The 143494-nt window shown below is 48.4% G+C and overlaps 1 protein-coding gene, 1 long non-coding RNA gene and 1 pseudogene across 6 annotated transcripts; 1 reads left to right on the top strand and 2 right to left on the bottom strand.

The window, feature by feature from the left end:
* Nucleotides 1-67716: 67716 nt before the first annotated feature.
* LOC137765016 (uncharacterized) lies at nucleotides 67717-77039 on the bottom strand. Of its 3 annotated transcripts, none has more exons than XR_011074101.1 (5): nucleotides 76825-77039; nucleotides 72091-75799; nucleotides 71688-71751; nucleotides 70827-70917; nucleotides 67717-70021 (listed from the first exon to the last, which is right to left on the bottom strand). It is a non-coding gene; the product is annotated as an uncharacterized lncRNA (long non-coding RNA). The 3 variants fall into 3 exon arrangements; XR_011074102.1 differs by having other exon boundaries at nucleotides 72091-72252; XR_011074103.1 differs by lacking the exon at nucleotides 72091-75799.
* Nucleotides 75818-76819, bottom strand: LOC137764985 (uncharacterized; annotated as a pseudogene).
* A 171-nt stretch (nucleotides 77040-77210) lies between the features above and the next one.
* Nucleotides 77211-127326, top strand: TWIST2 (twist family bHLH transcription factor 2). Of its 3 annotated transcripts, XR_011074100.1 has the most exons (3): nucleotides 77211-77883; nucleotides 118263-121014; nucleotides 126599-127326. XR_011074100.1 is itself a non-coding variant. In XM_068544114.1 (2 exons), exon 1 carries the CDS (start codon nucleotides 77366-77368, stop codon nucleotides 77846-77848), a length of 483 nt encoding a protein of 160 aa, XP_068400215.1. In that variant the 5' UTR covers nucleotides 77211-77365; the 3' UTR covers nucleotides 77849-77883; nucleotides 126599-127326. The 3 variants fall into 3 exon arrangements, 2 of the variants coding, with proteins under 2 accessions (XP_068400215.1, XP_068400216.1); XM_068544114.1 differs by lacking the exon at nucleotides 118263-121014; XM_068544115.1 differs by lacking the exons at nucleotides 118263-121014; nucleotides 126599-127326 and adding an exon at nucleotides 115259-118209.
* Nucleotides 127327-143494: the final 16168 nt, after the last annotated feature.

Here is a 143494-nt window from a genome sequence, read left to right as displayed (position 1 = left end):
AAATGAAAAAGTAGATACAAAACAGAACCAATAGAAGTGTAAAATATGAAAGATATAGCTAAAATCAGAAACTCAGTAGATGGGGTAAACAACAGATTAAATATAGCTGAAGAGAGACTAAGTCAATTAAAAGATAAATCTGAATAATTTACATGGAATGTAAAATGTGAAAGAGATGGAAGTTATGAAAGATAAAAAGATGAAGGTGGAGAAAATGGGAAAGAGACAATATTTGAAAAGATAGAGAGAATTTTCCATAACTGTTGAAAGGCTCTAATGTTCAGATTAAGAAACTCGTGAACACAAAGCAGAATAAATAAAAAGAAAATCACTCTAGAAGCAACATAGTGAATTGAGGGACACCAAACACAGAGAGAGCACCTAAAAGCAGAGAGAAAACAGATCCCCTGATTATGGAGAACAGTCTGAGCACTGACATTTCAACAGCAGCAGAACCTGGAAGACAGTAGAAGAATATCTTCGAAATATTTTGAGAAAACAATTAACAATCTAAAATTCTATGCTCAGAATGTCTATCTTCCAAAAATGAGGGTGAAATAAATATTCCTCAGGTTAACAAAAATGGAGAGAATTCACAACAGACAGACTCTTTGGAAGGAACTTCTAAAGGATATGCTTTAGGAAGGAGAATAGTTCCAGAAGGAAGGTCTGAGATTCATGAGGAAACAGTTTGTGAAACAAGAGTAAGCCCATGGTAAGTCCGGACACTGAAGGTAGAAACACTAATAATAACGTGTAATCTATGGATGAAGGAAAAGCGGGATAGTCACACATTAATGAAAACAATAGCATATAAATTGGGAAGGGATGGTCAGAGTTAAAGCATTCAAAAGTCCTTTTTGTTTTTAGGGAGAGAGGTAAAGATATTGCTTTCAGAATTTAAGTTAAAGAAAGTTGGGAAATACAGGGACAGAAAAAGGCAAATACCCAAGGAAAGCTATTATAACTATATTAATTTTAGAGCAAATAAAGGCTAAGACACAGACTTTACTAGAAATAGAGTCAACATATATTGATAAAATGATGAATTTTACCAGGGAAATATGACAATTTTAGCCTTATGTGACCTAACACATAGCTTCAAAAGGTGTAAGATGAAAATGGACAGAATCACTAAAAGAGATTGCCCAAATCACCAAACTAACCTGTGTTTTAACATACCACTCCTAGTAATTGATAGAGGGAAAAGATGACACTCAGTAAGGGCAGACAAGATTGAAACAACGTAATTCAAGGTCTGGGTCCCATGGGCATCCGTAAAACGTTGCGCCCAGCAGCTGGAGAGTACCCATTCTTTCAAAAACACATGGGGCATTTCCAAAAACTGACCATCTATTAAGCCCAACAAAGCTTGTCCCAACAAAGTTCAAAGAATTAGCATCCCATAGACCATGTTATTTAACCGTATTAAGTTATAAATCAATAACACAAAGATACTGTATCTATGAACCTGTGACTGATTCCAGCCCAGACTTGCCGGTTGACCTGGCAGGCTGAGGAGACCAGGTGCAACCATTGCGTCTACTGATGGGCCAGAGGTGACTTGGGGCACCAGGCTGGCCTGCGTGACCTGCAGCCCTCTCGCCCTAGAACGCCTCCCCACCATCACCCTGCTTAGAGACGTCTTCCCCACGAATGCCATATATTCACTCAACAAATGTCAGTCAACGTTTCTGAAACTAAAAATGTGGCCATGTTTCCTTCTTGTTCTTCTGTGGTCCCCAGGCAGGTCTCCCTGGGCATTAGCGCTCAGACTTGAAGCCACCCCGGAGCCTGGGAGCAATCAGCCCACCCCCTGCTTCCTTTCAGGCCCCCCTCCCCGCGGGTGGTGGTCTCAGCAGGCTGTCCCGAGGCGGTGGATGAGGAGCAGCTGTGCGGCCTGCTCCCCCCGGGAAAGCAGCACACCCCATCTTCACCCCAGGCCTGGAGGCAAAACAACTGCACGGCAAGGTTTCCTGCTGCCAAGCTACAGTTTTATAAGTGATTTATTGGAGATGCGTGGTGTGAGCTTCTGCCCGACAGCAAAGTGCGTGACTGCAATAACCACCCTGAAACATCTGTTGAAAACAGAAGAAAATATTTCCACATCTCCTGCCATGGCTGTAGACCACATCTTCCCGGTCTATGCAGGGATGGGGAGGGACCACGAATACACAACATGCATCCCCTGGTTCCTTTGAATTTTGATTATTTACTGGTTGCATTTCGAGTTTTACAAGCAGGTGTGTATTCTGATGTGTGTTAGGGTTCTCCAGAGAAAGAGACCAATAGGATACACAGATGTATAAGAGGAGATTTATTAGGAGAATAGGCGTCATGTGATCATGGAGGCAGGGAAGTCATGTGACCTGCCAGCTGCAGGCTCGAGACCCAGAAGAACTGTTGTTGCAACTCAGTCTGAGCGCAAAGGCCTGAGAATTGCAGTGGCCGCTGCTGTAAGTCCCTGAGTCCGAAGGCCTGAGAACCAGGAGCTCCCACGTTCTAGGCCAGAAGATGGATGTACCAACTCAAGAAGAAAACGAGAATTTGCCTTTCCTCTGCCTTTTTGTTCTATTCGATCCCTCAGCGGATTAGATGGTGACCACCCACACCTGTGGGGTGTATCTTCTTTACTCAGTCTACAGATTCACATGCTAATCTCTTCCAGAAATACCCTCCCAGACACACCCAGAAATGATGTCTGACCATCTATCTGGGCTTCCCTTAGCTAAGTTGATGCATAAAATTAACCATCCCATGACAGTTCATTCATTCAGCATTTCCTGAGGGCCTGTCAACTCCTGGCTCTAGTAAGATGAAGACAGAGAAACAGGGCTCCTTCTTCTTGAGTTTATGGACAGACTGAGGGGCTGGGGGAGATAGAAACAGGGATGGTCAGGAATGAGAAGTGCTGCCCCTGGGCCTGTGGACGTGCAGACTATGAAGGTTGACCTCACCTGGGGTGTGTGTGTGTGTGTGTGTGTGTGTGTGTGTGTGTACACACACCTATGCTGTTACAGACTTTGCAGGAGAGTGACATGCGTGGGAGGGTACTGCAGGGTGACTAGCAGTTTTCTAGGCCACAAATGAGAAGAACTTGTTGCAAAGAAGGAAGAAACAAGGAGAAGGATGAAAAACTGACTTCACAACGATACGTGTTTAAACCGTTTATTCCTCAGCCAGGGGCTAGCAAGGGCATCAGTGACAATCCCGCTGGGGTCTGCAGAAGTATTCTCTAGCAGAATTTTGTTTTATTTTATATTTATTTTATTTTATTTTTTTGGCTTGCGGGATCTTATTTCCCCGACCAGGGATCGAACCCAGGGCCCTGGCAGTGAGAGTGCCTAGTCCTAACTACGGGACTGCCAGAGAATTCCCTCTCTAGCAGAATTTTAAAACGCTGCCTTCATTTTCTGGATCGACTAGACGGCCAGCTTAGAACCAACCAAGCCACGTGATTTCGGCACCAAGTCTGCACTGTGTTCGTGGTGGAGAGGAGTAGGCGAGTAATTGCTCAGAGTTAGAGAGAAAGAACAAAGGCGGTCTGTGACTAAGCAGTGCATTCACACCAGCTGAGAGCGGAAGGATTCCAGGCTCAGGGAGTAAACAGTTGTGAGAAAAGCAGCTCTTCACAGAGCATGTGGACCTGGGGGTGTGCAGAGCCACAGGAACAGGCCCTTGTCTCGTAGGATAACATCATCTTTAAGAGACAGACGAATCTCAGCAAGATAACATCATCCGTTCATTAAGCTGATGCTGTAAATAAGGATCTCAATGGTTTCATTTTATCTGTTCTTATTATGCATATTTCTTTCCATTATTTGTTGCATAAAAGCTATTATAAAGGGTCAATACTTTGGCTTATGTTAATGCCTATTCAAGTGCCATTGTAATAAAAATAATATAAAATGCTGGGCATCCATAAAAATGGTTTTTCCTTAAATGAATCCATATACGCTTCGTCTGAAAAACCCTGATCACTTTATTTTTCTTTTTAAAAATAATTGCATCAACATACCATAACACTAATATTCCATAACGTATTGCTTTTTTCTTATTTTTTTCCATGTTTAAAACTCTGCTTTTCATTATCAAAAAAAGCCAGGCTGTTCTCAGATCCACACTGTAAAACAAAGAACATGACATTCCATTAAATTAGGCTTTATAAAATGTTGTGGTACAGTTTTTTAAAAAGATGATGAAAAATGTGAAAACATCAATGACTTTTTATCAGAGAAATTTCTTTCACCTCGAAAAAAGACTGGAATTAATTTATGGAGCCCTGAACGTAGAAGAAGGGGGACTGAACTGGCCAAGTTCTTTTTTAAGTAGTAAAACGAAAACTCTTAAAGACGAATTTTTCTCATAGTTCTCATACTGGCAAAAGTAACCTCACAGATCCACACCATACTCTCTAATATGGACAAATCACGTAGCTGTCAGGTGAATGATAACTTGTGCCGGGTGTGGGTAAAAACCAGCTCACCCTATGTATCGAGCAGATTTCACTTAGAAGTCATTTCAGCTTTTCAAAAGGAGATTGTATCTCTTTGAAATTCCCTTACAGAAGAAATTCCATCTCTGCTTTTTATTATGCTATTGCATTAACTTTTATATTAGGATAAAAAGAAACATATTCCGTTCTTTAAACAATAGAAAAGGGAAATGTCACTCTCACCCGTCTTTCTTTTGAGGGAATTCTAACACATTCATATCCTCAAAGGCATTTTTATTCTTTGGGGGAGATTTGGTGGCCAATTAATATTAGCCCCTTGGAAATAGAATAAGTGTGTTCCTTCCCGTGTCTTCAAAACCACCCATGCTCTTTCAGTTTTATCTTAATAAAGATACAGATACCGTTTAAGAAGCTTGTGATCCAAATGGACAGAGGCAAGGAATGTTGAGATAGTTTTGTGTCGAATTATCTGGAAGGAGAAAATATGTGACGATAATCTAACCTGGAACTGAGAAGGTCTGGCCCTCATGACTACTCCTCAATTTACCAGCCAGCCCTGAAGGGCTATTGTGGGCCTGTGGGCTACACAAGGAGGAAGCTTCATTCTGTTTTGGCTTTGAGGTAAAAGTCAATCCTGAAGCCTTCAGCATGGGGTCTTGATTACTGTTATAAGAATAAGCAAGAACTTTTTGGATTAGAAAACTAGTTTTGAATGGAAATCTCAGAGAATATCTCAGAGAAGAAGGAAATCTCAGAAAAAATCTCACTCAGAGTGAAGAATGGTAACTGATTTAATATTCTTAAGTCAGTGTTTTACTGGAAGTAACACTCTTTTTTGCTTTTACATATGCAGGTTTCTGTATATTTTATGTCTTCTGATCATGCTTTGCATTGCAACTGTAGAGTCTAGAAATATTTGTACTGTATATCCAAAGTGCAAGCTAAGCCATTATCAATGTATTCTCTTCCTTAGTATATTGTTTATTATAAAATACATAAAAATATGTCATAACTTGTTTTTGAGAGATTCTGTCAGTTTCATTAAAACAAGAAGCATTGCATTTTAGGCCCATTATCAGAATAGCCCCAGGATGAGATCCCTGCACTGGATTGAAACTTATTGATGAAAGTCTTATTGTTGATCAATCGAGCTATGGAGATTTACCAGGCAATGACCTCCACTTAATCCATAGATTGCAATCCCATTTTTTAGCTAGATTTCATTATGGTTTCTGCCAGCCTTCCATATCAGATAGGTTGCTCGGCAGAGTGAAACAGTCCCGTGAACCAGCAGCACAGTACCGTCTTTACATTTATCTCCATCTTACCCTCCTCTTTTTTATTATTCAGTGGAAGATGGGGAGTGTCTGACCAATTTCACTCTTTTCTTCTGCTTTTCATGCCTACCAGCCAACTAATCAGTAATGTATTCAGGTTTTTATTACAGCAGTAGCTAGGTTTGATCCAATTGGCAAGAGATTATATAAAACAACACAACTCTGAGAACTGAAAAGTACAGCATCTGAAATAAAAACTTCCCTGGATGGTCTTACCAGCAGGTTGGAGTCAGCAGAATAAAGGTTCATGAACTTGAAGATAGGTAAACAGAAATGATTCCATCTGAAGAGTAAAGAGAAAAAATACAGAAGAGTGAACAGAGCTCAGTGACCTGTGGGTGTAATAAATCCCTGAATAGCTGTTTCCAGTGCGCATTCTCGGTTCTCACCACACGTAAACCACACTCTTCTCTTCTACCTGCCTAAGGACCGGATCCTAGCTGCTCTCACAGCCTCAAGAAGAAGCACAGCACATAGCATATACTCAACACTCAATCAATACATAGTAAATGAATGGGTGCATACTGTTTGCAGAATAACTTGTGAGTGTGACTCAATCCAAATTCTCCAAAGTAGGGAAATGGTTAATTACCTACATCTGTATGATGGAACAGATTACAAACACTGAAAATTTTAATTTTGAAGAATATTGAACAATGTGAGAACATTCTCCTGACGTGGTATTGAATGAAGATAGAAAGATACACAAGGATGATCTTGCCTTTCCTTACAAATTATCTCTTTTCATTCATTCATTCAACAGACATTTATTTGTGCTCATTATTGCTAAGTATTACTGTCCTAGGTGCCAGCTCCATGTCTCTCTGTGTGTGTACGTATACATCAAGCAAGTCATGTCCTCATAGAATTTATATTCAAGACAGAGGAGAGAGACAGAAAACAGTAAATGCTTGCATATTTAATTAGGCGACAAGTACAACGGATAAAAACAAGACAGGGAAGGGATGTAAGTAGTTCCCAGGGGAATTTTTTTTTTTGCCATTGTCTTTATTTTATTTTTTTAAAACATCTTTATCGGACTATAATTGCTTTACAATGTTGTGTTAGTTTCTGCTGTATAACAAAGTGAATCTGCTATATGTATACATATATCCCCATATCCCCTTCTTCTTGAGTCTCCCTCCCACCTTCCCTATCCAACCCCTCTAGGTGGTCACAAAGCACCGAGCTGATCTCCCTGTGCTATGTGGCTGCTTCCCACTAGCTGTTTATTTTAAATTTGGTAGTGTGTATATGTCAGTGCTGTTCTCTCACTTCGCCCCAGCTTACCCTTCCCCCAACCATGTCCTCAAGTCCAATCTCTACATCTGCGTCTTTATTCCTGTCCTGCCCCTAGGTTCCTCAGAACCTTTCTTTTTCTTTTTTAGATTCCATATATATGTGTTAGCATACGGTATTTGCTTTTCTCTTTCTGACTTACTTCACTCTGTATGACAGTCTCTAGGTCCATCCACCTCATTACAAGTTTCTTTTTATGGCTGAGTAATATTCCATTGTATATATGTGCCACATCTTCTTTATCCGTTCATCTGTCGATGGATCCTTAGGTTGCTTCCATGTCCTGGCTATTGTAAACAGTGCTGCAATGAACATTGTGGTACATGACTCTTTTTGAATTATGGTTTTCTCAGGGTATATGCCCAGTAGTGAGTAGGATTGCTGGGTCGTATGGTAGTTCTATTTTTAGTTTTTTAAGGAACCTCCATATTGTTCTCCATAGTGGCTGTATCAATTTACATTCCCACCAACAGTGCAAGAGGGTTCCCTTTTCTCCACACCCTCTCCAACGTTTATTGTTTGCAGATTTTTTGATGATGGCCATTCTGACTGGTGTGAGGTGATACCTCTTTGTACTTTTGCTTTGCATTTCTCTAATGATTAGTGATGTTGAGCAACCTTTCATGGGTTTGTGGCAATCTGTATGTCTTCTTTGGAGAAATGTCTATTTAGGTCTTCTGCCCATTTTTTGAATCAACTGTTTGTTTTTATGATATTGAGCTGCATGAGCTGCTTGTATATATTGGAGATTAATCCTTTGTCAGTTGCTTCATTTGCAAATATTTTCTCCCATTCTGAGGGTTGTCTTTTCATCTTGTTTATGGTTTCCTTTGCTGTGCAAAAGCTTTTAAGTTTCATTAGGTCCCATTTGTTTATTTTTGTTTTTATTTCCATTTCTCTAGGAGGTGGGTCAAAAAGGATCTTGCTGTGATATATGTCATAGAGTGTTCTGCATATGTTTTCCTCTAAGAGTTTTATAATGTCTGGCCTTACATTTAGGTCTTTAATCCATTTTGAGTTTATGTTTGTGTATGGTGTTAGGGAGTGTTCTAATTTCACTCTTTTACATGTAGCTGTCCAGTTTTCCCAACACCACTTATTGAAGAGGATGTCTTTTCTCCATTGTATATTCTTGCCTCCTTTCTCAAAGATAAGGTGACCATATGTGTGTGGGTATATCTCTGGGCTTTCTATCCTCTTCCATTGATCTGTATTTCTGTTTTTGTGCCAGTACCGTACTGTCTTGATTACTGTAGCTTTGTAGTATAGTCTGAAGTCAGGGAGCCTGATTCCTCCAGCTCCATTTTTCTTTCTCAAGATTGCTTTGGCTATTAGGGGTCCTTTGTGTTTTCATACAAATTGTGAAATTTTTTACTCTAGTTCCGTGAAAAATGCCATTGGTAGTTTGATAGGGATTGCATTGAATCTGTAGATTGCTTTGGGTAGTATAGTCATTTTCACAATATTGATTCTTCCAATCCAAGACCATGGTAGATCTCTCCATCTGTGTCATTTTTTATTTCTTTCATCAGTGTCTTATAGTTTTCTGCATACAGGTCTTTTGTCTTCTTAGGTAGGTTTTCCTAGGTATTTTGTTCTTTTAGTTGCAATGGTAAATTGGAGTTTTTCCTTAATTTCTCTTGCAGATTTTTCCTCATTAGTGTAAAAGAATGCAATAGATTTCTGTGGATTAATTTTGTATTCTGCTACTTTACCAAATTCATTGATTAGCTTTAGTAGTTTTCTGGTAGCATCTTTAGGATTCTCTATGTATAGTATCATGTCATCTGCAAACAGTGACAGTTTTACTTCTTCTTTTCCGATTTGGATTCCCTTTATTTCTTTGTTGTCTCTGATTGCTGTGGCTAAAACTTCCAAAACTTTGTTGAATAATAGTGGTGGGCAGCCTTGTCGTATTCCTGATCTTAGAGGAATTGGTTTCAGTTTTTCACCATTGAGAACGATGTTGGCTGTGGGTTTGTCATATATGGCCTTTATTATGTTGAGGTAAGTTCCCTCTCTGCCTACTTTCTGGAGGGTTTTTAGCATAAGCGGGTGTTGAATTTTGTCGAAAGCTTTTTCTGCATCTATTGAGATTATCACATGGTTTTTATCCCTCAATTTGTTAATACGGTGTATCACATTGATTGATTTGCATATATTGAAGAATCCTTGCATTCCTGGGATAAACCCCACTTGATCATGGTGTATGATCCTTTTAATGTGCTGTTTGATTCTGTTTGCTAGTATTTTGCTGAGGATTTTTGCATCTATGTTCATCAGTGATATTGGTCTGTAGTTTTCTTTTTTTGTGACCACTTTGTCTGTTTTTGGTTTCAGGGTGATGGTGGCCTCATAGAGTGAGTTTGGAAGTGTTCCTCCCTCTGCTATATTTTGGAAGAGTTTGAGAAGGATAGGTGTTAGCTCTTCTCTACATGTTTGATGGAATTCACCCGCGAAGCCATCTGGTCCTGGGCTTTTGTTTGTTGGAAGATTTTTAATCACAGTTTCAATTTCAGTGCTTGTGATTGGTCTGTTCATATTTTCTATTTCTTCCTGGTTCAGTTTTGGAAGGCTGTGCATTTCTAAAAATGTGTCCATTTCTTCCAGGTTGTCCATTTTATTGGCATATAGTTGCTTGTAGTAATCTCTCATGAGCCTTTGTATTTCTGCAGTGTCAGTTGTTACTTCTCCTTTTTCATTTCTAATTCTGTTGATTTGAGTCTTCTCCCTTTTTTTCTTGATGAGTCTGGCTAATGGTTTATCAATTTTGTTTATCTTCTCAAAGAACCAGCTTTTAGTTTTATTGATCTTTGCTATCATTTCCTTCATTTCTTTTTCATTTATTTCTGATCTGATCTTTATGATTTCTTTCCTTCTGCTACCTTTGGGTTTTTTTTTTTTTCTTCTATCTCTATTTGCTTTAGGTGTAAGGTTAGGTTGTTTATTTGAGATGTTTCTTGTTCCTTGAGGTAGGATTGTATTGCTATAAACTTCCCTCTTAGAACTGCTTTTGCTGCATCCCATAAGTTTTGGGTAGTCGTGTTTTCATTGCCATTTCTTTCTAGGTATTTTTTGATTTCCTCTTTGATTTCTTCAGTGATCTCTTGGTTATTAAGTAGTGTATTGTTTAGACTCCATGTGTTTGTATTTTTTACCGATTTTTTCCTGTAATTGATATCTAGTCTCATAGTGTTGTGGTCGGAAAAGATACTTGATACGATTTTAGTTTTCTTAAATTTACCAAGGCTTCATTTGTGACCCAAGATATGATCTATACTGGAGAATGTTCCATGAGCACTTGAGAAGAAAGTGTATTCTATTGTTTTTGGATGGAATGTCCTATAAATATCAATTAATTCCACCTTGTTTAATGTGTCACTTAAAGCTTGTGTTTCCTTATTATTTTCATTTTGGATGACCTGTCCATCGGTGAAAGTGGGGTGTTAAAGTCCCCTATTATTTTTGTGTTACTGTCGATTTCCCCTTCCATGGCTGTTAGCATTTGCCTTATGCATTGAGGTGCTCCTATGTTGGGTGCATAAATATTTACAATTGTTATATCTTCTTCTTGAATTGATCCCTTGATCATTATGTAGTGTCCTTCTTTGTCTCTTGTAATAGTCTTTATTTTAAAGTCTATTTTGTCTGATATGAGAATTGCTACTCCAGCTTTCTTTTGATTTCCATTTGCATGGAATATCTTTTTCCATCCCCTCACTTTCAGTCTGTATGTGTCCCTAGGACTGAAGTGGGTCTCTTGTAGACAGCATATATATGGGTCTTGTTTTTGTATCCATTCAGCCAGTCTGTGTCTTTTGATTGGAGCATTTAATCCATTTACATTTGGGGTAATTATCAATATGTATGTTCCTATTACCATTTTCTTAATTGTTTTGGGTTTGTTATTGTAGGTCTTTTCCTTCTCTTGTGTTTCCTGCCTAGAGAAGTTCCTTTAGCATTTGTTGTAAAGCTGGTTTGGTGGTGCTGAATTCTCTTAGCTTTTGCTTGTCTGTAAAGGTTTTAATCTCTCTGTTGAATCTGAATGAGATCCTTGCTGGGTAGAGTAATCGTGGCTGTAGGTTTTTCCCTTTCATCACTTTGAATATGTCCTGCCACTCCCTTTTGGCTTGCAGAGTTTCTGCTGAAAGATCAGCTATTAACCTTATGGGGATTCCCTTGTATGTTATTTTTTGCTTTTCCCTTGCTGCCTTTAATATTTTTCTTTGTATTTATTTTTTGATAGTTTGATTAATATGTGTCTTGGCATGTTTCTCCTTGGATTTATCCTGTATGGGACTCTCTGCGCTTCCTGGACTTGATTGACTATTTCCTTTCCCATATTAGGGAAGTTTTCAACTATAATCTCTTCTAATATTTTCTCGGGTCCTTTCTCTCTGTCTTCTCCTTCTGGGACCCCTATAATGCAAATGTTGGTGTGTTTAATGTTGTCCCAGAGCTCTCTTAAGCCGTCTTCATTTCTTTTCATTCTTTTTTCTTTATACTGTTCCATGGGAGTGAATTCCACCATTCTGTCTTCCAGGTCACTTGTGCGTTCTTCTGCCTCAGTTATTCTGCTATTGATTCTTTCTAGTGTATTTTTCATTTCAGTTATTGTATTGTTCATCTCTGTTTGTTCGTTTGCTCTTTAATTCTTCTAGGTCTTTGTTAAACGTTTCTTGTATTTTTTCCATTCTATTTCCAAGATTTTGGATCATCTTTACTATCATTACTCTGAATTCTTTTTCAGGTAGACTGCCTATTTCCTCTTCATTTGTTTGGGCTGGTGGGTTTTTACTTTGCTCCTTCATCTGCTGCATATTTCTCTGTCTTCTCTTTTTGCTTAACTTACTGTGTTTGGGGTATCCTTTTTGCAGCTGCAGGTTCATAGTTCCCATTGTTTTTGGTGTCTGCCCCCAGTGGGTAAGGTTGGTTCAGTGGGCTGTGTAGTCTTCCTGGTGGAGGGGACTGGTGCCTGTGTCCTGGTGGATGAGGCTGGTCTTGTCTTTCTGGTGGGCAGGACCACGTCTACTGGTGTGCTTTGGGGTGTCTGTGAACTTATTATGATTTTAGGCAGCCTCTCTGCTAATGGGTGGGGTTGTGTTCCTGCCTTGCTAGTTGTTTGGCATGGGGCATCCAGCACTGGAGCTTGCTGGCCGTTGGGTGGAGCTGGGTCTTAGCGTTGAGATGGAGATCTCTGGGAGAGTTCTCACCAATTGATATTACATGGGGCTGGGAGGTCTCTGGTGGTCCAATGTCCTGAACCTGGCTCTCCCACCTCAGAGGCTCAGGCCTGACACCTGGATGGAGCACCAAGACCCTGTGAGCCACACAGCTCAGAAGAAAAGGGAGAAAAAAAAGAAAAAAAAGTAAAGTTATGAAAATAACAAATAAAAAAATTATTAAAATAAAAATATTTTAAAAGTAATAAAAACAGAGAGCAACCAAACCAATAAACAAATCCACCAATGATAACAAGTGCTAAAAACTATACTGAGATAAACATAAAAATCAGAAACTAATCAGTCACATACAGCAAACCCCAAGTCTACAGTTGCTCCCAAAGTCCACCACCTCAATTTTGGGATGATTTGTTGTCTATTCAGGTATTCCACAGATGCAGGTACATCAAGTTGATTGTGGAGATTTAATCCGCTGCTCCTGAGGCTGCTGGGAGAGATTTCCCTTTCTCTTCTTTGCTCGCACAGCTCCCGGGGTCCAGCTTTGGATTTGGCCCCGCCTCTGAGTGTAGGTCGCCTGAGGGTGTCTGTTCTTCACTCAGATAGGACGGGGTTAAAGGAGCCGCTGCTTCGGGGGGCTCTGGCTCACTCAGGATGGGGGGAGGGAGGGGTACGGATGTAGGGCAACCCTGCGGCGGCAGAGGCCGGCATGACGTTGCAGCAGCCTGAGGCGCGCCGTGCGTTCTCCTGGGGAAGTTGTCCCTGGATCTCGGGACCCTGGCCGTGGCGGGCTGCACAGGCTCCCACGAGGGGCGGTGTGGAGAGTGACCTGCGCTCGCACACAGGCTTCTTGGTGGCGGCAGCAGCAGCCTTAGCGTCTCATGCCCGTCTCTGGGGTCCGCGCTGATGGCTGCGGCTCGCGCCCGTCTCTGGAGCTCGTTTAGGCGGTGCTCTGTATCCCCTCTCCTCGTGCACCCCGAAACAATGGTCTCTTGCCTCTTAGGCAGCTCCAGACCTTTTCCCGGACTCCCTCCCGGCTAGCTGTGGTGTACTAACCCCCTTCAGGCTGTGTTCACGCAGCCAACCCCAGTCCTCTCCCTGCGATCCGACCGAAGCCCGAGCCTCAGCTCCCAGCCCCCGCCCGCCCCGGCGGGGGAGCAGACAAGCCTCTCGGGCTGGTGAGTGCTGGTCGGCACCGATCCTCCGTGCGGGAATCTCTCCGCTTTGCCCTCCGCACCCCTGTGGCTGCGCTCTCCTCCGTGGCTCCGAAGCTTCCCCCCTCCGCCACCCGCAGTCTCCGCCCGCGAAGGGGCTCCTAGTGTGTGGACACCTTTCCTCCTTCACGGCTCCCTCCCACTGGTGCAGGTCCCATCTCTATTCTTTGTCTCTGTTTTTCCTTTTTTCTTTTGCCCTACCCAGGTACGTGGGGAGTTTCTTGCCTTTTGGGGGGTCTGAGGTCTTCGGCCAGCGTTCAGTAGGTGTTCTGTAGGAGTTGTTCCACATGTAGATGTAGTTCTGATGCATTTGTGGGGAGGAAGGTGATCTCCATGTCTTACTCCTCCGCATCTTGAAGGTCCTTCCTCAGGGGAACTTTTAAATAGGATTCTCAGGAAAAGCACACAAACACTGAACCATGACTTGAGGGAGCCATGTGGATATCTGAGAGAAGATTATTCCAGAAGGATGGTAAGCTCGAGGGTTCTGAGCTGGGAGGAGACGGGTGTGTCTGAGGACCGGCGAGGGGGCCGGTGTGGCTGCAGGAAAGGGACCAGGCACAGAGCGGCTGCGGGTGCAGGCAGAGGGCCCGTGGGCGCCAGGCCGGTCATTGTAAGAGCCTCAGTTTTTCCTCTCAAATAACATGGTTTTGAACAGACAAGTGATGTGATCTGACTTAGTTTTGAAAGAAGCCTTCTGGCTGCTGTGCTGAGAAAGACTCAAGGAGGCCAAGACTGGATGGTGTGTGTGTGTGTGTGCACGCCTATGTATACTGTGTTGCCTGTGTATGTCTGTGTGTGCCTGTGTGTGAGCCTATGAATATCTGTGTGTCTCTGTGTGCCTGTGTGTGTGTGCCTGCATGTGTCTCTGTGTCTGTGTGTTTCTGTATGTGTGCCTGTGTGTCTGTGCCTTTGTGTGAATGTGTGTGCATGTGAGTGTGCCTGTGTGTTTGCCTTTGCCTCTGTGTGTGTGTGTGTGTGTGTGTGTGTGAACCTGCCATGTGAACTGTAGGACATTTTATACCTTAAGAGTTCCCAGTTACCTATATAGTTGACAGGGAGCTGTCAACTGACAGTTCTTGAAATATAATAAAATTTTCAGTTCTTTTTCTGAGATTAAGACAGGGTGGTATGGGAGAGAGTAGTTGGCAGTAGTTCAGAGTGACCCTATCTTAGGATCTAAACCACCCTTGACTATGGGATATGGTCCAGAGAACTTGTTAGAATCTGTGCTCACGGGGGGTCCCTTGACATTACAGATTTTCCTGGTGCTTCCACGATGGGCAGAGGCTGTGTGGGGAGAGGCACAGGGTGTTCTCAGGTCCTGCATGGAGTGGGCACTCCTATGCTGTTTTTCAAAGCTGTACCCTTATTGCCAAGGGGAGTAGGATAAGAAGAAATCTGACTGCCCATCATGTGGTTCTGGCAGTGTGTTAATTGCATGCTGTTTCCCGTCTACAGCAAACTGTATCTCTTATCATTCCATGGCATTATTCTTTTTCACTCCTCTCTCCCTTCACCCGCAAACACTGAAACCTATGGGCATCTTCATGATATTCCTCCTGTGAATTTTAGCTGGAAGTTAAACCTGGTGACGGGCTTTAGAATGACTTCAATACACCTTTCGATTGAAGGCTGATTAAAATCAATCCTTTCATTCTATCCTCTGCCCTTCACTGGGGGTCACCACTGGCAAAGCGAGGAGCGGGTGCCCTGATCCCATGTGAAGGCAGTGGCCCCCGTCTGCTGAGCCCGTCACTCTCAAAGCCCGTGCCGTGCATCTCTTCGTTTCACAGGCTGCTCTATGCAGTCTTGCTGATGCCAACCAGTGACAGAGTCTCTCCAACGAGGCAGGCAGTTGAGGTCATTAAAGTAACAAGTCATGGATAATCCACCTATGATTTTGAGCAAGACCTCTTTAAGTTTGATTTCTGGGGCCAGTCTTGAACCTCTGAGGGGCCATATTAGGGGGACAGCTTTCCCTTTGGTTGCCCATCTGGGGTGGATGGATGGGACCCTTGGCACACCCTTGTCTGCCCACCTCTTCTGAGGGTCAAGTTGCCGTCCAGGTCTGGGTGGCCAGGTCTTGCTTCTGGAGAGTAGTGCTGAAGAGGACAGCTCCCTGTGGGCCCCTCTGCAGAATGGCAGCCCCCCAGCCGGCTTCAGAAGGTGGTGCCTCCTTCCCTGCCAAGGTGCAGAGTCCGCGGCCAACCTCAAGGAGAGGAAGCAGCACCCAGCATCATCTCCACCTTCTGCGAGCTGAGATGTCACGTTCCGACATTTCCATACGAAAATCCACACCATCTGCTCCTCCACTGCCTGTGTTGTCTTAGTCAGTGACATTCTTATCTCAGGCTCTGACCCCAGATCACACACAGATGAGCGTGTGAAAAATTATCGCAAGTTTCAGAAGAATGCCATCTGGAAGATGAAAGGGGAGATGCGGGTCCAGAAATGTCAGCCAACATCATGTAAATAGATGCTGTGATGCAGGAATTTAACCCTTCAAACTAACGATGGAGACAATGTAAATGTTATTTCAAAATAATATCCCACGGAGGGGTGTACTAATAAATCGTATTAAATGAACATTTAATTTAATTTATTTATTTATTTTTGGCTGTGTTGGGTCTTCGTTTCTGTGCGAGGGCTTTCTCTAGTTGCGGCGAGCGGGGGCCACTCTTCATCGCGGTGCGCGGGCCTCTCACTATGGCGGCCTCTCTTGTTGCGGGGCACGGGCTCCAGACGCGCAGGCTCGGTAGTTGTGGCTCACGGGCGTAGCTGCTCCGCGGCATGTGGGATCTTCCCGGACCGGGGCTCGAACCCGTGTCCCCTGCACTGGCAGGCAGATTCTCAACCACTGCGCCACCAGGGAAGCCCCTAAATGAACATTTAAATCAATGTATTTTATAAATTATTAGAAGGCAATTGTAAGTCATTAATTTGAGGGCTATGAAAAATAACTGGTATTTATCTTTGCTTTTTTATGGACTTTATAAATTTGGATTTGAAAGGTCTTTACAATTCAAACACAGATTTACAGTATATATTTCAGTGTAGATGGTCTTGTGGCTTTCTTCTTTGAATTTTCATCAGTTTTAATGGGGCCAAAATGAGTTACATTCATCTACCAAAAACGTATTACAGTAGGCATTGGAAATTTTGAGCTGTGTAAGAGATGAAAATTCTAATTATAGGAGAAGTTGTCCGATGATTATTCTTATGAATACTATATGGAGCCACACAAAGTTATAATTCATTCATTAAATGATTTTGATTAAAAAAGGAGAGAGAAAAGAAAAATAAGAGAGCAAAGGTTGGGAGGTTTTAGAGATCTCTTAAGAGAGATGAGATAACTTGTTTTAGGAAAAGCAACAATGTACACGAATTAACTGGCTATTTAGATTTGTTAGCAGAGAACAGTAGCCAGAAAAGCACAGTGGAATGTTTGAATATGCTGACATTCCGTGATTCATTATTCCACTTTCTAGGATCTCAGCTGCCCATACCAATTGGTTTTGTAAATAAATGGTTTTCAGAAGAACAAAAAAAGTGTGGATATCTCTTTCCAGCTAGACATTAGTTGAATGATTGTTTGTGGTCAGTTTGCATGGAGATTAAAGTAATGCATTAAATTCTTTGGACTAGTGTTTTTCAGAGCAATGCTCAGTTGACTTGTTAAATTATCACTGAAAACATTTCAATGAAGCCATTTTTAAAAGATTTTTACAATAACATTTATTTCTTAAAAGTTAACATGTCCCTAATAGGAAACCGAAAAGCACAAGAAGCACACAACAAAGTCATCCGTAATCACGAGCAGTTTACAGTTTGACGGGTCCTTCTAGTTTTCGTTTGTGTTTCTACACAACTAAGCATCCAGTTTTGTGTCATTAAGATCGTACATTTATGTATCTTTGCTCTGTTTAGTCAAGTTCCTATTCGTTTTTCCTCCAAATCCTTTCATCCTGTAGATCTGACAACCCCACCTGTCTGTCCTGGATAAGATGGGATTAAAGAAACTGTGAAGCAGCAAGATGCTGTGTGAGAGCAGAGCTGTCACGTGCTCCCTGCTCCCGGGAGCGCCCGACCCAGGGCGGGGCCGAGGATCTGGGCAGCTGCAAGAGCATCCAGATTTGGAGGAGACACAATTGGCTTCTTCGTTTTTCAGTTTCCTTTCCTCTCTCGCCCTCTGGATGGGCCTCATTTCCATAAGCTCACAGGGCTGCATCTTCTCTTTGGAGTTGTACATTTCTTTCATATCTGAAACAATGTCACTGGTGTTTTTCTAACTTGAACTTCCTCCTAGCGCTCCCGAGAGACAGATAATAAGACTTTTATTGGATGGCAGTTGGGGAGATTGAGTAAGTCAAGTTCTCATCATGCCTGCAGTCAGGTGCCTTTAGGAGAACTTTTCCTGGTCCCTCGCTCTCCCTTGTCCTCACTGCCACCCCCCCCACCCCAGCCTCGCTTTCGCTGTCCATCACCACTGTCACCTACAAATTGGCAATTGCCATCTGTCTCAACAAGGATTAAATCATGAGCCGCTGCAGCTGCTGACTTTCAGCACCCCCTGAAAGGAGTTCAGGGTGGAGATCAGGAATGAGGCACTCTGTGCTCTGGGAAAAACTTACAGAACAGTTCTTCAGATGGTTAGATATTTTCAGGAGAAGATTTTATGAGTCCAATTCTTGCATCTCCTCGTATCTAGAAAAGCACTAAAATCATTTACAGACATCTGCTCCTCGTGACGAGCAGCAAGTCTCTGCCAACATGTGTGCTTCACTGCATATCCCCCTTCACTAAAATCACATATATACTGACCCCCCCGCCTCCTTGCAGCAGTTTCTCAGAGCTATCTGAAATGCTGTCTCCTGGGCTATCGTCCTAATTCTGCTCCAAATAAAACTCCTGTCTCTCTCCTCACTTTCCAAGACAACTGTCATCACCCCCTCACCTGGTCTGGCCGCAGAAGCACGTATCCAAGTAAAAGGCATGACATGCCGACCCGTCCCTCTGCATGGGTCCCCACCAATGCTAGGTGGGCCCCGGGGCTCTAGTCGCTCCCCTGCTCCCTGAACTCACCTGTTCCTCCTCTGCTTTCTCAGATGTCACCACCCCTCCCAGCCCCAGCCCTCTCCACAGCAGGAGTCCAGACAGCCCAGAAGCTCCACGGGTCCGGATAAGACTCCTGAAGGCCTCCACACATGATTGGCAGGAGTGAGGAGGGGTCCAGAGTTCTGCGAGACCCCGGCCAGGCCCACCCCCTCGTCTCTTCCTCCATCTTCTCCCACCTCCTACCTCTGCCACAGCTTTGACCACCTCCATCTACCAGGCCACCAGGATTAGCCCCAGGATGCTCTGCTCGCTTGCTTCCTCAGCCACTTGAGGAGCCCAGGAGCCCAGGCCACCTGCAGCCCTGACTTTGCTCCCCAGTCCTCGAGGAGCGAGGCATGAGCCCCGGCACTCCCTGTCACTGTGGCCAGCTTCATGTGCCTTCATAGCACCAAAGACTTGCGATTGTTTGCCGGTCTACACCCCTAGAATGTACACTCAACGAGGGCATTTTATTCATTGCTGTTCCCCCAGTTCTTAGACCAGTCCTGGGCACAAGTAGGTAGTCATAGCATTTATGTGATGGACGAATGAATGAATGTTCACTCTCCACTGATGACCTTGCTTCTATTTCTTGAGAAAATAGAAGCAACCAGATGAGAACATCCACATGCCCCAGCACCCCAACTACCATACCTGACTTCTCTCCTTCTATATTGAACACAATTCCATCTTATCTGCCTTGATGGCTTATTTGCTGTAAATCTATGCTGCTATTTATGGTACAGATTGTTTTATCAGACTCCACCTTTAGGCGATACTATTCCTCATCCTCACGTACAACATAAGCTGACATGCATTCCTCCTTCCCCAGCCTTGGTGCTATTGTTGTCATTCATTTTACTTCTACATTTATTACAAACCCACAATATAGTTCATTGATTTCAATGACATTAAAACATTTAAAGCATTAAACATGAAAACATTTAACAACATTAAACCATTTTAAAGACGTTAAAATAACAAGAAAAAAGACTATTGTGTATTTACCCACATAGTGCTATTTTTGACACTCCCCATTTCTTTTTGAATAGTTTGATCTCGACTTGTTATCATTTTCCTTTTGCCTGAACATCTGGGACACTTATTTTAAAAATTTAGAGTTAAAACTTGCAGGAACAATAAATTGTAAATCAATATGTATTCCATGTTCATAAACATGCCACTCCTGGGGCAGCTGTTCTCAACATGAGCCCACCTGAGCAGCCCTGGGACAGGACCGTCCTCCTTATCAGCTGGGAGACCATGAGAGAGCACTTTTCTCTCAGACATGGGCCTTTTAGGGGGTGGGTTGGTGTCCTGGGGCTGCAATAACAAAGCACCATACCCTGGGCAGCTTAAACAGCAGAGATGTATGGTCTCCCAGTCTGGAGGCCAGAGCCCAAGTTCAAGGTGTCGGCAGGGCTGGATCCTTCTGAGGCTGTGAGGGAGACTCTGTCCCAGGATCTCTCCCGTACTTCTGGCAGCTGCTGTAACCTCTGGTGTCCCTTGGCTTGTGTATGTGTCACCCCAGTCCCTGTCTCCATCTTCACATGGTGTTCTCCCTGTGGGCATGTCTGTGTCCAAATTTCCCCTTACACCCATCATATTAGATGGGGGCCCACCTTACACTTATGTGACTTCATATTAACTAATTACTCTGCAATGACCCTACTTCCAAATGAGGTCACATTCTGATGTCCTGGCGGTTTGGGCTTCAACATGTGAATTTTGAGGGGATACAGTTCAATCCATAACAAGTGTTGTTTCTGGCCCAGGAACAAGCTGCCCTAGGGTTTCCTTCTTTCCCATCACCCCCAGCTCCCCACGAAGCAGGCTGGGACAAAGGCTGCAGGTGCCAGGCCAGGGGGCAGGTGTCAGGGCACTGGGACACACCCACTGAACCTGCCTCAGCACCAGCTCCCTCTGGAAAACAAGCTCTGTCACGTGATGTTACTGCCTCAAGAGCTCCTTCCATCACTTAATCTCTTTAAAGAAAGGATGAAGGGACTGGAAGATTTTCCCATGCTTTAAAAATAGACCCCATTCGCTCCATGATTTCCACAGGTCACCTACCTCTTCTGAGCAAATGAAGACAGTACGACTCACAGCCTCACACCTTTCTCGGGTGCTGGACCCCAAGGAGCTGGGGGTCACCTGTGGGCACACAGCACTTCTCACTCAGCCTCTTTCCACACAGCCCAGCGTCCCCCCCGCACCAAGCCCGCAGCTCCCTCCCGTAACACAGAGCTCCCCCAACCCATCACTTCATTAGTGCTCATTACGGAACAAGTGGAATTTGACCTCTGGCCCTCAACCCCGCCCACCCGGCTATCGGGCCAAATTCTATTTTCAGCCACGGAAACTGCTAAACACTGCCAAAAGGGATCCCTCACCCTGCCCCCCACACAATTATAAATACTTCAAAGGACCATAAATGTTTTCAGAAGAAATCACAGCCAATCAAGAAGCCAGATGGAGAGCCTTTGGGTTAAAAACATCACATGTGAATGATCCCAACAGCCAAGTTTACCAGCGAGCTCTGGTCCTGGGACATTGCAGCCCAGTGGGGTGTGGCATGCGGCTCCTTCCCTGCTTCCCTAGCTCTTGCCTTTGTGTCCTGCATATCCAAACCCCCCGCCCAGGCCTCAGTGGGCACATGTTTTCAAGACTTGGATGGTGTTGGCATGACTCTGCCACTGCTCAGGATAGCAAGGTCCAGTCTGCTTCCTCAGCACAGTTTGATGGCCCAATGACTGAGGCAGTCACAGCCTCCAGGGTCCGGGAAATCCAGAGACAGTTTTTTCCATGCAACAGGCATCAGCAAAGAGCCAGCTTCTCAGCTGAAGGCTCCCCAGGCCCCAGACAGACGTGTCACTGGATTCACCAACTCAGGTGCTGCATGTCCAGTGAGAACTCAAAAAGACAAGGATTCCCATGTCCCGTGCTCAACTGAAGATCAGGGGAAGTGGCGTGAGCGAGCAATCAACGACCAGAGGACATCCTGGAAGACTTCTGGCTGGGGGGTGATCTTTAAGAATTCCAATGGGCAGAGAATCATGGGAAGAGATTTGCATAAACATGACTAATTCACTTGATCAATAAGTCTTTGTTGCGTTGACTGCATGAGGGCAGACTGCCACAGCTGGGGTAGAGGAAGTAGACCAGCCCTAATCTTGTGGGGCTCATGGTCTTGTAAGAAGAGACCAAGCCCAGTTATTACAGAAGTAACTAGTAGAACAAATGGCCTTGTGACAAGGAAAAATGGGGGGGGAGCTCCTCCTGAGATGGGGGTCACAGAGGGCATCCAGAGGAGCAGAGACCTGGAGTTTGGGATGTGTGGGTGTCCCAGGGAGCCGGAGAGGGAAGGGATGGGGGTCAACTCCTGCCAGTGAGGAGATTTCGGGCTTCATTCTAAGTGTGCAGGGTGCCGCTGGGCCGTCTGAAACACACGAGCGATGGATGCCGTCTGTGTGTTTAAGTTGCCCTGGCCACCATGGATGTGGCCCGAGACCAGCGGAAGCACAGTCAGAAACTGCTGTTGTCTGAGGCCCAGAGGCAGGGTGTGGAGAGAGGCAAAGAGACCCAGGAGCTCCTGTGGTGAGGAACTGACAGGGCTGGTACTGACTGGACACGGTGGGAGGGAGAAGGAGAAATCCAGGTCCCTTTGGTTCTGTGACAAGCGGCTGGATGGACAGAGGACCATTTAAAGCGACGGAGTCACGGGCACTTGACTTGAGATGCGTCTGGTCTATGTGAGCGGAGATGCCGAACCGACAGAGGGACACGTGAGACTGGAGCTGGGGGCTAGGACCGCCCCGGGGCAGTGGGTGTTGAGAGGAGGAGCCACCAGAGGTGGAGGGAAGCTGGGGTGTGGCCGGCGTGACCGGAAGGGTTGTTGACGTCACAGCACCCCAATCTGGCTGCAGACTGGCCTGTTGTCTGGTGTGGGGTGAGCCCAGGGCCCACCGAGAGTGACACCCCCAAAGCCGGCTTTTCCTCCCCAGGAGCCAGGACCCAAGTCCAGCTTTGCTTCTGATACTTGGACCCCTGGCAGGGCGGGGTGGAGGGGCGTTCAGCCCCTCAGACGACAGAGGAAGGGAGTCTGGCAGAGATGTCATTTGACCCTGAAGCTGCATGTGAGCTATGAAATGCATATCCACGTGTGCAATCATGGTCATGATTCTCCTGTTCTGCTAATGTCCGAGAAGGCCAACTTCCCTTGGTCTCTGCAGCCTCCAGAGACAGACCCGGACACTTGGAGCCTCTGAGCCTTGAACCTGACGCCTGCCTCGAGCTTTCCAGCCCCCGGCCATGCTGGGATCCGGGATCAATCCGAGCCTGAGGTGGCGTAAACATCCCAGAGGGTCGGGCACACTTGTCACCCTTTCTCTGGCCTCTCAGCCATGAAAAGAGCTTTTGCTTTTGGCAGTTACATGTCAGCAGGTTGCTTTATTTTTAGGAGATGTGTCCCTTTCACCAGCCACTTTCCGCAGAAGAGAGGAGGGAGAGGGCAGCCCCCATGTGGGAAAGGCCAGGGCTCCGGTTCCAGAGCCCACCTTGGGCGTCCGGCCGGCACCACCCGGTTAATGAGAAACACACCCGGTGTTTCCGGCTAATTTGGTTTCCTGCCAAGACAAATCAGGCCAAGTGGTTCCCACCTCCCTGGGGCCCGGGGCCGCGCTGGGGTCTCCTGTGAGCACGCGGAGGAAGGGGCGCCCTTTAATAATTAACAAAGGGTTTTGCTACATGGAGGGGGAGCGGGCCCAGGCCTGGCTGCCCCCAGCACACCGGGAGCGCTGGCCGAGGAGGGTCCAAGAGAGAAGGGAGCCGTTCGTTAGCACAACCCGCCCGAGGGAGCCCCGCAGAAGACCCAGCGTGACGCGGGACGGCTGTCCCCAGCTTCCCGCTTCACCTGAGGCCCTCTGTCCCTCGACCCCTCTTGTTCTCCTGTGCCTTAGACGGGCCTGAGCTGCGCCCCTGCCGCCCTCGCGGCGGAGAGCAGGACCGGGGTGGGGTTGGGGGGGGGGGGGTCTGCTCGGCCCGGCAAGTCCCATGTGTCTGCACGGGGGCGGGGCCTCAAGCAGCAGCCCAGGCCGGCCCTTTAGGAGTACCCCGCACGGCCGCCCCGGGCATGCTGCGGTTTGGCTCAGTCATGCTTCTCAAGCACAACCCCTGAAAGAGCCCGGGTCTCATTTCACGGCCAGTCCCGCCCGGCTCACAGCCACGGCCTCATTCGCTTGCCAGCCGGCACCTGCCCCAGGGCCCCGCCTGGGCGGGAGGGCAAGGGAGCGGGTCTCAGAGTTATGGGGGCTGAAGATGGGTTCTGCCCCTCCCACAGGCACCAAAGACGGCAGCCCTTTGGGTGAAAGGACCCCTGGAGCTGAGGGTGAAATGTCAGCCTTCAGATCAGGCCGGCAGATGCCCCTGAGCTTGGGTGCAGCTGGATGGCCTGATCTAGTCACATCTCAGATGAAGCCCTGACCGTGGGCTGAGAGGAGTGGGGACATTGCCGTGACTCAAGGCAGGCTCGTTGGGCCTTTGAACTCCAGGGACGAGTCAGGAGGCCGCTGCAGGCAGAAGAGGTGGCCTGAACAAGACCGAGGAAGGGGAAATACACCCGTGTGCTGTGGACAATGAACCCAGAGGCGGGTGGTCCGGCCACAGGTCTTTGGTGGCCATAGGTTGAGCCGGGAGCAGACAGCACCATGGTCTGGTTGGACAGACCTGGCAGAACAGCAGTGCAACTGGAGAAGACAAAGCCAAGGTCAGAGTTCAAGGTTGGATGGAACAGGAGATGGGGTAGGCGTTGGCTGGGGCTGGGGACGAGCCACAGGCAGGGATAGCACTTGTCTGTTACCGACTTATTCATCCCTTGCTAATGGAGACTCTATTTTCCTGGATTATGTTGAGACTGCAGAGGACACTTCCTGACATTAACTGATGCTTCCTAGAGTAAATTGTTTCCAGAAGCACGTTTTTGCTTCACATCTTGGTCTTTTCTCCTTCTGTTCTGCTGGCCGGTCTTTTCTGAACCTCCATGATTACGAAGCCCTGGTCGTTTTCCATCAGTTGATCATCTGGAATCTGAAGTTCAGGGCTGGTGGATGTGCTGCAGCCCTTTCCAGAAATCCTGGGTCCCAGGAGGCCTTGACCTCACGGAGTTTCCAAGTTGAGTGGGGACTTCCTGTTTCTGCAGCCTGGTTCTCTGACTTTGGGCAAAGGGTTTCATCTGTCCTTAATCCAGATTCGAGCTCACATTATCTGTGGTTCCTTTTCCAGAAGTAGCCAACGGAAAACTTCAAACTCCAGCTGCAGCCAAGCAGGGTCCTTCTCTACGGGCACAGAATTCATTTCTTCAGATAAAGGGGTCTTTTTCTTTCAACACCAGCTGTGTTTATTGTTGGAAAAGAATTCTTGAGTGAGCTTTGATAGCCTGTGTTTTTCAAGCAATGGTCCATTTCATCAAAGACCATGAATTTATTGGCATAAAGTTTCATAAAATCCTTTATTCTTTTAATATCTTTAATATGTAGGATGGTTAAGTCCTCTTGATGAATTGATGGCTTTATCATTAGGAAATAACTTTATCTCTGGTGATATTCTTTGCTTTGAAATCTCCTTTGTCAGATAGCAATATCACCATCCTAACTTTATGTGAATTAGCATTAGCATAGCGTGGTATATCTTTTTCCTATCCTTTTACCTTTAACCTATTTGTGTCTTTATATTTAAAGTGGATATTTTTGTAATCAGCATAGAGTTTGGGTCTTGCTTATCCGATATGGCAATACCTGCCTTTTAATTGAGGCATTTAGGCAATTTACATTTAACATGATTACTGACATGGTTCAATTGTAAGACTATTTTCTTAATATTTATTTTCTATTTGCCCCATCTGTTCTTTATTCTCCCATTTTGCCCTCTTTGGGGTTAACTGAGTAGCTTTTATGATTCCATTTTATCCCCTTATAAGGCTTCTTAGCCATAGTTCCTTGTTTGGTTATTTGAGTGGTTGCCTCAGGGTTTATACTGTACAACTTTAAGTTACCACAGTCTATTTTCCGGGGGTACTGTACCGTACCAGGCAGAGTAGATGGACCCTGTAGTAATGCACCTCCATTTCTCCACTTCTTTTACCTTTTTCTTTCTTTTTCTTTTTTTTTTTTAATAAAAGGCTTTGTTTCACTTTCATTTTGGGAGTATATTATAGTTGGGTATGAAATTTCAGACCGACAGCTTTTTTGTTTTTGTAATTTAAATGTGTTGCTTTACCATCTTCCCACTCATGTTGTTTCTGATGAGAAATCTGTTCTTGTCTTATCTTTGTTTCTCTATATAAAATGCCGTCTATCTTTGGCTATGTTTTAGATTTTCCTCTCCTTTACTGACATTGAGCAATTTGATTAACTTGGTGTAACTTTCTTCATATATTCCTCATGACTGAGGTTCAGTGAGTTTCTTGGGTCTTTGAGTTTATAGTTTTCACATCAAATTTGGAAATTTTTGGATTATTATTTCCATCTTTCTTTAAATATTTTTATATCTTTCATGTCTTTTCTTAACTTTTGGAACATATGGAATGCAGTTATGATAAATGTTTTTTTTTAAATTTTATTTATTTATTTATTTTTGGCTGCATTGGGTCTTTGTTGTTGCACCTGGGCTTTCTCTAGTTGCAGCGAGCGGGGGCTACTCTTCATTGCGGTGCGCGGGCTTCTCCTTGCGGTAGCTTCTCTTGTTGCGGAGCATGGGCTCTAGAACACGGGCTCAGTAGTTGTGGCTCACGGGCCTAGTTGCTCCACGGCATGTGGGATCTTCCCAGACCAGGGCTCGAACCCGTGTCCCCTGCATTAGCAGGCAGATTCTCAACCACTGCACCACCAGGGAAGCCCATGATAAATGTTTTAATTTCTTTGTCTGCTAATTCTAACATTTGTGTCAGGCCTGGGCCTATTTCAGTTTATTGATTTTTCTCCTCATTATAGATTCTATTTGGTTTTCGCCTGCCTGATAAACTTTGGTTGGATGTCAGATATTGTGAATTTCATCTTGGGTGCTGGGTGTTTTGTATTCCTGTAAATATTCTTGAACTTTATTCTAGGATGCAATTGAATTTCTTGAAAGCAGTTTGATCCTCTTGAGTCTTGGTGTTGGCAGGACCAGAGCTTCATTTAATCCAGGGTACTTATTCTCCATTACTAAGGCAGGTGCTGGTACCCAGAGCCCCCAGAGGTTTTCCAGTCTGGCTGGCTGGAACAGGCACGATTCCCAGACATGTGTGTATCCTGGGCACTGTCCCTCTAACCCATTTTCTCCTGGCCTTGGATAGTTTTCCTCACACACATCTGCTGATCAGAAATCAGCTTAACACTTCAGGGCAAGCTTCTGCAGACCTCCAGCGTTCTCCTCTCTGGTACTACGCCCTGCAAAACGTAGTTACATTAGTTTCCCCAAACTCTCAACCCTATCTTCTCAGCTCAGGGAGTCTGCTGGGCCCTGGCTGGTGCCCCCTTCCTATGCTGTGGCCTAAAAGCCCAAGCTTGTTTCCTATATTTCGTCTAGTTTCTGTTTATTTTTATTTCAGGTGGAAGGAAGTGGCGAGGTCTTTTATTGTATTTAGGCTCTCTCCGTCCCCATGATTTCATCTTCAGCACCCCAGGGTCTGCATCAGTGCCCAGCACTCGCTGGGGACTGAACGCATGTTGAGTACATGAATACATGAGGATGTGAACTTAACCAGAGAGTAACAAAGCAAGTAGAAGGCATTTTTCACAAGTCTAAGGAGGGCAAACGCTACCATGTACACTTTTGTGTGTATGAGTCTTGTTTCTTCTTGATGCAAATCTTGAAGCCAAGGACCCTGTTGAGTTTATTCTTATCCTTAGAACTGAACAACTTTGTCTTGTGTACCTTAGGCTTTTAATAAATATTTGGTCAATGAAAAAACAAACAGGAGACATTTACACGTGTGTGTAAACAAATTTGGATTGAGGTACAGGTACCACAAATTTGTACTTAAGCCTGACAGCACTGTGTCTTTCTTTTACTTTTTTTAAGATTTTTTTTGATGTGAACCATTTTTAAAGTCTTTACTGAATTTGTTACAGTATTGCTTCTGTTTTATGTTTTGGTTTTTTGGCCATGAGGCATGCAGGAACTTAGCTCCCCGACCAGGGATCAAACCTGCACCCCCTACACTGGAAGGTGAACTCTTAACCACTGGACCGCTAGGGAACTCCCAGCGCTGTGTCTGTATTCTCTGCCTGGCACTGTGCCATCACAATACCAGTCTGTACCCATCCGTGACAAAAGGGTGACTTGAAAGGTGCAGCGGTCCACTGCAGCAGTAACTTTCATATGTGATGTCTTAGGCTTTTCAAGGTTCTCAGATTGTTTTGGGATGGAAAGAGCCAGGACTAGAGAAAGTGAAAGCAGAAATGCTAGCTGCCATTGGAAATCAGTCACAAATAAAATTATAATGCAAGCCTGTTGGAAAACAGAGGTGAGTCTCCACAAATGGGAAACCTAGGACAGTGCCTGGCAGTTAGTCACTGCTCAGGAGATCACCCTGAATTGGGAGACTGGCATTGACATATACACGCTACTATATATAAAATAGATAACTAATAAGGACCTACTGTGTAGCACAGGGAACTCTACTCAGTACTCTGTAATGACATATATGGGAAAAGAATCTAAAAAAGAGTGGATATATGTGTATGTATAACTGATTCACTTTGCTGTACACCTGAAACTAACACAGCATTGTAAATCAACTAGATTCCAATAAAAAAAGAAAACAATCAGTTACTACAGGCCCAGCCTTTTGGAAGGAACTCATTCATCTCAGGGACATTCTTTTTTTTTTTCTTTTTTTAAAAAATTAATTAATTTATTTATTTTTGGCTGTGTTGGGTCTTCGTTTCTGTGCGAGGGCTTCCTCTAGTTGCAGCGAGCGGGGACCACTCTTCATCGCGGTGCGCGGGCCTCTCAGTATCGCGGCCTCTCTTGTTGCGGAGCACAGGCTCCAGACGCGCAGGCTCAGTAGTTGTGGCTCACGGGCCTAGTTGCTCCGCCACATATGGGATCTTCCCAGACCAGGGCTCGAACCCATGTCCCCTGCATCGGCAGGCAGATTCTCAACCACTGCGCCACCAGGGAAGCCCATAGGGACATTCTTTCATGCAGGAGACGTGACCAGGCTGAAAGCAGGGGCTTCAAAGCAGCTTGGGTCCAGGAGGAGGTATGGAGGAGCAGGTGTCGGCCTCGAAGGGCGCGGTCATGATTTGCCAGCAGGACGCGGTATACATTCCCAACCAGAGGGGCGGCTGCACCTTTCAGTGAGTGGATGGTAGCCTGGGGCACGGGATGCAAATAACTGCTGTGGCTGGACCAACGAGGAAACCACAAAGACGGGAGAGTGGCCTGCTTGGGGAGGGAACTTTTCAATGTATCTCCCCTTACAGACTAGTTTTGCCCATTCCCAGGCTGGTGCCAGAATCAGTTCACTAGCACTGTGTCTCAGATGGTCCTTAGGTCACACTGGGACAAAGCCAAGCTCACGACAGCATGGTGGGCAGGAAGAGCCTGGCCACCCAGCGTGACCGCCGCCAAGGTTTGGAAACATCACCCCAGAGCCTGCAAGCCGGGAGGGTGGGGCGGGTGTATGACATTTGAGTTTTAAGCTCTGGGCGCCTCCTAGGTTACTTTGCAATGAAACCAATACCTGACGCGAAAATATTTTATAGCTAGTTTTATTGTTAAATGAATTCTACTTGGTGATTATGAGATACTCTATTTTTAAACAGTCTCAGCTCTTTCGCTACCTCCATATCTGTTCTCATTCCCTTGAAAAAAGGTCATGAAGAACCTAATGGTAAGACGGGAATAAACACACAGACCTGCTAGAGAATGGACTTGAGGATATGGGGAGGGGGTGGGGTGAGATGTGACAGGGTAAGAGAGTGTCATGGACATATATACACTACCAAATGTAAAATAGATAGCTAGTGGGAAGCAGCAGCATAGCACAGGGAGATCAGCTCGGTGCTTTGTGATGACCTAGAGGGGTGGGATAGGGAGGGTGGGAGGGAGGGAGATGCAAGAGGGAAGAGATATGGGAACATATGTATATGTATAACTGATTCACTTTGTTATAAAGCAGAAACTAACACACCATTGTAAAGCAATTATACTCCAATAAAGATGTTAAAAAAAAAAAAGAATCCAAACCAAAATTACCATTGGAAAAGTACATTTGCTAAACACTAAATAATATGTAATATAGAAATCTAATGAAAATAAACTGTATATTTTTCCTCGAAAAAAAAAAAAAAGAAGCTGTGGCAGGCGCTGAGCCCCAGAGAGACCCTGAAAGGCTCCAGGAGAGAACGAGCAGCAACCCTGGCTCCAACATGTGCTGACAGAATCCACTGCCCTCATCGCCCCCTTGTGGTCACGCAGCAGATGAAAAACTTCCAAGGCAAGTTAGGAGGAGGCTGCGGGTTTGCACGACGGAAATATGTTCTGTGTTGGGGAAAGCATCGCCGGGCACCCTTTTTTCCCACGTTGTTTACACACACACAAGTGTAAGCGAGAGAGATGTCACATCAGGATTACCTTTCTCTGTCAAAAAGAAATAGCATGAACATTAGATTTTTTAATTTCAGAACTGTAGATCATCACTCTGGCTGTCCAAAATCCAGGCTAGGCGGAATTTCTGAGACCATCTTGTTCAAATCCTTCCCCTTTGTAAAAATTAGGGAGTTTAAAGTCCAGAGATGTGAGTGTCTCGCCTACGATCACACAGTGAATTGCTGACGTTTGGGGGATCGGAGCCCGAGAGTGGTTCCAGCAATCAGACAGCCTGGTCCTTTCATCTGCCGCGGCAGGAGATGCAAGGGCAGTGAGGTCCAGAGATGAGGGCCAGGCAGAGGGCACTGAGGGCTGGGCTCTGATGCCGCCTCAGCTCTGAGTGGTCCTGTGGGCAGGTGGGTCATTTCTCTCATCTGTGTCCAGCCCTTTCCTGAGCTGGGACCATCTCTTCCCCCAGCCTAGCTCAGAGCCTGTGTGCCAGGACCAGACAGGAGAGGCTTGTGGGAGGCGTGCCCTGACAAAGGACACCGGGACCCAGGACCCCGGCCTTGCTCACGATGTTTTCTCTTAGCTTCTCTGGCTAATTCTCCCCGATCAGACAGGGCCAGTGGCGGCTACTCTGTGGCCTCAGGAAGCAGCAGTTCATGAGTTTTGGTGGGTTTTTTTAGCTTGGTGTTTAAATATATATATTTTTAAGTTGTGGTAAAATATAAGTACCATAAAATATATCCTCTTAACCATCTTTAAGCGCACGACGGTCCAACGGCATCAAGCATATTCACACTGTTGTACAACCATCACCACCATCCTTCTCTAGAACACCTTTCATCTTCCCAAACTGAAACTCTGTCCCCATTGAACACTAACTCCCTATTCTCCCTCATAACCCTCATTTTACTTTCCATCTCTATGAATTTGACTACTTACTCTAGGGAACTCCTCAGAATCATGCGGTATTTGTCCTTTAGTAACTGTTTTATTACACTGAGCATAATGTCCTCAAGGTTCTGAGTCATAGCCTGTGTCCAAATGCCCTTCCTTTTTAAGGATGTATAATATTCCACTGTATGGATGGACCGCATTTTGCTTTTGCATTCATCTGCTGATGGACACGTGGGCTGTTTCCACAGTTCATGCGGTTTTATTGACGCCTGGCAGGAGAGCCTCCATCACATGGGCTCACGGCGACAGGACACATCTTCCTCCATGAGGGGGTGTGTGTCCCCTCCCAGCCGGGCATCCAGGAAGCCCTCCCCCAAGGTTACAGGTGTCCCAGGCAGCCTGGATTCCTTCCTTCCTGCCAGGGAGCTCTCCCGACCTCTGGCCCGGCTCAGGCGGCAGCCCGGGATCACATGCTGTTTGAAATTTGGAATTGGATTCAGAAGGATCCAGAACCTGAAAACAAATGTCCTTTCATTTGATCTGAAAACATGGAAAACATGTTGGTTTGCTGAAAAGGTAGTTCTCCAGTGAGCAATTAATTACCAGACGCATCAGACAGAGGTCAGCAATGGGAGTAGGTGTGGTGGTGGGTGGGGGGGGGGGGCGCAATGGCTCTGCTCCTGCCCAGCCCAGAAGCTCGCCAAGGCGTGTGACACATTCCGGGTGCTCTCACCACGGCCTTGAACCTCTCCTTCCAACGAAAACCCTCCTGAATGTGTGCTTTCTCTTACCTCTCACTGCCCGTTCTTCCTGAATGTAAACGCAAAGCAGGGAAGGGACTGTCACAAATCTCTCACGTTAATCATTTGCTTTCTGTGTGCATCTGTGGCCACCCTGCTTCTGCATCTCCACTGACACCCGAGGGCTGCTCCCCGCGGCAGGCTTCATGCCAAAGCCAGGCCGCCTCCCCAGATCAGAATTACCGCACGAGGCCAAATTAAATACGGTGTCGCCCTTGCCGCAATTCTTCCACACTTCCTGGCTCTTAGCAAACTTCTGTTTTCAAATCCTGCAACAGGCTCCCCCTTTTCTATGAAAACAGACCTACTATTCCTTCCAGATCATTAAAAGCTCAGGAGAGAGAGGTCAAGGTCGGCTTTCCTTTGTTTCTGCTGAACATCCTTGGTCCAGAAAAGGGTAGAGGCCCAGCAGACCTGCACTGGCCGAGTGCTTGTGTCCCAGCATGGGGACAGCCCAGCCAACCCTGACAGCAGCCCCCAGGCGCCCTCGGCCCCCTCCCCTCGGGTTGCAGGCACCGGTGATTTCAGGTCCGCAAAAACTAACAGGCAAAGCATTAGGGGGTGACCTAAAGCTCAGACGAGCTGCTCAAATAGCAAAAAAGTGCAATGAGGTAAAGTTGTGTAAAGTTAAGTAAGATCCTCACAGGGAACCATAAAGCCGTTCTTCTCTTTGTGAACTCCGGCAAATCGCTTCAGAAAATGAAAGTGCCGTAAAAGACATATTTCCACGGAAAGCTAGGGATGTTCTATGCGTAATGGTCACTTAGAAATCTTCCGGAGGAAGAAGCTGTTTCTGTGACTTCAGGTTTTGAAGACGTTTGAAGCTACAACCTCAGTTAATGATGACAGGATATTTTTTTAAAAAACAAACTTCCAGTTTTACTACCTACATGATATTCTGCTTAAGTCTTTTAAAACTAATTTTTAAAACCGGAAATGTGTTCTCATAGCAATTCATTAATTTGTAATAAACTCAATATAGACCCTTTTGTAGTTAATGGATTCTTTTGAATATTACCCTTTAATTTTCACTTATTTGAGCTCTTGGAAAACTGCAGGTTGCTAAATTGAAGCTTAAATGAATTTCTTCTTTATAACAGTTCAGAAGGTACCAAGACCTTAGCAAACAATGTCACATCTAATTAAAAATAAAAAGTAATTTTAAATTATGCAGGAAAAGATAACATTTAAATCATACAGCTTTCTTTAAAAAAAAAAAATCTCTGGTTTAATTGAAGGCTTTCTTTACACTTTATATTTTGGTAGGAATGTTGGTAATTCTGAGTGTATCTCCCTGAAGGGGTTTCCTCGAAGGAAAAAGGCTTTAAATTCTATCTTCCTATTTTCATAGGAGTGTTTCTGACACAGCACGGTGATTTTTTTTTGATGAAAATGTCATACCAAACCTCTGGGTTTTCCTGAATTTGTCTAGATAAAAGAGAAGGACAAAAATATTTTCCATCTGTAATTTTTTGAAGTTATAAGGCATTTTTAAAAACCTGCATTAAATTAGCAATGGAAATCACATTCTCTGTCTCCAAACATTTCTAAAATTGAGAATTATTTCATTTCTGTAATTCTGGAACATATAATTCGTTTACAACACGTGTGCCCACATTTACACAAACTCAATCATTGCAGAATAGAACATTTTTCTAAAATATGTGCCCACAGTGTTTAAAAATGAATGCTTTTGACTCATTGACTTGTTATATAGTAAAGACGTTATAAAAAAAAAAAATTGGGCTTCGGATTATTGGTTCTTTACTGAGCTTTGCCATAGAACGTATATCTTATAATGAGAAAACAATATAACAGGAGTGGAAAGTTTACTGAAGCTAATTTGTTGCAATATTCCAATAGGTATTCTCTGTTTAGGGTAAAATGCAGATTCAACCCCATCCAGCCTAAACTCTGCATTTAAGTGGTCCTAGATGTTTGGAGAAGAATTGATTGCCCCTTTGTCCAAGCACGAGTAAGCCAGCCTGCCTGCTCAGATTCACGTGCATTATTCTGTCTTTGCAATTTCCTGGAGCTGTCTTCTTGAAGCAAGCGATACACTCTCTTATTTTATCATGCAAGTGCTCCTAACAGATTTATGGCAGTGGACACACCTGCAGGGACTGCTCCCCACCGCCCGCCCCCAGTACCGCCTTACCAAGCACATCTGAAAACGCTGCCACATCACCTCTATCTTTGAGGGAAAACAAGTTGTGTACTTTTTTTCTGGATTCATTACAATAGTTGACTGCCTGAGTTCAGTCCCAGCACTGCTCCTGCTTGTAAAACTCTGCAGGTGTGTTGACTGTCATCTAGTGCAGCTAGAGAAACCGATTCCCAGGTCTCCATATGATTGGCAGGGCTTTCTTTTGCTGCTTTAATCAGTTGCTAACACCTTGCTGTTTAATATCACCGCAAACACAATTGCATACAAGGAAGGACACACTCCTGAAACGATAATTTTAAAAAACCCCTCTGCTTAGTAACAAACATAAAATCCATCATTATTCAATACAGAGGAATTCTGTCTTATTGTAACAAAATAGCAATTCTATTCCTGATGCTTTATTTTGATGGTGAAAAGTCTTCCTTTTGACAAAGCAATTTCCCTGTACAAAGAAACATTGTATCTTTTGTTTATTTTCGTGCCTCTGATCTGACACAAAATAGGAAACAATCTTTTACTCAAGAGCAATTAGTCCTGTTCCTGTTTCAGAAAATGGTTGAACACATAGGCTTAGTGAAGAGAATATTCCTTCAAAAATTACTAACCATTAAGACAACTTAAAGGTTATTTTCCTCTAGCAAATAACCATAATTTCCTTGAAATCTAGTTCTTTATGTAATTAACGTTATTTATTGAAGGATTTAAATTTGCTTTAACATTTTAAATGGGCTTAGTGTCTGTGTAAAATTCAGTATTTTGAGCCTGGTCGGTGTTGGGTTCGACTACACATATAATTTTATCACTGCTCTGTAATGCAGGCTATTGTTCGTGTAATAATAGTTTAAAACGCTAGCCTGCTGAGGGACAGAATCAGGAGATAATTCGTGCTATACCCGGGCTGGGGCGTCTATTATCCTGGACTCCTCCAGAGTCTCCTAAATGAGTCTCCAAGTTTGATTTCTTACAGCAAGGCAGAGAGAGGGTCTCGAGCGTGTTTATTGATACAGAATGTTCGAGATCGACAGCCAGGGCTTTGCGTATGATCAAGCAACTTTCTGTGCAAATCTTATGGAATGTGGCATTCCAGACTTTAAAGGGAAGGGGAGATCGCCATGGCAACGGCACAGGGGGGCTGAGGCTGGGGGTCCCCTTGGGAGCTTAAGGGCCAGCAGAATTTTAAGCATTTGCAACTTAAAAAAAAGAAGAATAGGAAAGCTCCATCACTCTGCCAACTCTGTCTACAGAAATGGATTCGGTTAGAGGGTTCCTCGGAAAGATCCAAATAAACACAGCCTGAGCCTGCACGATGTGAGCTGGAAAGGACAGTTGCTAAAAAAAAAGTGCAGATCCTGGCCTTTTCCATCGAAGACAGAGCCGCTGTGACTGCCTAACCTCCAAGAAGGAGCAGAGCTTGGGAAAGAAGCCAGTGACTAGTCAGGAAGTGTCCTCGGCTGGGGGCTGCCCCGCCTGTCCCCTCCTGCCCACCCCGCTCCCACGTCTCCCAGCTGGACCGCGCAGCATCTCCGAAGGCCGCCTGGAGACCGGGGCTGAGGTCCCTGGCGGCCTGGCCCGTGCACGTCTCAGAGTCACGCAGAGCCCGGCCAAGGGCAGCCAGCGGTCGGTTCGTGGCTCCTGACGCTGAATGTGTAGAAACAGCTTCTATTAGCACAGAAATCTCCTAGGATCCAAATAATAAACAAGTGAGTGCAGCGTAAAAATGACTGTAAGCCAGTGCGATTTGTGGTTGTATCTGAGGGAGAAAAAAAAAGATAACAGATTTATAAATGGGGCTAATTCAAACACAGTAGAAACTGAACTTTATAATAGCCTCCCCCTCCCGAAGACCATTCTGAAAGGGAAAAGCAAGAGTCCAGTGGTAGCCAGTCGTCTGAATCAGCGGGTGCTGGCATCAGAGGGCCGTGAGGGCAGCCCTGGCGAGGTGGGAGCCCGACACCCGGCCTGGGGCCTCTGCAGGGTCACAGGGGAAGGTTGAGGGGCGGCCACAGTGGGGGAAAAGGCACCGAGGCCTCCGGGGAAAACCACAGAGGCCGGTCCCCCACCTCTGGTCCCAACCAAGTCAACCCACGTGGGAAGCGAAGTGTCGGCCGCCAGTTCCCTGGATAACAAAGTCAGAGAGGGTCGCTGTTCTGGATGCTTTCCCCCCCGCGGCGCCGAGCACGCACCCGGCCACAGCCCAGACCTAACTGCCGCCGCCTGTATTTCACCAGGCCTCTGACAGGCACAGGCTCCAGCCTCTGAAAACAAACATATTCCCCGTAGAGATGATGACCGGGGCTTCGGGGATCAGCCTCTTGGAGGAAGGCAGACGGGGGTGCTCTTGTGTCCCCCGCAGGGCCGACTGGATTCCAGACTTCCCCGCCTACCTGGTGACCTTGGGTGACTCATGTTGCCTCTCAGAGTCTTCACTTTGTTGTCTGCAAAATGGGTCTAATTGTATTTTGCCACCTCCAGGGACAAGCGATCAAGGAGCAGCACAAAGGCATGTTCAGATGGGGGGAGGGAGGGGAGGAGGGAAGTAGGGGATTTCAGTAAATGGCCTATGGTTGTCATAAAAGTACTTTAAAAAGTATGGAAAAATGTAAAGGAGAAAAGAAAGGTAACTCCTAAACTGCGCGAACACCAGAGACAGCATTTGATAATCTCTCTCCTTCCTTCTCTCTCCCTTTATTCAGTGGCACTGAGTACATTCACATTGTGTGCAACCGTCACCACCATCTGTCTCCAGAACTTTCTCATCTTCACAAACTGAAACTCTGCTCGCTTTAAGCACTAACTCCCCATCCCTCCCCCTTTCCCAGCCGCTGCAGACCACCATTCTACTTTCTGTCTCCATGAATTTGCCTATTTTATGTACTTCGTATAAGCGGAATCAGACAGTATTTGTCCTTTTGTGACTGGCTTCTTTCACTCAGCATAATGTCCTCAAGGTTTATCCATGTTGCAGCCCGCATCAAAATTTCCTTCCTTTTTAATGCTGAATGATATTCTATTGTGTGGATAGACCACATTTTATTTATCCATCCATTCATCTGTTGATGGATTTTGGGTTGCTTCCACCTCTTGACTAGAGTGAATAATGCTGCTACGAACATGGGTGCACACATATCTGTTTAAATCCCCGTTTTAAATACTTTTGGTTTATACCCGTAAGTGGAATTGCTGGATCTTATGGTAATTCTCTATTTAATTTTTTGAGGAACTGCCATATTGTTTTCCACAGGGGCTGTGCCATTTTACATTCTCACCAGGAATGCACAAGGGTTCCAATTTCCACTTTCTGGCCAGCACTTGTGTGTTTGTTTATAATAGCCATCCTAATAGATATGAAGTGAAAGACATGAAGATTTGCATTTCCCGAATGATCAGTGATTTTGAGCTTCTTTTCTTGTGCTTCTGGCCATTTGTATATCTTCTTTGGAGAAACATCTATTTAAGTCTTTTGCCCATTTTAAATTGAATTCTTTGTTTTTTGATGTACCTAGATTTATAGAGGGCTCTTCTCACCTTATATATGGGGACCATCTTTCCTTGTAGATGAATGAACATCTATGTTCATAGTGTCCGACCTGTTTTTCTGCTTCCCCACTGTGCCCTCGCTCTTGGAACAGGGGGTCGTGTAGTGGTGAAAAACGCAGACCCCACCCCACACCTTACCAGCTGTGAATGAATTCCTGAGCAAATGGCCTTCTCTCTACATCAGTTTCCTCATGTGTAGAATGGAGATTTTGCATGCCCACCACGTACGTTGTGTGGATTAAACAAGTCAGTGTATGTGAAATACTCGGAACCCTACTCGGAGCACAGGAAACGGCGTGGGAGAGTTACCTGTGCTGCTTGCCGTTTGTTTGTTGCTGTGTCCCTTATTCTGCACAGCAGGTCTCAGTTTTAGCTGAAAGACAAACCAGAATCTCAGGCAGAAGGCAGACTCCTGGGTGTGCTGACCGATGAGAACCTCTGACTCCCACCTCCATCGTTGACAGGTGCTCACGGCGACACATGCCCAGAGCTGCCTACGCATTTCCCAGCAACTCGTCCCATCCTTACATGACCCCCTGTTAGGTGGGCAATGCTGTCCTCTCCATCTGTAGCTGGGAAACCTTAGGAAGATCAAGTTACTTATCCAAAGTCACTCGGCTTCAGGGGGCAGGACCAGGATGTGAAACTAAGAGCCACAGGATATCAGAGCCATATCCTTACGCAGCCCTGCGGGGGTAATAGCTTGTCCTGACCTTGAATTGCACTCTGTGACAAACCAGAATTTATACCTTGATTGTGGTGGTGGTTACATTACTATATATTTGTCAAAATTAAAAAGGATGACTTTTACTGAATGCAAACTGTGCTTTAATAAAAAATAGGTTACACAATTTCCCTGAATTTGCATGAACTTTTTTGGGTTTGTTTTAGTTTGAAGGCATTTAATGGCATTAATTGTGCTGTTTGCTTGGTAAGAGACCTTCACCTTGGAGATGTGGAAATATCAGCATGTACCCAACCAGCATCGTCGGTCCTGGGGAGACGTGAGCCTGTTGAGGATTCCACGTGCTGGTGGCAGAGATTCCAGGCTGGGCTTTCCTGGGTCCGAGGAGCTAGCTCTGCAAGTCTGACTTGGAGCAAACACCTGCCGGAGAGCTGGGAGGCTGCATCCTCCTGCCCGCCTTAATGCCGAGTCCTGTCACTGAACTCAGAGGCTCACCTCTTCTACCTTTACATACCACCTTTCTCTGAGATTAAAAAAGTATCATCTCACTCTGGCTCAGTTCAAACTAACTTAACCTGCGGGGTCTCTGGTGCAGCAGTTAGGTTCTGGAAGCCTTTGTAATTGCACTTTTGCTTTACGGGAAGGACTTTTGCAGAGAAGAGTCACCTGTGTGATCACGCATGTGTGTTGGAGAGAGACGGAAATAAGTTGGCAAAGAGCTCTCCTGGTGGCCCTGTCTTCATCTCTGGAACGCTTTACTCAGACCCCCACGCTGGCCGGCTCTGCCCGGGCAGTGGGCGGATAGCTGGTCACTGCTCCCACCAACATCACAGGATCTGCTGGTGCCCTCAGCCCAGTCCCATGCCTGCTCAGCTCCTCGGCATCTTCTGCCCTCTCTCTGTCCCTTAACCGCTTCTGGTCGGCCCCAGCCTTGCTCTGTGCCAGCTTCTCGCCAAGTCTCTCCTGCTCCTCTCCCATCTCTCTGTAACCTTTCTCTGGATGCTTAAGGCATTGGTGGCTCAACAGTAGAATTCTCGCCTCCCTTCCTCCGGACGCCTTGTCTGTTTCCCTCTGAGCATAACTCCCACTCTGCTCTAATTTCTGGAAAGGGACTTGCAGCTCAACCTGGGTGGGCACTTCAAGGACGTGGGGCTGTGAAATGCACGTTGGCAGGAGAGAGAGTTCTTGGGTGGCTTTTGAAGGCAATTTTGTTGAATTAGTATTGCTGGCATTAAACACATGCGCGCATGCACACAAACACACACACACATTCATTCTACTAGCCCCAGATCTAAACAAGTTCAATATAAATGTGATGGAGGGTAATCATGAATATATCTTTACATATTAAATATTTTAAAATGAAATCTCATTTCCTGGTGCACCACTGGTTATATCTTCTTGATTCAAAAATAGGTTAGGAATTTTGGAAGGTGATGGAATTGTTTTATATCTTGATTGTGCTGGTGGTTACACAGCTATATACATTTGTCAAAATCAAAAAGGATTAATTTTACTGAGTAAACTATACCTTAATAAAAAAAACGGAAAAAACAATAGGTTACAAAATGAAGAATTCAATGGATTTGACAGATATTTCAGCCACAGGACATCAACAATCTATTGGCAACATTTTTTCATTTCATTGACTGACTCAGTGGTTATTCTGAAACCTTGGAAAGGACCAATGTCCAATTCTAAATACAGACCAGGCTGGGGGTACACACTCTTTTTGTCTTTTCAGTTCTCCTTCCTCTTCTGGGGTCCATACTCCCTCCTTCTGGGGAGCTCATCCTTCCCTATGTGAACCAGTGGTTCTAGAGGGGCTGACCATCAGGGCAGCCTGCCCTCAGGCCATGGGGTTGGGCATAAGACCCTGTGGAGCCAGTCAAAATGTTTCCCCTGGAGAAGGGTGGTGGGGGGTTAGTTAGAGAGTTAGGGATTGACATGTACACACTGCTATATTTAAAATAAATAACCAACAAGGAAAAAAAAAATGTTTCCCCTGGAGGTGGGGGGTGAGGGCTGGTCTTCCTGGAGGGTTCAGCCACAGCTGTGAACCAGCAAACTCTTGGTGGCCAAAGCCCTTGCCAGGTGACAGGAGACAAGATACAGGTGAGGGAGATGGAACTCATGCACCAGGAGCAATAAGGACCAGAGAAAGAGCCCCAGCAGGGCCCTGCCCAGTCCTGCCTGGGTCCTCAGATCTGGTCCAAAGCAATGGCAGTACGGGTGTGATGGACAGGGTATGTCGGAATAAGGTGGAACCTCTAACAACTATGGTGACAGGGAAGGTGGACTGAGAAACAAAAAGGATGATCAAAGCATGCTTTCTCTCAGAAGAGAGTGGGCGTGATGGAGTAAGAGGGTGGAAAGTCATCTGTCCACACAGTTGGCCCGCTTATGCATAGCTCTGGGTCTGCACCAATCGTGTGGAAGTGGAGCCTCAGGGAGGAGATGCTGGGATGACAAGACAAGGACCAGCTGCCGAGCACAGGGAGAGGAGAGGAGGCTGCACGAAAGCTGCAGTGGATGCAGCGGAGACCGAGCTCACCTGCAGAAAGGTGGATTTGTAGTGAAGAACGTAAGCTTTTGAAATGTCATCTCAAAATGCAGATAAAAATAAGTAAATTATGAGAGAGAAAATGATAGACAAAGAAGAGAATGAAGATCCACGAAACCCAAACGCATGTAAAAAAAAGAGAAAATACAAGGTAAATCAAAGTTATAAGAGAGGAAAACTTTCCTAGGCTATTTGAAAACACCTGAATATGCAAATCAAGAAGATTCATCAACTCATTACCAGGAATGTTGCTTATACTCGAATGAACATTTTGAAGAAAAAAGAAAGTGTAATAGTAAATAACAAAATAATGAACGTGAAACTTAGAATTGATTATACCATGTTTCTAAATAAGAAGACTAAGTATCATATAAATAAAAATTCCTCCTAAATTAATTCAAATTCAAATTCCTCCAGGATTTCTCTAACTTCACAGAAATAGGTGCCTCTGGAAAAAGTCATGTGAAAATGGATAAAAAGGAAGGAAAAGAAGGAAAAAGAAAGTTAAGAATGGGAAGGGAAGAGAAGAAAGAGGATCTTATAGCAATTTTCAATCTACGATAATTAAGCAGATTTCTGGTCGTTACAAAGGACCCAGCAGTCATGAGATTTGTTCATGCCTGTTCCAGACACTTAGAACTGCTGATTTAAACTTAAAATATTGAGCCAAGATAAAAGCAAAAAAGGCAAATCTCCAGTTCCCAGAAATAAAGAGGAAAATCTCAGCTAAAGCAGGAGTTTTGGCTTCATGCTCCAAAGTGGGTGTGGGCTGGAGTTTTTATAGCAATAGAGGCTACACGTGACCCTGAGCCCCAAGAATCTGGAATTGCTCTTCTTATCTGAATCTAAGAGATGGGAAATTGGAAAGTTTGTCACCATGCATGAACAGAGAGCAGAAAAATCTCTGTGTTCTGGCCCCAGGTCATGGCCTAGAAGAAAACTTCCTTTAACAAGCTGTGAATTGAGAAGAAACTCAGCCTGTGCTGTGCACAGGTGTGAAACCCAAATTCACATGTCTTCTCTTGGGGTATGAAACACCATGCTGAAAACCAAGTCACAGGTGAGAACTGACTATAGGTAAGTCCAGTGTCAACTGAGATGGATCACAGAATCCACTCCCCCAAATGGAAGAATTCACACCCAAAGATTAGACTTAACAGAATAATCTGAATGAAACTCTAAACTAAAAATATTTTAAATATTCAAAGAATCAAAGGAAGGTAAGAATGTTTAAAACAAGGGCAGGCATTATGAAACAAAAATAAACAAATTTGAAATACAATTAAGTAGAAACCTTAGGTTAGTGCATATTTTTAAAAAGCTCCAATACTAGACATGATGTAGCTGAAGAGAGAAATAATGAACTGGAAAAACGTATGAAAACTCATTGGCACACAGCACAGAAAGATAAAGAAGTTGACATATAAATGAGAAATTGACAGACGTAGAGAATAAAATAAGATGCTTAAATGCATCCAATAAGAGTTCTAGAAAGAGAGAATGTTGAAACTTGGGCACAGGTGATATCTGTAGAGATAATGCCTGAATTTTTCCAGAATAGAAGGAAGACATGAGTGCTGCAATTTTAAAATATCCTCAAGTCCTAGACAGGATAAATAAAAGCAAATTCACATGAGGACAGAACATAGCAAACTGTCAAATATCAAGGAGAAGGAAAAAATCTGAAAAGCTACCAGGGATAAAAAGACAGACACTCAGTGAAGGAATAACAGTGAGACAGTTGTGCATATCTCATTAGTAGACCAGATGTCAGAACACAGTGAAATAATATCCCTGATCGTTACATTGGTCGACTGATCCAGGACAGACAGATGAAGGAACAGAATAGATAACCCAGAAAGCGAGAAGAGACGTGACTATTTGACAAAGAAGGCATCACAAAGCACTGAAGACTGGGAGGATTAGTCAATAATTGTTCATATAACTAGTGAGCTATGTAGAAAAACACGCTGTATGTCTGCCTTACACGGTCGCCATCATTAAGATTAAGGAGTTAATTTTAAAAATAGCAACAGTACAAAATGTGGTATGAATCAGTTAAAAATGTGTTTAACTTTGCTGATGGTCAAAGAAATGCAGATCAAAGCAATAAGTTACCATACTCAAAGATTTTTTAAAAATGTTAATGTCCAGTGCTGCGGGCAGGGTGGGTGGAATGCCTAGGTATTTTCCTAGGTTTTGGCAGGGGTGGTGTTTCAAACTGATAGAACACTTTTGGAAAGGGATTTGGAAGTACCTATTAACAATGATCAAATGCCCATTGTCTTTGACCCCATAATGCCATGCTGAGTCATTTACTTTAAAGAAATAATCAAAAATGGAGACAATGATTTATGCACGAAGATGTTCGTCACCACCTCATTTATAATAATGAAGTCTGAAAATAACCACAGTGTCCATCATCAGAGAAATGTCTTCAAATAAATCATGGAAAATTAAGTGATGAAACATGACACAGTATAAACTGTTTCCTAAGAGTTTTTAATAACAGAAAATGTACATGGGGTAATACTAAGTGAAAAAAAGCAGGTTATGTTACTGCACATAAAAAACGATCACAGCATCTTTAAGCATGCAGCTGCACAATATTTATTTTTGGTGGTTATCTCTGAGCGGTAAATTGTTGAAGACTTCTTTTCTCCTCATTGCACTTTTCTGCATTTTCCACGTTTTCTACCATAGGGCTGCTTTATAAGCACAGCAAAATAATGAATGTTTAAGAAAATTAAAGCCCCTGATAGAAAGAAAATCCCTTTGACCTGAAGAATGGCTAGGAATGTTGCTTTGCCTAGGACCCTGGGTCGCTGGTGTCAGAAACCTTTCTCTGGGGAGAAAGGATGCCGTGTGACTTTGAGGACAGTCCTCATTCTGGAACCCACCTTTTGGTGAGAAGGTTCTAGAGTAGTTAAGTGCCGTTATCCGTTAGGTCTCTGCCCTTGACCTATGCCTCCTGTCACCTTCTCTCCTTTCCACACAGGACCCACGCTCCGCTCAAAGAATTGTGGCTATTGCAGGAGGCTGCCAGGCGGGAGACCAATTAGTGCAAAGTAAACATTTCTCCACTAGGAAAATGGATGGAGGCCACCAGAGCTCTCCTCCGAAGGCAGAAAACACACGGTTTTGTCCGCCCTGGGCAGCCACAACCAGAGATGAAAGAGACAAGAGAACGTCCCACAGCCTCCTGGGCTGCGGCCGACTGGGCAATTAGGCCTCAGCATTTATTTATGGAGCTAATTTTGCATGTATTGCTCCCATTTCCGTCTGCAGATAAAAAGCAGAGATAATCGGCTTGGCACTGGCCGCGGATGCTTCAGGAGCCCCGTGCCGGGACCGCTTTAAAGCAGAAGGATCCGGAAGAGTCTGGTTCTGAATTAGGTCAAAGAATTCACTCCACCACAAACTACACTAACTCCTCACCGCTGCCGTCTTCCTGCAACGGATCTGCGAAGGGGATATTTACAGGATCTCCATCATTTACGGGAAGCACTTTTGAAAGGAAAAATGAGGCCGGAGTGATGTATTTTCCTATTAAAAGCTTACGGCCGCCATCATTTGCCCTAGTTATCCCCAGCCTCTCTGCTGCAGCACCAAAGCTCTCCCGAATCTTTACCCCACCACATCCGATTCACCAGCCGCTTTCCTGAATGTGGTTGTCTCAGAGATCATGAAGAGTTAATAGTGAGAAACCCACCTCCCCAACGGTGCTCACGACCTCTCCAACAAATGTGTGTCCCTTTAAGAGGGTTCTTAGACCTTTCCAACACACCCCTGCACGGAACAGATGGGCCACCCCATCACTTTGGGGGACAATTGGGAGTTTGAAAATGTACAGTGATTTGTTCTCACAATATTTCCTCACCTGTCACTGGGTCTGCCATTATTAGCATTAAGGTAAATATTTTAAAAAAAAACAACCCAAACTCATACCTTAAAAACCAGTGGGGTAGTAGCTGATGAAACAAGTAATTATAAAATAAAGTATTTCTGAGCTAATTGAAAAGAGAATGGTCTATTTTACGCCCTCAGAAATAACTACTGCCTCCTCAATCCTGAAATTAAAGTACCAGAGAGAGAAATAGATTATCTAACATGTTTTGAGATTTAAAGTTAACTTTGTTATTTTAAGAATTTAGAAGGGTATTTTTCCTGCGCAATCACATATCAGCTTGCCCTAGAAGTTTTCAGAAGTCCCCTCATACCAATGGTATTGCCTTTTCAATTAAAACGTATTTAGAGGAAGCACCAAATGATTAGTTAATTCAAACATACTCTATTAATCAGCTCCACAGCGAGGACTTTTAATACTGATGCAAGCATGCCTCATGGAACAGACTCGTTCTCCGCTGTATCTCTCAGGGCATGGGATCAGAACCAGTAACTTGAGAAAATAAATATGGTGAGTCCCCTACAAACCTTAAAAGCTGGTGTGTGTGACATTTGTTGCATTAAAAAAGAAAATAAAAGGGGCTTCAAACATAGAGTAGCCTTGTGATTTGAAACAGACTAGAAAAATCTAAAAGTCTGAAAGAATGAACAAGGATGGTAAGCCAGTAAATATTTAACCTCAGTTTTCAGGGAAACAAGTCAATTAGCTTAGGTGATCGAAAAAGGATAATCTGCTCTTGTATTGGTGCATTTCACCCCCAAGCCAAACAAAGCACATGCCTGGGAGAGACCCTTCCTCTTTTACTTTTGCTCACCTGCCTTCCAAAATGCACATGCATGTCTAACTCATTTTCTGTATTAGCTATGTCTCTGAACAGTTGCTAATCATTTTGTGGTGGTTATTATTATAAGCAGAATCTTATCTAAAAAATGATGAAGGAATTAAAAGAGACAGCTGCTTGAAAACTTGGTTGTGAATATTTTGTAATGAAGAGTCACCTTGGCTGAAAGCAATCCCCCTTGGGTTCTCTATTCATTTAGGGGAGGAAGAATGACCTTTGAGCTACCTGTCCTGGGAGAGGCAGGTGCTCTGGGGGCGTGGCCCGTTGAAGCCCCGCCCACCCCGTGGCTGTGATTCTGCAGACCCGCGGAGCGTGGCGTGGACTCTTTGAACAGACCGTCGAGGTCCATGAAGGTGGGCTTTCCTGGAGTGCCCAGGCAGGGTCAGGCGAGCCGCTCAGCGGTGGAGAGGGCCGTTGGCATCTGTGGGGCCTGACGTCTTAACCTTCCAGGGGCTGGAGCGTCCTGGAGCCCTGAGCTCTCTTCTGAGCCCTGGACAGAAAGGCAACCTGGGAGACTCCAAATTAAACAGATTTATACATGACACACGTTCTGAGTTAATACTTTAGTAGCATATAAGACACCTCCATGCCACACCCCAGTAAAAATTTTCCAAAAATCCAAGTCTGATGCACTTATATGGATGAAGGAGCACGGGTCCACATTAGGGATGAAACCAGCCTTTGGGGGTGGGAGAGCCTCATAAATCTCAGGGCCATGGCACAAAGTTGACCCCCAGTCAGGTCCAGGGAATAAGCAAAAGGGCAACAGTGTTGCAGCTACTCAGCCCGAGTTTGAGCCATGAGCCATCCCCCCAAGCTTTTAGATTGAAGTAAATGCTCCAGAGTTCACTGATGCCCAGAGATCTCTGGGGGCTGACACAGCTGCTGCTGTGGGACGGCTCTGGCTCCTCCCTCCCTCCCTCTCCCCCAGACTCCAGCCCCTGACCGGGAGCAGGCGGGGCGCTGAAGTTCCCGGGGAGCTGCTGCTCGGAGCCGGGCAGAGGCATGGCGGGACCCCACTCAGGGCCAAGGAAAGGCACCGCCACCCCCGGCCCCTCTTCGCTTCTTCCCTGGAGTGACTTAGCTAACGCTTCCACAGTCCCCTTTCCACCCTGTGCCGGGGCTGGGGGACCTACCTGACACCGAAAGGGCCACGTAGGGCATTTGCTAAGTTAAAGCCAGCTACTCTGGAGAGTTATTGAGCAATTCGTTTGGAGGTAGAAGTAGGCATTCACTGGTGGTTTTAAATCAAGAAGATGATTTATCTGCACATTTAAACACCAGCTGGTGCCATAGTGCACCCCATAGAGTGATGATGTGACCTCTCATGTACCATTGATGTCACAGCCCATTCACACTCTACGGATCGTGTGGCATTCCGTTTTAAAGATGTAGTTGGTGCCACAGCACACTTCTTAGAAGGCGAATCTTCAGTCTGGGCAGAGCAATGAGATTCCCCAGAAAAACAAAATTCACTTATTTTTTATTATTGAAAGACCTTTCTTTGTCATTGAAGACTTGAATGAAGCACAGTGTACATACAGAAGAGTACACATGTAAATATTTACAAGCTAAACACACCTAGGAAACCAGCCACCAGCATTGCCAGCACCCAGAAGTCCCCCATGGTGTCCCCTTCCAGGCATTACCCCTGCCCCCAATGTCCACGATCATAACTGTTCATCACATAGGTTAGTGTGGCCGCAGTTCTGTTTTTGTTCTTTGTATAAGTGAAATCACGGAGCATATATGCTTTTGTGTCTGGCTTTATTCACCTAACATTGTATTTGTGGGATTTGTCAACGTGTAGGGGTAGATTATTCTTTCTCATGGTTGTGTAGTACTCTCTTGTGTGAATATATCACAGTAGAGACATTAATTTCATCATGGCTGTGTCGTATTCTCAATATAGACATTAATGGACATTTGAGTAGGTACCAGACTGGAGCAATGACAAGGGCATTGATATAACTAAACTGTTCTGCTGTTAATATACATGTAATTGCAAATTCTAATTCCTTGTGAAAGAGCTGATAAATATAAGATTTCCACTGAGCTTATATCACTGAATATGTTGGCTTTTATAAAACTTTTGATATTCAGGTAATCTTTTGTTTTTATTGATGCAAAATGATAACAGATACCTAATACCATTGACTTGAATCATATCTCTATTTTCAATAGCCTAGATATGCCTTTTGTGGCTTAACCCAGCATCCATTTGTTACCTCCTAGTTCCTGGGGATCAGGCACAGCTTAGCTGGGGTCTCTTGGCTGATCTGCATTCTCAGCGGGAGTGCTGAGCCCTCTTCCCAGCTCCTCCAAGTTGCTGCCGGAATTCAGCTCCTTGCAGTGGTGGGACTGAGCGCTCAGCACCCAGCACTTCACAAGAGCTTCTCCAAGGTTAGCAGGGGCATCCCTGATCTCTGGAACATCGTTTACAGGGACCACCTGATTAGGTCTGGCCATCCAGGATGATGGCCTCGCCCGTTTGCAGGAGACGGGGCTAACAGAAGCATGGAGGCCATACCAGAGTTTCCCTGCTTCAGCTTTCCATCTGCATGTGTCTCTCTGCACAGCAGTTTCAGAGTAGTCAGATTCTTAAACTTGCTGGCTCAGGGCTCCAAACTACCATGATCCATTTTTGCTTTTTCAGTTGTTCTCTCTCCCTTCCTGATGCTCCAGGAGTCTTTCAACTCTTTCTGTTTAGAGGACTCCCTTTAGCCTTTCTTTCAGAGCATGGTTGCTGGCAGTAAGTCCCTTTAGTGCTCCTTTGTCTGAGCATGTCTTTTTCCCCTTCATTCCTAAAGGGTAATTTTGCCAGATATGGAATTTGGGGTTGACAGTTCTTTTTATTTCAGCACTTGAAAAACATTGTGCCGTGTCGTTCTGGCTTCCATGAACTCTGTCCAGACACCCAATGTCATTCAAACTCTCTTTCCCTGGGTAAACATCATTTCTCTCTCACTGATTTCAAGATTTTGCTTTGTCTTTAGCTTTCTAAAGTTTGGTTGTAATGAGTGTTGGCATGGGGTTCTTTGAATTTTCTTGTTTGGGGTTTTCTCAACTTCTTGAATCTGAAGGTTTATGTCTTTTGCCAAATTTGGGGAATTATTCAGCCATTATTTCTTTGAATACTTTTAGGGCTCTCCTCTCTCTTCTCTCCTCCTGGGAGTTCAGGGACACAAATTTTGATCTTTTGTTGTAATCTTGCAGGTCCTGAGGCACTTTTTTTTTTTTTTTTTTTTTTGGTCTATTTTTTTCTCCGTTGTTCAGACTGGGGTAATTTCTATTGTTCTCTCTTCAAGTTCACTGACTCTTTCTTCTTCATCTCCATTGTGCTCTTGAGTCCATCCACAGAGTTTCTAATTTTACTCTTTCAGTTGTTGTATTTTTCAAGCATCCATTGTCTTGGATCATATCTTTATTTTAAATAGGTTATATATGACTTTTAAACTGGTGTATTTCTCTCCATGTCCTTCTAGCCCATATTGCAAACCTTACCTAAGGGAGAAATGCCTTTCAGTGAAACACTGTGCACTTTTAAAGCTACAAAACCAGACCTCCAGAAATACCGTAAGTTCAGAAGGGGTGGTCCACCCTGTAGAGAGGGGGCCCCACATCCAGAGCTCACTCCATCCGTGACTTCCACGCAGTGAGCCTTCGGGAGCTTCTGCTCAGACACGAATCTTCCTGCTGCAGGGCTTGATGTCCGCCTGGCGATCAGATCAGCCCTGAGGTCTTCCTCCCTATTACTAGGGTTGATTCTAACTTAAGGATCCTAAAGGTAGAGCCTGGGGTCCTGGGAAAACCCATTTTAGGGTCTGGGTGCCTCCCTCCGACAACAAACAAGACAAACCTCCTTCGGTTGCCAGTCTCCCTACTTTAGTTGAAGCCTGTGGGTCTTAACGTAAAAGTGGCTGATGCATCGTGACTTAAATGCAGGAGCTTGAATTCAAGCTCAAACACCCAAATTTGAACTAGAGTGTGATTGATCTCGAGCTGTGAATTTTTAAAGGGCCTGTAGGTCATGTGTGCCTGGGGACAACCCAGGAGCCTCAGCCACACTAGCCAGGGGTCCAGACCCCAACTTCTGGGGTGCTAAGTCTGACAAGCCTGGGGTCTGCTCTCTGGGGAGGCTGAGGCCCCGGGCCCACCTGGTCTGGGCTGTGAACTAGGCCTCTGCTGAGCCCCACTGATGAACTTGCTGGTCCTCTCCATCTGGACCAGCAGGCAGGTGGTCAGAACAGTCCTCTCCACCTCTCTGCTGTATCAAAGCTCTGGCCCACTCTATGCCCCAGCCCATCCCTCTTCCCCTCCAGTGGGTCTAAGAGGCTGGAAGGTGACCCCAATGGTTTCTTTGCCCAGCTCATCTGTGTTCTCTGTGTTAGGGCCTGTAATAAGTTTCCTAGGGCTGCCATAACTAAGTATCACAAACTTGGTAGTTTCAAATGCCAACTAAAAATTGGCACTTGCCATCGGCCTCTACAAGAATGAGGCCACTCATTCTTGGCCACTGCAGTCGCTGACCTTCAACACACCCCAGAAGGACTTCAGGGTAGAGGTCAGGAATGGGTCAGTCCAAAAGAAATCTATTCACTCACAGTTCTAGTGGCCAAAACCCCAAAGTCAATGTGTCAGCGGGGCCATGTTCCCTCTGAAGGCTCCAGGGGAGGCTTCTTCCTGCCTCTTCCAGCTTCCGGTGGCTCCAACTGTTCCTCAGTTTTTGGCTGAATCGCTCCTGCCTCTATCTCTGTCTTCACACGGCCTCTCCTCTCTCTGTGTCTCTCTTCTTCTGTTTCTTATAAGGACACCTGTCATTGGATTTAGGGTCCTCATGAATAATCCAGGGTCGTCTCATCTTGAAATCTTTATCTTAATCTGCAAAGTCCCCTCTTCCAAGTAAGGTCACGTTCACAGGTTCCAGGGGTTAGGACATGGGGACCACCATCCCCCCTACTCCAAGGCCCAATCATGCAGAAGAGCGGAATCTGCTCCCACTCGACCTCTGGAACCGGAATGTCAGCTCTGAAGCGGCTCCTCCCAGGACGGTCCTCTCTTCTCTGGAATTACATGTTCATGGTTTAGTTTGTTCCAGGCCCCTTCCAAGAACAATAGCAAAAGGCCCACAGGCAGGAATGATGGCCTGTTTCATTCTGACAGTCCCCCTGTGTAGCAGGAAGTTTTCACCATCTCCTAAGGCTGATATGATACACCCCAATGATAAAAACGTTTTTTTTTTTTTAAAGTCATCTGGAAATCAGAACAAGAAAGTTCTCAACTTAACTCTGCCACATCTGGGTGCGAGTGATTCATGAAGAACCAGCCTAGTTCTGGTTTTCATTTCAAGTGATGTTTACAAGGAGTTTAAAGCGGTTGCCTCTCAAAGGGTTCTCTTTAATATACGGCCACTTGCTTCTCACAGAGCCCAGCTTCTCTGTGTAAAAGCAGAATAACATTTTCCACAACCATATTTTAGGAAACATTGAAAGGATTAACAGAACTCCTATTTGCAAATCAATTTCAGATATACTAGTCCGCCCTAGTGGAAGACGTTTGTTATTTCATTTGCTAATTAAAACCATTTCCCTAAAAGTTTGCTTTCCTCCCTAATTTGAATAACAAAGAGCCATAGAGATAGAACCACATCTGTTGACTCTTCTCAAATATTTCTGAATATGGGGTGGAAGGAAAACATGAGACACCAAGAGTGTGACGCACAGACACAGAGGAAACGTAGACAAGCTGATGGCAGGCGGTCAAAGCCCCGGCAATGGACGTGTCCATTTCAGCTCTGCAGCCTCCGGTGCAGACCCGGGCCTTGTGTTCACTCTTCCTCCTTTTGTCAGGATTGAATCAGCGTTATCCTGGCCCACGTTCCTTTTTAAATATACTTTTTCCTCCCCTCCATCTTCAACTTCAAAATTAACTCCAAAAACAATGTTGATTACATTAGAATGTCTAAGGATCAAACAGAAAAGGAAACAGATGGACATGCAACAATTCAGATTAAGTTAATCCCAGGTTAAACCTAAATATGTAAATGGTCTTGCTGAATACAATTTTTGTAAGGTTTTTAATGGAAACAATGCAAGTGGTGATTCCATATGGCCAAAGAAGCCACGAAGGTACTTTTTTCACTTCCCATTTCAGCTCTTTGGCGTCTTAGACAGCATCGCCCTTTCTGATGCCTTTCTTGCATCTTGATCTCAGCCTCGCCTGTCTGAGTGCAGGTAGAAAGTACCACAGACCTGAGAGTGCTTGCCATTTCTCTGTTCCTCATTCTTGTACCAGGAACCACCTTTCCGGAGGCCAGGGGCTCCGAGCAAACAGCCCCAGACAGAGGGTTCTTGCTTGTAACATGTTTGTTCGTGTTTGAAAGCCTGAACAAGAAACCTCCAAAAGGAGACAGCTCTCTGGAGGGGCAGCTGTGGGTGTGTGGCATGTGGACCAGCTCTCCAAGTTCTTTCCTTTAGAGAGATGTCAGAGCAGATGGGGAGAGCTGGACATTTGGGAGGTGAAGTGGGTGGGAGGGAGCTTACATTGGTGATCAACAGACTCTCTCTCCCTTCAGGCGGTGGCAGGAAGTCACACCTCCTGGTACTTACCTGGGTGAGTACAAGCCATCCCTAGGTTTGTCCTTGGTCCCATCCTTGGTTCCTGTAAACATGGCATATATGCATCCATTGTGACCCCTTCTTTCAGCCTCACAGCCAATGATTCACTGGTCACACTGCGGCCTCCTGGATACGGACACCAGTGGCCATCTCTGCCGTTTCATTCAGTGCCGTGTGCCAGCTACCGTGCTGGGCCCTCTACCTACAGCTTCTCATAAAGCCCTTGGCACACACACTTCCGCAGGACGAAATGATGATGGGGAGGAGGAAGATGATGATGATGAAGAGGGTGAGAAGGAGGGCGAGGAGGAGGAGGAGGAGATCCGCATTTTAAAGACGAGAAAGCTGCGGCTCACAGCAGCTAGGCAGTTTGTGCTGGAGAGTTGATAATAACCAGGGTTTGGACCAAGCCTTCCTCTCTTTCCTTTCCCACTCATCCTTCTCTTTCTTTCCTCTGCCCCTGCATCCTGGTCTCATTTAGGCTCACACAACCTCCCTCTCCCCCAGGCTATCCTTGTACCTTTATGGCCAATACCCCTGTTTCCAGACTTCCTAGTCTAAATTTTCCATCCATCATCACCAGAAGCAATTCCTTCTCAAGATCTTTAAGCAATCAAGCTCAAAGCCTTGGCCCAGCCCCCAGCCCTCCTCAGTCTGACCCCTTCCCACATCCTGGCTTCTTCCCTTCAGCTCCCAATACCAACCTTCCTTCCTGAAGAGACCATTCTACTCTTTAGCCCTCGGAGAACTCTCCTGCCCCTTCCATCATGCATCTGGTCCGAAATGAGAAACCACTACCTGCCCCACTCCTGGAGGACTTTCCCGTGTGCCCTCTTCCCACTCCCATCCTGCCCACCCCCGGAGAATCAGTGCGTGCCCACCTCTGCAGGTGTCTCCCCCAGTGCTCCGGGACATGAGGGGCTCCCGGCATCCACCCCTACGTCATTTCTGTGCCATGTCAGGGGTCCTGTGTGATGCTCTGTCTTTCATCTCCACTTAGTCTGAGGCTTGCTGAGGTCAGGGTGTGTGCCCTCCTTCTCTGTCTCCCCATAGCCATTTCTCAACGTGTTCTTTGAACAGTTAGACCCTTCTCTTACCATTCTGCCCTCGGGGTCCTTAGCAACACAGCTCAGCCTTGCTGCCCTCCATTGGTGTCCTTCCTGATGTATGGGGACCACTTTCTAGGACGCTCACCCTACCTTCTGCCTATCCTGGAGACTCTAAACTGTGCTTCCAGAGCCTTCTGTGTTCTCTGGGTTTCCCTGAGCTGGAGGGATAGGGCTCACATGAGGGGGTCTGCACCTCCACCCCCAGCACCCTATGTCCAACCAGAGCAGGAAGTCTTCTCCACTCCATTTACTGAGCACTTACTAACCTCTCTGGGAAGATACCTGGTTCAAACACTGGCCCTGCCTCTTACTCTCTGCGTGGTCCTTGGGTAACCAATGCAGCTACACCGTTGCTTCCCTTTCCTCGCCTGCAAAGAGAGAGAATATCAACCCTGCCTTGAAGGGTGCAGTGGGAGTGGAAGGAAGCAGAGCACAGCGAGCTGAAGCTTCGTGGGAAGGACAAACCCGTGGGGCTGGTCTTGGTTCTTGCCTCCCTCCTACTCTCAGAGTTCACAGTCTCTTGGAGGTTACAGCACATCCTTGGCAAGAGTCCTGAGCGAGCTGCAGGCCAAGTCAGCATCCTTCCTTCCTCTGGGGGAAATAGAATCAGCCGCTCTTGCTGGGGGCACTTCACAGTGGTGAAACCTTGTGAAAGTAGAGCGAGTGACTATTGGGTGCTTGCTGTGTGCCTGGTGCTGCCCAGCTGGCGCGGGCACCGCACATGCGCTCAGGCAGCCCTGGAGGCCACGCGCTCATCTTTGATGGTGCTGATCTGCTGATGCAGCGCTGGAATCGGAGCGCTTCCTCCTGACCCATCTCTCCAGCTCCTGCTCGGCCATCGTCTGGACCACTACTGTCCCCAACTAGATGTGGGTTTCTCTTCCAAAGAGGTGAACCAGAGAGATCCCACGTGCTCTTGGCACCAGGGTCAGCTGGGAATCTGATGACATGAAGTGAGATACAGTGAGAGATGCAAGTACGGGGTGGGCTGCACGAGATTATGTGTGGAAACAGTGGATCGTTCTTGGGGTTTAAGGAAAAAGACTCAGACTTCAGATAAAACTCACTGGCAAATTGAGCCAACCACCGTGAAAAAAGATGACTTCATCTGTTTGGGGTTTAACTGATAATTGCGGTGCTGAGCGGTTATCCATCAGAGAAGTGCTCCCAAGAATGGGGCTGAGGTCGGCAAGTCAGGCTGAGGCTGGTGGTGCCCTCACTCAGGTGGAACTAATCCAGGACAACCTGGAAGAATCTGGGCTCTCATCTGCTTGTTTCTTTGTCATATTGTTCTATTTTTCTTTGAGATTTTCTTGACTTTTATCTTCCAAATATTCTGTTGAAATGTTTATTTCAGTAATCACGTGTTGTGACTAGTTTTTTAATTTAATCATTCATACATTTATTTTTTGCAGTATTTTTTAATTTTTATTTATCATTTATTTTATTTTTTAAAATCTAAAAAATAATTTTATTTTTATACAATTCCTAAAGCTTACTTTCCATTTACAGTTATTACAAAATACTGGCTATATTCCCCATGTTGTTCAATACATTTTAAAAAAGAGTTTAATGGCTCACTTTCATTTTCTGTTCCTTTTTCAAATCATCTTGTCTTGTTTCAAAGATAAAAACATCTCCTCACTCTGAAGACACAAGTTATTTTTTTAGGTTATGGTTGTTCCCTAGATTGTTTCCATTTCTTCTAGTTGTTTTGCTCTAGAGTTCATACTTGACTTGGCATTTTACACACTTTCTCCTCTCTACTCCATCTTTTCATCTTCTGTGTAAAAAGGCTATATTTAAAATCTGGATCTTAGTTAGTTTTGTATTCTACACATAACGGTATCTAGTAAACAAATTTTACTGGTTTATACTGGAGATAATGGACTTATTTCCAGTCTATATGTAGCTGATCTAGGCTTAAATGATAAACTGAATTGAGTTACAGTGGCTGGGAATTAATATGGCTAATTTGGGATTAATTATACTGAGTACAATTCATGCTGTGATGTGGTTCTATTCATATTAACTAGAGTTTCATGCAAGAGCCACCATCAAAGTGTACCCATGTCCCAGCTTTCCCCAATTCACAGCAAACACGTCTTGCTCACTCAGGTCAGACCAGCTGGGAGGCTTGGTGTTTCCCACAAGCTCCAGGCACCCTGTCCTGATGCCACGGTGAGGCCACCAGGTTCAAGGCATGAGAACTGTTCTAACCACGTGACATACCCTCCAAGGAGAAATGGTGACCCAGGGAGAGAAGCAGAGGACAGATGCTCTACTGAGGGGACAAGGGACAGGGTGATTTGTAACTCTCGGGTCCAAAGTTTTCTTATTCAAAAGCTCCAGAGATTGATCCGCACATATATACTTTTTCATTCAAAATTGCGGGAGAAGCTTGGTACTTGGGAGCCCTCGGTTCAAACTGATTCCAGCTCTTATTGGCTTCGTGAGCTTGGGAAAATAGCTGGATCTCTCGAGACCTTTCAATGAAAGGATCTAGACCAGCCCATCTGCTCTTAAATGTTATGATGCTGAGTGGTGACTTGGGGAAGGGATAGCGTGAGAGGGAATGCGGGCAACGTGCCCACCCTGGCCTCTGACACTCTTTCATCTCCAGGGATCCAGTGTTTCTATCTATAAGGTGTCGTATTAATAACCAAGACTCCCACAAAAGAAGGCTCATCAGAACTTGAAAAAGGAAAGCAGGAAGTCACAATTTACTTCTGATTCCCTCCTGCTCTGCTATCAAACTCTCTCACTGGCTCTTCAAAGCAGACTTTGAAGAGAACATTTTTTTGAACATCTTTATTTGCCCAAAATAGAAAAAATGATCTCATTTAGGCCAGAGCTGTGATTTCACTTTAGGTTCAGGGGAGGATAAACTAGCTCCTTGGTAACAAAGCCCATGAAACACACACATGTTCACTAATAGCCAGTGGACGTTGGCAGAACCTCTGTCATTTAATTCTACAAAAACACTTTCGGTTCCGTATCGTTAGACTTTAAAAAAGAATGTATATCGGACATCATTTCAAGTCGAGGACAGTTTAGTGAGCATCTATGGAGGGAGAGCATTTGGTGCATTTTGTCGGGGGTGTGGAGCACGTGTGGTACCTGTGTAAGACGTTTTCCCTCTTTAGGGAGCATCCATATCGTTTCAGAGACAAGACTACCTCACATTTGAGTATCAGTAGTAATCGTAATGATCTTAATCGTAACAGTAGCCTACACTGAATGGACACGAACTGCATCCGAGTTTCTGTCCGAGGCATTTTCCCAGGCTCACACGATGCCTGGCACTCGGGACTCGATCAACAAATGTGAATTACCGTCCGAGAGACTTCGCTTGCGTGCAGTGCCCTTGGAAGGGGCCAATCCTGACTTGATGGTGACCGAAAAGACGTCGAACGTCATCCGGAGCCTGGAAGCAGCTCCAACACTGGGCCTGAGGTTGCCTGACTCAGCCCTCTTGTCTCAGACTCTGCATCGCTTGGCCCGCATCTGCCTTTGCAGCTTAAAGAGGGCTGACCGCCTGCTGGGAGGTCACACGGTGCTGCACGGTGACAGGAGTGCACCTGAGCCTCCTAAAGGCCCATGCAGCTTGAGAATCACTGGCCAGCAGCCACCGAATCATGTCAGGTTTTGGCAAGACCCGTCTCTCTTGCACCAATACCCCAAGTGAGACAGGTTTTCATGCCCAGTTCACCTCTGTTATTATTCTAAATGAACCGTCAACTCCTCCTAAAGTTAGCAAGGTTTATTTTGTCATATTCCTCCGTTTTACACAGCAGACAGCAGCTCTGAATGTCAAAGCTAGAGCAAGACAGAGTAATTTTTAAATGAACAATAAACCAGTTAGATTTCTCTGTGGCAAGAAATGTCACAGCTTCCTTTACCCCAGGTCCTACAGTGTCCTAGTAACTATTTCCTAAATTATTTCTCTAATGTGCCTGGAGGTTGGTATATTGAAGAAATGGCTCTAGGGCAAATATGTAAACAGCATCGGAAGGTTGTGGAATGGAGTTTCTCTGCACCCCTCGTGCCCTGTAGAACCACTGCTGATATAAATCCAGGGCATCAAGGACAAGCCCAACCAGATCTTTTTGGAGTAGATTTTGATAGTGAAAGAATAATTATTGATCTTAATGAGGCTTTACGACAGTCCATCAAAACCATTGTCATATTTGGTCAGAGGCCTCCCATGGGGGCCTGGCTAGGGTGACTCTTAGAAGGAAAATGAAGCAAATACAGCAATTAAGCAAAGCCAATTGCCTCGTGGGACAGGGGCTCCCCAGGCCAGACTTCAACCAGAAAAGCAAACAACATTAATGAAGCTGCAAACACCAAGCCATTCGGCCCCAGCACTTTGGACTTATCCTAGGTGATTAATCCAGAAGGGAGCTGTAGTAGTTTCCCATGGCTGCTGTAACCAGTTACCACAAGTGTACAGGCTTTAAATAGCACAGTTGTATTACCTTATAGTTCTAGAAGCAGGAAGTCTGAAACGGGTCTCATGTGGCTAAAATCAAGGTGTCAGCAGGGTGCTCTTCCTTCTGGAGACTCCAGGGGAGAATCCATTTCCTTGTCTTTTCCAACTTCTAGAGGCTGCCTGCGTTCCTTGGCTCATGGCCACATTGCATCACCCAGCCTCGGCTTCTGTTCTCCCATTTCCACCTCTCTGACTCAGACCATCCTGCCTCCCTGTTATAAGGAGCTCTGTGATTATACTGGACCCACCAAAATAATCCTGGCTAATTTCCCCATCACAAGACCCTTGACTTAATCACATCTGCAAAATCCCTTTTGCCACAGAAGGCCAAGTATTCACTGGTTCTGGGGATTACAACGTGGACGTGTTAGGGGGCCATTATTCTGCTTCTGTAGGAACCGTGTTCTAAGCCAGAGGAGGGGGTGACATTCCTTCTGGGAGCGGAATCATGGGAAGTGAAGTTCTGTGTAAGTCATGGGACCCACCTGGGATCACTTGTGGAGAGGGAACAAGGTCATTAATGGAACAGCCTGGAAATCTCAAGGTAGTACATGTGAGAATGAAAATGGAACAATATCTAACACCTACATCATGCTTCACTCTTTTGCATTATTTTTCTTAATCATTACAACAGCTTATTGGAGTATATACCATTATCATCCCAATTTACAGAAAAGGAAATTGAGGCTACAAAATGTTAAGTTACTTGTCCAAGATCACAACTCTGTGTACATCTGTCATAGTGGTGGAGTCTGAATACAAATTGAGGCCTGAATGCTCATTTTCCTCTTTTTTGGTGACTTTAAATATATTGGAATCATGAAAGCAGAAGCCCTATCTAATGCAATAAGACAAGAAAAGGAAATAAAAAGTATATAGTATGGGAGGGAAGAGAGAAATCTGTCTTTGTTTGCAAATGACATGAATGTCAATGTAGAAAATCCAAAAGAATCTACAAAAAAAAAAATAGACCCTCTTGGAACCAATCATTGATTAATTATAATGAGGTTGTAGGATACAAGGAAGTCAATCACTTTCCTATACACCCACCATTGAACAAGTGGAATTTTAAATTGAAAACACAATACCATTTACATTAGCACCCCCCAAATATGAAATACTTAGGTATAAATCTAACAAAATATGTACAAGATCTATATGAAGAAAACTTTGATAACAGAAATCTAAGAACTAAATAAATGGAGAGATAGTGCATGTTCATAAATAGGAAGACTCAATATGGTGATGATGTCAATTCTTCCCAAGTTGATCTATGGATTCAAAGCAATCCTAATGAAAATCTCAGCAAGTTATTTGGTGCTTATTAACAACTGATTTTAAAGTTTATATGCAGAGGCAAAAACCCCAGAATAGCCAGCACAATATTGAAGAAGGACAAAGTTGGAGGGCTGACATTACTCAATTTCAAGACTTACTATAAGGCTATAGGAATCAAGACAGTGTCTTACTGGCAAAAGAATAGACAGATAGATCAATGGAATAGAAGGGGGAGCACAGAGAGTCTCCATAAATATAGTCAACTGATCTTTGGTAAAGGGGTAAAGGCAGTACCAATATGATGGAGCAAAGATAGTCCTTTCAGTAAACGGTGCTAGGACAATTGGACATCCACAGGCAAAATAAACTGGACCTAGGCACAGGGCTTATACCCTTCACAAAAATTAACTCGAAGTAGATCATAGACCTAAATGTAAAATGTAAAACTATGAAACTCCTAGGAGATAAAATAGGATAAAACCTAGATGACCTTGGGTATGGTGATGACTTTTTAGGTACAACACCAAAAGCACCATCCATGAAAAAAAGAATTGACATGCTGGACTTAATTGAAATTAAAAACTTCTGCCCCGCAAAGGACAATGTTAAAAGAATGAGAAGACAAACCACAGACTTGGAGAAAATATTTGCAAAAGAAACATCTGATAAAGGACTGTTATCCAAAATGTCCAAAGAACTCTTAAAATTCAACACTAAGAAAAAAGTCAACCTGATTAAAAAATGGACCAAGATCTTAACAGACACCTCACTAAACATGTACTGGTGACAAATAAGTAGAGACGCTCCCTACACAGGTCATCTGGGAAGTGCAGATTTAAACAACAATGAGATACCACTACACACCTATGGCCAAAATCTGGAACTCTGACAACACCAAATGTGGCTAAGGATGTGGAGCAACGGGAACTCTCATTCATTGCTGGCGGGAATGCAAAACAGTACAGCCGCTTTTGAAGACAGTTTGACAGTTTCTTTAAGAACTAAGCATACTCTAACCACAGGATCCAGCAAACACACTCCTTGGCATTTACTCAGAGGGGCTGAAAACATGTTCACGCAAAAACCTGCACACAGATGTTTATAGCAGCTTTATTCATAATTGCCAAAAAGTCCTTCAGTAGGTGAGGGGACAAATAAAAAAGAAATGAGCTTTCAAGCAATGAGATGACATGGAGGAAACTTAAATGTGTATTACTAAACAAAAGAAGCTAATCTGAGAAGACTACATACTGTATGATTCCAACTTATGCTATTCTGGAAAAAAAGCAAAACTATGGAGACAATAAAAGGATCAGTGGCTGCTGGGGGTGGGGGATGGGTGAGTAGGGGGAACACAGATGATCTTTAGGGCAGTGAAAATACCCTGTATGATACTATAATGATGGATACATGTCATTATACTCTTGTCCAAACCCGTGGAATGCACAGCACCGAAAGTGAACCTTATGTAAAGTGTGGACCTTTGGGTAATTATGATGTGCCCCTGTAGGTCCCTCAGTTGTAGCACGTGTGCCACTCCGGTGGGGAATGTGGATAATGGGGGAGGCTGTGCGTGCAGTGGGCAGAAGGTATATGGTAATTCTCTTCCTCTCAATTTTGCTGTGAGCTTAAAACTGCTCTAAAAAATAAACTTACAAAATAAAAGAATTGTGAAAGCATCCTTTCATTTTTCATTATTGCTTTCCAATGGAAAATCCTTACTGGAAGGAGTCTTCAGGTTCAGACCCTCAGATACTGGAATGAAGCACTTTGCCTGGGATGCAAAGATCTTTCGCCCATGATTCATGATGCCAACAATTTCCTGCTGATTCCTCTAAGTTTAAATCAGTTTGACAATACGCATTTGCTGTTTCATGTGTTCTTCAGATCCAGTCTCTTCACAGGACCATGCTTCATGATGTAAGCCCCAGACAATGCAAGTCTGTAAAGTATGATTAATGTGCCATGTGTCAGAGAAAGGATCAAAGGTTGTGTGTGTGCGTGCTCTAATATGGTAGGATGTCCTTCCAAAAGTTCAGGACTCTGGGGCTCCCTTCCCTACAGAGAAGAGGAGGGGGGAACACAACTCCACTGAGCAAAAGAGTCGAAGGAAAATGTACATCGTATGAAACATTTTTATGATCCAAAAAGATAAGGAATGCCGGAACGAAGAGAAGGAAGGAGCCAAAGGATAAGCTTGAGTTGTCATGTGACCAGCACTAAGCACCCCTCTCTGTTCATCTGGAAAGAAGTAAAGATGTTCCGTGGCTCCTGGGTCTGTACAGAGCCCCAACTCACAGCCACCGTTGACATCCAACAAGTATGGATTTCAGGATAAATCCTCAAATGTGTGGGCCAGCTGTCCCGTTCAATGCAGACTCTACATGTGAAAGTTCTGCTTCTTTGGGCTCTGGCTTCATCGTGGCAGTGCTGAGCTAGCCCATGCTCAGGTCCAGGAGAAGCCGGGCCACTTGAGTCAGCCCCCAGGAAGGTACCTTGAGACAGGGTGGACCAAGTAGGACCCTTCCCCAAGGCTGCTTCCAAGAAAAGCGTCATGGCCAAGGAGGGTGAGGGTCAGCGCTGAGCAGTCATTGCTCAGGGTGAGGATGGGACCAAGCAAGCGGTTGGGGGTTTGGAGGACACAGGAGCAGTGCGGGGGGCAAGATGCATGGCTGAGCTGGGTCACCTGATCCCCTAGGAGAAAGGTGCCTGTTTAATTTACTGTCCAAAAAGTGACACTATTGAGAGTGAAAGAGAGTGCTCTAATAGGCACACTGGGATGTGTGATTCGCACCCGCTGTGATGCGTGCTGTGGGTGGAAGGGGAGGTCAAGGTCAGCACTGGGGACCTCTCTGGATGTGCCTGTCTCACCTACCACACAGGCAGAGAGAGACATGACTCGTCCGTGTGGGTCCTGGATAGGACAAAGGGTGCACAGATATGATGATGTTAGATTCCACATGGGGAAGAATTTTCACTGGGAAAACTCCAGGAGTCCTACCTTTGAGAATTTACAAATTAGTTCCCCCTAAGCCTTGGAAGACTATCAGAATTATTCTGACAAAGAGATTCATGAGATGCAAGTTGAGTATAAGCTCTGGTAATAAGTGATGTGAAGGACAAGCTAGACACTTCTCCTGACCACAAACAGCCATGAACTGGCGAGGCCACCACGCTGCATGTGTTTATATGTCTAGAACAGTGACCAGCGGGGGAACAGCAGCCAGGAGACATCACTGGGAAAGGCTTTGAGGGGAGTTCTGCTTCTGCTTAGGTTGTAAAAATCTGCCGGGGACCATTGCTCCTCTTCTGACCATGAGAAGGAGCTGGAAAATCTACAAGATCATTATGTTCCTTTAATTCCTAAAGAACTGAAGTCACAAGGCCACAGAGAAACTAGATTCCAAGTGTGACAAACCCTCTGAGGAGAGGGGGACCGCATGAATTACCCCATGTTTGGTGGAGCATAAAAAGGGGTAGTTACCATACAAGCAGGCAAAAAGAAACAGCTGAAAGTTAATGATCTCTCACATGCTGAATATGGGTGCATTAGATTGAATGGTGATCCTCAAAATCTATGTCAAAGTCCCAATCCCGGGAACCTGTTACCTTACTCGGAAAAGGGGTTTCTGCAGATGTAAGTTAAGGATCTTGAGATGAAATCAGCCCAGATTATTCCAGTGAGTCCTAAATCTAATGACAGGTTTTCCTATAAGAGATACACAGAGAAGACAGACACAGAGGCAGAAGTGATGCGAGGCAACCACAAGCCAAGGATGCCAGCAACCGTAGAAGCTGGAAGAGGCGAAGAGACAAAATCTCCCCTAGGGCCTCTCTAAGGAGGACTTCTGTCCTCCAGAACTGTGAGAGAATACACTTCTGTTGTTTCAAACCACCAAGTGTGAGGTAGTTTGTTACAGCAGCCCTAATCAGCTAATACAGTGGGCTTACATGACAGCTCAGCATCCCTGGCAATTCTAGACACAAGGGGAGTCTGCCCTCAACGTTTTTCCATGGGCCTTTCCCAAGTACTTTCAAGAAAGATGGAGGGCAGGGAAGGAGACCTCGGAGGGTCTGTCTCAGTGGCGCACAGGCAAGAGACCCTGCTTGCTTCCTTCTTTATTATGGAGCCAAAGCCAAGCTGGGGGAGAGCCAGCCCCCAGGGCCCAGAAAACATGCTCTACCTCTGAGAAAAGAAAGAAGCCAAGGCTATCTCCCTCGTAGGAGGAGCTGAACCCAGCTCAAGCAGGGTGCTGCACCTCAGGCAGAAGTCTGCTTCTCAGGGCAGGAGGAGGATGAGGAAACTCTCTCCCACCTAAGATCCTCCCCCCCCCCCCCACTAAGAAAGCAGGGTTTGGCTGTCATGAGGGAAGGGCAGGAATGTTGAGACAGCCTCATTCCTGAGACCTAGATGCACAGCCAAGGCTGAGACTAGAGCAAGAGAACTGAGAAAATTCTCTGGACCCTGCCACAGTGTGTGCATCCCAGACAACCACTGGCAGAGGGTCAAGAATGTGGGGAGATCTCCTCTTTATGGTGTAGAAGTACAGGGAAAACAGAGCTGAGGGTGAAGCAGGAACATGGAGGAAAAGCCTACAGCACTCCAGGCCCAAAGTAAAGACAGGGAAGAAGCACCCCTCCAAGGAAGAAATTCAAAGTCCATAGTCACTAACGGGAGCCCTAGCAACAAAAACTCCACACCCAACTCAACTATGGAACAGAATGACTCAAATCCCACAACAACAGTCTGTCAGAAGATGCATGCCCATTTCCAGGCATAAATACTATTTGGCTCAGTCTCTGCTGTTCTTTTGCATACAGTGTCCCAAATTTAAAAAAAAAAATTTTTTTTTTTTTGAGATACACAGAAAGACTATAAGAGATGACTCATTGTCAAGAGATAAATAATCAGAAAAACCAGACCCAGAGATGATTTAGATGTTGGAACTATCAGACAGGGATTTAAAATAACTGTAGTTAATATAATAAGTAACTTGTTTAATATAATAAATAAGATGGAGGAGAAGGTAAACAATGTGTCAGAACACATGAGAAATTTCAGCAGAGAAATAAAACCATAAAAAGGAGTCAAATGGAAATGCAAGAAAAAAATTTTTTTAACCTACCGTATCAGAGATGAAGAATTCCTTCAACAAGCTTATCAGAAATGTGGACACAGCAGATTAAAATAACTGTCACTGAACTTGAAGTTAGGTCAATAGAAATCATCCAAGCTGAGACACAAAGAAAAAAAAGAAAAAGCAGGAAAAAAAAACCCTCAAAAAATAGAACTGAGCATCCATGAACTGTGGGGAAATATGAAGCAAATAACATATGTAATTTTAGTCCCAAAATGAGAAGGGAGGGAGCAAGAGAATTGGGCAGGAGAAAGATTTGTATGTCAGTAGTCGATAATAGACAAAATTAAGGAAAAACAACAAACTAAAAATCAAAGAAGCTCAAAGTATCTCAAGCAGAATAAAAACAAGTAATGACACATCAAGATACATCATAGTCAAATATTTAAAAACCAAAGATAAAGATAAGATCTTGAAAGAAACTGGAGAAAAAAATATACATTGTATACAGAGGAACAAAGGTAAGATTACAGAAGACTCCTTGTCAGAGACCTTGTAAGCCAAATGAAAACAGAGAGACATTTTTTTGAAAGACTGAAGGCAAAAGTTGCTGTCCAACCTGAATTCTATAAACAATGGAAATGTCTTTCAAAAGAGAAAGCAAAACAGAGACTTTTTTAAAAGACCAATAACAACTGAGTTAATTCATTCCTCATCTGCTTTCACTACAAAAAATATTAAAGAAAGTTCTTCAGGCAGAAGAAGTATGATACAATGATGCCAGATGTATATCTGAGTCTACACAAATGAATGAAGAATGCCAGAACAGGTAAAAATGAGTAAATGTAAAATTATATTTGAATCTCTTTCAAACATAATCAACTGCCTAAAACAAAAAAAGCAATGATATGGTAGAACTTAAAACGTATGTGGAATCAAAAGGTATGATAACAAAAGTACAATGAATAAGAGGAAAAAATGAAAATATACTATTGTAAGTTTCATGCAGTAGTATGTGAAGTGAAAAATAGTATTTGAAGATAGATTGTGATAAGTTAAAGATGCATATTGTAAAGCCTAGGACAACAACAGAAAGCAAGCGGTGGGAGAAGAAGAAATAAGCCAATTTAAGGTAGAACTGAATACACAAAATCATTTAATTAATCGGAAAGAGGACAAAAATAGGAACAAAGTACTGACAGAATAAATCGAAAACAAGCAAGACATAGATTTAAATTCAGCTATGTAAATGGTTATTTTAAATGTAAATTCTCCATTTAAAAGACAGATTGATTGTAAAATTAGAAAGAAAGCGAGACTCAACTATATACTTAAAAAAAAATAAACCTTTAAGTATATTGACATAGAAAGATTAAAAGTAAAGAGATAGAAAAAAAAATATATCATGCAAACACTAGTCAAAAGAAAGCTGAAGTGGCTATATTAATATCAGAAAGACTAGAATTTAGAACAAGGAATATTACAAAGAAAAAGAGGGACCTCATAAATTGATACATTAGCCAATTCATCAAGAAGGCATAACAATCTTACTTGTGTTTGTCCCCACTAAGGGAGCCTCAACATACATAAAGCAAAAGCTGAGAGAACTAAAATGAGAAATGGACAAATCCACAATGGTAGCAGGAGATTTCAACACACCTCTCTCAGTAGTTGATACCAAAAAAGTATACAAAAAATTAATAAGGCTGTAGAGGATTTTAAAAGATCAACCAATTTGACCTAATTGACATGCTTTAGAACACTACACCCAATGTTATTTTCAAGTGTATACTGAATATTCACCAAGATAGAACATATTCTGAGCCATAAAACCAGTCACAACAAAATTTAAAAGACTGAAGTCGTACAAAGTATACTTTTTAAGTGCAATGTAACTAACCCAGAAATCAACAACAGGACAATATCTGGAACCTCCCAGTATTTGGTTATTAATCAATAAGTAATCCAGTCAAAGAAGATGTACAAGACAAATTAGAAAAAAATTGGAGTTAAAAAGGGGAAAATACAATATATCAAAATTTGTAGCATGCAAGTACAGCAGTGCGTCAAGGGAAATTTATATTATTAACTTCTTATATTAGAAAAGAGGAAAGTTCCCAAATCAACTACCTAAGCTTCCAACTTAATAAACTACAAAAAGAAGGAAATTAAACCCACAGCAAGTAGAAGGAAGAATACAAAGATAAGACCAGAAGTAAACAACATAGAAACAGAAAAACAATAGAAAAAAATCAATGAAAGCATTAAATTGATTACCACTTATACAGACTGAATAAGAAAAAAAAGAGAGAATACATAAAGTACCTATATTAAAAATAAAGCAGGGACTTCCCTGGTGGCGCAGTGGTTAAGAATCTGCCTGCCAATGCAGGGGACCCGGGTTTGAGCCCTGGTCCAGGAAGATTCCACATACCGTGGAGCAGCTAAGCCTGTGAGCCACAACTACTGAAGCCTGAGCGCCTAGAGCCCGTGCTCCACAACAAGAAGACACTGCAATGAGAAGCCCATGCACCACAATGAAGAGTAGCCCCTGCTCGCCGCAACTGGAGAAAGCCCGTGCACAGCAACGAAGACCCAACACAGCCAAAAATAGATAAATAAATTAATTAGTTAAAAAAAAAGAATAAAGCAGATACTACAGAAATTAAAGGAACAGTTAGAGAATGTTATTAACAACTTCACAGCAATAAAGTTTACAAGGTAGATGAAATGAAACAATTCCTTTAAAGACACAGGCTGTCAAAATTCTCCCAAGAAGAAACAGACAACCTGAATAACCCTACCTCTATTAGAGAAATTGAACTTACAGTGAATTGAATTTCTTTGGATTCTACACGGGAAAGTACAGACACAGATGGCTTCATAGGCTTATATTATCAAACATTTAAGAAAGAAATAATATCAATTCTATACAATGTCTTCTAGAAAATACAAGTGGAGGGAACACTTGCCAACTTATTTTATGAGGCCAATATTATCTTGATACCCAAACCAAGGAAAGATGTTACAAAGAATTAAAAAAAACACATTAGACATTAAAAACTCTTAACAAAATATTAGCAAATTAAATCCAGCAATACATATAAAGGAGGATATATCATGTTTAAGTAGGATTCACCCCAGAATTGCAAAGTTGGTTCAACATCTAAAAATCAGTGAATGTAATTTGCCATATCAACAGACTAAAAAAGAGAAAACAATATGATCAACTCAATGATGTAGAAAGAGGATTTGGCAAAATGCAACACCTATTCATTATAAAAACTCTAAACTAAAAATAGAAGGACATTTCCTCAACTTGATAAAGAGAATCTATGAAAAACTTACATCTAACATCATACTTGATGGCAAGAATCTGAATGCTTTCCTCCGATTGGGAAAAAGGCAAGGGGTTCTGCTCTCAGCATTTTTTTTTCTTTTTGGCATTGTATGGAGGTCCTACCCAGTGCAATAAGGCAAGAAAAAGCAATAAAAGGCACATAATAGAAAAGAATGAATGAAAACTTTTTATTCACAGACATGATTGTCTATGTAGAAATGCAAAATACAGAAATACAGAATAAAATTTACCATTAGAGACAATTAGCACATTCACAATGTTGTGCAGCCATTACCACAACCTAATTCCAGAATATTTTTATCATCCCAAATGGCAACTGTATACATATTAAACACTTCCTATTCTCCTCTGTTTTAAAATGTACCTGGGATTTGTTTCAATTAGGTATGGGAAGACACACAGAAATAGATATGACTGTCATGAAGGATGAAGTTTTTATACCCACAGATCCATAGAAACAGGAGGCAGGGCCACACGGGGAAGTACCAGGGGTGGTTAAGAGGCAGAAGAGAGGGGGAAATGTGGACGGGAGCCTTTATTGTGGTTTGTGTGGGACAGGCAAGGCAGGGCAGGGTAAGCAAGCTGAGCCAACTTCAGGTTAGATAGTGAAACACTTTGAGCAGCCGGGGCTGTAGAGGTGGTCACTAGTTGTTGGCAACTGGTCCTGGGGTGATTTAGGGCAGGGACTATGTTCCAGACTGATAAAATGAGTAGGGTTGGGGTTTGCACTCAGGATTGGTTGGTTTGCATATCAAAGGGATGTCCTCAGGCAAGCTGTTTGCTGTCTCCAAGAATCCACTGACTCTGGGAGGGGCAATCCCTCTCTGGGTCCACAAGGCCCCAAGATGTCAAAGCATCATAAAATACAGAAAATAGAACACATGATTAATAATACACCCCCTCCTCCTAACCCTTGGCAACTACTAATCTGATTTCTGTCTCTATGGATTTGCCTCTTCTGGATATTTCACATAAATGGAACCATACAATATGTGACCCCTTTTTCTGGCTTCTTTTGTTTTGCATAAGTTGTCAAGGTCCATCCATGTTGTAGCAAACATCAGTATTTCATTCCTTATTTAAAAAAACTTTTTTATACAATTTTGAAAGGTTACTTTCTGTTTACAGTTATTACCAAATATTAGCTACATTCCTCAAGTTGTACAACGCGTCCTTGTGCCTCTCTTATGCCAGTAGTTTGTACCTCCCACTCTCCCACGCCTATATTCCTGTAGTCTGCTTCTTTTTTGTTATATTCACTAGTTTGTTGTATTTTTTAGATTCCATATATAAGTGATATCAAACAAGTACTTCATTCTTCTTTAAGACTAAATAATATTCCATTGTATGGCTATACCATGTTTTGTTTATCCATTCATCCATCGATGGACATTTGTGTTGTTTCCATATTTTGGCAATCGTGAATAAATCTGTTATGAACATTTGTGTACAAGTTTTGTTTGAACACCTGTTTTCAATTCTTTGGAGTATATACCCAAGGGTGGCATTGCTGGGTCATGTGATCATTCTATAATTAACTTATTAAGAAATCACCAAATTTCTCCACATCCTTACCAATACTTGCTAGTTTTCTGTTTTTTGTTTGTTTGTTTATTTTGTTTTTTATTATTATAGCCATCTGCAGCTGGTCTTTTATACATTGTTGGTGGGAATGCAAAATGGTCCAGCCATTGTAAAACAGTTGGGCAGTTTCTTCTTAAGTTAAGCATACACTTACATAGGACTCAACAACCCCACTCCTAGGTATTTACCTGAGAGAGACGAAAGCATGTCTAAACAATGACTTGAATGCAGCTTTATTCATAATCACTGAAAGCTGGAAACAACCCCAATGTCCATCAACTGACAGATGGATAAACAAATTGTAGTGTCTCCATACAACGGAATACTCAGCAATAGAAAGAAACAAACTATAGACGCATGCAACAGTGTGGACGAATCTAAAAAGCATTATTCTAAGTGTAAAAAGCCAGACACAAAGGGCTATGTCCTGTACAACTTCGTTTTTATGACTTTCTGGAAAAGGCAAAACAGGAACATAAATTAGATCTGTGGGTGCCAGTGGCTGGGGAGGGGGAGGTGACGGACTGCAAAAGGCACAGGGGAACTTTTTGGAGTGATGGAAATGTTTTGCACAGTTGTCAAAAGGTATCACATTTTAAACTTAAAATGGGTGCAGTTTATTGCAGGTATGTTATACCTTCAAAAAAAAAGATAGGGACCCAGTTCTCCACCCCATACTTAGATCCGCTTTCTTGCCTTTGTATAGGGAATATACTTGCTTGCTGGCTGGGGATCTCAGTGTCTCAAGACATACAACGAGGGAGTCAAGAGGGTGGCGTGGTGGTGGGGGAAGCTGGGCCACTTCTCCACCCACCCCAGAAGCAAGCACAAGGCTGTTTTTCTGTTTCTTGGGTTTGTTACTTGGTGTAATCAGCTCCTTCATCACCTTCTCTCCTCCTCCTTCACCTTCCTCTTCATTGAGTTGACCATTTTCCTTCACTTTGAGCATAAAGAAAACATCTAGTTATTTGAAGGTTCCCATCATGTGCACTGTTATTGATTATATACCAAAATTTTACTCGCAGAATTTAAAAAATAACAATATTCCAGATTTTTTACACGACTTTAAAAATGGAAAATGAGTAAAAAACATTTTCTTCCTCTTTAAATTGCAAACCTCTCTACAGCCAAAATATGAGCGATTGTGATCCAAGCTGCTCAGCCATGAGTTAGCAGGGTTTCAGAATGGACCCAGGGTATAGAAGTCCCACCCAAAAGATGTACCACATACCTACAAAATATTTCCTGTGTGACCCAGGGAAATAAAGGTGGCACTTGCATCCTTTGATACTAGTGTTCATTAACTTTTCCTCCAGGGGGAAAAAAGTATCCGTCAAAAAACTAAAATAAAGCTAGTTTCCCTTTATATTCAGAGTTCAGATAGTGTCTCCTCGGAGTTCGGAGTCCGGTGTGAGGCCCTTTTTGAAGAGGGGTAAGGAAAAGTCAGCAGGGCCGGAAGAGGGAAGGCAGAATCGGAGGGAGAAGCCTGGAGCCAGCAGGCCTCACGCCCCCCCACCGGCTTCCAGCCCGAGGGAGCCCAGCGCCCTCCCCGGCACTTTCACCCGTGATGAGGGGAAACTGAGGTACACCTGGGTTGTTATTTATCCATCTTCCCTAAAGTAGAAGATGAAGAAATGAAGTAGGAAAATGGAGTCAAGCAAAATAATTAAAAACCTTCTAGATAATGTGTAGCCTGGAGAAGTTACATCTCACCCCTCATCCCTACGTAAACACACACACTCACATTTTCTTCTTTAAACAAGGACAGCCAATCGCTCTGTGTCCCGGTCACTTGGGAGAGCTCTGTGCCCACTTCCCCACCGCTCTGGTGACCTCTATAAAAGAGAAATTTGCCATACACCCTGAAGTGTTTCCCCCAGAAGACTTCTTTGATGAGCTTTTATACTTAAGATATAACCAGAGTTTTAACACACGCACGTTTAATTCCAAATTTATTCTTTGAAACATTTGAGGTCAAATCTGTATGTTTATTTAGATAAGTGTTCAGGACTTTTTCCGTCGAATTTTCAACTTGTGCAATTAAAGTTTTCTGAAGAATATTTTAAAACATGTATACAGTTTTAAGATCTGCTAAAACTCAAGTGTCACATGGAAGAGAGAGCATAATTTCTAATTATAAAGTATTGGGGAACGATAAATTCACATGACCTTTTCAGGAAAGTTTATGACCAGGCCACAACAGGACAGGGGCTTTATGAGGGGTCAGGGCATGTGTGGTCACCAAGGCTCCCCTGCACATTACTTAGACAGATTAAAGGAAATCACGGTCCCCAGGTTTTGGAAGTACCCACCCTGGCCCCGGTCTTTCTAAAATGCCACAACGTGTCCAAGTGTGACACGAAGCTTAAGTTCCCCAACCCGGATATCAGTTTCTGAAAACAGAACCTAGACCTTGTCATGTTAAGGGAACCTCACGCAACTTTCACTCCAACCCATTATTTCACAGAGGGGAAACTGAGTCCCGCGGAGACGAAGGGACTAAGCCAAGCTCATCCTCTGGTCAGTCACAGAACACTGAACCCTCATGCCTCCTCATCCTGTTCTTTTTCTGCCCCTGCACAGACTGGACATGGCTGGGTTTTACCTTTTTTTCTTACAAGATGGAGCAGTGTTTAAATGGCATGTCTTCCCGTTCCCAACTGGTAAACCTAAAAGTGAAAACATAACTAGATACAGCCAAGAGGAAAAATGGGTGAATGCAACCTCCCCAGCTGGCTGTCACTTTCCAACTTCTCTCAAAGTAAAAGTCGGTCATCACATCTTTCCTTAGAACTCTCCTTCGGTTCCCATTGCCTTCAGAATGAAATCCAAACTCGGTCATTGGTCCTATGAGAGCCTGGCCCCAACATTCCTCCCCGGTGCCACCGCAATGTACACGCCTTGCTCATGGGCCCAGCATCTCTTCCAGGGGGAACCTCCCCAATCTCAGGGCCCCCAGGCCCCCAGCCACATGGTGGAAGTCCAGCCAGTCAGGGCTCCATGCTTACCTTCTCTGCTGGAGCAAGAGGAGAAAACTGTTTAATTAGTGTTGCCATCCCAGGATAATATGACCCTGCAGTGTCATGCCTGTCATCCTCAGGCACAAGGGGGCGGGCAGAGTGAGGCTTGTACTAAGACAGAGTGAGGCTCACATATAGAGGCAAGCAGAGCTGCAGGGTGGAGAGGGAAAAGAGAGACACAACATCATTGAAACTCCTGGATCCAGCTAAGCCTGAAGCCAGCCAGAGCCTGAGCTTCCCAAGTAGCGAAGAAACTCCTTTTCTGTTAAGCAGGTACAGATTGTGTTTGTATCATCAGCAACCAAGAGAGTGCTGGCCACTGATCCCCTGAGCTCCCAGGTGCAGGGACCCACCCATTATGGGGACACCCATGACTCTTTCACCCCGTGGATCTCGACACATTCTCATCTCTCCTGGTAGACTTGCTCCCCCTTTGCTGATGTCTTTCCCAGCACCCCAGACCTGCCAGGCTCTCCCTTCTCAGCCTTCCCTCAGCCCGGGTCCAGCACACTCCACTACACCCCTCAATGTGCTGCATTGCGAAGTCTCTGCTGCCTGGCTCCTACCCCACTTCTTAGCATGGCATGAACCACACAGTCAGTGATAATGAAAAGGCCTGCACTAATACTCTTCTGTCTTCCATTAATTCCTCCCTCCAGTGTACAATAAAGTGCGTGTTTTTATTAGAGTGTAACCATAAGTCCTCTTATCTCTCCACCCATCAGAGTCAACAGGATCTGCTGGGCTCCACTGGAAAGTGCAAAGTTTGAAGAGCAGTGGGGGAGGGAAGGACAGGGCGGAAGATGTAAGTGACAGATTTTAATATTAAAAACAAACAAGACAGGACGGTGAGAACTTAAAGGAACTATCTGAAAGGAGTGGGGGACTGGGGAGAGAAAACAAGCCTTCCTGAGTCATGAATTCAAGTCAAGCTAAATTAAATCCAGCTACTCCTAGAACCATAGTGGACGACAGCCTCTCCCAATCCACCGTGGTGGGAAACTCCTGGGCAGTAACACGATCCCAGCAGGACCAGGAGTCCCTGAAAGCTTCCTTGCTCTCTGATGTAAAAAGATGCACCGCGTTTATCTTGTACACGTCTTGCCCCAGACCTTAAGTCAGCCATTTCTTCAAGGAGAGACCGCCATATGGACACCAGTGGTGTGCACTGCCCCTGCGTCACTCAATGCTTCTGTGCTTTTTCGATGGTCAGGGTCAAGAAATACATTGTTGAAGAGGAAATACATTATGAGCTCATACTGATGTTTCCAACAGATTTAGAAAGCCATGCTCTTACCTAACTTCTTTCATTTTATATTTGTATCTCTCTTCTTTTAGGGTGGAAATCTCGATTCCCAAAGATGTAAACATAATAACTTGCTTTAGCTCACAGTTTCAGAATGACAGCAGCAATACTGTTACTAGAACTATGAATACTGAAAACAGATTAAGCCTTTATGCGGTTCTTTTCTCTCTCCTTTACAGTCTATCCCTCTAGGGATGGATACAGTCAAATCACAGCGTTTAAAGTGATCTTAAATTATTTCTGTCTGCATGGTTAAGCCACCAAGATGATACAAAATTAGGTACATCTGTCTGATTTTGCTTTTGACTTTTTAGGGATTTCTATTTTTTTCTCATTTTGGTTTAATTTTTAAATAATTACGTGAAACATTTATATGGTTTCTACAAAACAAATCTACAAAACAAGGTTTATGCAGAGGAGCCTGGCTTCTGTCCCAGACCCCTACACCTTGTTCTCTCTCTCTCCCATTCTTTTTAGGCCATGGTTGATCCTTCTGGTGTTGTTTTTATTTTTATTTATTTTTCATTTTTATTTTTAAAAATTTATTTATTTATTTTTGGCTGCATCTGGTCTTCGTTGCTGCGCGCGGGCTTTCTCTGGTTGCGGTGAGCGGGGGCTACTCCTCGTTGCGGTGCGCGGGCTTCTCATTGCGGTGGCTTCTCTTGCTGCAGAGCACGGGCTCTAGGTGCGTGGGCTTCAGTAGTGGTGGCTCACGGGCTCTAGAGCGCAGGCTCAGTAGTTGTGGCGCACGGGCCTAGTTGCTCCGCAGCATATGGGATCTTCCCGGAGCAGGGCTCGAACCCGTGTCCCCTGCATTGGCAGGCGGATTCTTAACCACCGTGCCAACAGGGAAGCCCCCTGGTGTTGTTTTAAAACTGAAATTGGTATATATTCCATGTGGAAAAAAAAAATCATAGCATGAGTTTGTTGCTGATTTGATCTCAAAGGCATTAATAAATGTGTGGCAAAGTCCCACGTTATTCCCACATTACAAGTGAGAGATGTCAAGAAAGCAAGGCACCCTGGGAAGAGCCCTAGTGTTCATCTTCTACACTATGGTCCACAGTCGGGGTGTCTCAGAGTTCTTTGGCAGAGAACAGGGCCCACACTGGCTAGTTTATGCAGGAAACAACTTATTAGGAAATACGACAGTATTGCAATGGAGCTGATAAACAGACTCTAGATAGAGCTTTTGCGACCGACTTGCAAACCATACCGCAGGCTTGGAGCCACTGCCTCACTGTACCAGGAAAACAGCGATTCCAGAACCAGCCTGGAATCAACGAGCTACTGCTCCTGCCCCGGCTGCCAGCTCCCAGGCTTGCTGGGTTCCACTCCAGAAAAGGATTGCTTTTCCCCCTGCCTCTAGATGTGACCAGACACTGCAGTGCCGGGAGCAACCAAACATCTCCACCCCTGGACTTAACAAGGACGGGGCAGAGCCATGGCCTTCTTCCCTTCCACATCCCACAGGACTGCCTCTTGCAGACCAGGGCTGCCAAAGTCTGAGAAAGGTCATTTGTAGCTTTTCAACTCCTGCAATTCAGGAAGGATCTGTAGAAGAAGGATGGAAAGGAGAGTGGGCACCCGTCCACCATATACAACTGCACACTGGAGGAACCATCCTTTTAAGCCTTGTCGTGGTAACATTAGACGTTCAAGGCAAGGGTCTAACTGTTATTAATGAGGTCTCGTCCTATGCCCTCTTGAGCGATTTTTCAAAGGGAAATTTCTAAAGGGGATTTTCCTACAGGAGAATCTTACCTGTAGGTGATCTGTGCCTGGGATATCAGGTGTCAGCCCCTTGTAAGCCCAACTCCACCCTGTTGCTGTGGCTCAGGCAGGTGATCGGCTCTTAGAGGGGACTTCCAGAACTTGTCCTCATGCCCATGGGCAGTAGGGCAGACAGAGTGGGCTGGAGCAGCCTACAAGGCAGGCTTCTCTCCTCCTTACACGCTCTCTGGGTTCAAGGGCAGGGGGAGGGGGAGGGATGTCTCTGGGCTTATGTAAGCTGGGCGGGAAACGAGGGTCTGGGCCCTCGGTCCCCGCAAACTGAGTGACACACAGAGTTGGTAATGAGCAGCAAGTCGCTGCTGTTCCCATAAGGCGCAGGCCCTTCGGACGCGCAAAGCCTCGGGAAGGCTGGGCCCCAGCGAGGCCAGGACGCTCCCCAGGCCCCTCTCGCTCTCTCTTTTGTTCCTTAAGTTTTTATTTTAGATTTTTTAAAGAGACACGGAAAGCTATTTTGCTGCGCCGGATAATCTGAGCGCCATACCAGAGCTGGAGAAGGGGGTGGTCAGGCGAGGCGGGCTGGGCGCGGCGACTCCCAGGACCCCGTAGTCTTAGGATCCTGTAGTTTTCAGATCGTGAAGCCCGCGGGTGGGGAAGAAACTGCAAACCAACAGCGCTCTGACGCAGCCACATTGTGCGCGGGCCTCTCCCCCCAGCTCTGTCTCCCATCGCTAACTGCGGGGGTGGGAAACGTCCCTCTGGGCCGCCCGGGCCGCACACGCAGCCGCTCGCCCTCGGGTTTCCTAACGCGGTGGGCGCGGCCCGGCCCCGCGGAGCAGCCGAGGCCCAGCCACGCCGGCCCCGAGTTCAACTGCAATAAAAGGGCCCAGCCCGCCCTTGATCACGCGGCTCGCCTGACAGCCCGCTCAGGCCCGGGTCTAATTGAGCCCGGGTCACCTGGGAATAGGTTCAAAGGCATCCAGGCCGTAAAGCACCTCCAGGCCCCGAGCCAGAACGGCCTGGCGAACAAAGAGCCCCCGAACCACTTCAAACGCGCCCGCGCTCGGCGTCCAGATGGCGCGGGGCCGACGTCCCCGGTGTCGCCAGCCGAGGCCGGGCCCCCGCTCTGCGGCCGCCCGGGCTGCCCCGCGGGCGCCCAGCGCAGGGGAGGCCGCGCGGCTCCCCAGACCGCCCTCTGTCCACAGCCGATTGGCGAAGCAGAGGGTGGGCCCCGAGGCTGGGGCCCGGCACCGCGGCCTAGCGGGCGCCCCCGCCCCGCTCCCGCACCCCCGGCGGGGCCAGGCAGGTGGGCGCGGTGGGCCCCGGGCGCTCCCGCGGAGGCTCGCGGTGGCGCTGAGGTTTTAACGCACTTAGAAGGACGGCCTACAAAGGCCGTCGGGGCCGGGGCTCCCCAGCAAGTTGGGGTGAGAAACTCCCCCATACAACTGCTGGGCAGAGCAGGCCGCGTCTCCACGGATCCCCGCGGCGCGTGCGTGGAGAGCGGCGTCTCCAAGGGCACCCGCGTGTCCGTACGCCCGCGGTCTGGGCGCCGGGGCTACTGGCCCCGCACGTCCCCCACCCCTGGCCGAACGTGCGGGCCACGGCGCGAACTCGCTGTGCGCCCGGAAGCAGGCAAGGCGCACACTGGCCCGGGCGCCCCCGGGGGCTCCCCGCCGCGTCCTCACCTCCTGGGAGCGCATCCAGGGTAGGACTCGCCACCCGCACCCCTCGCGGCGCGGGAGAGACCCCGCAGCCCGGCGGGTTTCGATCTCCAGTTAAGGAGCAGACAGAGCCGGGTCGGCTGAGCCCAGGGCGCGGCGCGGCCGGAGAGCGGTCAGAGCCCGGGATGGAGGCGCGAGCGGCGCGCGAGGGCCCGGCACTCCCGGGTGCCCGCCGGGGCCTGAGGGGGAGGCAAAACTGAAAGTGCCGCGCCGGGGGGCGGGGGCGGCCAGCGCAGGCCCCAGAACTTGTCCTGCCCCCGGGCGCGGCGGCCAATCAGCGCGCCGCCCTCGCTCCTGACAACTATTTAGCAACCCAGCCCGGCTAGGGTTTCCAAAAAAGTTAGAATAACTTCCTCTCCCGGAGACCTCGGTTTTGCACAAGCCGGCCTTGAAATCAGAGCCTTTCGAGCAGCTCGGAGAGCGTGTGCTCGGCGACCGCGGGCTTGGCCAGCGGCGCGCGCTCGGCGCCCGGCGCCCCCAGCCCCACGCGCGCCGGGCGGGCGCCATGGAGGAGGGCTCCAGCTCGCCCGTGTCCCCCGTAGACAGCCTGGGCACCAGCGAGGAGGAGCTCGAGCGGCAGCCCAAGCGCTTCGGCCGGAAACGGCGCTACAGTAAGAAGTCGAGCGAAGATGGCAGCCCGACCCCCGGCAAGCGCGGCAAGAAGGGCAGCCCGAGCGCGCAGTCCTTCGAGGAGCTGCAGAGCCAGCGCATCCTGGCCAACGTGCGCGAGCGCCAACGCACCCAGTCGCTCAACGAGGCCTTCGCTGCGCTGCGCAAGATCATCCCCACGCTGCCCTCGGACAAGCTCAGCAAGATCCAGACGCTCAAGCTGGCCGCCAGGTACATAGACTTCCTCTACCAGGTCCTGCAGAGCGACGAGATGGACAATAAGATGACCAGCTGCAGCTACGTGGCCCACGAGCGCCTCAGCTACGCTTTCTCCGTGTGGCGCATGGAGGGCGCGTGGTCCATGTCCGCCTCCCACTAGCGCCGCGCCACCCACGTCCGGACCGGCGCGCCAGGGTAGGTGCTGCGCGTGCGACGGGCGCCCTCCTCAGCGGGCGGGCCGCGGCGGCCAGGATGGGGTGCGCTTTTCCTCCTAGCAACAGACGGGGGTCGATCGGGAAGCTTCCAGGTGCCGGGGCACCCCTGTGGTTTTGTGCAATCTCCCAGGCAGTGTGTCAGTCGGGAACGTGCCGACTGGTGACAGTGGTATTTTCCGTCCTTGCTGCTGTGGAGGTGGGGGTCTGTGGGTGACTGTCGGGGGAGTGGGCATCAGAAGAACTGCCCGGAGCCGACCGGGACAGATCTGAGGACCAGCTACCCACTGCGTTCCTCGGAGCGGAGGCCGCCCGGGAAGCTGCCTGGGCCGGGCCGTGCCAGGCTGTGGCTTCGCCCCGTTCCCGGGGAGTGGCAGAGCGCGCTCGTCGTGCGGACACCCAGTTCTCCTCGACTGCTCTTGCAGGGCGTCCCGGCCCGCGCCTCGGGGACCCGGCCGTCGGCGCCCTGGCCCGCCCGGTGGGCGCAGAGGTGCGGACCGGCGGCGCCTGGGTTTGCCTGGGGAAGGCGGGAGGACGCTGCCCTGTGCTGGCGGCTCCGGGGCCGGTGCAGCCCGAAAGCCGGGGACCATCCGCGCCCCGAGCGCGGAGGACAGGGCCGAGGCTGAGGCGCGGAGATCGGAGCGCGGACACCGCCGCTGGGAACCCCGGCTGCCCGCAGGCAGGTGGAGTGGACCTCGGAGCTGGGAGCCTCTGGCCCCAGCCTTGAACCTCGAGAGTCTGGGAGGGGGCTCTGCCCGCGCTACGTCCGAGCGTTCGGCCGCGCAGGAGAGCGCGAGGGGTCCAGGCTGGGAAACAGGTTTGCGGGGAAAGGGAGGCGGTGCGACAGGGCCCGGCGCCGGAGAAGGCAAAGGGACACGGCTGCCGAGAGCACTGGGAGTTCTGGATTCCTCTAGTAGAGCGCTCAGGGCGTCCTGCACCGGCCCCTTTCCACCAGACACCTTGGAAGTCCCTTAGACAATGTCTAACTGCGGAGACGCTGTCCTGTCCTTTCCAGAAGGCTCTGTGACCATGCCTGTCTCAGACGATGGAGTGAAGGGTGGAGGATTTTTGGTGGAGAGAGAGCCGGGTTAAAAATCCTTCGTACTTGGTATGTTTTAGTCTCTCGCTCATCTTGCAGTGTTTCTATTCACGTCTCCACTTCACACAGAAGGAATTTAGATTAATCAAGAGCGTGCAGCCGCCCATTCTCCCAAGCATATCCATTTCCTTCCTGTGTGTTTTATAATATCTGCAAATGTTTTTGCTGTGGCTACGAAAGGCTGATCTAGCACAGGTGGATTTTATTTTATTTTTTTAGTTTTTATTTCTGTGCCACTGAAAATTCTTTGGGTGAAATAGGCCCCTAAGACAATAATCATTTTATAGGCTTTTTAAAAAGAATTTTTAGCAGAGGGTAACTTACGGGGATCTTCTCCTATCTTTGTCAAAAGCAGATGGAAAGTGTCTCAATCACATATTTCCCTAGGAAAGAAAGTTTGGATTGGCCGAGTACTAAAATGCTACAGTGGGATAATACATTAATTCTGGTTTTTGCTGCCTAAATTATGAGCTTCCATTAGTTAATTCCATGTACCCTTTCTACCACACATAGTTTATAGCACATCTGAAATAAGAACAAACAGATGAGGAATGTCATCTTTTTAAAACGTACACATATATAGCTTTGCTTAAGGAAAAAGTCAACAGAATTATCATTAAGACTTCCCTCCAGAAAATTATTGAAAACAAAAGCAAGAGGTCTTACCTTAATGCAAGAATTTCGTAGGATCTTTTAAAATTCATTTGAAAAGAATCGCATTCCTAAAGCAGAGAATCAGACATAGAGCACAGTTAATGTTATATAAAAATAAAAGATATTACTTATAATGAATACATGAAAAGCATTAAGAGTTTTCTTGGAAAAAAAAGTCCCTGAAATGTAAGAGAAACACATTCAGCTGGAGAGCACATGATCTCCATGGAGCCCATTTATTTTTATTTTTCTGTACTTGAATATAACTGACTAGGTCTGATAAACCAGTTTCCTTAGGTGGATAGATACCCACTCTGTACAGAAAGAGAAGGGAAATGTGAAAATCTTTGACACACTGATGATCCTGGGCGCACCTTGCTTTTACTTATCAGGCATGTTCGACAAACTTTTGTATTCTTTCTGTTTTTAAGCTGTTAGTCTGGATGAGTATAAATACAGTCATAATTGGTTTGATTTCCTGAAAATGTTGCTCCGTGGCATTTGTTATTTATTTGTAACATTTTTAAGACGCATTAGGTATATGTATTAGTAAGGAATTGCTAGACCTTTCCATAAATTGTCTGTGATTTTAGTGTCTATTGAGATATATGAGAAAAGCTGTGTCTAGACGAGCAGCAACCACATTAAACGCCGAAATTGTCCCTTGATATAAAGAGAAACACAGGGAAAATCAGAGTACTGCTGGTGCTAATGTTTATGCTGACTTTTTCCTTTGTCCTGGTATTTAAAAATACAAATACACAATAAATCAGGTGTCTTTGGACAGTCAGCAGGGTTCATCTAATCTGAAAATCTGCACAGGAGTTTTCAGTTTTCTCGTTAAATGCCTGAGTCTTCGGTGCAGGGTTGGCGGGGCACCTGGCTGGGAGGGTGTGGGGAGGTGATGATTACTTATCAGACATTTTTCGTGTTCTCTGCTTTGTGGTTAAAGATGATATCTCTCTAACTTCTGCAATCTGCATAGATTTTCAGTAGGTTCCCATCCTCAAAATACTACCTTTTTTTTCCCCTAAGAACTTTTAGTTACTTTGGAGAACAGAGTAGGACCCTCTAACCATCCAGTATGTGTAAGCCTTTTCCTCTCTCCTGAAAATTGACTTTTTGGAAGTGTTCGTTAATGGTTAAATTCAGAATGCTAGCTGGTCGTGAAAGAAAATGAATTCCCTATGGTGAATGGAAATGCAGAATCCTTGGAGAGCTTTTGATTGGTCAGGGGAAGAAGTAGAATGAATGGCCCAGCTACTTGAAATATAAGTAACGTTTTGTTATAAAATGCCCACTGAAAAGATCTGATGTAGGGGCTGACCTCTGTTATGTGGGTATTGTTTCCTTAAATATTTGTAGTTACTCTTTAAATCTTGCAGGAAGCAGGTCTTGCTACCCATCTGGCCAGAGTGGGAGCTGGGGGCTTGGGACTTGGAGAGTAGCTGTTTGAGGTCATTTGAAATGTAGTACTTTACTGAGGTTTTCTGAAAGCTGTACTATTTTCAGACAAGTCTTGAACCTGAAAGAATTGCGTTTTCATCCTCCTTGCTTCACTATATTTTGGATAGACGGCACAGATGCCAGATTCCTTTCGCCTGGTGAAAAGATCATAAAGTAAACTCTTTCTGAGCAGAGCACCATAACTCATAACTGTAGTTTAAATCTGGGCTTTAAAAAAAAACAAATATTTTAATAAGCCAGTTTTAAAGGCTGAACTTTTATGACAGTTTTTAAGCTTAGTATTTATATTAATCTATTCTCACTGGTGTCTTTAAAAACCCTGTGAATGTATGCTGGAAAGTCTGTTTATGTTTGTGTCTTGTCCTGGGAAAGGATAAATGTGCCGCAAAAAGCAAACCAAATACAAAGCTTTCTCCTAGCAAAGAATTCACGGATGAGGCAATAAAATTCAAAGAAGAGATGAATACGTTAGTGTAGCCAAGAAGCAAAGCCATAAAGAAGACGTAGAATCTAAGAGATACAGACATGGATGCATCCAAAGGTAAAGCCAAGATGAAACACTAAAAGCAGAAAATGCTTAAAAACATATTTCACATGGTCACCTGAGTCTACACATGTGATAAAACTGTATAGAATGAAACACACACACACATATACACACACACACACACACACACAGGGGTGCATGTAAAACTGGCGACATCTGAATAAGGTCTGGAGAGTGTATCAGTGTGAGTTTCCTGGTTGTGATATTGTGTTATAGTTTTTTGAGATGTTACCACTGGGGGAAACCGAGTGAAGAGTGTAAGGGAATCTCTGTGTACTGTTCCTTACAACTTTCTGTGACTCTACCATTATCTCAAAAAGTTTGAAAGAAAAGATATTCCACAGGAATTTTTAAAATTTCTATATTCAAATGGGCAAATTATATAAGGAATGATTATGCCTATCTCAGAGTAATAAACCAAAAAAATGTGCTTTGAGCAAAAATCCACGTTTTTCCCTGATATCATTTGCATTATTGCACTTTTCAGAATTTTAGGCATTTCTCATATTTGCAATATATAATGAATTAGAAGTGGTTCCTTATAATTCTAAAACAAAGAGTAGAATCCCAGAAATTTAGAGGAGAAATACCAATCAATACATTTATCCCTTTGCTAATAAGGAATATATTTTTCAAAGGAATTTTAGGAAATATTCACCTGAAACTGGCACAACATTTGCTTTTAAGATACTAAGTCTATATTGACTTACATATCCCCCACACACACTGTTCTAAAGCCGACGATTTATCAGAATTATTCATCCAAGAAGCGTAGAGACTGAAGTCTTAGTACACAGTTGGGGGGTGGGGAGAGAGAGAGACAGAGAGACACAGAGAGAGAGAGAGAGAGACTGACAGAGATATCAAATCGTAAACTGAGTCATGGTTATTTTAAATTAATATTTGTTTGTTTTTAATAGGAACGTTTGGGTAAGTCTTTGACCGCAATTTAGTTATATTAAATGTGCCTTAATTTAATGTTTATTTTGGAGTGAGATACAGTGACATTAACGCTGCGATTTCCATGCTGATGTCAACTAAGGCATGGTGGGATTTTTCTTCAGTGATTGCTAACAGTTGTCATGCTAAAAGGAGACTCGAATCAGACACTGGAAAAGCCAGCACGTAACTTTATTCTGACCTGAGAAATGTTTCGTGGTTAGTTGAAAATAGAGTCATTTTGAATCAAAACAATGTCTTACGTGCTTTGAATATCTGTATTATTTTATCTACAACTCTCTTGTTTAGAATAATGTGATCCTGTGATTATGTGTAGGAGGGAACGTGGTTGAGAGAGCGAGGCGTGGTGTCTGTGGAGGTTGCTGTTGCTCAATTTCTTCCCATAATATCGTTTTCCTCTGTTATTTATTTGATCAGGGGAAGATTTAGATGACCCAGCTCCTCGTGATGTCTCCTGTAGAATGGTAATTTCACTTCTTACATCCTAAGAGCAATGCCTCTAAAACTGGGCACATCCCTCCTTTCTTTAGACCAGAATTTCCCCATCCATTGAATGAAGGCCGGGGTTGAGCCCAACGAGCTTTAAGTTATCAAATTCGGTTATTCTGAAAAATACTCCTTTCTTTTTAGCTCATGTTCGACCTTAAAAATAGCCACCTGCATCTTTGGGGAGCAATGGTAAATTATGTTGTCTGCCATTAGATTCCTTTTCCTTGCTGTTTGTGATGGAGGGTTCACATTTGTTTTTCGGGACGTGCAGATCTGGTGTGTGACTGATGGGAAAGATTTGGGCAAAAACCCTAATTTTATTAACACTGCGATGGAGACCAAACATCCAACCCCAACCCCAGGGCTGAGGCTTGTGCTGGGGTCCCAGCCAGGGCCTCTCTGGAGCGTCAGGGAGAGCAACGCAGAAGGGAAACCAGCGGTGGGTGTTTAGCCTTGTGCTTGGGGAGGGGAGGTGTGGGGGTCCTTTGTCCGACTCCCCACGGAGAACAAATGCCCCAACTTTTGTTGTTCATGATGTTTTCCTATTGCTGCACAAATGAAATACCACACTGGCCTTTCTGTTCAATTCTCTCTGAGTATGTCCCTCTTCTTAGAGATGCAAGAGATTTTTGCCTGCTCCAGAGACAAGTGAGGGCTCCTTGAGGAACAGCTTGTAAAATAAACAAACTCCCTGAAAGAAAACACAGGCCAATAGTTTCTAGTCTCTGCCTCTGCGGCCGTGGTGGATTTCTGTGTGTGTTCGACTTTGATTTAACATTCTGGAAGTCAGAATGCAAGCAGGCAGCATGTTCTTTCCATCACGAGATCTAGAAGTGAACATTGAGCTGCTATTTCCTTTCATTAATCTCAGCTCCTTAAGTAGATTTGTTTGCAGGGAGTGTAGTGGGATCAGAAGTCAAAAGCCATTTGCCTTGTTTGACTTTCTGGCCCTGTGGGTGCGAAAGTGCCTGCTACCTGGTCGTCTGCCTCCATAACTCAGACTGTTAACTCGGGAAGAGTAACGGAGAGCTAGCCTGCAGGATTAGGAAGATCTGTGCTTACCGGGTCACTTCCGGAAGGCTGTGTACATTGAAAATCCCATTCCTAATGAGATTGTCTTGATCAATACACAGGTGCTTATCATTTCTTTGGGAAATGCCTAAAATGACTGCAAATTGGAGAGGAAAGGGGCAGGGGGGGGGCGGGGGGGTTGGAAAGGGCTTTATTTTCTTTCTTGACTTGAGAGCGTCGCCACGTCTCTATTCATATAATTGGGTTTGACTGATGAACAACATCCTTACTGAAGATTAATTTTCCTGAGTTTAAATCATCCCAAATTGCATACTACGTATACACTGGGTCGTAACTAATCAAAGTCTTCAGAATACGCATGGCCACCTTGTTGTCCTTTTTCATGATGTCTGTACGCGTCGGCGGGAACCTCAGAAAGACTTGATCCTTCATGCATTTTTTCTGTCTGGTGAGCCTTTCTTCCTCAGTTCCTCCCCCGCCCCGACCCTACAACCCTGCATCCTCTCTTGTGCTTATTCTTTAGCTGAGATCTATCATGATTAATAGCCGAAGTCCACGAAAGCGTTCATATCTTAGTAAGTGATAAAGGATGAACAAAAAGCCCATCATCAGGCCGCAGCGACAGCACAAACAGGAGTGGGGAATAAACACCCCGTCTCAGGTTCTCTCAGTAGAGCAGTCCTGGGTGTTCTGGAAATTCAGTGCAGCTCAGTAATAGATGTGCCGCCAGACCGCCCGTCCCCCAAACTGTGTGCTGGGTGACTCCCTCTCCTTCGTTGGCTATCGTTACTCTTTTCTAAGAAAATTGTTCCACTGATACTAGAACAAAAGTGCCCCTAATGGATATCTGTGCCCTAGAAAGCCTGGTGTGTCCTGTTTTGTTGATTTTTCTTATACAAAATGACCTGCTTCAGCCACCTAGAACTTCATGAAACCATGTGGTGACTCCACCGGCGGGTGCTTCTGGGCTGATATTTCATGGTGTCCGTGGTGGGGCTGCACGGGATCTCCACGCACACCCCTCTTGTGTAAAGAGTCCACACAGTCAAGTATTTTAAGGGCAGAATTAACTCAAGGCTATTTTGCCGTATGTTAAATGACTGCCGGTTCCGGAACTCTCTTTTAGACGATTTTTTGAGGATAGGGATTTTCTTTTAATTAAACAATAAGCAAAAAGCGTGAACTGTGATATATTTATCTGCTTGTTTCAGAGATCACTATTCTGCGACATCCACTTTTGTTTTATTACATTTCAAAAATGAACGATTTCACATAATTTCACTGTTGAGTAATTTAATCTTACGCGTCTCCAGCGATTCTGGAAACATGAATCGATCATTTATGATTTATGTGTGACAAAGGTAACTTTTTCAGGAATGGCAAAGTAAAAGAGAAATTGAAGATCTGAAAGGGAAAAGTGATGCGTGGAGAATTTCACACGGAATAGGGCGATTGAGGGGATCGGGGCCCCCGAATAAGGAAACAGAAGGATCAGGTGTGTGTGCGGGCGCGGACCTCCCTCTGCTAGTCCCTGAAGACCCATCGCGTCTCCCCAAGGGTCCCTGAGAAACCCAGAAGACAGTGGTTTATCAGAACAAACACCCTCCCAGCCTGTCCAGAAAAGGGACACTTTGTAAAATCCAGTAGGGCTGCCTCAGCGCTGCTGTGATGACACCCCAGGCGGGAGGCTGCGGGGCCGCGTGACTTAACAAGGACCTGCAGAGCCTTCGCCTGCCACCTGCTCCCGGCCATCCGCATCACCCCGAGAGGGCCATCAGAGACGTCCCAGAGGTGGCGCCCGACTTGCAGGACCCTGCCAGAGTCACCGGGTGCCCCAGGTGCCAGAGAAAGCAGAGGTCCCTGAGAGCTCGGTGGCTGAGGTGGCCACCCTGCAGAGGCGTGGGGAGCCCAGGAGGCGGGTGCTCAGCTGGGCTGGACCGGCCTCGGAGCTGCTGCTGATCTGCCCTCAGGTCACGCGGACGGACGCCTGAGCGTGAGCCAGCGTGGCTCAGCCTCGGCCAGGGTTAACGAGAAGACGTGGGAACTCAGCACTGGTTTCCTCCTCCTGTAGATAACCCCACTGTCAAATTTCACTTTGAAGCTTTCGCTCGTCCAAAGACAGTAGACTTCTAGGAGATGACACCCGCCCACCTCTGAGGTTCACAGGGGAAGCAGGACGCGCCTGGCTTTGCTGAGAGACGCCAGCTCACCGTGCTGGCCACCTCGTGAAGCATCCTTCTGCTGGAGCGGCCGAGCTCTCTGAATGGTGATAAAGCGTTATTTGCACAGATGACAGATTTCATCCTCCTGGCTCGTTCCTCAGAAGCGTGTCAATGTGCAGATTTTATGAAACAAGCTCTTGGATAATCAGCTTGTGTTGTGTATGTTTTGAAAGTTACAGCAAGTATCATTCAGTGTTAATTACGTAATTTCGCTTTTGCTAACCAGAAAGAGGCAAAGGGGAAGTGAGGACACAAAGAGCAAAGCTGGTGTGTTTCTGGCTCCCGGCACCCACTGTGCTCTCTCCTGCTTGCCTCTTCACAATGTGAATTCTGGAGGTTTTAAATGTTCGCGACTATATGTGGTCAACGTGCGTCTCCCCAATGGATTTTGCTCTTCAGTGAAATCACCGTTTCCAGAACAAATCATATGTAATTCTTTCCCTTAGTGAATTTCTCTGATATGGTATTTTTTCTATTTGGGGGAATTTTAATTAGACAGAAAGCAAAGGCAGTTGCTCTTGCAGGGGCAGGCTAGGTCCCCAAGTGAATCTGTTGGGAAAAACCCATTGTCTTGGGTCCAGGGGATTGAGAATCCAAATAGGACTTTTCCTGAATTTGAACATGCAGTGGACATCACTTTCCTGCTCTCAGCCCTACGTTTTTGGGCTGAGGCGTGTCATAGCTTCGCTGGGACTCAGTTTTCCTGCCTGTAAAATGATGGGCTAAGTTTCTCATAGTCCTGCGGTTATCAAAATTCCAAGAGCTAGTAGGACCCAGCCATTCCCTCCTGGGTATATACACCAAAGAATTGAAAGCAGGTGTTCATACAAAAGTGCACACTCATGTTCATAACAGTGCCATGTACAATAGCCAAAGGTGAAAACAATACAGATGTCCATCAGCTGAGGAAGGGGTCTGTACAGTGCGGTCTCTACATACAGTGGAAAGCTACTCAGCCAGAGGGCATGATGCTCTGGCCCATGCTACAGCATGGGTGAACCGTGAAAACATTACTGAGTTAAAGAAGTCAGACACAAAAGACCACATAGTGTATGACTCCATTTACATGAAATATCCAGAAGAGGCAAAAGTAGATTCGTGGTTGCCAGGGACTGGCGGGGAGGCAGAACGGGACAGAATTGCTTAATGGGTGTGGGATTTCTGTTTGGGGTGATGAAGAAGGTCTGGAACTAGATAGCGATGATGTTTGCACAGCAGTGTAAAACTCTCCTGAATTGTATACTTTAAAATGGTAAATTGTGTATTTTACCAGCAAAAAAAAAAAAAAAATCCTGAGTCAGACTGTGGGCCTCTCTGGTGACTTGATGGGACTTGGGGGTGGAGGTGTGCTAGACCTTTACCTTTTCTCCACTTTCCAGAGACGTAATCCAGTTTATCCACTTGATTCAGCGCTTATCAGATGCTTCTCATCTAGTCAAGTTGTGTTGCCTAAAAGCATTTTCCTTTTGAAATCTCTTTCCTAATGTGTTCATTAAAAAAGTCCCTCAAACAATTCTGATAACACACTTAGTGGCCTGTTGATTGTACCTCTGGAAGCCTCTCCACGGTGGACTGGGGGACGGGGGGAGGGGCGCAGGGGCGGGAGTGGCCCCAAGGTTCTGCACTGCCAGCCATCGACCCCACAGACAAGAGGGGGATCATCTTCCGCACCTGTTGCAGGGGTGGCCCAGGAGCGTTTGGACCCATCGCATCCAGCAGTGGGCTCCCTGAAGCCCAGGGCCTGCGCACGAGTGAGCCGATTTCAGTCTGGTTCGCAGGCTCAGAGACCCTCAGAGGGGATGCCGTGGCCACCCCGAGCTGGTGATCCCTGAGAAGGGGGGCCTCTGGCCCTGCGCTGCTCTTTTGGGTAAATCCCTCTCTTTCTCCAGTGCCGCCTTCTAAGGGCTGGGACCCTAGTCCAGTGCCGCGTGGACATGTGACCAGCATGGTGGGGACTGCGCCCAGAGAGAGGGACGTGGGGAAAGGGGTGGCACGCCATCCTTCAGGGCCAGTTGGGCGGTGTTTTCTCCTTTGATCTTTTTTCTCTCCTTCCCCCACTGCCGGGTTAACTCCTCGCCTGCTCCCTGAGCCCCTGTGCCCCAGGGACCCACCAAGGGAGATGGGTGGGAGAGTGGCCCACCCGGTGCTTCCTCCGCCGTGATTCAGTTCCGTGTCTGAAAACACCGTCACCTTCGTGGTGTCACGCAGTCAGCACTTTGAGACCCTCGCAGAAACCCCAGGGATAGTGTTGGGCACGTGGACTGTGTTTTGAGAATCCAGACAGGAGGGCTCAGGAGAACGCGAAGCAGGTCCGAAAGAATCTCGCCAGCAGGGGCGAGTGGCTGAAAGCAAATTTGCTGCTGCTCTTCCCCCCTGCCTGGTCCTCTGTGCACCCCTGCCCCCAAAAGAAAAGCACCAGGGAGGGAAGAAGAGAGGCAGACAGATTCCCTCAAGCTGCTGAGAGAGAGAACTCAGATCGAGGCAGGAGGACAGGACTCAGGTTGCCTGCCGGCCCCCTAGTTAAGTTGTGTCGCCGCCTGACAAGAAGCCGGGTCACCCCCGCAAGCCAGATGCATCTTGTGCCGGGGCCCCGATGCATCAGTGCCGCGTGGTTCCTGCCGCAGCTGCGAGGACGGAGCGCAGGTGCAGAGGACACGCTCTTCGATTCGCGAGTGCTGCTCAGCGCTACTGTGCCTGGGGATACTGTTCCTCTCTCCGGCCACCTCTGCTCTGAGTAAGCGAACCGGGGGCTCGCCGTATCCCCCCGGGTGCCACACACTGTGGACACTGCACCAGCACCCGGGGTAGGGCGGTGCCATGCTGGGCGGGTGGGCTCCATCCTTCCTGCAGCTGGTTGTCATAGAACTGTCCGGCTGACGGGAATGAAGTCGGCACCCTTGGGCGCACACACACAGGGCGCCCCCTCCCACCTACCCCGTCCTTCTCACTGTCCCTGCAGCCGGTCGGGTGTCACAATGTCCACCCACCCAACCTCTCCATGAAAACATCGGCCGTCAAAGCTAACGGAAAATCAGGCCTCCTGGTGAATCCTGGCGGACAAAATGAATGTCGTTTCGTCCCGTCAAGGTCCGTGGCTCTGTCCGGCGGGGGTCACCGACATGTGTGCCCACCCCCAGCCCACCGGGTGGGGCGCAGCAGGGGCGCCGCAGAGCCTGACGGTGGACACGGAGGGAACGGAAGTAATGGTGCTGATGTGGATGGAGCCTGGCTCCTGAAGCTGGTCATTTGAGGAATAGCAGACACAAGTCACAAAGAAAAGGAATAACTGCAACTCAATTAAACAATTAAACCTCCAAATACCAAAAAACTAGGATATCCAGCGTTGTCAAATGAACTGGGAAGGAAATATTTACACTGTGTTTTATAATGGATCAATATTCTTACGAGACTAAGAGCCCTTAAAAGTCCATAGGAGAAAAGACAAGTTCCCAGTAGAAAATAAGGGCAAAATATATGAATTTACAAAAGAAGAAATTCAGTTGGTCGATACACATGTAAAAGTGTTGAACTTCAACAGTAGCCAAGAAATTCAAAATAAAACAGGAGGATACTGTTTTTTTTTTTTACTAAAGTGGAAAATAGAGAGAGAGAATGATGAGTCCCATTATTGAGGAAAGTGTGAGGAGACAGGTCCTTTTGTCCCTGCTAGGGAGAAGGTAAATTGTAAAATCTTTCTAAAGAGGTTTTGACAGTAGGTAAAAAAAAGATTGAAAAATTAGAAATAGGCTTGGATGCAGCAAATACACTTTTAGGAGTTATCTTTGAGTGAATCACGGTGGCTCTGCCTAGCAGCGGAGACATTCGTATCAGCTTTGTTAATATGAGGGAAATGTTTAAAATGTCCTGAATGAATTGCTTGAATAAACTGCAGTTTAGCCATATTCTGGAACACTATACGGTCAGCAGATTTTGTGCCGTAAGCAAGTATTTAATAATGTGAGGGAAACGGTTATACAATGGAACAGAACATATGATCCCAGGTTGAAAACTCAGAGTGTGCTTGCATGGGTGTGTTTGTCCAGAGAGAGAGAGAGAAAGGTAAGGACAAATGTCTCTAGACCAGACTGTTAGTGGAAAATCTTCCTTTCCTTCTTATTTTTATTGCTTTTCTTTATTTTCCAAATGTTCCGCAAATGCCATGTATCACTTATGCAATTTGAGGAAATCAACCAGGACTTTTGAGAGGGAGAGTGGAAGGCTCTTACCAAGCGTCCCTTCCTCTGGACTCTGGTTTACCCTCCTACCCCCAGGCCCACGCTGGTAAAGCAGGGCTCCCGCAAGACAGCTTTCTGCACTCCTGCAGATCCGCCCTCGCTGGAACTTTCACTCCACGTCACAACTTTGGTTCCTTCTGAAGTAACATGCGAAATATATTTTTTTTGGTATCTTCTGTACTCCACTGTCACTACCCTGTCCCCTGTCCACCGTTTTCTCAGAGTGCCTTTAATGCTGGGATCATTTGATGTCTTCTTCCAGAACCCATCAACTTGGCCCAGCTGGGCTCCCTACCGGGACCCCAGGCCGGCTTCTGGTGGGCGGGGCGGGGGGGGGGGACCATGTATCTTTCTGCTTTCTGCCCTTATCTGCCGGGCAGATCGGCATAAGCGCTTAATTACAGGAATTAGCTCATCCTCTTCCCCTGTGGTCACCCCACCCTCTGTTTGGTTTCAGCATCCTCATTTGTCTTTCTTTTATTATTCTTCTCTCTGTATTTGGGGGTATATGCTCTTAATCATAAAGCACTTCAGATTTGTGGAAGCAAGTGGAGAAAATACAGTGAACTGACTGTTGCCCGAATCCAGATTGAGAGGAGCCCCAAGAAAGAAGCCTCCTTACCTTCTGGAGGCACTTGTGTTCACCAGTCACTGGAATCCAAGGTCCAGATCAATCACCCCCGGCTCCTGGCCTTCGGGGATGAACGGCACACGTTCAGGACTGAAGGAGAAGCTGGCGGTGCTGGTGGGTTTACGCCCCCTCCCATCCTGACAAGTCAGGTTCTCTAGAAGCCTGGACCCTGGTGGTTTGCGGCCTCACCGACTATCTGAATCACACCTGCACCTCCCAACCTAGTGTCCCTGGGCTGAGCCCCCAGCTCTGAGTCTCACATTTCCTTTCCAGTTCTAAACCATAATCTAATTTGCTCTGAGGCTGTCTTCTTTCACACCCTGGGCTGCGTCGCATGCATACTTCTGGCACATTCTGGGACCACCCTTGCCAGATGGCCAAATCCTTTTCAGAAGGACGACTGAAATGTTTGTAAGTTTCCATCACCGCCCGGTGAAGTGGCTCTGAGGTCTCCAGGAGGGAGAGCCCTGGGCAGGCACTTCCCTCCAGGCTGTCTGTCCTCTGCAGTACGCCCGTGAGCTCGCGGATGCAGTGAGCTGTGCTTGAATTCTCAATCCGAAACCGCAGTTGCCTTTGCCGTAGAGACATAAAGAAACCAGGAGGTTAACGGCTGGGTTAGTCCCCGCCGTGGGCCTCCTGCATGAATCAGAGCCGACGGGGGAGCGTGAGTGAGTCAGAGCGATGGCTTTTTGTCTTCTGGCTGTGCAAATAAACAGAGCAGGAAGGCCCGAACGGGGCGCCAGGAGCACAGGGCAGGAGGCAGCGCCCTGCTTCCGAGGGTCAGCCTGGGCACGGGGAACGGGCGCAGGAGGTCTGCACCCAGGCCGGGGCCTAGACCAGGTGGGACCCGGGCAGGGAAGCTGGTGCCATGGGGCACAGCCGGGCCGAGACGGGTCTGGGGGAGGCGGGTGTAGGCCTTGGCTGCTTTGCTGGGACACGGAGCCAGGGTCTCCCCTGCCTGGGGTCCACCCGCCCCTTGGTGCACCCTGCCCAGCCTGCACGGGCATAGGAGGGACATTGTTCCGTGCCCTGCGCTCGGCCCCTTCTGAAGTGCCTGTTGGGCACCTCCCCTCAAGCAGCCCCCTTCTCTGAGCTCCTGTGTGCCACGGAAGGGGGTTTGTGAAGCCCGCCAGGTGCAGCTGGGTGGCACCGAGGTTTGGGGGTGGCTCGGAGGGTTGCCTCCCACCGCAGGCCTGGCCACGTGGTGATGTGAGGGGCCTCCTCCCTCCCCGCAAACTGGTACAAAGGGAGGAGCCACGCGGCCCCAGAGAAGCTCAGGGAGCAAAGGAAGACCAGTGAGGGTGTTCACTGAGGCTGTGGTGCGGAGCGTTTACGGGTCCCGGCACTTGGCACGTAGAGTTATTTTAATCCTGAAAATGGCCCAGTCAGGTGGGTGCTCTTACTCCCAATGCCCCGATGGGGAAACTGAGGGGCCTTAGCTGAGACCATCTAGCTAGCAGTGGGCGGAGCCAGGATTGCACCCAGGCCGTCTGTGCCTTCAGCAGGTGGTCTGAAACGTGAGACTCCCCCTCGACGTGAGGTGTGGCCCAGCTCCTGTTCCTGGGATGGGTGGTCACACTGGGGATCTCTATTTCAGACGAGACGGGGACCCCCACATGCCGTTCCCTGAGGAGAGAGCAAGGGCTGGACCTGGATGCTGGCTGGGCACCAGTGGCTTTCCTGCGCCCCTGCCCACTGTCTGCGGGAGCCCATGCAGCCCTCTGCTGGGGGGAGGCTGATTTTGCTTCCGGCCGCCCCCCCTCCCCGCCCCCCTGCTCTTGTCGCCGCACCTGTGCGTTTCTGTTTCCGTGCTGTCAGGATTCGGCAAGGCAGGCTGGGCGTGACTCAGCCTGAACACGGGAGCCCCAGGTCCAGAAATGGATTACACCCCTCCCCAACCCAAGTTACCCTCCTGGGCATCAACCCACTAGCCAGAGGTGAAGCCTCTGAACTTACAGAGCCCGGGGACGAGGTGAACCTTGACTTGTCACCGGAGCTTGTTTTGTTGCTGTGGTATTAGAAACACGTTCTTTCTAACCCAGAGAATCCCTGCTACCTGTTTAAATGTGTGGTGTAAATAAATAAGCAGAGGTAATGCTCTCTGTCAGTAGGGAAGACTCCCCACTGTCTACGCAATGCCAGCGTGGATCACATGTGGTTCCCAATAAGGGAACATTTCCTGTCACTCAGTGCCCTGCCCGGCAGGGGACGGTTGGGGCCCTTCTTCTGGGCCCGTCTTAGGACCTGTAGTCTGCTCTCTCAGGGTCGTTCTTTTAAAAATTTTTGTTTATTTAATTTATCCTTTTTATTCAACTACTTTTTAAGAGCAGTTTAATTTTCACAGCAAAATTGAGGGGGAAGTACAGAGATTTCCCATATACCATCCGCCACCCCCCCCCCCCAACACAGAGCCTCTCCCACCAGAGCGGAGCATTTGTCACAATTGATGAACCTGGACGGACACGCCATCATCCCCCAGAGTCCACGGTTGACATCGGGGTTCACTCTTGGTGTGGTGCATCCTGTGGGTTTGGACAAATGTATAATGATGTGTGCCCACCATTGTAGGATCATACAGAATAGTTTCACTGCCCTAAAAATCCTCTGTGCTCTGTCTTTTCACCCCTACATTCCCCCCAACCCCTGGCAACCCCTGATCTTTTTACTGTCTCCATAGCTTTATCTCTTCCAGAATGTCATAGAGTTGGAATCATACAGTATGGAGCTTTTTCAGATGGGCTTCTTTCTCTTAGTGGTGTGTATTTAAGGTTCCCCCATGTCTTTTCAGGGCTTGATAGCTCATTTCTTTTTAGTGTTGAATAACATTCCATTGTCTGATGTGCCACGGTTTGTTTATCCATTCACCTACTGAAGGACATCTTGGTTACTTCCAAGTTTTTGGCAATTATGGATAAAACTTGTAAAAACATCCACATGTGGGTTTTTGTGTGGACATAAGTTTTCAACTCCTTTGGGTAAATACCAAGGAGTGCGTTTGCTGGATCACAGGGTGAAAGAATAGGTTTAGTTTGGTAAGAAACCATAAAACTCTCTTCCAAAGTGGCTGCACCATTCTGCAACCCCACCAGCACTGACCAAGAGTTCCTGTGGTTCCACATCCTCACCAGCCTTTGGTGATGTCAGCGGTCTGGGTTGTGGCCCTCCTGGTAGGCGTGTAGTGTTATCCTGTTGTTCAGGACATCCGTCACCTAGTCAGCCAGGGCATGTTTGCAAGTCACTGATCTCATCTAATCACCTCCATGGTTGATGGAGAAGTATTCGTAACGTGGCGCACAAAGTGCCGCCTCCCCTGGGCCCCGTCGAATGTCGATTCTTTAGCCATCCCGCCGCCCCACCCCCTGCCCTCAGCGCTGCTCCAGGTTCCCCCCGTGGCTGCGGCTTCTGCGCACTTTTAGCCCCGGGCATTCTCCCCGATCAGCTCCACCAGGGGGGCAGGTCTCTCCCTTTCACGCGGTGCTCTGCACCTGCAGGGGAGCTGCCGGGAGCAGGTGTTCCGTTGGAACAGGTGGAGTGAATGAGCAAATCTTAGCGCTGCGTCCTGAAAACATCCCGTCTCCTCATGCTCTGTGCTAGCGTGCCCCCGCCTCCGCCCCTCTGGTACCCCCATCCCGTGTCCCCTTCTCTGGGGGGACTGTGGCATTTGTTTTGACCCCCCCCCCCATGCTCCCCTCACAGTGGCCCTGTTGCTGTAACTCTCCAGGCACGTCTGACTGCCCAGTATCTCTCGAGTGCCCCCGAGACCACGTCTTGCTTATACTTCCACCCGCCTGGCCCAGCCCGAGGCCGGGCATGTGGTTTGTACACAGGGTGTGTTTGTATGATGCAAAAATGCAGGGGAGGGGATTGCAGGAGGACCCTCCGTTTCCCTACCAGGTACACAAAGAAATTATGCTGTGTCTGTGATACAAAAGCACATTTTCTCTTGTGACAGGAAAAAGTGTCTGTGATTTATAGTTCCCTCGCTGCCTTCTGAGGGGAACGCTCCTGGCAGCTGGGGGACCTTGAGTTTGCTGAGAACAGAGAGTCGGCCTCTCCCTGTAAGAGCCTTCCCATCCTAGAAGCCTGTGGCAGTTTGCCGGAAGGGGGCTGTGACATTGGAGGGAACACAGCTCCTGAACTCTCTGCAGAAGGAGGGGGTGAAGAGGGAAGTGGGGGGAGAGAGAGAGAGAGAGGGAGAGAAGCTTCTTCAGTGCATCCTAGCAGAGGGGAGAAGAGCGGGACGAGATGCATCTGGATCTGGGGGGGCGGGGTTGTGATTTGTGATTGGAGGATTGAAGTGCTGTACACTATGTGCTATCTCCTCTGCCCTCAGCACACACAAACACACAGACACACACACACTCAGTAAAATACCCATTTCTCACCAGGCTTTATGCAGTGGCTTTGAGAGTAGGGGCGCAATAAGGAGAACCCCAGCCCGGCTCCTGGGGTCGGGTGGGCTGTGATGGGAGAGAGTCGAGGCTGGGTACCCTTCGGGAAAACAGAAGAGAGCATTTACCGCAGGGCTGCGGAATGCCCGGACTGCCTGCTCGGGGCTAGTTGCCAGCAAACGGCATCCGGAGGCTGAGTGCTGGGTGGACAGGACAGCCGCCAGCTGTGCGCTGAACGTCATCCTGCCGCCCCTGGGAAATGCCTCGAACCCAGGGCTGAAATGCAACAGCGTCCTCACCAGAAAGAAGCTGATGGGCGGGCTGGGAGGCGGGGGGCAGAGCATCCCTCCCAGGGGTCTCTGGGCGCATCCCCAAAGGCCTGGATGATGCGGGCAGGAGGACACCTGGGAACCAAAGGGCAGGGATGTGCCAGGTGGGGGCCAGGAAGAGGAGGAGCCAGACGTGACGCCCGGCAGGACCGAGGCACCAGGCAGGCTCCCCCCCCAGCCGAGTGAGGCTCTTCACAGGGAGTGAAAGGATGGCTGAAAGAAGGAATGGAGTTAACCGAAGCCCGGGGAGGCGGCTGGCACTCCTGGACCACCTCTCCTGACAAACACAGACCAACATAGACCAGACATGGGTCCCTCAGATGTAAGACTGAGTCACTGGGGCCCCTCTGGCTGCACCAGCCCGAGGCTCCCGGAGGACTCCAGGGCCCTTGGGCATCATCTGCCGAGGCCCCAGGGCCCTTCTCTGGGATGGGGTCTAGAGCTGGTGGGCTCCAAGCCCCAAAACTGCCACCTGCCCGGAGCTGGTACACGCTGGGCAAAACCCGAGCCCAGTGGGTGTTGGTTCAGAGGTGAGGCAGTGGGTCTCAGCAAGGGGAGGGTGCTACGTCACACAGAACTTGTGGGCAGGATCAGCCCGGACTGGGGTCTCCTCTCCTCAACGTCACTCCATCACGCCATCAGCGGCTGGACCACAGGAACCCTAGCTGGTCCTCAGAAGACAGAAGATGCTGGGGGGTGGGGTGGGCAGCAAAGCGGCTCTGGCCGTGGCTCTGTCTGTGAGATACGCTGTGTTCTGAGCTGGGTGATTCTCTGGGACCAGGGCGCCCATGCTCTCCTCTGTCCCCCCCCAACACGCAGCTGTGGCTATCCGGGCTCGGCATGGACAGGACGTAGTCTGATGGCTTGGAGAGTACTGGGGGAGCCCTGTGCGCCGGGGCTTGTACCCACCAAGTCCCAAAGACAGTCCGGCGATGGGGTGGGGGTGTGGAGAGGCAGGGGATGAAGAAGGAACAAATGCAATGGCTCAGCACGGCTGCAGCCATACGCCCTGCGCTGTGGGCCCTGCCCGCGCTGACACTGGTGATGGGGGGACGCTGTGTGGTCGGCGCGGGTGGACCGTGGTGTCCGTGGGCAATCAGATCATGTGGAGTGGGCATGGGGGATGCAGATGCCTGAAGGTGAAGTTGTTTTGCGCAGAGGCAGAGGCCGGGGAGGACTCCACGGAGAGGCAGCACCGAGTGCGTGGCTCACTTGAGGAGGGGGCACCGTGGACTCGAGGGCACAGGAGGGAAATCAGTCAAGAGCGCGAGGGACTTCACAAGAAGTGCTGGCACCGGCTGCCGCTGCTGCGGCTTGTTTATCCCGTGGAGATGGAATTTTATCCGTCCAAAAAGAACAATCTGGGCTCGCTCAGTAGAACTTTCAGGAGACAGACAAACGCAAGCAAAAATAGACAAACGGGACTCCATCCACTTAAAACTCTTCTGTGCGTGAAAGGACACAATGAACAGAGAGAGTGCAAAGGCAGCTACGGATAGGAGAAAATATGTGCAAATTGTGTATCTGAGAGGGTTAATGTCCAGAATATATGAAACACTTCTAAACTTGACAACAACGACGATAAAGACCGGATTTAAAAATGGGCAAAATACCTGAATAGACGTTTCTCCAAAGATGATATACAAATGGCCAACAAGTACAGGAAAAGATGCTCAGCGTCACTCATCATGAGATAAATGCAAATCAAATCCACAGTAAGGTACCACCTCACACCCATTAGGATGGCTACTGCCACAAAGCAGAAAAGCAGCAAGGAGGTAGAGAAACCGGAGCCCTTGTGCACCATTGGTGGGAACGTGAAAGGGTACAGCTGCCGTGGAAAACAGTATGGAGATGCTTCAACAACGTAGAGGTGGGATTACCAGGTGATCTAGCAACTCCTCTTCTGGGTAAACACCCCAAAGAACTGAAAGCAGGGTCTTTCAAGAGATGTCTGTACACTATATTCATAGCAGCATCATTTACAACAGCCAAAAGGTGGGAGCTACCTAAATATTCACTGAGGGTTGAATGGACCAACAAAATGTAGTTTATCCATACGATGGAATATTATTCAGCCTTAAGAAGGAAGGAAGTTCTGACACAGGCTCCAACGTGGATGAACCTTGAGGACATTAGGCTGAGTGAAATATGCCAGACACAGAAAGACAAATACTGTCTGATTCCACTTATATGAGGTCCCTAGAGTGTCAGACTCCTAAGACAGAGGCTGGGCAGAGGGGAAAACGGGAGAGGTTGTTTAATGGGTATAGAGTTTCAGTTTTTCAAGATGAAAACGTTCTAGAGGTTGATTTCACAGCTGTGTGGATATTCTAAACCCTACTGAACTATACACTTAAAATGGTAAAGATGGTAAATTTTATGCTCTGTATTTTTTTTTCACATTTAAAAATAATTGAAATATCGTTGATTTACAGTATCTTGTTAGTTTCAGGTGTACAGCACAGTGATTCACTGATTCTATACATATGCAGAATATATTCTATATTCGTATGTATAACGGAATCACTATGCTGTACACTTGAACTAACAAGATATTGTAAATATATATATATATATATATTCTTCAGATTCTCTTCCCTTATAGGTTATTACAAAATATTGAGTATAGTTCCCTGTGCTGTACAGTAGGCCCTTGTTGGTTATCTATAGTAATGTGTTATGCTATGTGTTTTTTACTACAATTTAAAAAAAAAAAAAACTTTCAGGAGGTGTTCCACGTGTTTCAGGAGGTGTCATATTGATGCGAAGAGGAACAGGTGTTGGGCAGTGGGTCCCCACCGAGGGTCCTGCCTTGCCCGCTCCCTGCACGATCTGCTGGTGTCAAATCCCCCTGAGGGTCCCTAGCTGGGAGTCTTGGGTTAGTCTTGGCCAACTTTTGGGCCCTTGGACTTGGAGGCTGGCCCAGGCAAAAGCCATTTGGTTTGCTCATTTTACCTTCCTTCCAGGGGCAGGAATTCTGGGCTGACAGTGGCCTGAGCTGTAAGGCCAGGACTCAGGCATCTTTTTTGTTCATCTGCATTTAGATTTGGTAACTTTTTGGCCAACCCGATGGAGGGAAGTGGGATCCTGTTTCTTTTAGTGCATTCAATGTCTATTACTTTGATGCAGATATGTATCTTTAAGGTCATTCAAACAAAAGGCCTTGGATGGTCTTGGAATGGAGAATTATGAAATAGGACATGCCTGGGGTGTGGGGGAGGCGGGCACGTCGGGCCCGACAGACGCCAATTCACCTTCTGGACCGTGTCTCCCCCGCTCCTGCAGGTGGCAAATCTGAGGTCGCAGACATACGGCCCAGAGCACACACTGCGTGGGGTAGTTCAGAATAGCTGGGATTATGCGATGGAGTTATTTCTTCAGAGCCCTGACTTCACATTGCACACACATTTGTTGAGCGCTGACTGTTTGCAGCCCTTATATTTGGGGCTGGAGACTAAAGGCGATCATGATTTAGTCTCTCCCGTGGAGGAGTTGCCCCCCCGCCGCCCCACCCAGCCAGGGAGACAGATACGTAAGCCACCAGTTATGATGCTGGATGTCAGCGTGCTGTGACAGTGGTTTGCAAACAAAGAAGCGGTGGATTTATCTCCTGGACACCATGGGAAGGCCAGACAAAGGTGCGGCACTTCGGTGGACCCGGTCCTTCGTTCGGCTGAAATTTATTGAGCTCTGTCTGTGTGCTGGCCTCCAAGTTAGAGGCTGGGATTCCGGGAAAAGAAAGATGGTCCTCGCCACCACGGAGCTTGGCCTGAGACAGTAGGCAGGAAACACACTAAGAAGCAGATGTCAGGTCAGTAGTCACAGGTGCTGTCCAGGAAAATAAAGCCAGGGATGGGGGGGCGGGGTGGCAGGAGGTTGGTGTCACGGCGGTCACTTAAGGCTTCTCTGAAGAGGCGACTTGAGCAGATGACTGAATGGAGTGAGGGATCCCGCCAAGATCAAGGGTTAGCAGGACTGGGCAGGGAGTGGCCAGTGGAGCCCCACGTGGAGGGGATGGAGCTTGAGAGCACCCAGCGGGTGGGGTGTGCGTGGGGGATGGGTGGGGCTGGCTGGAGGCGGCAGGCTGGGAAGACAGCAGAAATCCATACCTGCATGTCCCCCTACACAACTATGTGTTACCAAGTCACCCCGCCGGGGAGACAGAAGCCAAACCCGACCAAAAGTCACATTTATCTTTGAAAGATTTGATAAGTGAGCCTGTAAGGAATGTTCTGGAACATCTCAACGCCAGAAACAAAATAACGAAGTGTGTTTTTTCAGCTCTCACTTGGGAGAGGCTGGAAGCCTGGGCTTCTCTGGTCTACTGTCCCCATCCCCAAACCTGGGGACTCCGCATCCTCTCAAAGCTGTTTTGTAACTCGCTCTAATCTTGCTGATCATATTTCTTCAGGGAAAAAAATCATAATTCACTTGCAGTTCTACACCAGGCTGGGACTCGGTCTGTGTCTTGGAGAAGTTAGGAGCCCTTCTGGAAGACGCAGGGCCCCTGGCAAGATGATGATGGGTGGGGACATCTTCCCAAATGACGGGTTTCTTGAGGAATGGCGGACCGAGGCTGGCAACTCCGGGTGGATGGGGGGCGGTTAGCCGCCACCACTGTTCAAGGGAAGCCACAGTGTGAGGACACAGCTGTCTCTAGGCACTTTTGTTAACGCCTCCTGCGTTACCGAGTCCAGTACAATGGAAACCTCATTTGCTTAAAGCCCTCGCCTTTCCTCTTGTGGTTATCTTAATTGCAAGCGCAGTGTTCCTCTTCAGTCCCACATTACTGGGGCTTAAAAAGTCCAATTTAGTTATTTAATGTTCTTCTTTTGCAAAAGAATGGAAAAAATGGTAGGATGCAGCCCGAGGAGACGTTGCAGTGTCCCTATGCTTCTAAACAAAAGGCTGAACTTTTGCAATGATTTGTGTCATGGTTGGACACTGGCCCACTGACTTTCTCCCTGCTGGGTGCCAGTCTGCACCAACCCCTACCCTGGTCCATTTCCAACTGCCAGCAGGTATTTTTCTGAAGACATACATTCTGGCCCTTTTCTCCTCTCCTGGAGAACCTACAGTGGCTTCCTCCCTGACAAGGCCAAGGTGAGCATCGTTTGGATGCCTGCAGGTAGAGAGGTACCTGCCCTAGGCTCCCATACTCCTGAGCCCTCCAGGTGCAGGTGAACCTGTGTTACTGCGATATATTTCCTCTCTCTCTGCCACACTGGACCCCCTCCCTGTGGAGTGCCAGTACTCATGTACGCTCTTTCCATGGCTTGGTGTAGAATGCATGAAGGCACAAAAATGAATGAAGGATGGCAGGGCATCCACAGCTTGAAGTGATCTATTTTCTTACTACCAGAAGACTCAGGAAACAGTGCAGAAAATAGGAAATACTTTCATTGGCTTTCCCAGCTCTTAAATGGCTTGACTCAAGCGGGCAAACCCTGGCTGGGGAGATGGGACATCTGGAGGCTGTCGTGGTTTCAGGCCACAGTGGAGCCAGCTCTGTCTCTTCATTCTGGGGTGAGACACGGTGGACACTTGGCCCTTCAAGGAGCCCTGATGACAGATGAGAGGGGAGGCCCAGCTGCAGGGCTTAGCCAAGGATAAAAGGCCACTTCCAAGACTCCTCCAACGGTGTGACCTGCTGGGACAGACTCCCCTTCCTCCAGTAGCCTCCTGCATGGGACAAAAATGAATCGACTCAGCAGATCAAAGAAGAGAAAAGTAAAGGTCTGTGTGCTGCCTGCCCTCCAGCAGGGGACCTGGTCCAGGCCCAAGCTGTCATTCCCCCAGCCTTTGCGTAAATCATAATCTAATTTTGTAAGCAGGTATATACTGGGGAGCTGGTTAACTTAGGTAGAATTAAGCTTTGAAGCGCTTCAAACATGAAACTAATAAAGATAATAAATAGGAGTTAAAAAAAAAAAAAAGGTCTATGTGATGGTGGCCAAGCGTTCTAACACAGGGTGCATCCCGGTTGCTTTATTTTCACGTAGCTGGCACTTGTTGCTTGTTAGGAAACTGCAGAATTGCACATCACCTTGAAAGAGGGACTGGCTTGCAGTGAGCTGGACATTTAGTAGTACGTGGGTTCCAAGAAAAATGCCGTGAACTTCAGCTCCCTGACCTGGGTCACAGGAACGCCGTAAATCAGGCCAGACCAATTCCCAGGATGCCCGGTTTCCCTCGGCCCGGTTTCTGGGGATCATGGGTGTCTGCGCATTTCTACCCGGTCCCCAAGTACCAAAAAAATAAATAAATAGATGGAAGGGTTACCTCACCGATCCTTGGCAAAGACCCCTGGGCTCTCACATCTCAGTCCCAAGTAGACGTTTACTCAGGAGATTCTGATGCAATAGAGAAAAAAGTCAATAAAAGACAAGGGAACCAGTTTCTTGGGCGGGGGGGGGGTCCCCCATCTGGCAGGGCTGGAGGGAGGCACCAGGATGCCTGGAGGGGTGGGTTCAAGTTCCCATCCACTCCCTGCCTGTGGGTGAGGGGGCTGGTAGAACTAAATCCGTGTCGCCCGCCCCTGCCTTGGTCCCCTGGGCGCCTGTGGAGGGTGACCAGGGCCTCTTGGGAGACGCAGCAGCGGCCGAGCCCTCATTAGAGGGAAGCCAAGATGGCCCCAGGCAGGACCCGCACGGGGACCAGGGGCTCTCAATGGCTTGTAACTTTCCTCCCTCCTAAGAATTTCGAAATCAGGAGGAGCAAAGCCTGGGAAAAAATGGTCGTCAAATGTTTCATGAAGTGCCTCCAGAAACGTCAGGCTTCAGGTGGGCTCTGTCCGGGGGACTCCCTTCTACTTTCAAGGGTCCTTCAGGCAGGAAGTAGCAGCCCTGGTGTGCCCGCTCCCCCGGGGACTGAGGAAAAGCCTCCCCCGCCGGGGACCGTCTTTGAACATCACGCAGAAACTAGTTCAGAAAAAGAGAAAACACCTCAGTGTTTGTCATAATGATAAACCAAAACCTGTCGAAGATAAAAGAAACAAACAAACAAACAGGCCTGTCTCATTAGGAACTTAGATCAAATTCTACATAAAGTATAAGAAAAATAAATTCAGCAAGGTTTCCAAAGAATAAAGCACATGACAAGGAGGTTTTATTTATGGGGTAGAAGACCAGCTGACGCACTGTCAATATGTGTCAGAAGCATCAAAATTGTTCCTAATCCTCCCGAGTCATGCCATTCAGCCCATCCACAGTCAAGAAAGAAAATAAATATCATCATCTCAATAGATGCTGAAAATGCATCTGAGAAAATGTAATGCATTTCTGATACTAAAATCTCTTTTTTTGGTATTTAAAGTCTCCAGAAGCTACGCTAACGATTTGTCCTCACCCTCGTGGAGAGCACCTGTTTTGAAAGCTGATGTGCCAGTCACTGCCTTGGCATGAAAGTCAAGAGCATCTTTACCAACATTCTGTGTCGTAACACTGCCTGGAACATTTAAATGATTCTGTAAAACAAGAAAAAGAAATAGAGACAGAACGACTAGAAAGCAGAACGGCAACGATGTTATTGTTCCGAGGTAAAGCAATTATCTACCTGGAAGCTTGCCCCCCTCTCCATCACCAAAAAAAGAAATCCGTTCAGAACCATTAGAACCAAGAAAGCCATTGAGGATGGAGGCCAATTAGTAAGTGAAGATAAATTTTAAGAACACCCTCATATACGCTGGCAATAACCAATTAGATTATATGATGAAACAAAAAGATGCCATTCATAAAAACAAAAAATAAACAACACCTCCTATATCCTTAACAAGAAAAGTGAAGGACTTTTTTGAAAGAACCTCTCTTAGCTGGGGAATCCAACACAGTGTGTTTTCGAATGAGAATCTCTGCTTGCCGTGAGGCTGTTTGGAAATACATACGATTGTGAAGGTGCCATTTCTTTCTCAAATTAATTCCTGTGTTTAATGTAATTTTTAATTCAAGAAAGTTATTGTCAGGGACGCAGGGAAGACGAAGACAGCGGAAAGAAGAAATTTATGACAAGGAAACGTGAGGAGGAAGGCTGGGGTGGCCAGATGTGGGATTTCAGAGCTCCGGTACTAAAATCACGGGGGCAGGCTGGGCGCCAGAAGAAAACAGCATGCAGTAGGGCCGTGGAGAGCTCGGAAACACCCCAAATCTCTGTCATCCCCAGGTATAGGTAGAGGGGGGACTATTCAGAGTGTAATTCCAAAAGAGAGGGGTTGCCAGGTCTTGCAGGAATAGCCACAGGGGTTGTGAAGACCCAGGCTCTCTGCAAATGACCATGGCCCCCAGCTCTTTTGAGGTGCCCCCCTCCCCGGATGCACCCCACCTTGTTCATGAGGCAGCGGTTCAACAGTGGACCCCGGGATCTCTGCGGGACTTGGGCCCCACAGCTGGCCTTTTGTCGCAGCCCGTCTGGAACCCCTGCAGACAGCCCACTCTTGCCTTTGGAGTTACAGTTGCACTTGACTGTCTCCCACAGTGTTCTGATCTGGAGTCAGATGGCAACCAAAGACTGCGAACTCCAGGGCAGCGCGAAGAAAGAGAGGGGGCAGCCCCGCCGGCATCCGAGCCCCTCCCGTCAGGGCCCTCCCGGGTCCTGGCCATCGTCAGGGTCCGGCCAGAGGGATGCGGGCGCTGCTCTCCATGCCTCTTGTGACAGTGCAGGTGGCAGCGCCAGGTTGATCTGTCTTCCAGGTGAGGTCGAGGTCCCCAGTTTCCTGTGGAGTCTGTTCCTTCCGGAGATAACACAGAACGGAAGCGTTTCCCCAGGACTGTGTGGGTTTCATCTTAATCATGGCCCGAAAGCTGTGCGTGGCCGTGGGGACAGATCTCATGGAGGGGACAGGACGACGGTTGGGCGGGGTGGGGTCGGTGCTGTCAGCTGGAAGCCCCACATGCCCACCACCTTTAGGAGCCCACTTTTACGTTGCATTCAATGTTACTTCTGGAGGCTGCGGTGAGAATTTGTCTGTGAAACATACCAAGTGAGGGCACGTGATCGCACAGAAGTGCTGGGACACCCAGTAATGAGAGCGAGACCATAATTCTTAAAAGACTTCTAAGTGGATAACATCAGTGGCACAGTGTGCTCCGTGCAGAGGAAGAACCCAGCAGGCGCCAGAAAGCAGGAAGGGGTCACTGCTGTGGGTGGACGCGGCTCTCTCCCCGTTGAGCTTGTGGTCTTGCGGGGACCTGAGCACCTGGAGAGGTGTGGGGTTAGTGCCGTCCTGGTGAGGTCAGTGACCAGGGCTCTGCTGGACTGAGTGGAGGTGGAGGGTCAGAAGTGGATGCCCTGTTGCTAGGGTGACCGTCCCTGCCCACATCCCCAGGACCATCTCGGTTCACTCCTGTTCTCCAAGCGTGATCAGTAACAGCGCCCCTGTCATTCTCAGAAGTGTCTCACTTCAGCCAGTGTGCCCTGTGGTCATCCTGTCCAGCACACACACACGTGCATGCGCACACACACACACACACACGCACGCACACAGCCTCCTGCCGGGGATGCCAAGCCATTCTCCAATGCTGGGAGGGGGATGTACATGGGAATCATTTGTAGATTTTTCTACAGTACTCTGTCCTCTCTCTGCCCTGCTGCCCCCTCCCCATTCCAGCGCGCCCAGCTAGGGAGGCCTGTGCTGAAAATCACTCCCCCGCCATCCTGATGTGCTACCTCCAACCCCCGAAACCAGGGACCTGGCGTCTAGATGGGGGTTAGTGGGACCTCATCCTGAGTCAAGCCCCGGTCCCTGGGCTGTGGACATCACAGCTGTGCAGACCGGGGCCCCTGGTCAGGCTGCACCGGTGGGAAGCATGCTGGACACGTGGAGGGGAGGCGGGGGGGTGGTCGGGAAGGGCTTCCTAGGGCCGGCAGCCCTGGACCAGGCACCCCAAGGCCAGAGGACACGCCACTCCCCACAAGGGAGGAGCAGCGATCTTTCTCGGGGCTCTTTTGTGCGGTTCACCTGCTCATGGCAGCGCAGGTCTCCGCGTTGGAGAACAAGACGGGGTGAAGGGAGGCCACCAGGTGCGGAGTGACTCAGGCGGGGAGGGAGGGAAGCCCCCGTATGCCCGGTGGGCAGAGAAGGACCTCGGACAGAGCCCTGGGGCCGCTGACACATTCAGGCAGGGAGAGCAAAGGGGGGTGACTGTTACTGTCGTTGCTAGTGTTGAGCGAGCAGCGGACGCTCACCCGTCCAGCCAGCAAGCCCCGTGCACTCATGCCGTCTAATGGGGGCGCGGAGGACAGTCGGCGCCCCTCCACCCCTGTGCTCCTCACGCAGCCCGTGACCCACTCACTCCCCCGTGCCTGCAGCGGCCTCTACTGTAGGGAGGGTTGTGGCGGCTCATACCTGGGCTGGGTTTGGAGGATGTGCCCACCCGGCGTGTGGTCGCTGCCCCTGAGCTGGGACGGGCTCGCCTCCCTGGCTGCGAACCCTCTGCCCCGCCTCAGCTCAGCTCCGTTCAGCAAGTACGTCCTGAGCGTCTCCGGTGCCTGCAGTTCTGTGCAAGTCCCCGTGGGAGCTCTGTCTGCACTTGTTTGTGTGCAGGGTGCTTTCTGGGGAGCTGCTCAGCCTTCAGATGGGGACCCTGGGCATCACGGGGCTGGAGGGAGGAGACGGTGCCCACCTGAGTGCACTGGGGCCTCCCGTCCACATGCGCCGCAGGCCCCACACCACCCCCACGAGTCAGGCAACGCCCTTCTCTGTCTCTCTGTCTCGTCTCTCTCTCTCTCACACTGTCTTGTTCAGAGAGGCACACAGAGTCAGGATTTAAGTCCAGGCGCCTCTGGCTCTGAGCCCCTGTGCACACCCCGGGCCCTGCTCTCCTCCTCCTCCCGACGGCTCTCACCTTCCGCTCCCAGCAGCCCAGTTCCTCCGACCCCGGGGCACCCTGTGGGACAAACTGGCCAGCTCTGTGTTCTCCTGGAAGTGCTGGAGCGCCGGCCCTTCTGCACCAGCGCTGCTGCCCACCTGCACTGACCGGCCTTCTCCAAACTGCCGGGACCTGAAATCAGACGGCGGCTGGAAAACAGATTAGGACTTTTTTCCACTTTTGTGCTGTGGCCCAAACAGAAATGCAGAAGCCGTGTGTCCCTCCCTGTGCCAGGGTGCCCGGCCTCACGAAACAGACAGCGCTCAGAAGCACGTGTAGATTTAATCTGGGTGAACGTTGACTCCTGTTGGTGTCATTTCAGAGCCCCTCAGCCCAGCTCTGACTGGCCTTCGGGGCTGCAGCCACCAACACCCAGCTCAGCCTCCTCCCTGCTCTGGCCTCTTGGCCAGGGAGTTAATGATCTGTAAAAGCACTTAAATTCATGAGGAGAACTCCTTGGGAGGAGCGAATTTGTCTGTAACTCACGGATTCATTTTGTTCCATGTGAGGGAGCTTTCAGGGAACGAATCTGCTTGGATCGCTGAGAAGTGATAACTCAATCGTAAGAGCTCTCCAAAGACAGAGCTTCTTTTCACAAAGTAGAAGGATGCTTCCCGAGGGGCTCTGCAGAAACCCAGGGCAGTCCCAGCTGCTGAGAGCCAGGGCCGCGGGGGGACAGGAAGGCTGGTCCAGGTGTGCGCCCAGGGAGAGCCAGGCTCCCAGGGGACACGCATCCGAGGGCATCTGGGTTTGACAGTGGAACCTCCTGTGTGATGGGCCCAGGGCATTGTCCGGTGAGGCCCAGGGATCAGAACCTGAGACGTTCGTCGGTTGGAGCTGCCCGGCGTGCAGAGGGCTGCCCCATCCTCAGAGCTTGAGTCCGAGAGTGTTCAGACAGGGCTGGACGCCCTCTGGTCAGCATGGCCCCAGGGGACTCAGGGAAGGGGCGGTTTGGGGCGAGATGGACATGAACATTTCTTTGATGATTCTTTCCCTCCAGCATCCGTTTTTTTCTGCTAATTCTAGAGACCTCAGCAAGGCTGTTGCATTTCTGGGGCTCCATTTTCTGCCTGTGGTGCCTGATGTCCCTTGGAGGGGAGCGTGGCATTTGTGCGAATCCTGTCTTACTGGGAAGGCGGGGCTGGGGACTGTCCCCCCCAACCACTGACGTCACCCTGTGGCCTGTCCTCACCCAGAAGCGGGGACCTGTGAGCACAGGTGGGGCGGCAGGCCCATGGGAGTGCAGACGGTGGGGTTGCCACGTCACTCATCTTAAATTCTCTGCGGATTTAAAATCCACCTCACGCTCCCTCCTCCAGCTTCTCATCTCGGAGGAGCTGGGCTGGCTTTCCTCACGTTAAATAGGAGAAATAGGGAGAGAAAGCGGAAGTGCAGGGACAGGAGACCCAGGAGGAGTGACGGCCAGCCCATCCTTCACCGCTCACCAGCTTTTAATTCCAGCAGAAAGAAAAGGATTGGGATTTTGAAGACAGATCAGGGAAAACATTCAGCGCTTGAGCAGAAGAGTTTTCTAGAAGCCTGGCCACGGAGGAACTCTGACGCCCGGGGGGAGGTGGGTCAGATGCACCCCAGCTCCTGGGGTGTCCAGAGGGGACCGGATGGGGTTTTTTTTTGGGGGGGGGTGCGGTCTCTGCCTTGTGGAGAGGGAGGTGGCTCTCAGGAATGGAAAGCTGAAGGGCTGTGTTTTTACTGGTTTCCCAGCTGTGAGATGTACGGAACTGGCTTTTCTCTCCTTTTGCATCTGCAAGACGTCAGTAATCGATGGCCGATCAGAGTTGCTCCGTGAAGCCAGGGGTCCGTGGGCGGCATGACTGGCTTCAGTCCATCTGGATCCACAACTTTAAATGCGATTCGCCTCCCCCCAGTCTCCCGGTGTTTATCTGGGTTCCTTCTAGCCTCCTTCCCTTCAGAAATAGCCCGGTTAAACCAGCCTCCTCCCCAAGAAGGCAATGCGTGTACTCACGGCATTGGGCATCTTCTGGGGAGAGAGAGGAGTCCACAGCTTTAACCAGGTCTTAAAACAGATTTGTCAGATGCCAGCCGTGCCCCCGCGGGGACGTGCGAGTGAGCTCTCAGCTGTCCCCAAGATTCTCAAAAATCACCAGACCCCCAGGGCCGTGGAGACCTCCAGCCACTTCCACCTGGGAGAAGTGAGGTCCAGCAGCTGGGGACAAGACGTGACCAAGGTCACTCAGATAGCAGGTGGCAAAGGGGAGACAGGAGGGGTTAGCGGGGCCTGATGGGACCTTCCTTTGCGAAGCAGCCTGAGCCCTGAGGCAAGTCCCAACATGGAGGCTCTGAAACTCCTCTTGGGGTAGGCTGTCCCGCCTCTTTACAGATGATGGCTGAGATGAAGGGTCCCAGGGTCAGGCAGACTCAACCCTATGTCGGCAGAGCTGGACCAAGGTGGGCCTCCCCGCAGGGCCTGGGAGTCGGGGGAGCTGCTGGAGGGTGGATGGGAAGCGCCCTCCCTGCAGCCAGCTCCCGCTCCAGGAGGGGGGTTCCAGGACCTGCGCTGAGCACACTCAGTTCCCCTTCCACCATCCACCGGTCACGCCGCTTCACCTCCCCTGGGCGGGGTGGGCAAGGAGGCAGAGGGGCCAAGGGGTCACCCACTGAGTGTCATCTGTGGAAGAAGACATGGCAGAGTGTAGAATACACACGAAGACGCGTCCCTGGGATGCTCAGGGTTTGGGGCCAGCTTCTCGCGCCTTCAGTGCTCAGACCCTCCCAAACGGGAGATGGGGGGAAGCTGTGCCACCTCCTGCTCCGGGTCCCTGCTGCCTGGTCCTGAGGGTCCCCGCCTTGCTCTCGGCCCGTCTTTGGCGCTGGAGGGGCCCCTCCTCTGGGCGTGGTCCACTCTTCCCGACCTCCCTCCCAGTGCCCACGGGGTGACCCGCCAAGGCCCTGATACATGCTGCCTGGTTCAGCCAGTTTTATTTAATCCAGGCAAAGTGGCAGAATGTGAAAAGCTGGCCTCTCGTGCGTTTATTGTGCACATTTGACCAAGGAAAGAATACAGCCCAGGAATTTTATTTATGACTCTGCCCTTGTGGCTATGCAGTGTCCTCAGTGTCTGCTGTGTCAGCCCACAGCCCAGCAGAGGATGTCTGGGTCTGGGGACTGTACCTGCCCGATGTCCTGTGGGTTGGCGCCAGTCAGCAGGTGAGATTGCGTTTGACGATCTCGAGGGTGATGATAAGAATTCGCCATCAAGATCTCCGAGAATCCTGCAAACCAGGTCGTAAATGCCACGTAGCCCTGGGGAGATGGGGTGGGGGTATATTACTGAACACTGTAGGGTCATTTCCTAAAGGGATCCAAGGTAGTTTTTACATTTTTAAAGTATATTTGTAATTTTAACTTGCAGTCTTAACTTATAAAAGCTAATGGTTTTCCCGCTAAGACGTAAAATGTGCCGTGAACTTTATTCTAAAGACCGACAGCACGGCTCCCATGCTTTCCCGCCTGCCTAGACCCTCTCCTGGGATCTGAGTCCCCAGCTGCTAGTGAAATGACATTAACCCCTGAACCCTTGTAAATATCCAAGGTCACAGCTTTACTTAGTGTTAATTATGCCTTCAACTCAACAATTAAAGTTCCTGAAACTCAAACTAAACTATATTGGCGGGGAAAGTGGTTTCCTCCCACATCTTTCTGGTTCACTAAATAGCTTCGATTTTGCTTCTCTAGTCCACAGTACAAGGTATGAGGGAGAATCCAAGTTCCTTCCCAGAAGATGCCATAGGGTTGCTGGTGCTCTGAAGATGAGCACAGTGTACGCGGTAATCCCTCATCCAACCCTGAGTTCACCTCACTCAGAATGTGAGAGAGCCAACTTTTAGGCTGTTTTCTGGAGCCAGGGGGATGTTGGGTGTGTGTACGGCACCCAGGCCGCCATTTTGTGTGCGGTTCTGGGTGATGCCCATGAGCTGAACAGGGTGAGCAGGCTGGGAGGCGAGGTGGGGGCAGTGGAAGAGTCATGCGTCTGGTCAGTGGGAACCCTGTTTTCAGCACAGAGCCCCACCAGCAGGAGAAGCTTCCCCGTGAGGGACGTCCGGAGCCGGTCTCCCAGCCACACCTCCTGGTCCTGGAAGTGAAGTGACCAGGGTGACTTCCGGGAAGGAGAAGGAGAGGCATTTGTCCAGGCAGCCCTGAAAGACCAAATTTGGAGTAAATACATTAGCAACGTCTAAGAACACGCTTGGACGAGGACGACACCCCAGGGCAGCGGTGCCAAGAGGACTTCAGTGAAAGGCCAGCTCACGCGAGCCCTGTGGAGCTTTCTTCTGAGCTCAGCGAAGACCCTTCACAAAACCCTGGGGCATCGAGCAGCGACACTGCGGGTCCCTCCAGCACGACGAGCCTCCTGAAGTCACCGTCCCGGCGGAAACTTCACACCAAGGACGCCTGCCGCTGTCCTGAGGACCAGGTGGCCTGTCACTTGGAGGGAGGAGAGGAAAGCAGGGGCGGCACCTCGAAGCCGAGTAACAACTCACCTCACCACCCTTCCAGCCGCCACATCATCTCAATAAAACAGGGTGTGAGCTCGTGAGTGAGACCCCGTTGCTACCAAGTTAACGTGGATTCACGTCATTGTGTTCGCCTTGGTGTTTTGCCCTTACGGCTGACCTTAATGACTGTTTTTTTAAAAGTTAAGTTCTTTCACACATTCATTCAGTATCTGGCTGTCTGCACCTTTCCCCCCAAAACGCTGAGCTTCCCCAGCCGTGATTCTGCTACCCGTCAACCTTCAGGACTCTGACGCCCACATTTGGAGAAAGTAGTGTAATCACATGATCAGATGGTTTCCCAAGTGACCATCTACAACCGACTCTTTGTGTTTTGGACAAACCTTTGTTCAAAAACCTTGCCTTGGCCCTTGGGGCCGACTCAGCGGCACCACCAAAGCTTGGCCCTCCCCCTCCCGCTCCCCGCACCCTGCGGGTTGGGCAGGGTGACTGGCTCCAGCCAGTGAGCTTCCGGAGCATCTCCAGAAGGAAGTGGGGGACACCTCAGTGTGTCTTCCACTGCCCGAGCGGCTGGAAGGCCACATGCCCGCAACGGTGCAGCTACAAGACGGTGGAGACCCTGCCAGCCCGAGTCCTGAGTTACCTGTGGAGCCGAGCCCCAGCCGGCCTGGATGAGCAGGGACCACACGTCACCCCGGGAGAGGCGGGACCTTGTCTGCAGTTGCAGCCTCGCCACCCTCGCCCCCACTGGACCAGCCCTGTGATGAGAGGGAAGACAGTCTGACACCGCAGGGGTCTCTCTCGTGTCCTGGAGCCTCAGACATGGTTACTCTGCTTTGCGAAATGGGTGTGTGCATTGGGAAAACTGTCTAAACTAAGTTGTTTCAGGTTCATCTTGGGAGAAGCTCAATTTCTAAAGGCACTTTTCACTAAAGTTTTTAACATATAAAACTTTTTCAGAGTGTAGCCGTGGCTTCATTTATTTGTTTACCAAACGTGAGCCTCTATACCCCAGATTTCCTTGAAGCAACTCCTGTTCGATGTTGAAAGCGTTTGGGTTGTTCTGTGCTTCCCCCAAGCATTATTCGAATTCTTATCTTTGGTTCAAGGTGTATTCGCTGATTTGCAGAGTCCTGCCTCCATTCGGGGTTTTGTTAAAGCTTTCTTCTGTCTGTTAACTTTCCTCCTCTGTATGTGCTTCCAGAGTGTTTTATTTTAAAGTGGATTCAACCTGAATTCTTTAAAACTACACAGAACATCTGTATCTCACCTATTTATTGACAAAGCCTGATTAAAGAGAGTCTGGAAGGGAAGGTGGATTGCTGGATCTAAGATTTAAAGTAGCTGCCGAATCCCTTTCTAAACATTGACCTCAACACTGCTTTCCATATTCATGGGTCTGTCTCGGCAAAAGAAATTACTATAGGATGTTAAGCTGGAGTCCAAATGGTAAATTAAAATTAAAAATGGGCAGATTATGCAAGGGAGATTCCCGCTTAAGGAGCGTAACCTTTGATTTGGTCAGAAATGTGATAGCAAATATTCAGACTTCAGCTACCCTGCTTTGGTCATAACTCCAAGGTCTCATCCCCTGTCTCTGGGTCTTAGCGCTGTTAGCTTTCTAATTAAAGTAGTCGTTTCCGGCGTTCAAACTCAGGAGTATTGTTGCAATCAATGCAAAAATACAGGGGGATATTTGGGAAATACACAGCTCTGCTTGTCACATGGGCATCTGTGATTTGCACGACTGACTGTCAGGCTGATTCTTTCAGAAAGGAAGAGAAGGGAAGTCTTGGCACTTGAGTGATTGAAAACGTTCTTTTAAGAAGAGGGAGTCCTGTCTCCTTGGGCAGGTTCCAGGGTGCAAAGAGGCTCTTCTGCATCTGCTCTCCAGTGCTCAGCCATCCCCAGAACTCCTGGAGCCGTGGAGCTGCACTGAGCAGTCACGCCCAGGAGAGTAGCGGGGTCTGATCGGACTCTGCCCCGAATTCACGCCGACTTCCGCGCGATGGGCCCGTTTGGACCAATGTGACTGCATCACCTCTACCCCCAAACTGTGAATTCAGTAGTTAACGACTGCAGCAAACTCAGGACAGAGGTGACCCTCCTTAGAGAAGGGTGCGGCGTTGTACGTCTGAGTGTTTGTACATGATATTCGTACATGTGTGGGGGTGTGTGTGTATATGTGGTACATATATACACATGTATATGGGATATGATGGCATGTGTGTATACACACAAACACACATACTGTCTAAGTACCAAAGGCCCTGAAGCCCCTCGGCCCTGCTCTGCCCCGTCCCTCCCGCCTGCCGGGTCTAGAGCAGAGCTCCACGCACGCTGTGTGCGCGATAGATACTAGTTGTTGAGCGACCGCATTTCAAAGAAAACTCTGTTGGTATTTGTACCGTAAAGTCAGGCTACTTGAGTCTCTCAGCCTGCAGTGCACGGTCATCCCAAACCCCAGGGAAGCCGGTAGGTGTGACACGGAACAGGATTCCGTCCCTGAGCGCCAGTGGCCTCATTTGTAACGTCCCCCCCGTGGATTTCTCAGCACAAGGGGAGCATCCCTTACGTGCCAGGTGCTCACTCACCTGGGGCAGGTAGAACCAGCCCACTTTATAGACAGGGGAGACGGGCCCAGGCTGCAGGCTCAGCGATGCTGGGCAGCACCGCCTTTGCAGGACGTCCCAGCGTCAGGCCTGGTCACAGCCCCGGGGCAGAGGTCAGCGCCTCCCTGTCCGGGCATCCAGGGAGGGGCTTTGTTTGCTCTCAGATGCTTTGCTCCGGCAGCCCCCAGCTTAGGAGGGGGCTCCGAAGAGCCAGTGGTTCCACGAAGCCTGTAGAAAAGAGGGGACACATTGTGTCACCACACCATCTAGGACATGGAGTCCCACTGAGGTTTGCTTCCAGAAATGCACGCACACACACGGGCGGTCACTTCTCATTCATGCCATCTTCTGTGGCTGTGTGGGAAAATACAGAATAATTCAGGGTTTTCTTTTATCCTACTCAAAAACAGTTTGAAAACACAATACATTCCGTAAGATTTGTTTGAGTCTGCTATAATTTATTTGAGCCTGCTATAATTTATACATGTGGGATTTCAATCCAGGAAATTTGGATTTTTAAAAATCGAGCAATAATGAAAGTATTTGTGTATCTCTTTACTTGGCCCTGGGGGCTGAGAGCCGTCTGGGATGAGGGCGTGACTCTAAACTCTCGCATGGAAGCCAAGGCCAAGGAGGCCCCTGAGAGCACCTGTCCCCCAAGACCTGCCCTTCCCAGACTGGACTGCTCAGTCCCCAGGGTCAGTCGGCACGGGGCGGTTACCAGTGGGCTGATAAGAGATAGTAAGTGAAGTCAGACAGAGAAAGACAAATATTATGTGATAGCACTTGTATGTGGAATCTAAAACAAATGAGACAAATGAACTTATTTACAAAACAGAAACAGACTCACAGACACAGAAAACAAACTTACGGGTACCAAAGGGGCAAGCAGGGTCGGGGAGGAGGGATAAATTAGGAGTTTGGGATTAACAGATACGCACTACTATGTATAAAATAGATAAACAAGGACCTACTGCATAGCACAAGGAACGATATTCAGTATCTTGTAATAACCTATAATGGAAAAGAATCTGAAAAAGAGTAGATATATATAAAGAATATATATGTGTATTATGGGATGACCAGTTTGCTGTATACCAGAAACTAACAGAACATTGTAAATCAACTGTATGTCAATTAAAAAGAACAGAGTCTATCGCCCACATTCACAGGTCCTTCTAGGTTCAGTGCAGACAAAGGAGCCCTTAGATTTGTGTATTGCGAAATTAGAAGTTTGACTCTCAAAAGCAAATGGTTGGGAATCACAGCTCTTAGTTGGAAGGGGAGTGATGGATGCCTTTTTTAGGAGGAAATATCTAATGCTTTTTCCAGAGGCGACACCAACTCCAGGAGCTTTGAAGATCATCAGGGTAACATTGACCTTATCCGGTGGATGGGGACCCCCGGTTGATCCTCTTCGGCTGGCAGCAGACCGCCCTGTTAATGCCCCCGGGACCCCACTCCCTCGCTGCCAGGAGTTGGAGCATCTGTACGAGATTCTTCACAGACTTACCTCGGGGCTTGCTGGCGTGAACTTGACTTCTGTTTCTGTGTCTGCTGCCCCTGGGGCTTGAGAGCCCCCAGGTGTCAGCTGGGGGTGAGAGGAGAGTCCCTCAGATTTCCTTCCCCGGCAGGTCTACGGGGTGAGCGAGCGAGGGTGCCGGCTTCACCCGCCAGCAGGAGGCCGTGGTTGTGGGCAGCGCGTGGAAGCCCAGCGGGAAGACACACAGGAGCCACAGGCCGGGGGTCGCCCTCTCGCTGGGGCCGGGAGCCGGCGGGCGGGGCCTGCGGGCTGCCTGGGAGGGGTGGCCGGTCTAGGAACGCCGAGTTCTCTCTGCGTTTGCCCTGAGACACCTGAGCGCCTGTCCTGGGGCCCATCAGATGTCTTTCGGTTGGAGTTAGTGACCGCTGGGGGCAGAGAGCCAGGCTGTGCAGGAGGAGCTGGATTCCTGCAAGTGCGAGAGGTGACGTTTAACAGCCGGGCTTGTTCGTGGACCGCTTACCGTCTCTCTGCCATTTACCTCCTAAGTGGACCGTCCGTTCACTCCCCTTCCCCTTCAGCTCTCGTCGGCCGTTAAACACGCACGTTCAGTTTTATTTCACCACGTGCCGGGGTGTTGACTTGCTCCCGTGGAACCCACCCCAAGCCCACTGCGCACACCTTTCCTCGGGACCCCGGGGCTGGCCTCCACCAGGAGGGTCAGCGCTTTCCCACCTCAGCCCTGGCCGCTCACAGCCGTGTGGCCGGTCCGGCTGGGGGTCGCTCACTCACCCCGTCCTGCTTCTATGAGCTAGTTTTACCCGAACCCCTGAGGCCCTTCCACGCTTGGGTGTGGGCTGGTCGATTTCTGAGTATGATGTTTCCCAACAGAGATAAGTTTTACTCAGGTGGTGCTGAGGTTTGAGAATAGGAAATGGGCTAAAAGTAACTGAATCCAGAGCTTGGGAAGCAAAAGGCCTTGCCGAAGGGGTGGGTTAGCCCAGCCCCTGGCTGGTCTCCGGAAAGCTGGCATATCCCTGTGCCTAGAAGAACATCCTCCCGCCAGGGCCCCCTGGCTGCTGTTGGTTTGTCAAAATCAATCCCATATCTCAAGAGGCTGCCAAAATCAGGGTTCCCAGAGATGGGCAGGACCGGGGATTGGGTCATAGTAGGATTCTTAGTAAGGTCTTTGCACTCTTCTGGATGTGCACACCTATATGCATACTATTTCAAAAGTAGCATATTTTTTTTCTGGGTGGTTAGAAAAAAGAGGGCCCAATAAAATAGATTTAGGTGCAGTTATTTCTGTAAACCATTTTGCATTTTAAAAATTGCCTACTTTTCTGAGATTAATCGGGGAACTAAAAGCTGGCAGTAGTCAGGCGGAGGTCATAGTCACCACCGATGTGTTCCTGGAAACAGTGTTTCTATCCCCCATGTTTCATCGTTTGTGGGAAATGTTCTTTCGCATTTTCCAGGCCGTGCTCCCCCGTGAGAGATGGGGTGGCACGCTCTGGAGACAGCGGGAGTCTGGGTTTCATTCCCAGCTCTGTGACCCGACGGGTTTGCAGCCTCTCCAGGCCTGGGTGTGTTTATGTTGAAGATGTGGAAATGAGGGCAGAATCCATGTAGGAAGCCAGTTCCCGGCATGCTCTCTGTGCTCCAAACGTGCAGAAGACTGCTCGCAGCCAGCCCAGTCCCCACTGCACTGGACCTGCCCTCCCCAAGGTCACCTGCTGACCGCCCCCATGGCCAGGGGCAGGTCGGAGCTCTCCCCTGCGATGCAGTCCTCCGGCCAGCATGGGGCGCTACCGGCCAGCTCCTCCGACCTCTTCCAGATGGTCCCCGCTCAGCCTCCCCACCTCCCCTGAAAGTGTGACCCTAAAGGCCTGCAACCCCCAGTTCTGCCCCCGACAGGAGGCTCAGAGATGGAGAATGAGGCCCGGGTTTGGGATCCAGAGGCCTGGGTCCAAATCCTAGCACAGCAAGGTACCCTCATCCCTTCCAAGGGGAGGGTCTTGCTCATAAGTCTGAAGCCCCCAACCCTCTTCTGGGGTTCCAAGCCGCACATCCTGCTGAGTGAACTTAGCCTTCATGGTGTCATGAAAGCACTGAGAACTCAGCCCGACCAGCACTAGTCTTATTTCCCCACAAAAGCACCTTCTCTCGTGACCCCCATTTAGTCCCTGGGGTCACGACCCCTCCTGTTGCCCGAGCTGGACCCTCGGTCACTGCTCACCTCTTGCTGATTCTCCAGCACTGCTGCGTCTCCCCGGGGTCCTCAGCCCTTTCCTCCTGGACCACAAGGGGGCCCGCCCCACCCAGGCCCCGCCGGGGTCCCCCCGTCCTGGCATCCTTGGGGCTGCCCCACCGTTATCTCGGGAAAGCCCAGCTCATCGTGCGGTGCACTCCTTATTACCCCTTTCATTGCCTCCCCACTGCTCTGTGGGTCCTGCCCATCTCTGCCCCCCCAGAATTTGCCTTCACCATTACCCCCAAATCCTCACCTTCCTCCAGCCCACCTCGCGTGTGCCCGTGCCCCCTCGCCTCTGCCCACGAGGCCCTTGCCCCTTCCCGCCCAGGACCAGACTCTTTGAAGACCCAGCACCAGCCCCTGATCCCGTGAAGAGCTCCCCAAAGCCCTGGAAACTTAATCGTTACGTTCTCTGTGCTTTTATTATGTGCCTTTTAATACTTTTATTGTAACATTTCTTATATTTTGCTATAATCATTTGTATTTATAATATTTGTATTTTAAAGTAAAATAATTGTAGACCTTTACGTACCTATATTATACCTTCATTAGCACACGTTACATTTTTGTTGTAATAATTTATTTTATTGTCTGTCCCCAAGTGAACTATGAACTGGTTGAGGACAAGGGAGCAGGCCCTCCTCATCATTACATGCCAACGTCCAGCAGGATGCCTGATGCCAGAAACCCTTCAGTTAATATCCTCTCGAGCTGGTGCTGCCGTCACTGGGACACTTGTGTCTTCAGATACTCCTTTGTCAAATGTGCAGAGACACTTATTCACTCGGTGCCCCCAGGTTTGGACCCGAGTGATGGGTGTTGTGGGCATGAAGTCGGTCGTGGGAGAGGAGGGATTTCCGGCCCAGGGTTTAGCTGACCTGAGTTCTGCTGGTGATTCTGCACCTGCCTGGTGACTTGGGATAAGTCACCCCCAACCCCAGGCCCCCATCTCCTCATCTCCGAAATGATGTCATTGGATGGACCATCCTTAAAGGCACTTCCTGTACCTCCAGCCTGAAATGGGGCGCCTGCAGGGTGACTGTTTACTCCACCCTCTAACACTCAGGAGTTTTACTTGGAAGCTGAATGTAGTGACATCTGGAGAAATCATAATTCACCGGTTAAACTAGTTCCTGGGTTTGGAGGCCTGTGGACCCGGAAGAGGCTGCATCCTCCTCGTCTCTGGTTACTCGGGACTGCTCGCCCTCACTGTCTCTGAAACGTGGGAGGACCCTTTGCAGCGTCTCATGTCTCGTGACTCATGGAGAAGAAATGGGACGGTCTCCCTCCGAGGCAGGGCTGAGGATGGGTCTGCGGGAACCCCTGGCCTTCCTGTCGCAGCTCCCCTGGGAACTGAGCAGGGCGGGCCCTGGGGAGTCTCGGGCTGCCGGGGGTGGGCTCTGCAGGGCGCTGTCTCCAGGCAGTGACATTGGGAGGCACCAAGTAGGAGGGACCTGCCTGGACGCCCAGAGGCAAGCATGCCCCCTCCCCAGCCTGTTCTCAGGGCCACTTCCCCATGGCAGACAGGTCACTGCAGACATAGCCTGAATCACTGAAGCCAAGCCCAAGCCGGGGCTGGGGGAGAGACAGAGAGAGAGAGAGGGAGGGAGGGGGAGAGAGCACTGTTTCCACTTCTAAGTGGACGTGAAGTTTGCGGTCCCCTGCAGGAGCAAGGCCAACAGCTCCCCTGCAAGCCACCAGGGAACCACAGAAAAGTCCTGGCATCATAAACGCGGTCATTCCAAGGAGGATTCCTCTTTCTCACGCATGGCGGGCTGGCTGGGGTCAGACGTCTGAGTCGTGGAGCCTGGAGAGAGGGGCCACCTGTCCCCACCCTCCTCACCCTTCCACTGACCCCAGACCCTGAACAGGGCAGGGGCCCCTGGCAGGTGGCGTCTGCAAGCAGGGGGCTTGTCTGGGACACACGGAGGGGGCAGAGAGCACAGGGGGTGTCGGTGGCTCCAGCACAGACGGGAACGGCCCCTCTGGAACCCACAGCCTGCGCCGGTGTCCGGGCAGCAGTCCTAAATGTCACACTCGAGCTGAACGCGCAGGTCCTGGAATCTTTGAGGTCCCGGCAGAGCCGAGAGGAGCAGGCAGTGCCTCAGGCATCCCCGCAGGGCAGCAGAAGCCCCTCCACCCGCTGGGGGTCCTGGGAGCCTTGTGGTATGGTGGTGGGATACCTCCCACCCAGCCGTTCCCGGGAAAGCAGGACTGTCCAGGAGGGACGGGCCACCCCCGGCAGAGAAGCTCCGGGTCTTAACTCTGGCCCCATTTGCCACCTCCTTGCCTCTCACTGGCCTAATGGGACTCACATGGCTGCAGCCTCTGTCCCACTCTTTAACAAAGGGCCCAGGGGCCTGTAAAGAGAGGCCAGAGTGTCCTGCCTTCCCAGCCGCTGCTTGGTTCAGGGACCACTTACAGCCCCTTAAAGGGCAGGGACTCCACAGGGGGAGGGAAGGACCGGGCGAGGGAGGGAGGTGGGACAGCCGTCCAGAGGAACCTTGTAAAAACGCAACAATCTCACAAGCCCAGTGCTTTCTGCTTTACATTTGCTGGGAGAGGAAGCAGTTTGCCTTTTGTCTGTCCCTCCTTCACCCCACAGGGATATGTCCTTAAACTTCTCCTTTGAAAATCAAGTTGCACTTAATAGAGTCCAGCCTATGGGAGGATGGCTCCAGGCTCCCTCGGGGCTCCCTCCTGCCGTTCTAGGTTTTAGAAGTGGATTCCCAAATAGTCATTGGGACGGGGTCCGTTTTTGTCGTTTGGCATTGCCAGTTCTCTACCCTTCTGCCCCTCGGGGCTTCCAGGCCCGGCTCACAGCCAGGAGAGGTGCCCAGAGGCCACAGGGAGGGAGGGGGCCTGAACTGGGAAGACAGAGGGCCCGCATGTGCAGGGGCAGCTGGACCCCCGCCTCTCCGATCGCCCAGGTGAGCCTGGCACCTGCCCCGGCAGGCCTCGGCCGCTGGTCCCTAAGGGAGGGCGTCCTGTTGACGTGCTTTCCCGTTATCCAGGCCTGATTGGAGCTCGCTGCTCAAAGCTTCGCATTCTCTCCAACGAAAGCAAAACCGCTCTTTCCTCCCGTCCCTGCACAAACATTTGTCACAGAAACAACCTCGGGGCAAGTGGCTCTGGGGGAATGAGCTTTGTTCTGGCCACCCACTGGCACTGCCCATCCCGGCCAGGCCAGCAGGCGGCAGGGAGGCGTCCAGCGCCTGCCTGCACCCAGTGCCCCGTGGTCTCTTCAAATCCCCTACCCAGAGGGAAGAAGAAAACCCGTCCGGCTGAGTGGGTGATCCTTCCCAGACTCCCTGCGGGGGCTGTCGCTGGCACCCCTGCTGCCCTCGCATTCAGGTGGGTGATCACCGAGGTGCAGCCAGACGAGCTGGACACGGGCTGGCTGCACAGCTGTGTCCACTGCGTGTCCCGGGCTGGCCCCGGGGGGGGTCTCTGTGTCTGGGGCTCTCAGGCAGGAGCGTAGCGGCTGGCACAGCCTCAGGGCCTGGCTGCCAGCGGGGCCCCGCCCCCAGCAGGGAGCATCATGAAGGTGGAATCCTTGTTTCTCCAGCCACGTGCCCCTGGCAGTCACAGCCCGTCTCAGCCGCGGTTCACGTCTCTGAACAGGAATGCGGATGATGTGGGCTGCGCACGATCACCCACTTCTTCCTGCTCGGGGAGCATCTCCGAAGAACTGGGATTTTGCCAGAGTGCAGGTGCTGAATGATTCCTCAGTTCCGGGCGAGACCTGCCGTCTGCATTTCTCACAAGCTTCCGTGTGTTGCCGACCCTGCTGGTCTTGAGGGGCAGAAGCTTAGAACGCACGGGAGACCGAGTGCGTTACAGAGCGCGGGTGTTACAGGGAGCCTGGAGCTCCTGGTCACCTGGGTGGCCTTCACCTCTGCTGTCTGTCTGACCTCCTCATTGTCGTCCCTCTTTCAGCAGGTATTTATTGAGCACCTACTGTGTGCCAGGCGCTGCTCCAGACCCTGGGGACCCAGCTGGGGAAGAATAGCGCCCTGCCCTCTTGGGACAGAAAGAGCGTTGGCCACAAGCGTCTTACCTGTTTGTCTGGTTTGCGGTGGGGGGGTTGTTAGATCATTTGTTGCCATGCCTGCAGAGACAGAGCCCAAGCTACTTTTCATCTGATGGAAGACGTTTCCTAGTAGTGTTTCCCGGCAGCGGGACCTGATGATAGGTGTATTTCCTGAGGTCTTAAATGCCTCATGTTTCTTTCCCTCCCCACGGGGTCCGTGGATTCTTGGGGAACAGAGCTCCGGGGATGCCATTCTTCTCCATAGGAACTCTGGGCGTCCTGGGATTGTCAGTTAGCAGGTGGTATGAGCACAGGAGAAGTCACCCCAGTCTGGTTCTTTCTTGTTTCTTTTTATGTCTGGAAGCCTGTAGGAGGTTTTCTCTAGTCTTAGAATCCAGAACTTTGTGATGTGGCTCGGTTGCTTGTCTTGTTGGATTTCCTTTCCAGAACTCGGTGTTCCTTTTAATCTGAAACCCTCGATCGTTCTTGAGCGTGGGGACTCTTCCGTCGATATCCCTCCTGTGACCGCGTCCGCTTCCTCCTTTCCACATACCTTGTCTTTTTGCTCAGATGCCGGGAGATTCCATGAGTCAGTCTCCAATTCATTAATGGTTTTTCATCAGTGTCTCTTTTGCTATTTTGCTTCTATTATTTAAAAAAAAATGTCTACTAATATTCTTTTTGTGATTTCCAAGAGCCCTTTTCCCATCTCCTGGTTGTTCATGCTCTTTCCAAACAGCACATTCTCATTTTATCCACACACTCTCCTCTGGCTTCTCCCAAGATGATCATTTCCGCTGTTTTGAAAGGTGGATCCCCATTCACTGGGCTGTTTGTGTGGTGCTTAGCTCGGCAGGTTCCCCACTGTGGTCCTCAGTTGCCTGACGCGAATCATCGCTTGTTTTCTACTCGTATTCACGGCACGTTTTTTTGGTGATACGAAGTTGGTTCTGTCCCTCCAAACCATTCTTGGGAGCTGTGTTCAAACGGTCAGGAGGCTGTGGACAGGCTCGGCCAGGGGACAGAGGGCCCCCGTTGAAAAACAGTGCAGGACAAATGCCCGAGAGGGAGGGGGGCTGGCCCGTGCAGAATGGGTGAGACCCACCAGGGAAGGTGGCAACTGTCAGCTCTCCACCCCTGGGTCCATTACTGCTCATCTCCCCCTGGCACGTTCCACCCCCGCCCTGCACAGTGTACCCTGGAGCCCAGGTGTCAAGGGTTTTTGTTTTAGGCGTAGTGAGCGGGAGGAAGGGGGCAGCAAGGGCAGCCTGACAGGGAGAGCCCCTTCAAGTGAGCTGGGCAGTGCCAGGGGCCTGTGGAGGCAAAGATGCCTCCATTTTTCATGCTGAAGGGGCAGTGAGAGCTGGCACAGCGCCCTGGATGTCTGCTCTGTGCTGGGGACCGTGACCACGCCCCCGGGCCTCTGTGAACAGCTCCTGGCCTCCTGATCCGTCCCTTCTGCCCCCCAGTCTCCACTGGCAAAGCCTCAGGTGTGCGCATGTGTGCATGCGTGTGCTGTATCTGACTAGGAGAGATTTCACATCTGTGATCATCTCCCTCCACCCTTATTCCTCACCCTACTTTCTTTTGGCAGCCCGACCAAGTCCAAGGTACTTTTCCCCTTCCCTTCTGGTTGCAGAGTCTTAGCTGCACTTCCTCTAAAAAAGTTGTCACTGTCTACCCTGAGCTCTAGTTGTTTATAAACATGTTACTCCTCCCCTGCTAGATTTCTCTGATTCACCTCTGGGCTTTTTAAACAGCTAACAGCATTCCTGGCACATGAAAGATGCTCAGTACATGTTGGGAAGATAGATGGATAGGTGGATGGATGGATGGATGCATAGATGGAAGGGTGGATGGGGGGGATAGATGGAAGGAAGAATGGGTAGATGGATGGAGGGTGAATAGAAAGAAGGAAGGGAAGAAGGGAGGGAGGGAGGAAGGATGGTGGATGGAGGGATGGATGGATGGGCGGAAAGAAAGAAGGAAGAAGTGAGGGAAGGAAGGGAGAGAGGGAGAGAAGAAGGGAGGGAGGAAGGAAGGAAGGGTGGATGGAGGGATGGATGGATGGATGGGTGGAAAGAAAGAAGGAAGAAGTGAGGGAAGGAAGGGAGGGAGGGAGAGAAGAAGGGAGGGAGGAAGGAAGGAAGGGTGGATGGAGGGATAGACGGAAGGATGGTGGGTGGATGGATGGATGGGTGGGTGAATCAGTGAATGGATGGAAGGCCTTAAAATGAATGCTTCCCTCTTAAGCCCGCCCCTGCCTCACTTTCTGGAGAGCTTTGTTGATGTGCCCCTCCCTGTGTCAGGCCCTAGGGATACAGATTCAAACAAGACCCTCTGTTGCTTCTCAGTGCCCAATGGTCCGGTGTGGGTGAGAGAGGCGGACGGCCACCCTCTCAGTCCAGCCGCTGCCCGGCCTCTCTGCCTGCCCCCCTTCCTGGCCGGGCAGACAGATGCAGAGTGAACTGTGTACAGGACACACGCACACGGTTTCAGGTGGCTCTCACCCGCGGGAGGCTGTCGGGGCCCCAGATGTTTTTCATTTGTGGCTGAGAACGCCGCCCATGTCAGCAGACACAGCTGGGGTCAGGGTGACATCAAGGCGGCCGGCCCCGAAGGCTCTCGGTCAGAAAGACTAATGAACCTGCCGCTCGCTCCTGCCCAAGCCCTGGGCCCCGCAGGCATGTGGAGTGAACCCTGAAACCTGCGCTCCTGGGGGCGGCCCTGTCGTCTCTGGCTTTCCACGGATGATGCTGTATTTCCCCTCGGAGGGCTGGCGCAGCTCATATATCAAAAACTGCTGTAATTATTTCCTCCCACTGAGGAAGGCTTCCATTTAGCTTTCTCTAGCTGCCCCCCTTATTAATTATCTAATTACAACCACATTCTCCAAGAGAGAGCAGCCTTTGACTTTCTGCCCAGGACCACTTAAAAAGGCTTACATACTTGGAGTGCTCTGAACTTGGAAAAAAAAGAAGTGCATGTGTGTTTCCACGCGCTGGAGTTTTAGGGAAAATGTGTCTTCGCTTTTGCAGAGCTTTGTCTTGATGCAGTAAAGGTTTCTAGAGTTCCCTGAGCAGCTGGGCTTTAGTGTGGAGCTCAGGGTTCCACGGGGAGGGAGCTGGGGGCGCAGGAGGTCAAGGCACATACCTCCTGCTGCCCCTGCCCAGTGGCGTCAGGCCACACACCCACACACACCCACACACACACGCACACACGCTGTAAATGCGGGATTGGCTGCAAGCTGGCTGGGTGTGCTTAGCACTGGGTCCTGCAGGATTGGGCAATCAGCAGTCCACGGCCCCAGAACAGCAGGCGACAGGCCAGCAGCTGCCCCAGCCACGAGCTGCCTCCTTGGAGTGAGGTGAGGGGCCCACTGTGCTCGCCCCCAGGCCCTTCAGCATCCACGCGTGGGACCTTTCCAGCACGAGGTTCTTGGCCAGGTGCTCGTGCCCAGTGATATCGCCGGGGCCCTCCCGCTGTCCCCACTGCAGAGACTTATGACCTTGACTTACGGCGGCTGCGTCACTCACTCTGTAGTCTGGTGGTCGGACACCCTGGCCCAGATCTTCTCTCCAGCACGTTTTCTCTAGCAAGCCTGTGGGCGCAGATGGCAGCCTGTGAGGTCCTGAGTTGCGGGGGCCCTGCTCACTGGGTCCGCCCGGCGCATGCCCCTCCCTCTGCCACATCACTTGGTCCCCCTCCTCCCCGTCAGCAGCAAGCTTCACTCCTCAACCAGACCTCCCAGTGGGAAGGCAGGGGTGTTTCTGGTAGAGCGTGGCCTTTGTCGCTTGAATTGCTTCCTGGGAGCCTCACTGGCCAGGTCCTGCGGGAGGTGGTGGAGATGGGGGTGAGGGGCTCTGGAGACGGCGGCTGGAAGCTGGCCCCAGAGCTGCATTTTGATCGACCCACCTGCGCTTTATGGATCAGTTGCATGAGCTCCGGGGCCTCCTGGGGCTGGGGATTCGACAGTTGTGTATCTTGATTGCAGTGGAGGGTGCCAGAATCCACAGGTGATGAAATTGCCTGGCGCACAGACACACATACACACACACACACACACACACACACACATACACACACCTGGTATGACCTCCTTCCACCCCCAACACACACACACACACACCACTGGTACAACCTCCTTCCACCCCAACACACACACACACACACACACACATGAGTGAGGTGTGAATAAGCCCTCGTACTGTGCCGAGGTCCCTCTTCTGTTTGTGATGCTTCACTAGACTAGTGCAAGGTGATACCAGTGGGGGAAACCAGGGGAGAGGTGCATGTGACCTCCCTGTACATTTTTGTTTTGCGTTTGTCTGTGAATCTGTAGTTTTTTCAAAAGCACAGCTGTAGAAATTCATCCCCTCTGACAGCTCCTGCCCAGCGGCCATCCCATTTCTCTGCGTCCTCACCCCCAGCCCTCCACAGCTGGTTTTGCACGCACTGCTGTCCCAAAGCCCTGCAGCCGCCTCACCCAAGCACCCCTTCCCCTTCCATGGGGGACTGCTCTTCTCCGTGGAAGCTCCACTCGGGAGCGGCTCACCCACGGGGTCAGCACCGCCCTGCAGGGCACCTTGGGGGACAAGGCTTTGGTGGGCACAGGAGACAGGAGATCCGGCCCTCTGGGTCTGCGTGCAGCCGGAGAGGGCGGAGGTGGGGAGGGGAGGGGGAGCTCCAGGCCTGGCCTGGGTCCCTGGGGGCAACGGCCTGCAGGTGCCCAGTGGCCCTGACTACTGCTCACCTGTCCAGCTTCTGCCAGGGCGGACAGGGAGGAGACGGGTGTCAGAGCGGCTCGCACCTGCCCCGTCCCGTCTGGGGGCCCCTGAAGGAGGGTGGTCCCCAGACACCGAGCCATGCAGCGGCTTCTCAACCTCCCTCTACCTTGTTTTCCAGACTGTCCCGCGGGGCCGAGCGCACGTGGAACTGGGGTGCATCCGAGTCTGTAACTTCTGAAACCCGAATGACCTCCGGGAAACGCCCCCTCTCAGTGCTCCAGCACGGTGCCTAGACAAGGGCACAGCGACAGACCCCGGACCGCACGGCCCCCTCCCCGAGACGGTCCCCGCAGAGGAAGTGGCGCTCATGGTCCTTCTTGCCGGTGACATGTTCATTGCCATCCTCGCCACTGTTTGAGGGTGGGAACAGACCCAGGCCTGGGTTTTATTTTTTTATTTTTATGTTTTGAGGGGGCGGGGATTTATTCTTTCTGAAAATCGCTAAATTCAGGAACACATTTTACAAGGATTTTGGATTTGTATTTCCCTCTAAGTGCCTTTTTTTAGTGTATATTTTAAAAAATAAGCCAGAAATGCCTTCCTGTACAATTCTGTTTAAACTGGACCAAGGCTCTCAGAAAAAGAACCTCGTGCTTCCTTCCCACCCCCAAGCCCCTGCATGATTGTCTCAAGGAAGCCTGGAATTCTTCTCACTTCTCCCCTTTCTCTTTCTCCATGATTTGCTCAGCTAACCTTTTTTTTTTTTTTTTTTTTTTTTCTGTTTCAGTGTATATGTTGCTTATTTGTTTTATTTATTGAGATATTTTTAACAAGCTCAGTGACTGCACTGTGGCTCTGTATACTGCTCCCTCCCAGGAACAATAAAGACGTCCTTGCAGCCCTGGTCTTCCGTCTCTTCTTTTCTCTACTTTGCAACACGAGAAAGGGCCTGAGAAAGTTGGAACGGGTTGCAGAAATAACTATCATTTCACTTTAAAGGGGACCAGAAAGGATGCGAGACATTTTGTAGCATACATAATTGTAGAATTTTCTAGAAACTACCAACACTAATGCAGTTGAGAGTGTTAACAGACCCAGGCCTGGGAAAGCAGGTGACGTTGGCCTCAGCCCCTCTAGGTGCCCATCTCCTCACCTACTACCTACGCCCCAGACTCAGAAGCTAGAGGTACGCTCTCCAGACCATTTCTTGTTCTTCAGATCAAGAGTCACCCATCCTGTGTCCCAGGCCTGCTGTTCAAGGTCAGTGCTAGCCAGTGCCAGCGCTGCGGAGCCTTCCCAGGTGGAATTCCTTACTCTCCCCAGACATGGCATCCATGCCCTCCTTCACACTTCTCCCAGTGGGTTACAGTCTGCTCTGCATATGTCCAGTCCCCCTGATAACATGAGCTCCACAGGCAACTGTCCCGCTCTCCATAGCCCTGTATATGCCACTGGGCCAGGTTAAGGTTGCAGCACCTGTATGTGCAGGTAAGGGTGGAGCTCAAGAGAAGAAGTCCCAGAAAGGCCACAGTCCACAGTCTGCATCCAAGAAGGAGAATCTGGCTGGGGTCTGGTCTAGGCGGGCAGGGAGATGGTGCAGACACACCTCCATGTGGGGCAGGAAGTCCCATGCCCCACCTGCCGGCCTCCTTACTGTGTCTGTGGGCATCACTGGGGGTTGGGGGGTGGCTCCCAGGTTAAGGGCTTCCGGCTGGGGAACTACAAGTCAATGGGTCACCACCTTGAGCCACCAGAGACATGTCTCCTGGGGGACAGCCGATACCTGGGGCTGCTGGATGGAGCTGTCCACAGATGAGAGGCCACACAGACCCCACCCAGCTCCCAGGCGGGGTTCTGGAGAGTGGGGGTCGCTGGCAGGGCCGTGGTGGCCCGTGGGCCCTCTTACCCCTCTCCTACTCCTGCTCCCAGGCCCACCAGAAAGGCAGGAGCTCCAGAAATACCAGCCTGGGGCTTCCCTGGTGGCGCAGTGGTTGAGAGTCTGCCTGCCAATGCAGGGGACACGGGTTCGAGCCCTGGTCTGGGAAGATCCCACATGCCGCGGAGCAACTAGGCCCGTGAGCCACAACTACTGAGCCTGCACGTCTGGAGCCTGTGCTCCGCAACAAGAGAGGCCGCGATAATGAGAGGCCCGCGCACCGCGATGAAGAGTGGCGCCCACTTGCCGCAACTAGAGAAAGCCCTCGCACAGCAACGAAGACCCAACACAGCCAAAAATAAATAAATAAACCCAAAGTTTTAAAAAAAAATACCAGCCTGTCCTCAACTTCCATCACCTGGCTGGCCCCTAGGAGTGACCGTGGTACAGCACCTGCATCTCTGGGGGCTGGCACCACCTGGAGGGGTCCCTGCAGCACAAGCCCTAGCACCCACTGCACACAACAAAAGCAGGTGCGTTGTGTGCATGTGCGCACGCACACACACACACACACACACCTGGACTCCTTGCTGAGACCTTGGGAAGACAGAGCTGGGCAAGCTGCCATCCTGGCAATGAGAATCCTGCCCTGTCCTGTGCTATCCCACAGGGTCCTACAGAGGCCTTTGGAGGCCTTGAAGACTGCAAAGGTCATGGCCTCTCGCCATGGAGAGATTAAAAGAACACCAAATCATATCACCTAAAACTTACAGGTGGGGTGGCCAGAATTTCTTTCTCAATTTCCAAATTGCAAAATCCATGCTCCCTCCTCCCAGAGCTGGAACCAATGCCACTCTGCAGAGTGACCAGCCCCTGGGTCTCTACTGTGGGTGACCAGGCCCTATGAAACTCCCACACCCAAGCCCAAGGCAGAGGGCTTGGCTAGGGGTGAGGGACAAGAGGTACCCATGCAGGTGACACACGGCCCCCCTTGGGAGTGTCAGGGGACCCCCAGGCCAAAGTCCAAGGAAAGAACCCAGGGCATATCTTGGGACCGGAAAAACCCTACTCTTTGCCCCTGGATCTCCTTCCCCATTCAGACACAAACACGCTCAGAGGAAGCCCCACTTCCTCCAGGGCCTAGACCTTATAATGAGAATAGCCATACCCCCCATACAGCAGTTTTATATTCACTCTCTACGCATCATGTTGTCTTTGAGTACTCACCTAAATATGTCACCCTCCCTCTACCTAATCAGGTGGATTTTCTTCATAAACATTAAAATTGTCATCCAAAAAGTTTCCGTGGAAATATGGAAAGAGGTAGTAATACATAAGTCACAGGAAGCATTTTCCAGAAGGCACAAGCCGTGTCCGTCTGGGTCTCGGGGACTGACAAAGCCAAGATTACAATTCTAGGGTGGACCTGAACACACGTCACAGAAAAGACATCGAATAAAACCCTTAACGTTTCTGGGTTCCACCTAAAAACAGCTGGATGAGGGCACTGAGGCTGCTCGTTCTCCCACAGCTGCTTCAGGTCTTGTGTAAGGAACAGAGCCCACTGGACTAAGGCCCCCATGGCTGAAAGTGAACACCATTATTAGTATTTGAGGATTCTCCTCCAGGAGTGACGCGGCCAAGTGTTTGTATCTCAAATAACACGCCCACCTGGATATCGTCTGCCTTTACCTTAGAGGCAGCACATACATTCCGTTCATAGTTGACCTACTCACTGTTGCTCTGGGTCCATCTGCTTAAACATCCCTTTTGTTGACATGCTCTCCACCTTGGACTGTGGCCCCGGAGTACCAGAATGGTTACCTGCTCCTCTCCTTCCCCACCTGAAGGGGAGGTGGGAGGGCCCGACTTGGCGTCTTGAGAATTTCAGGTTGTCTTGACGCCATGACCCACCGTGGCCCGAGCTTAGAAGAGCAGTCGAGCTCTCTCTGCCTTATCTGGGGCGTAGAAATGCGTGGAGCCCGAGCCCTGGGGGTTCTCAGCTTCCCTTCCCAGCCTGGAGACGGCTGCTCTGCCTTGGTTACCTCAGTGCCTGGACTTCATGGTGGGAGCTCAGGGACAGGGAGGCTGGAGAGACACAGCTGGGGATGGGGGACCGCAGAGGCCAGAGGTGCCTGTGGGGAGGGAAGAGTGGGCGGGCCCCAGGTTGAGAGTGAGGGGAGCAGAGTTTGGGGGGGACGATGACGGTATTGAAAGTGACTGGGGAGACAGAGGTGTTGAGACATGTGCCCCCCATGAAGAACACACCTTCCCCCCCATACGTTTCTCGGGACGCCAGTGAAGATTCGGATTATCTCAGCATTAGGTTGTTTCTTTATTAAGAGGTGACTCCCGTATTACAGGGACGTCTGGAGGCAGGGGCAGGTGCTAAGCTGGGCGCCCACATGGGGAACGCGGTGGACGTCTACCCTGAGACTATGGGGGCACTGAGGGAAGGACAGGCCAGGCAGGCTGGGCCTCGGGAAGACATCTTGGGGAAGCAACCAAATGAGAAGACAAAGAAGTGATAGTTGATGTTCAAGCACGGAGACAAAGATCCTCAAAATAGTAAAGCTACGAACACTCACAATAGTAGAAGTATCCACATCCTGCCACCGGTTTCTTCTCCCCACCTGTCTTGGTCTTGGTCTTGGTCTCCCCGGCAACAACCCGGGAAACAACAGTGCCTCCCTTGGGTGGTTGTCAGGACCGGGTGGGGCACTCAGCACGGTTCCCGGCACCCAGTGAGCGTCCGGAGTGGGAGCCATTGTTTCTGATCCCAGCGGGGAGCGGCTGCCCACTTCCCCTCTCTCCACCTCAGTTTCTCCTTCTATAAACTGTGCTGTGGACCAGTGACCCGTGAAAGCCATTCAGGTTTGTTATAGGTTCAGTTGTGTCCCCAAGTTCATATGTTGGAGTCCTAACCTCCTTTGAATGTGACCTTATTTGAAGTTAAGGTCTTTACAGAGGTCATCAAGTTAAACTAAGGTCATTAGGGTGGGCTGCATCCCACATAACTGGTGTCCTTATCAGAAGAGAAGATTAGGACATGGACAGAGGGGCAACCATGAGAGGACACAGGGAGAAGACGGCCGTCTACGAGCCAAGGAGGGAGGCGGGGACAGATTCTCCCTCGTGGCCTCAGAAGGAATAGCCCTGCCGATACCTTGATCTCAGACTTCCAGCCTCAGGGCCTGAGAGACAGGACATTTTTATTGTGTAAGCTGCCCAGTGTGTGGTGCTTTGTCATTGCAGGCCTGGACAAAGCTGTAAAGTTTCCTGTCCGTGTGTCTGCTTTGAGAATAAAATAGAGAGACAGAAATGAAGGCAGAAGTGAAAGGAACTCATGGGGTTGGCATTCCGTCCCAAACTGCAAATGCGTGGAGGGCGCAGTGGCAGGTTCCAGCCAATTGCAGCCCTGGTCCCGGCTTCTCTGGATGCAGGGAGGGAAGTAGGGGTGCAGCCGAGGAAGATGAAGGGGTCTGATGATGTTGGGAATGATGACTGGCTACTTGGGCAGAAGTGTTGTTTCCTGGTCTCCTTGGTGGCACTGACGGGAGAGGGAAATGACGTGTGGACACGGAGACGAAGTGTCCCTCAGCCCCTCCCCGCCTTTGGGAGAAGGGGGAACGCCTCGTGCCCTCGCTTTGAGCACGTCCGCCTGCAGACAGCCATCCTCCACAGAGGCTAAATGATGCTGAGAAACCGGGGCGCTTGGCCGCTCGCAGATTTAGGGCCCGAAAGAGATACCCTCTCTCTCTCGGTGAGTTTCCACTCCACTTCAGATGTGTCCAGCCTCGAGAGCTCTGGGGTCACCTCTCCCTTTGAAGTAAAATGTCCAGCTTGGAGCAAAAACAATCCAAATACAGGCACAAATGCTTCACAGGCTGAGCTCCTACCTAAAAGTGCACTTCTGGGGGGCAGACCCCGTCACCCGACCCCCACCCCAAACTGCCGTGAAGTAGGACTTCAGGGCAGTTTGGGAGTTCCTTTCTTGGGGCGGCCAGTGGAACGAGCCATTCGATCTTCCCCTGCTGAGTTCAGAGCTGCTGTGAAGACTTCTGGCCTTGCTAAGTGATTTCCTGGTTCCTTCAGGTCAATTTAAATTTACGAAACTCAGGGCTTCAAAATCAAGGTTTGATTTAAGGGAGGAGAAGGCGCGATTGCAGGGCCATAGAGACTCAGTGTCCCCCAAAGCCCCGCACGCCTACGGGGTGGAAGGGAAGCGGCCAGCTTTAACCGTGGGTCCGCTACCGTCAGACCGGAAACCATCTTCGGGTATTTTTACACATGAAAATGTTTCCCGTTGGAATGTGGCAAACTGGGTCTATCTCCTTGGGCGATAACAAAATCAAAGGGCATTTAGAGATTAACTTGCCGAAATCCCAAGAGACCGTATCAGAGGAAGAAGGGGGAGGTGGAGAGTTGAAGGGCCGAAATCTCCACCGCTACAGGTTTTGCTGTAAAGCGTGTGCCCTTTGATGGTAACGCTCACCTTTCCGTGAGTGTGAACTGCGCTCGTGGGTGATGATTTTTCTCCTCCAGCAGCAGCTCCAGAAACTCTTGACTCCTAAGTTTTGCTGGAAGGGGGTTGAGCTGTCAGCGTCATAGCCTTCTCTCTGGACTGCAGGTTGGATGCGTCTTGCTTCCGTGTTGTGGTCCAGCTCTTCTAACTAAAACGTGCCAGGCCAAGAGGTCTCCAGACAACAGTCATGGAAAGAGAGGCTCAGAATGGGGTGCAAGATGGGCTTGGGCTGGGAACCCCTCTGACAGGCTTTTGGCTGCAGCACCCATAAACAGGTAAGGAGAAAATGTCAGCAGGTGTTCCTGACGAAGGGGGTGGCCCGGCGCCTGGCCCCTCCCTCACAGGTTACTCCAAACACACCTCTGGACCCTCCATCACCCACGGCCCGGCCTTCGCACACAACGGGCAGGCTCCACCCAGAGCGACACTTGGCACGCGTGGCCTGGGCGACAGCGGCCCCCCATGGGTGGACAGGGCCTAGTCCGGAGCTCCCCGCTGGGCTCCAGGGACCTGGAGCTTTGCCCGGCTGCACTCTGCACTCACCTTCTGCCGCTCTGGTGCTGGCATCCGTCCGCACGCTTCGCCCAGGTGTTTGGGTCTTTTCCCAGCATCGCCGTGCAGCCCACGTTACCTGCTGGGAAGGCTGCAGGTTGAGTGAGAGGTGAACAGAGCTCTGAGCGGCCACTCCGGGGAGGCAGCTGCTGCCGGGCAGGTGGCTGTGCTGACCCGGGAATGGGGGAGACCTCTGTGCTCCCATCAGGGAGCAGCCGGCCAAGGCCAGGGCACGGCTGTCCAGGGGCCAGAGAGCATCAGGGTCTCAGCCCTCATGCTCCAGGGCTGAGGCTCAAATTCACCCGGTGCTGGTCAGAGAGGACCAAGGAGGGCAAGTGAGGCAAACCTCCCCCGGGAGGGCCCGACCTTCTCCGCCCTGAATAAGGTCTCCCTCTGAGCCTCGGAGAGCCTGTCTCTGCACACCAAGCAGTGAACAGTCCACCCAGAGAAACAGGGGTCGTTTCGGTTCTGTTGTTACTGGTGATTTCTGTCTCCTCTTGGCTGTTCCGAAGCTGTTGTTTGCGGCATGTGTCATACCGTGTTCCCGGACACGCAGGGCAGAGTCACTGCTGGAAACTTACTTTGGGGTCCCAGTTTCCTCAGCTGTAAAATGGGGATAAAACCCCAATGCTACCTCTCTCGTGGGGTTTTGTGACAATAAGCAAGGTAATCTGTGTAAAAGTATCTCGTGACTCGACTCATAATCAGTAGATTATCAGCAGGACCCTGGAATGAATAGACACATGACACCACTCTGGTAACACAGGCTGAGAGTTTTGTTTGTTTCTCGGGTTTGTTTTTTAACCAGGTGATTGATTTCAGGGGGCGGGGACGAAGCAGGAGGGAGCCTGGGTCTCCCTTCACACATGCCATTCAGTAGAGAAAGTCAAGGAGAATGTTTTCTCTGCACAGACCCCAACTCCCAAACATTCTTCAGTTTCTGTTTCAAAACAGTGATCACGCTGTTAGCAGAAGCTTAGCTAAGCCAATGGGCCAGGTCCTCGGAAAACCAGCTGAGAGTAAAGTTTCAGCCGGGGAGAGGAAGGGCCAGCAGAGACACCCCTGCCCCAACATTCCCTTCTTCCTCCCCACCCTCCTGGTCCCCCCAGCAGACGCAGAAAAGTGACTCATGGGTAGCGGGGGCGGGCAGTGGCTGAGAGACGCTCAGCTTAGTCAAACGTCTAGATGAGCAAAGAAAAGGAAAGGCATTGGAAGAAGGCACTTTGTAAGAGGCACGTCTGATGCTCCTGGGCTTTCCTGGAGGAGCCTTGGCTAAGCTCAAGGTCAAAGAACCACAGAAGGATGACTCCAGAAACTGTGCTGTGCCTGGGGAGGGTCAGGTCCTCAGGGTGGCCGGGACAGTGCCTCATCTCAGGCCCCAGGAATGGACGTAGGGAAGATAGTGACGTGACTGCCCATCTCACCTGGCTCCGAGTGGCTGGTGATTAGAGCACGTGCTCACGGCAGCTCTCAGAGCAGGTGCTGGATGGGCTCCTCCTCGGAGCCACCCCACCCCACGGGGTTCTGAGTCTCGGGATCCTAAGGGGAGCCCTTCAGCAAGTGGCCCCCACACAGGTGCCTTCCAGTGCATGGTCCCTGCAGGGCCCCACCACCTGGGGAACCTGGGGGCTTGAGGAAAATGCCTCTGGATCCAGGAAAAGACAGGAAGGGGGCTCAGTGAACCTCAGGACTCTTGCTGGGGACAACTCATCTTCTTCAGGGCAGAGTCGGGGCTGCAGGGACAGGTCCCTCTGCAGAGCCACTAGCTATGAAGGGGGAGCAGTGTGCCTGAGTGCTGGATCAAACCTCTCCTGAAGGTCCCCGAACCCATGTCCTCTCGCTCTGAGGTGACCAGTACATGGCCCTTGTTGTTTACATCCATTCGAGCTGAGCTCCCTGTCAGTTTACGATGCAAAAAGTCCTAACAGAGAGTGCGCTCCAAACTTCCACCAAAATAGGAATTAGATCATCGTTTGCTAACAGTTGTCATGCTTGCAGAATTTTACGAGGGAAGAAAGAAACCTTTTTGACATATTGACATCATCATAACCCACATCCAAATAGTAACCTTTACAACGACACTGGAGAAAATAGAACTGCTGCCAGGTGTGACAATCTGGGAATCCAGGTGAGTGTGAGGGTCACCTTCACACCTGTCCAGGCCAGGAAAGTCCTATGTGCTTTCCCGTTCCTACCGTTAGAAGGAGAAAGACCCAAGAGACAGTTCTCTGATTTGACAAAACACAACACAACAAACAACCACAGCAAATAACCCATTTTCCCTGTTTCCCCATCTGTGAGGCAAGGGTCCTGGAAACCAGATGTAACCTGCAGGGTTCTTGGGGACATAAATGTGACAACACATGAGCAAGTCCCCTGGGAAGGGCAACGCAGACATGTGTTCTCATTTCGGGGGGCTGTGTTGACGCCGCACCTTCTCAATGCCCGGAGATTGGAAGAAACTTGGGAAGATGGAAGATGAGAGTCGGGAGCTGAGTCCAGCCTCCGGGTTCCTGATCTAAAATGTCCAGGATCAGGTCATGCAACCAGGGGTCGCGGATTGACAGGTGGGCACCTCTCATCTCAGACTGACACGCTAAGAATAAACATCCTCTTGGGGTCCAGGTGCCCGAAACCTGTGCTCGAGCTCCTCTTGACCTGTGGGGACATTCCCGCCACCCAATGCTCCTCAGGAGGGTGGGGGCCACATGCTTCCAGACCAGGTGAGCCCCGCGAGCAGTGCTGAGGCCTCGGGGGGATGACACGTCCGTCCTGAGACTCATGTCCTCTCATATCCAGGTCAGATGAAAGCGCCCCACCTCCCAACAACAGGGGGTTAAATATTGACTCTGCACACAGAGTGTTTTTTCTCATTATTTTTTTTTTAACAGACTCTCCATAAAACAGGATGTTACTTCTTTCGTCTTGTTACTGCTTTATTGTAGTTCAGATTTTGAAAACACATCATTTGGATGCCAAGATTAACAAAATCTGGCTCTTTATGATGTTGGGAATTGACCCAACAATTCACAGATTAAAAAAAAAAAAGCAAAGCTAATCAAGCTGGAAAAAGTTGCACATTCTGTTCGTCGGATGATCTGCTGACCCCGCAGACCCAGTTCCTCCCACTGTCCATCTGGGGAGTTGTAAGAAGTAATAAAAAACAAAATGAAAGCTCCCTGCTTCATTTTTATGTCCTTTGTGTTGCTAGTGTCTTCCTGCCCACAGCTCTTCTGGGTAGACGGCCATCTCCCTGCACAGCCACCCACGGCCCCCACTCCTGTCCCCCTGCCTCCGCCGTCGGGAACGAGGTGGCTGCTGGGCCCAGCAGCAGCTGACTGCCAGGCTGCCAAGGGCACGTGGCACGAGTGGCCTGGGTCAAAAAGATGAGCTGGGCCAAGCAGAGCCCTCCTGGGAATCGGGAAACAGAGAGACTGGTCTCATTGATGGTGGGAGCCGAGGCCACAAGTCTGTGCGTCTGGAGTCACAGCAGGGATGGAGGTGCGGTGACATTGGCCCCCAAACAAGCTGGAGAGAGAAAGGGGGAGAATCTACGAGGGAGCAGAGAGAGCCGGCAGGCGGAGGGGCCGTGGAGAGAAGCGGAGGTGACCACACTGTCCCAGGTGCAGGAGGAGAGAGGGCCACCTGACCCTTGATGTCCTCAACTTCCAGACCATACGTTCTGTGGTACGCGGCTTTGTCCAGACATCTCTTAGGGCCTCTCTCACATCCTCCTGACCTGCCTCTTTTCCAATCCCTACGGAGGAATGAGCTGTGTGACGCTGTGTCCTGACTGTTTCACCAAGGGCATCGAGTATTACTCAGCCACTGCCCTGGGGCTCCCGGCCACTAGTCATGGATCTCTGGTCTGTTCTGGTGCGTTCTCTCAAGTGCTAGTGCTCGGGAGTTCACACACCCTGGGGTGACTCTTTACCCATAGGACGGCAGCTGGAAGAGAAATATTCCCCTTCCACGTCTCGGGAGGACAGTTCTGCTCAGAGCGTCCCCAGCAGGGCGGAGCCCTGTTGTCTGCAGTGCAACCAGCTCAGCGAGGCACCCCCGGATCAGCGTTCCCTCCTCCCCTGTTTCATTGTCCCAGTACTCCCGTCCCTCGTTCCCTGGAAACTTTACAGAATAAGCCACCTGTGCAAAAGTCTTGTCTCAGACTCTGCTTTGAAGGGGAAGCCAAGCAAAGACACCCCTTTTCTTGAGGTGACATAAATGAATCCCTTTTACTGGCAACCAAAACCACTCCATCCAGAAGGTCCTTTAAAAAGTAGCTAGAATCTTCTACTTCCAGGAACGTGACAAACTAGGTTACTCAAACCAAATTCCTGCTGAAAACAAATAGGCTGGAAAAAAAAAATCTTTTAAAATTGTCTTAAAAGCAATGAAGAGCAAACAAGATGGTAAGAAATCAACAGGCTAAAATGTAGAGAAAAATGGGGTCCAGAGAGACAAACAGAACATGGCAGCTGCAAGTGGCCCCAGGGTGTTTGAAGACTCAGACAGACCTGGGCTGCAGCTTTGACAGTTTACATGATGCAGAGACCTCTCAACGTGGCAAGCTGAATAAAAGACCCTCTCCACATCAATCTGAGACTCCCAAATGGACCATTGCTTTCCCCAGACCACATTCAGGGGACTTTAAGGAAAGGTGCCTTGGGGCTAAGTAGAGAGGAAAACACACCTGTGAGGAGTTGTAAACACAAGCCAATCCTGACATGTATTTGCACCTTAAATTTACATTACTTTGTGGCCAGAACATAATGAAAATGGAATTTTGAAAAAATGTTCAAGCAACCCACAGGAAGACAGGAAAAAGATAACAGAGAAATGACAAGCAGAGAGAACAGACAGACCCCCCCCCACCATGCAGATTTAAAGCTAAAGCAGTGCTGAGAGGAAAATTTATAGCACTAAGTGCTTACATTAAGAAAGAGGAAAAGCCTCAAATCAGCATGTGAGCTCTCACCTGAAAAACCCATAAAAACAATAAAAGAATTCAGAACAAACAGAAAGAAGAAATTCATGAAGATAAGAACAGAAATCAATGACATTGAAAACGTAGCAATAGAGAAAATCATAAACAAAGGTGTGGTATTCTGAAATAATCAATAAAATTGGCAAACCTCTAGAAATACTGACAAAGAAAAAAAGAGAAAAGACAAAAATGACCAATAATGAAACAAAGGATGTCATTACAGACGCTTTAGACATTGAAAGGATAGTAAGCAAATACTACAAACATTTGTCAGCTTAGATGAAATGGACCAATTCCTCAGAAAAAAAATACCACCACTCACCTAATATGAAATAGATCATTTGAATAACTTGTAAGTATTAAGGAAATTGAATTCACAATTTTAAAACTCAAAAAAAAAAAAATAGAAAAGACAAGAAAAAGTACTCTCCGGCCTAGATGGTTTCACCAAAGAATTTTACTAAATGTTTAAAAAGAATTAACACCGATTTTACACAGTCTCTTCCAGAAAACAGAAGAGGAGGAAGTCTTCCCAATCTACTTTATGAAGTTAATATTACCCTGATACCAAAACTGGACAAAGACATTACAAAAAAATAGAAAGCTATAGACCAATAGCTCTCTTAAATATAGATGCGGAAATCCTTAACAAAATATTGGCAAATAAAGTTCACCAATATATAAAAATAAATATACACTATGACCAAGTAGGATCTATTCTGGGCATGCAAGGCTGGATATAAAATTAAAAATACAATACCATTTACAATTGCTCCAAAAAAATGAAAATTCTTAAGTATAAATCTAACAAAACGCGTACAGGACTTACGTGCTGAAAACTACACAATGTTGGTGAAAGAAATCACAGATGATCTAAATGAATGAAGACATTACAGGTTCATGTGTTGTAAGACTCAACATAGTAGAGATCCCAATTATCCCCAAATTGATATACAGGTTGAAAGCAACTCCCATAAAAAACCCCAGCAAGAGTTTTAGCTAGAGACAAAATTATTCTAAAATCTATATGCAAAGCAAAGTAACCAATAGCTAAAATAATTTGTAGAAGAATAAAGTAGAAGGAATCAGTCAACTGAATTTCAAGACTTACTGTATAGCTACAGTAATCAAGATTGTGTGGTATTGGCAAAGGGACAGACATATAGGTCAATGGAACAGAACAGAGAACACAGAAGTAGCCCCATGCAAATATGCCCATCTGATTTTTGATAAAGGAGCAAAAGCAATTCAATGGAGGAAAGATAGGGTTTTTAACAAATGCAGCAGTTGGACATTAAAAGGCAAAAAATGAACCTCAACTTAAATATTCTTCTTTATAAAATATTAACTCAAAACGGATCATGGACTTAAATATAAAACCTAAAACTGTAAACTTTTCAGAAAAAAAAGAAGAGAAAATCTTCATATCTTAGACTTGGCTAAAACGTTTTTAGAACTGATACCCAAAACACAACCTATAAAAGGAAAAATCAATAAGCTGGACTTCTTCAAAATTTAATAACTTTTGCTGTGAAAGACTGTGTTAAGAGAATGAAAAAAACAAATAACAGACTAGGAGGAAATATTTACAAACCACATACCTGACAAAGGACTAATATCTAGAATATGTAAAGAACTTTCAAATCTCAGCAGTAAGAAAGAAAATCAAACAGTTCAATTAGAAAATGAGCACAAGATGTGGACAGACATTTCACCAAAGAGAACACACAGAACACGAATAAGCACATGAAAAATGTTTAACCTCATTAGCTACCAGAGAAATGCATATTAACACCAAAACAAGGTATGACTATACACCTGTCGGGTTATCTAAAATAAGAATTAGTGACAACACCAAATGCTAATGAGGGGATGTGGGGAAATTGAATTATTTATTCATGGCTGGTGAAAATGTAAAATGACACAGCTGCTCTGGAAAAGTACTTTGGAAGTTTCTCAAAACATTAAACATGCAACTACTATATGACCCAGCAATTTTATTCCCAGGCATTTATCCCAGAAAATGAAAACTTATACTCACACAAAAACCGTACATGAATGTTTGTAGCAGATTAATTTGTAATAGCCCCAAACTGGCAACAAACGGAATTTTCTTCAACAGGTGAGTAGTTAAGCTGTGGTCCACCCGTACCATGGAACCCCACTCAGCAATAAATAGGAATGAACTACTGATACACACAACAGCCTGGATGGATCGCCAGAGAATTACGGTGAATGAAAATAGCCAATTCCAAAAGATTACTTGCTGTATAATTCTATTTATATGACATTCTTGAAATGCCAAAATTATGGAAATGGAAAACAGAATAGTAGCTGCAAAGGATTAAGAAGGGGAGGCAGAAGGGAAGTGGGCGTAACTATAAAGGAACAACATGATGGCCCTCCTGGTGAAATGGAATGATGGAATGATGAAATGGTCTGTATTGCGACTGTATCTACGTCAGTTTCCTGACTTTGTGATACTGTACTAAAGTTTTGCAACATGTTACCATTACATAGGATCTCTATCATTTCTTACAACTGCATGGGAATCAACAATTGTCTCAAAATACAGATTTTAATTAGAACTAAACAAAGATACATTCAAAATACAACTGAATGAAGCGGGTACTCTCCACTGTGAAGAAGGCACCTCCACACGTTGTGACACTGGAAGAAGCAGTGACCGACATGGGGAAGCTTGGGGACCTGTGTGTGATCACAGCTGCACCTTTAGGAACGGTATGACCTTCAGCTCGTCACTGCCCTACTTTGGGTGTCCCCCCTTTTCATGTGAGAGATGAAAGAACTCATGATTTTAAAAGGCTCCAAAATCTTCCAAATTTTTTTCCTTCCACGTTGGAAGCACAATCTAGGCATCTGTGCTTGTTGATGTCCTGGCGGTGTTTGCAATGGGGTCCGTGTCGCTGATGTCCTGGCGGTGTCTGCATCAGGGTCTGTGCTTGCTGATGTCATAAGCAACGCTCCTTTGTGAGGCACAAGAGGACAAGGGGCATAGGCTGCATCTGCTCTTCTGCCTTATTTGTCTGTGTTCATTAATTGCAGCTTAAGCCGCATGAGGGTCTGGTCATTGTCTGATCTGTTCCCTGCTGGCTCTCCAGGCCCCAGCATGGGGCTCAGCCTATAGCATTTGCTCAATGAAATCCAATGGTCCAGGTGCCAGCCAGACTGCCAATCCAAGGCGGAGGGCTCAACCACCCTCGGGAGAGCCTCCCTGCGCCTGTGTGTGAATATTCGCTCCACTTGCCCATCGGTTCCTGTCTAATTTCTCCCAGCACCAGGCAACGAGTCTGGTGCACCAACAAGTCACGGCTGAATGAAAAGCTCACACACACAGGTGAACACGGCGAGTCCTGGAGAAGCACAGCTGTGCCAGTCACGCCCTTTCACCCCCGGGTCCCCCCCCCCCCAAGGCTCAGTGCCCACTTAGAGGTTCATTCTCCACCTGTGTATTTGTCCCCGTGGTTCCCAGGCGTCAGCCCTTCTCACTTCCCATCGAGCTGCCCTCCCTGTTTTAAGGCAAAGTCCGATATTTACCATAGTATTTCTGGATTAGTCAGGATTCTCCAGAGAAACAGTACCAATAGCACATAGATGTAGATATAGGTATATAGATACGGATACAGATACAGATATATAAGAGGGGATCTGTTACAGGAATTAGCTCACGTGATTATGGAGAGTAAGAAATCCCATGATCTTCCATCTGCAGGCTGGGGAACCAGGAAAGCCGGTGGTATAATTCAGTCCAAGTGGAAGGCCGGACAGCGGGGGCAGCCGATGTCTGAGGGCAAGAGAAGACGGGGTCTCACCTCACGCAGAAAAGCAGCTTCACTCCTCCTCCGCCTGTTTGCTTTCTTCAAGTCTCAAGGGATTGGATGACGCCCACCTGCATTGGAAGGATGATCACTGCTCAGTCCTGCAAATGCTCATCTGCTTGGGAAACACCCTCCCAGACACACCCAGAAGTAATGTCTTACCAGCTATCTGGGCATCCCTTAGCCCAGTGAAGGTGACATGTAAGATTAACCATCACAATTTCTTTATATATGAAGAATTTAAGATGTCTTTGTGACTGTTAGTATTTTTTTTTAGGTTTTGATATAGATGAGTATCATTTTTTATTTTTATTTTTTAAATCGAAACGTAGTTGCTGTACAATATTATATGTTCCAGGTGTACAATATAGTGATTAATAATTTTTAAAGGTTATACTCCGTTTATAGTTACTATAAAATATTGGCTATATTCCCCATGCTGTACAATATATCCTTGTAGCTTGTTTTATACCTAATAGTTTGTACCTCTTACTCCCCTGCCCCTACATTGCCCCTCTCCTCCTTTTTAATTATGATTTTAAAAATTATGATTATCGTTCCTGTGTTGGTCGTTTGGTTACAAACTTGTAAAGGTTTTTGCGTTTGGATCACACGCCCCTGTGGATTCTCACGCCCGCTGCGGTGTGACGCTTGCGGCCTTCAGCGCCGCCCGGCGAATCCGACTCCAGCCAGCCTGAGATGCTCCCGGGCGCGACGGCTGAGTGCTTCCCGCGGGCTGTGCCGTCTTCCCATCCGTCTCCTGTACAGGCTCGTGCGGGCCCGTACACACTGCCCTTGCCCACGGGCGGAAGAGCTGAACCCACACGGGTTAGTTACCAGCCAGGGTTCTCGGACGGGCAGAAGCGAGAGTCAGAGCCCTGGCTCTTGACCCCCACGTTTTCCAGTGTCAGTTTTTAACACACACACACACACACACACACACACACACACACCGAAGCTGTGAAAGCTTCAACCACATTCAGCCCTTCACAGGTTTGCACGTGGATGTTACCTCTTCCTGAAGGACCACGCTGGTTCTTATCTGTACTCGCACCGTGGCCCAGGGATCAAGGGTGAAGACGCAGGACCTCGTGTGAGTGTGATACACCTCTGTCACCCACAGGAGGGCCCTGAGGGCCTGTGCACCAGGATGTCTGCAGGCAGGCGACATCCCAGCTCGGAACCGAGAGCCACGGAGGGGGCCATCCTCCAGTCCTGACCGGCAAAGGAGGCCCAAGCTGTTGGTCCTCAGAGGCACAAAAGGGTGGCCGCCAGCTCTGCGGCCACAGCGTCCCATC

Source organism: Eschrichtius robustus, chromosome 5 (assembly GCF_028021215.1).
Source record: "Eschrichtius robustus isolate mEscRob2 chromosome 5, mEscRob2.pri, whole genome shotgun sequence".
NCBI lineage: Eukaryota > Metazoa > Chordata > Mammalia > Artiodactyla > Eschrichtiidae > Eschrichtius > Eschrichtius robustus.
Note: the sequence above shows the minus strand (reverse complement) of the source record. Positions and strands in the feature narration are given on the sequence as shown.

Excerpts from the sequence above, each read along its gene's own strand:
- TWIST2 (XM_068544114.1), top strand. The coding sequence starts at position 77,366 with ATGGAGGAGGGCTCCAGCTCGCCCGTGTCCCCCGTAGACAGCCTGGGC.